At 41.3% G+C, this 121,069-nt stretch overlaps 1 protein-coding gene across 2 annotated transcripts; it reads right to left on the reverse strand.

Moving 5' to 3' along the window:
* Positions 1-2,784: 2,784 nt before the first annotated feature.
* On the reverse strand, positions 2,785-99,022 carry EPSTI1 (epithelial stromal interaction 1). 2 transcript variants are annotated; one of them, XM_081550851.1, is made up of 11 exons: positions 98,745-99,022; positions 78,189-78,247; positions 76,305-76,388; positions 72,315-72,388; positions 71,414-71,497; positions 57,257-57,333; positions 43,077-43,170; positions 31,819-31,902; positions 14,738-14,811; positions 8,440-8,539; positions 2,785-3,318 (listed from the first exon to the last, which is right to left on the reverse strand). In XM_081550851.1, exons 1-11 carry the CDS (start codon positions 98,921-98,923, stop codon positions 3,310-3,312), a joined length of 918 nt encoding a protein of 305 aa, XP_081406977.1. In that variant the 5' UTR covers positions 98,924-99,022; the 3' UTR covers positions 2,785-3,309. The 2 variants fall into 2 exon arrangements, with proteins under 2 accessions (XP_081406977.1, XP_081406979.1); XM_081550853.1 differs by lacking the exon at positions 98,745-99,022 and adding an exon at positions 97,633-98,021.
* Positions 99,023-121,069: the final 22,047 nt, after the last annotated feature.

Raw genomic sequence — 121,069 nt, forward strand, 5'->3', positions numbered from 1 at the left:
GTTATCAAAACTTTGAATTTTAACTTGAAGTTTTCATTTTTACAAATGCCAAGTGCTTTATTTTAGAGGGAAATATTTCTATGTTTACTATAACTATTAATATAATGTAATTTCCTATAGATACTTTCTGAAAGACAAACAAATCTTCAAGTTAAAAAACAGCTTAGAGAATTTTATCATGTTTTAACAAAATCAATCTGTGGAAGGAATCTAATTTTTTTCAAGCTAAACAAAGTGTTTAGGGACCACAGGAAATATTTCTCTAGTGTTAAAAATACATAAAACAAATCTGTGAGCTCAGGTCTATGCTGTGAATGGAGTAAGATCTTCTGCCCCATATCACTCATAACCATACCCAGGAGAAGTCCTGCATTTTCTTATGATGGGTCATTCGGTGGATTTCTGCCTCTAAAATCTATCAACATAATACCAAGAAGAAACCACAAAGGAAAAAGATTAATAGGTCCCCATACACAAATGTTTAAACTTCAATACTAAATTAAATAATGCTAAAAGTTTTATAAAAATTTAAATATTTCCAACATAATATCTCAACACAGAGAGATCTTTTATAAATCAACTACACATACACAAACACACACAAGAAGATAAAAAATGACCAGTAGACCTAAGGAAAGAAAGGAGGGATTAAGCTCTCCAAATGAAATTTTTTACTCAGCTTATAAGCAAAGATTTTTTTTAAATAGTAATAGGATTAAGTAGAGTACAGAGCATACTTTTGGTGCCAATAAATATTGAAGTCAACTTTGGGGAAAATAATTTAACTACATATATTAAAATACCAGTAAATGTGGATTCCCTTAAATCACACGTTCTAATTAAAAGTGTTTGTCCTCATCCAGTCATTAGACAAGTATCTGTAAGGATTTTTATTACAGGGAGTTTGATATACATGTTGATAATAATATCTTGATGGATGCATACCAAAATATTAATCTGTGAAGATCAGCAAACTAAACCTGAAAAAGTCACTAGTTTTTTTTTCTTTTTATAATTTACTCATCTCTTTACTTAAAGTTTCTGTAACAAATACCTATTACTTTTGTAACAGTTTGTCTCATTTTTATTTTCTTTTACAGAAAATGTACTTTAAAAGCATAAAAAGGGTGATTGGAACTTTGAAATTCCTATCCAGGGTTACCCATAAGTCAAATTGTATTCTAATCAAGAGCAGATTAAATGTGGAAAACAAAATAGTAAGCTCCCTTACACAGCAACTCTTGCTTCTCTTCTGGTTACTTCTACCTACATAGAGAATTGTTTAAGGAAGATGTTTATGATCCTATCTGTAGTCTAGATAATTTTGGCCATAAAGTCACAATCTTCCATACTTGCACAATAATTTGTTAACAAGACCAGATACCTGAACCAAATCTTTGGGAGCCCAGGATATGGCAGGCAGTAGAAGAGAAATTGACACCGATTTTCCTAAGGGTCCCCAGAGTGTGAAAGCCTATATTGACTCCTGGTTACACATGGGAAAACAGAAGCAAATGAGAATGCCAAGCCTAGAGAGAAAAACCAGAGCATGACCATGGACTGTGAGGTAGCCAGGCTGGCAGGTGTAGGCCTGAAATGGCTGCAGTAAAACGCCTCCAACATTCACACATTTACAGTCAGTTTGGCGGTGTTTCCAGGCCAGGCTGAGGGATTTCATTGTCCCCATATTAGGCAATAACAAAGATTTCAAATGGACCGAACATTTTATATTACTGTCAACAGCACTAACGTAGATTTGGCTGGTAGAGGAGAGGGTAGCCAAGAGTGACTGCATTATTTACTCCAGAGAAACTGAGTACCATCTGCTCTAAACCACCATCATCACCACCCAGGGCAGCTCTTTCTGTACCACACCCTCACCCCACTTCTGTGAGCCTCCCCCACCAGTCTTGATCCAAGAACCTGAAATCCCAATGTTTCTCCAAGTACACATTTGGAAAGTCACTTTCAATGCAGCAGTTGGTAACACAGGAGGTCTCTTAATGTTGCACAGTATGGTCTGCTCTTGTCCAGTTCCAAAAATTATCTATTCTTCCAACCTTCATAAGACTAAATGCAGTGCTGCAGTGCTTCTCTTATATAACGTGGGGGTAGAGGGGATGGCCAGACCATACAGTGTGGGAAACCAGTAATTCCCATACCAGGGTCTATAAACTGGTTCAAGGCCATAAAAGAAGAACAAGAAAGCCTACTGAATTAGTAATAGGAACTAGGTTGCATGAGCAAAGACAAGTTTCTAAAACACCTACAAACCACACATGGTATCTACATTTGTGTCCAGCTGACTTTTTATGACCTTTCAGGAAATGAACTGTCCCACTCTCAAAAACTGCTGCTGCCGCCGCTAAGTCGCTTCAGTTGTGTCCGACTCTGTGCGACCCCATAGACGGCAGCCCACCAGGCTCCCCCGTCCCTGGGATTCTCCAGGCAAGAACAATGGAGTGGGTTGCCATTTCCTTCTCCAATGCATGAAAGTGAAAAGTGAAAGTGAAACCGCTCAGTCGTGTCCGACTCGTAGCGACCCCATGGACTGCAGCCCACCAGGCTCCTCCGTCCATGGGATTTTCCAGGCAAGAGTACTGGAGTGGGGTGCCATTGCCTTCTCCAGCAAACTAGAGGAACAGTATTAGTAAGTAAGTCAAAACCAAAGCCAAATCCAGTAGTGATTATAGTACTACATTTGATCTCAATGGACTGCCAAGAAGAATATAAAAATAAGAGAGAAAAACTCAGGAGCTTTTCATTAGAAACAAACACAAACCATTTATACAGCAGCAGTTCAAATTTTATTTATAAATTTGTTTAAAAGCGTATAAAGGATTTTTCTTTTGCTCACATTTGTAGCCTGAATTAAGAAAATAGGGATACAAATCTAAAGGTGCCAGAGCTTCCCTAAACCTGATGAGAAGCAGATAACAATTAACTGTTTAGAGACAGGCAGGCAGCACCCACAGTTCTCACTAACCTGAAAGCATCAAGTGAATCCCTGCTATTCTAGCTTACTAACATGGCTGTAATTATACTTCCAATAAGAGGCAAAACCAATTAGAAAAATAATGCAATATTTCACTAGCACTAGAGATTAAATATGAGTTCAGTAATCTGCGCCTACAAATGTGCATATATAATGACAGGGAGAAGAAACCAGTCGTCCTCAGCCGCTCAGCTAAGTGGGTGGGCAGTTGGAGTCAAGGTGAAAAACAGGCTGAACAAAGCTGCAAGAAAGAAAAACATCTCACGTGGTTTTTCAAGGTCAGTTGACAAAGGCCAGACATAAGCAAATATTTCTCATGTATCCTGGAAGAAAAAGAAAACGAAAATTAGCACCAGCAACAAAACAGAATTCAAAGCCTTTGTAAATCCAAAATGAAGTTCCTCCAAAAAACACTCTGACTACATGACTATTTTTTTAATGATTTCAAGTCCCAGTGAAATGATTTAATTTTCAAGTTCTATTTCCACTCACAAAATGGTCTCTGTCAACAGTGTATTGGCTTATTGAGTGACAGCTCATCAGCTGTGTTCTGAGAGGCTAACAGGGTGACAACTAATAGTGTTCACAAATATTGTCGCCCACCTTCATAGTTAGAGCAAGGACAGGGCAAATACAGCATGGAGCAGAGCTACTTAAATGGAACTGTGTGGAGTAGAAGTGCACTGTATTATACAGCAGGAGGTGACGTCTGAGGGGACCTTGAGGAAAGGAGAAGGACCTCAATGAGTTCCCTCCCCCGACCATGTGCAAACAGTCATGGCATCTCGATCAAGCCTCTCAGACTGCCAGGCCGAGGTACACTGAGGAGTCAGACTACCGCTGCTCTAACATTCTGGGAAGCGAAAATATCAGGTTGCCTCATGGGTCACGGCAAATGCTTGGATTCAGAGTTCCCACAGCATTTCAAAGGGTCTCACCTGCTGGTATCAGAGAAATGATCATTTGAATTGACTTTTTAAATATCCCACCCTAGATACATCTTATATGGGATTTAAAGAAAAGCTTTCGATGTGTTTTTATTATAGATTTTCGATCCCTTACATTAGCTAAAGAAATTTATTTTCTATACCTAGTTTGCTAGAGATTTTTACCACAAGTGAGTATTGAAACTTATCAAATACTTTCTCTGTATCTGTTGAGATGTTTCTCCTCTAATCTATAGGTGTTTCTCCTATAACTTATGTGGTAAATTATCTCAGCTATTTTTTGGTTTTATTTATTTGTGATGAGCCACACTTACATTTCTGGAATGGATACAATTTGATAAGTATATACAATGCTTTTTTTTAAAATTCATTGTTAAATCTGTCAAAATTTTGTTGTGATTTTTTAATCTATGTTTATGAGTGAGACTGGCCTGTAATTTTTTTTCTATATAGTCTTTGATTTTGATTCTAAGTTACATTCATCTCCTTAATACTTTGGAAGAATACTCCCTCCTTTTTCATTTATCTGGAAAACATTCCGGACATTTGGAATAATCTGTTTCTTGAACATTTAGTAAAACTTTTCTGTAATATGTGTAGGCCTGGTTTTTATTTTATGGGAAGACAGTACCTAGATACAATTTAAATCATTTTGAATCCCACCTACAAAGTGTGAAAGAAGCTGTCTCCCCTGTCTTGCAAACAGAGCATGTTGTCAATCTCTTGTGTTTTGCCAAATAATATATAAGAAGTGGTATTTTGGTTTAGTTCTTAATTTGTATTCCTTTTGTTATAAATTCATTGGGTGCTTTAGTTTCAAAGATGATAATTTTTTATTTCTAGAAGTTCTGTTTTGCTCTCTTTCAATCTTCCTTGTTGTCTTTGTCTCTTGTTTTTGCTTATCATTTCAAAGACAATATTTATTCCAAATGTTTTATACATAGATATCTTAAATTCAATATCTAATCATTTAAGTATATCAGATCATTTGGTTCTAAATTTCATTTTGGTGACCCTCAGCCACAGCTGTTTCCTGTCCTTGTGGTAAGTTCCAGTCACTGTGTTATACTTAGGATATATCAGTGAACAAAACAGTCAAAGAGCCCTGCTCTGATGGAATATGGAACATAAATTATCACAAGGAGAGAATAAGAGTAATTGATCAACAAAACATCTAAGAAAGTGATGTTAGAAAATTAGGCCAGAAGTTGCAGAGTGCTATAGCAAAAAGAAATGGAGCCTGGAAAGAGAATGGCAGGTGTCTGGTGGCAGCATTAAATGGAAGGCCAAGGAATCCTTGAAACTTAAGAAAATACTTGAAAGAGAACAAATCATTTGGATATTTTGGAGAAGAGGATAGAGGGAGCAGCCAGTTCTTAAGTATTCAAAGAACAGCCAAAGAAAGCTGGCGCGGCCAAGAGGAGTGAGGAAGAAGGGCAATCGGAGTAGAGTGCCCGAGGAGTAGCGTGGGCTCTAGTTCTTGAAGCACCTGTAAGGATGAGTGATAGACATCCTGTGGCTTTTACTCTAAGGACTTTGGCTTTTACTCCAAACATCTGGAGAGTCATCAGAGCCACTGGAGGGCTTTGAGCCAAGGAGTGACAGTGGATGACTTATTTTTCAGTCTCATATTGAGAACAGACTCTAGGTGGAAGTGTGGAAGCAAGGACACCATCTAGGAGATGGTTTCAAGAATTGAGATGAGCAATGACGGTGGTTGGGATGAGGATAATAGTGGTGAAGGTGGATGAAGCTGCCAGACTGGATACATTTTGAAGGAAGAGTCAAGGAGATTTGCTGATCCATCAGCTGTAGAGGTGTAAGAGTTGGGTTGTACTGTTATGCAAACGTGCAGATAGAGAAGTGGGGTCAAGGGCATCAAAGGTGAAGTTTTAGACATGTTAAGGTTGAAATGTCTATCAGGCACACAAGTAGTGATGTTGGGTAGACAAATGGATCTGCAAGTCTAGAGGAAGAGGTCGAGGCTGGAAATTGAAACTTGGGAGTAAAAAGCATATTGGTATTTAATTTCATGAGGATGAATGAGGCCATGAAGGTATTAAGAGAACATAAAGAAGGTAGTGCAAGATGTCTCCCTGAGGCCCTCTAATGTGGAGAGGACAGAAAGATAGAGGGGATTCAGCAAAGGAGAATTGAAAGCAGTGGTCACTGAAGTAAAACCCAGGAGAGTACAGAAGCCAAGTAAACAGCTTCAAAGAGGAGGCAGTGATTTACCATGATAAATGATGCTAGTCGGTCAAAAGATGAAGACTGAGAAATAACCACTCGATTTTGCAATGTAGATAATGTTAGTGACCACGAGAAGAACATTGTGGTTAGACAGAGATGGTCTAAATTCTGATTAGAGGGGGTTTAAGAGAAAAGGGAATAAAGAAATTGGAGACAGGAAAAATACCTCAAAGTTTTTCTCTAAAGGAGAACAAAGGAATAGGACAGTAGCAAGAGGAAAATGGGCATCAATATAATTTAATATTTACATTTTCTACTGATGGGAATTTTCTAGTCGAGATGACAGTTCAGGAGAGAGGGAGGAGCATTGTTAGAACAAAGTCCCCCAGTGAATGGAGAAGACAGAATCTGCGCCATAACGAAAAGCAGACACAGAGGAAGGGATGCCTGTAGTGAAGTGAGGTGGAGATGAGAACCTGGGCAAGTTTTAACCTCTGTGTCACTGCTTCTTTCACGCAGGTGAAAAGCCAGTGACCACGTTGGACTTGGGTATGCCTGTCTTACTAAGGAATCTTCAGTCATCCTCACTCACATCATATCCTGAGAAAGTGATGTTTCTCTCTATCTGTGAGGAACCCAAGTGGAGATTCACAGCTCACTTACCTAAGACCTGCCAACAGTCAGGGGATTCAGCAAAGACTCCCACATCCCTGTTCTCCTTATGGCAGCCCATGGAGTATTCATTTACTCTCTCCTGTCATCTTCTCTTCAACCCCAGGTATTTTTCTATGTATGTGTGCTTAGTGTCTCAGTCGTGTCCAACTCTTTGCCACATCATAGACTGCAGCCCGCCAGGCTCCTCTGTCCATGGGATTCTCCAGGCAAGAATACTGGAGTGGGTTGCCATGCCCTCCTCCAGGGGATCTTTCCAACTCAGGGACTGAACCCAGGTCTCCTGCACTGCAGGCAGATTCTTTACCATCTGAGCCACCAGGGAAGCCCTCTCTATGTATATGTACCTTCTAAATTGGGTTTATTAAATACAGGGGAAAATGTACAGCAAGGTTCCAAGTCCTGTCCAAAATCTGAGTTTCAATCACATTTCACTACTTATAAATTCTATAAACTTGGATAGTGTCTTAAATTCACAATGCCCTATTTTCCACATGACTCCTACTTACATATTCTTTTAAGTCAATAATTTGTCAATTTCATATGCAATACAAAGATAGTGTTTTGATTCTTTTCTGTCTTTGTACATTGTCTCTACTCTGAATGCTATAGTGATACACAGGAGCATACATTATAAATAGACACATCCACTATGCATTCTCTACAATTTGCCTACATTTAATTATCTTCAATATATATACATTTGTGAGATCCATCCATAAATTTTAAGCACTAGATGCATTCCAAGGAATCATGCATATCAAATCTCTAACAGAGTATCTTCTCAAAAATGATCGTTTGTCAATCAAGTATTTATTAAGGGGTGATCTCCTCTGGAGTTACCAGGTCAGCAAGTACTTGATTATTTTCTCATCTTTTACCAGTTTAAAGATTTCTGTTTCTTTTTTTTTGCATAAGTACAAATACACTTGGGCTTCAATTAAATTGTAAAACCCACTGTAGTTAGTTTTAATTCTGTACACATTGCAAACTCCACAATCCTATACATTCCAAAGCTTTGGTGCTGTTTAAATAATATACTGTGCACACAAAACACATTACACACATATTACAACATAGTCGCAAGGCTTTCTTCTCCAAAATCTGTAAGAACATTTCATTATCAAAAAGTGCCTTTTGCCATAGGGTTTTTTAAAAAATCATTTTGTAGTGAAAAATTAAATACTGATTTCTTTGATGTGCTAGTTTCGCTGAAAGAATATGTTACAAGAGAATGCTTAACTATTTTTAGAACCATATTTCACTGAAAATCTTCCTGGAAAAAAAAAAATGTTCCTTGGTTTTTATTGTAGGCATGGGAAAAGGGTTATTTAAAAAAAAAAAAAAAAAAAAGCCTTGCAGTCCAGGCAATCACACAGCAAACAAAGGGCAGGTGTCATTTTTTATTGTGATTGGCATTGGGCTAGAGCTGAAATCAGGACTTTCTCCATCTCTCAGAAGCTATTGTGGAATTTACAGTAATCACCCCAGCTGCCTGCCCACCACATAGCTGAATGGCACACCAAAAAAATATTTATCTGGAGAGAAGGCCACAACATATTTTTTAAATTCTCATTGTTTTTATTCTTCAACTTGGAAATATTTATTTTTTGAGAAAAAAATAATAAAACTCACCCAGCTGTTACCACTATTCATATTCCAATAACCACCAAAGTCCTGGAGGCCACCTGGTTGACTTTTGCCTTGGAGTCGGTCCAGAAAAGCATTATTTACCCTTTAAAACAATGAAAAATGTGGGTAAGTGGAAAGCTTGCTGCAGGGCTGAGAGATTTCTGAGAACCTAATGTGCTGTCTGAATGGACTGTGGGGACCTCTGCCCCTATTCAGCTCAGAAGAAATCTACAGACACTTCTTTTCACATTAACCACATGACATGCTGCGAACAGTCCTTTGGTGGAGGTGGTGGTGGTCTTGGCTCAGTCCAAAAAGGGCATAAATTCTTTACTCCAGAGTTTCACTCACCCACCGCTACTAGCTCTACAAGAGCCTTGGTCACGCAAACAACCATACCCCTCAGGGCCATGCCTGGCATGAACCCCAGAGGAGGAGGAAAGATGGAAGCTTCAGCAAGAAGTAAAACATGAAGAGAAGCCCAGCACAGCTCCGTTGTGCCGTTAATGGCATTACAAGATAAACGGCCCTCCCATACACCCTGCACCCCATCGCCAGTCTTTCTAAGGTAAATCCCATTAGTGAAAAGTAGAGGGAAAACAGGAAGAGAGTGTGAGAAAAGGGAAACACCAGAAGAAGCAAGCCCAAGCTTTCAAAAGAAGGAAGGGGTACATCTTTCCCTGATGTCTCATCATACTGGCAGCAACCAGTTTCAGAAATAAAGTCAAACATATAAGAGGGAAAACTAAAGAGAAAGGCAAGAAGTGATTATCCTAACAGTCAAGATAGGGTTACCTGTAGGATGATGGTTATGTTACTGGAGCTGGCTACCTGGGTGTCCATTTTATAATTCATCCTAAATATCCTTTTCATGGACTTGTGTGTGTTACATCTTACAGTTTTTAAATTTAAAAAGGAAAAAGGCCACACCATGCTCTTTATGCCCATGTATGGCTGAGCAGAGTCAGAAACATGGCAGCTGGAGAAGTAGCATGGTAATAGGTACCCTGTGATGTGAATGGATTATTGAGGAACAGCATCATGAAGGCCATAAGCTTCTCAACAGAAGCACAGTGCCTGGAGCCCAGAAACCATTCAGTCCATGCTTGTGGAAGAGGGGTTAGGCAGGATCCAGTGAGGTAAGCCTCCCTTTTAGTCATGAAGTTTAGCAAACGTGGCCATGGTGGGTGGCTGTAAGTCAACATCTGTGTAAGATTTGGGAACTTCGAGGATAATGACTGCCGAATGGCAGAGTCAGAGGCTGGGGGTTTTGCCTATTGGTCTTGCTCAGTGTGTTTAGCTAAAATGCCAACTCCATGTTGACTCAGGTTAGTCCTGGTTTATGGTTGCTGTTTTTAACTTCAAGCCCCATTTGGCAGTGGTTACATCTTAGTTATTAGAAAGCTTTTTTTTTTTTTTAATCTCTCACCATAAAATCTACCAAGGTGTCATATTCTGGTCAGCCTGGTGGTGGTGGTTTAGTTGCTAAGTCGTGTTTGACTCTTGCAACCCTGTGGACTGTAGCCTACCAGGCTCCTCTGTCCATAGGATTATCCAGGCAAGAATACTGGAGTAGGTTGCCATTTCCTTCTCCACTGGTCAGCCTAGTTCACTGCAGAACAGAATGTTTATGCCGCCTTTTCTAGACCTCTCAGCATGCAGATTGAAATAAGATACCTGAGCTGGAGACTTGAATATTAAGGAAGAAGGAACTGGCTTTGATTCCCCTAAAACTATACAACCAATGGTATTTGGACAGTCCATACACCTGGGGCTGTTTTTATCCAGTCTCTCTGTCAGTAACAAAGACAGATGTTCCCTCAATATCCCTCGTCCCACCTCACGTCCAATCCACTAGAATTCTTGTTGGCTCCAGCCACTAAACACATCCTGAATTTACCTATTTATTTCCATGGCCACCATTCTAGCCCAAATCCCTATCTTCTCTCATTTGCCTATGTTTCCACTCCTGCCCTCTGCAATCCATTCTCCACACAACCACTTGAATAAACTATAAAAGGGATCAGGCCTTCTTTTTTTTTCAAACCCTCCCACGACTTATTAGTCAGAATAAAATAATTGACTTACAAAATCTTCTATTTCCTGCCTGTCTTTCTTTCCTTGTTTTGTGACATTCTCTTTCTCACCATCTATAATCCAATCATTTGGGACTCAGAAAGTTCAAGCTTACTTCCGATTTAGGGTCTTTGTGTTTGTTGCTATGCTTGATGAGAGGGGACATCCCATTGTAATGTTTTGCCCCCTCTCCATCTCTGTGTGACTGAGTCTTGTTCTTGGATGTCACCTCTTCACTGAGGAACTGTTGCCTGTAATCTTTTCCTTAGCGTCACTTTATGATGTGGTCCTCATTGTGTGCATCGCTATCTGAAATAATCTCGCTGCTAAATTGTTAACTTAGATTTATCTCCTCCAGACTGTAAATCCCATGCAGTTGGGGACCTTCTCTGCCTTATTTATACCTATTCCTAGTGCCTAGAACAAAGCACAGGGTATGCCCTGATTTTTAAGAGGTAAATGAATGAATCGTCCAGGTGCATGGTCCCCACATTAGCCTCTTTATGTGACTGCAGCTGCCTTGCAAAATTAGCCGTGGTAGTGAGAGTAGTTTTTGTCCAGTGCCCTCAATTCACTTAAACACTTTGAAGATGGATGACTTTGTCATATACACAAGGTGATGTGATTCACTTTTGAGCGTGTTACTAAGAGGACAGCAGACTGGGTCAACTAGAGATCACGGGTGGTAAAGAGATTACTTTTTCAATTTTTATCAAGAATTTGTAATAGGGAAGAACCTTTTGTATTCTATTACAAGTTAATCACTAAAGGGATGTTGCCTGTAAGCTTAAATCATACATAATGGCCCATCTCTGAGAACCCTGCTTCTCAGATAATGAGCATTAAGCTAAAATACCTTTGTTTAACTCGGAGGAAACATCCTGGCCAGGCCCTCTATTAATGACTGCAGGGAAGAGGAAACTAACAGGTAAACTCCAGTGACTGACTGGAACAGGAAATGCTTGACTTTACTCCCTCCCTTCAGTAGAAAAGAAGCCTGAATTCTAATTCAGGCAAGACTGGTTCTTTGAGACACACGTCTACCATCTTTTGCCGGCTGTCCAATAAAGTTGCTATTCTTTGTCCCAACAACTCATCTCTCAATTTATTGGCCTGTCATGGGACGAAAAGTGCAAGCTTGGACTCAGTAACAAATTCAAATGGGGGGAAAAGTACCAGTTTATATTTTTGTTTATTAGTTTTAGAAAATACATATATTTCATTGCCGTCAAGCTAGTGCTCAGAATTTTCTTCAGAGGCTTAACGTGGATAAAAACTATTATTCAGAGATGATTCATATTTCAATAAATCAATTCAGTTCATTCCAATTTCCAGCTTGCAGCCTAGTTCAAGTCCTTCACCCCCAGTGCTCTGCTTTTTCCTCTGAAGTTTTAACTTTCTTCTCTTCCTCAGAAAGTTACACTGGGTCAGGTTCAGGTGCCATTAGGTTCAATTGTTTCAGGATTGGTTGTAAAGCTTGTTAGGAATCTGCATGATTTCTATTATTAAACTCAGGGCTGCATTTTCTGCTATGTGAACTTCTAAACAGTAGAAAACACATCGTCTTCTTGTCACCAATAAAATTATATCCATGGAGAAAACCTAACTTAACAACCCCTTTACCCAAACCACGTAGCTTGTATTGCTGCCCTCAGCAGGAATGGACACAGCTATTTTATTCATTAAGTGACAACTGAATGAGTATTTTCATATGAAAAGATGGAAAAGCTCACTGTAAACACCAAAGGACAATACAAACACGAGCTTTTATCAAAACTGATAGTATAAATAAAATACGTGTAAAGACTTGATCAATTGTTTCAAAACTGGTTACTGAGTTTATTATCCAGAGAGACTTCCTATTGGATTAAATTGGGATCTATATTTAACTAGAATCAATAGAAAGAATAGAAGGTGAAGGAAAGAAATAGTGCCATCAATATTTAGGTATTCAGCAATAAGGAAATACAAGTCAAAGCTCCTATAACAAAAAGTAATCTTTTCGACCTCTAATCAAATAATGCATTTTTATTGGGTGCCCACTGAAGATTAATTTCTTAGCAGTGGGGCATATTAATGTGACATATCACTATCTTTAAAATGCCTAAAGCTTTATAATCCAATTAATCCTCAGAAACCCAGAGAAATACTGGCTACTACTAACTAGTGTTATAGAAATACAATATCAGGTATTTTAATAGAAAAACTTTTAAAGAGAAAAAGTAAAAGACTAAACTAATTTATGACCTACTTTATTAAAAAAAAAAAATAGGTAGCAGTAAATGCTATGTGGCAGCCTGAATGGCGAGGGGACTCTGGGGGAGAATCAGTTCAGTTCAGTTGCTCAGTAATGTTTGACTCTTTGCAACCCCATGGACTGCAGCACTCCAGGCCTCCCTGTCCATCACCAACTCCTGGAGCTTACTCAAACTCATGTCCATTGAGTCGGTGATGCCATCCAACCATCTCATCCTCTGTCGTCCCCTTCTCCTCCCGCCTTCAATCTTTCCCAGCATCAGGGTCTTTTCCAATGAGTCAGTTCTTTGCATCAGGTGGCCAAAGTATTGGAGTTTCAGCTTCAGCATCAGTCCTTGCAATGAACATTCAGAAGTGATTTCCTTTAGGATGGACTGGTTGGTCTCCTTGCAGTCCAAGGGACTCTCAAGAGTCTTCTCCAACACCACAGTTCAAAAGCATCAATTCTTCGGCACTCAGCTTTCTTTATAGTCCAACTCTTACATCCATACATGACTACTGAAAAACCACAGCTTTGACTAGATGGACCTTTGTTGGCAAAGGTCCAACTGTGGGGGAGAATGGATACATTAATATGTGTGGCTGAGTCCCTTTGATGTTTATCTGAAACTAACACAGCATTGTTTGTTAATTGGCTATATTCCAATACAAAATAACGAGTTTTTTGAAAGAAAAATAAAAACAAAACAAAAAATAGGTAGTAGTAATGGTTCCCCTTTATCCAACAAAACAGTCTAACCAGTATATCAGAATTTTGATGTTTCCTTACAACCAGAGAGGGGCTTCCCTGGTGGCTCAGACAGTAAAGAATCTGCCTGTAATGTAGCAGACCCAGGTTCGATCCCTGGGTCAGGAAGATCCCCTGGAAAAAGAAATGGCAACCCACTCCAGTACTCTTTCCCAGAGAATCCCATGAACAGAGGAGCCTGATGGACCACAGTCTATGGGGTCACAAAGAGTCAGACATAATTGAGTGACTAACACTTTCACTTTTTCACTTTATAACCAGAGAAAAATATATAAATTCACATTTAACATTTTAAAACTATTTTGACTGGATCAGGGAAGCAAAATAATCCATTCAAAATAATATGAATACACAGCCACAGCTGGCAGGTACAGCAGAATTAGGAACTTCTATTAACACTTTCTAAAGTCTCATTTACAAAATGAAACCACCACAGTTTAAAAATACGCCTTAGTGATAGTGGGAAGGTTAAACACATAAATGAAGCCAGTCAGTTTCGAAAGAATTTGCTCCTTTAAATCATGAAAGCCTTTACATTAAATTCTTCTCCTGAGACAGTCAATCACATGGCAATAAACTCAAATAACCCAACTGCTCCCTAGGAAAATCTAGAATAATGATAGATAAGATAATTACTAGCACTGACCCAATATCAACATGATATTCTGGGCACTCTTAATGTCTGACATTAGAAATAAGATAAAGGCTATTTCTACTATTAAAAATTACTTACTGATTCTAAAAAAATTTTCCCTGATATATTAGTCAACATAAAATAACTAATGGTAGTTCTTGTCTGAGCTTTTATATTTGGGTATGAGTATCTTATCTATACTGGTTCAGTTATTCTAAAGTAGTGTACAAATGGTAAGCATTGTATAAAAGGATTACTATGCTTTGTCTTATGGGAGGGAGATTAAGTATAACCTAAACAAACATATAGCTTGAGAGCCGAGTCCACTTCCTAGGGTCAATTTATGCCATCAGTTCAGAAAAACTGGATATTGTTTGTTTATATATGTATGTGTATGTGCACACACCTGTGTGTATGTGTGTGCAGCAGCTGGCATCCTCACACATACCACACCCCAATAATATAATGATTAAAAAACTAACATAGATTCCAAAATCCTCTTCAGTATTACTGTGTTTTCCTAAAACACTGCAAAAACCTTATAGGTAATTGTTTTAACCACGGATGCTTATTTTAATGATTTATACCTCCTGTGTTCAGCTTTGTGGCTTTTGGTTCTTTCTTCCTCCTGTTGCTGTTGTTTAAATTCCAGTAATTCACCCTAGGAACATTAAAATGTGGTTTTCAGTTAACATGGTTGTACAGAAGACACCCAAAGCAACTACATATTTAACCTTAGCTGGTACAATATTTCATTTTTGAAACTTTTACTTAAGTGCCATTTCTATGTGAAATTGTTTTCTTACGTAACTAGATAGCAAAAATAATTGTGCCTTAGCCAAGTAATAACTGTGAGTGTAAAATTGTGAGATTAAAAATGCAATATGCATGTTCAAGCTATTAGACCATTACGTACTGCATACACAGGAGAAAACACAATGTGAGCCAAACTCACCTGTGTCTTACAAAGTAAAGCAAATCAAATTAGCTTCCTTAAGGAATGCTACACAATACTATTTCTTGATAATTTCTTGAGCTTCTTTTCCCCAACAAATTCATAGCTGCTTACAAATATACATTGGACTCGATTCTGTAGAGCAATTCCATTAGAAACACATTTTCCATCCTGGAGAATAATCACTCATCTATCATTGACTAGTTATTTCTAATACTAGCAGAACATGGGAGCGGATGCTTTGCTTCACATAGGAGGTCGTGTTACTTCAACTAAATCTCTAGCTTCTGACATTCTATCTTCTTGGAAGAGTCAGCAACTTCCACATTCAGTTACTGTGCTCACATTATCAAACCAAACAACTAGGTTGCCAGAGAATCTCAACACTCAACTGCCTACACCTCGAGGCAGACCAAGTTATAACCTCATGTCAAAGGCAGAAAAAGGCAGAGGGAAGTTAACAAGCCCATGTCATGAGTTAGTGCCCGAGTCAAAGAGGTTTTCTGACTCAGGCACTAACTGAGAGAGAAAATACAGTGACCTCTTGATAAACACATAGCAGCATGTGTATTTTTTTAAAACCCAAACTTCCATGATGGAGAGTATAAAATAAGTTCAAAATTCAGATTGACATTTTATTCTTAGGCCTTGCAACACTGTATAGTCTCCAAAATAAAGACTGGTTTCTTATACTGTGATAATCCAAATAAGCTACACTTTAATCCCTAAAGCACAATATTTAATTCTGATTTCTCCTGAGCGCCAATGACATGGGAAAAAAATTAAAAGAGTATTCATTCAGTCACTTCACAAGTATTAAATGCTGAGGCTTGTGCTAGAGACTCACATTTCCACAGTGGCATAAAGTCTTTCACTTTAATTTCTGTCACTATATAAGCATAGTTTAAAAATCTACCGAGCAACAGTACTACTTATACAAGGCTTATATTAAAACAAAAGAAGTCCCAGTCTTCCCCCTCACCCATACAATCACGTTCAGTTTTTGTGTGTGGTTTCATCTGTCAATTGTCTTGTTTAAAGCATGAATATTCTTCTATTTCTTAAAAAAAAATAGTGTTATCATTTGGCCTCCTACCATGGAGATTCACATCTCTATGACCACCTCTATCCCAATTCCCAGTTCCCTTCCCGGTATACCACCATCCTCAGCCTTAATCCTGACAACTTCGTTTTAAGTTTCACTGTGGTGAGGGAAGAGTCCTTCGGGTCTTACCACTCCTCAGCTAGATTTCCAAGTCACTCTTTTTTCAACTCTAGCCCTCCGAGGTACCAGGTGCCTCCAATTCCACATCTGTATCAGGACTGCTTCAATGTCAGTATTACATTTCTTGAAAACGGGTTCCGCCTTCTCCTGCTCTTCCTGCTGCTGCTGCTGCTGCTAAGTCGCTTCAGTCGTGTCCGACTCTGTGCGACCCCATAGACGGCAGCCCACCAGGCTCTGCCATCCCTGGGATTCTCCAGGCAAGAATACTGGAGTGGGTTGCCATTTCCTTCTCCAGTGCATGAAAGGGAAAAGTGAAAGTGAAGTCGCTCAGTCGTGTCCGACTCTTAGCGACCCCATGGACTGTAGCCTACCAGGCTCCTCCATCCATGGGATTTTCCAGGCAAGAGTACTGGAGTGGGGTGCCATTGCCTTCTCCGCCTGCTCTTCCTACCAGCTTCCAAAATTGTGCCGATAACGTTTTTTGCTGCAGTCTCCTGGTCTGCACTTTTATTCTACATACTGGCTTATGCCTTTCTAAAAAACATTTCCTTAATTGTCTTTTTAGGGGATCTAGGGAGAGGGACTGGAGTTAAGCAAATGAAGTGTTTTGAAAGTGCAGTGTTTAACCAGACCTTAATATTTTGAGGCAAAAATTACACTGGGATTCTTTTACTTGAGCCTCACAACACTTCTCAAAGGTAGGCAGAGAGTGTTTTTTGATGAATGAATGGATAAGCACTATTACACTTATTTTATAGATGAGGAAACAAAGGATCAGAGACTCAGTTTAAGTGTTTTGTCAAGCGCTAAATGGCTCCTAAGGAACAAAATAAAGATGAGAGCTTAGACTTTTTTTGTACCTAATCTGTAAAAATGCATAGAGTATAGGCGATGAAGACAAAGGATAACTTGTCACTAGTTAATCATACTCAAGAATGAACAGCCATATCTAGAACTGTAGAGCTCATTTACACTCAAAAGTTCTAGCAGAATCTATCTAACCTAAGTTCAAACCTAAATCCCTGTTGTCAAAGGATGCTAATTTTTCCCACTTATATTAAACCATTTCTCCAAGGAGCAACTTCTACATCCAGCCATTCCAAGTTTGATAACATGAACCCTGGACAAACTAAATTAGGACATCAATCCTAGAGGTGAGACAAAAGAGTTTTCAAAAACCTTTGAAACATATTTTATATATGTGTATTACCACATATTTCCTTAAAATAATTTTTAAGATAATTTTTTTCAGCCTTGGCAAAAATGATCCTGAAATTTATCTGGTAAAAGATAAATTAGCAAATAGCAACAAAAAATTCCTGAAAAAAATGAGTGAGAACCAGCTTTCCCAAATATTAAAACATATCGTGAAACTGCAGTAATTAAAACAATTTGATTGAGTTCAGGAAAAGATTTACTACATGGAAGCACAGCTTACCATAAGTTGTTTTGCTAAACCCTCACAGGAGAGATAGTTCAGTGAATGATGATGGACTAGCTGACTACTGTGAGAAAAAATCAGGACAACAGAACAAGATCCTTTATTTTTATATCAAAATAAATTTTACAGAGCCCCAGGACTTGAACTTAAAAGATGGAACCATAGAAGTTTCCAAAGGAGGCATGGTTAAGTTTACTTATAAACTTGGAATGAGGAAGGTACAGACTCATGAAATAAAAGGATTAATAAATTTGGCTACATCAAAACTCAAAACTTCAATTGGAATAAAAGCTTAAAAAGATGTTTATGACACACATAGGCTAATTCAGTTATTCTTTCATTCAGTCACTCAACAATATCTGAGTGCATATTGTGAGGCAGGCTTGCATCTATGTGATGGGGATACGATAACAAGACAGATGAGATCCTTGCTCCTTAAGAGTGTATGTTCTAAAGAAAGAGAAGGCCATGAATAAGTGAGAAAAATATCCACCAATAATCCTATGCAGAGGATTAAACGTGCTGTTGTGAGGCTCAGGGACTCAGTTCTTATTTTAGGTGGAGGCTCAGGGAAGGCCTGAGGAGGAAGCTAAAGACTTTATATAAACCAATAAAGAAAACATGGCCACAAAACAGAAAAAGGGCCAAGCAAAGGAAGAGGGAGTTGGCAGCTAAACCACAGAATGCCTGTCAATTTAAAAACAGTCATCATTTGCACACATAGTCAAAGAACATAAATCAAAACAATGAGATAAAATTTTTCTTCTATCCTACTGACAAAAACTAGAAAAGTTTGATAGAGAATCAGGTACATTCCAGCACTTTGGTGGAGTGTCTAAGTTAATAAAAAACTAATTTAATTTTTGGAAAGCAGTAACCATAAATACGTAAAATGTACACATCCTTTGCAGAATGTTCAAAGATGCGTAAAAGGAGAGGCACACTTGTATTAATCAAACAGTAAAAGTTTAAGAGAAAGACTTCATGCACATTTACAAGGACCTGGCACAATAAAGTATGGCATCATCCATACAATGGAATATTATGCAACAGCTTGAAAGAATTAGATAGATGGCAGAGAGGGGGTGCCTATGATAAGTTCTCTAAGATACATTAAATGATAAAAGTAATGTTCAGAGCAGTTTGGAGAGTACTGTTCCATGTAAATAGAAAAGATACACATATATCCATTTTTAACTTTTATATGCTGGTATACATATCTTAGACATTTTTATGGTAAAACATATACTAAAATGTTAACTGTAACTACCATTGGAGCTCAAACCATGGCAGGTAGGTAGGCAGAGGAAGGAAACTTTAATATCATGAGTAGCGTTTATTGTTATAATCTTGGAACCATGTGAACATTGCTTCTTCAAACTATCAAGAAAGGTTTATATCTGTGTGGGAGACCATTTCTGTTTCTTTCTGCTTTCCTTTATTTAAAAATCCCAATGGATATCTAGTTTTTAATACACAAAAATGTAAAAGAGCAAAACACTATATCATGAAGCCAAGAACTGTCAGGGAAGGCAAAAAAGAGGACAGGAAGAGCCTAGCACAAAGCGTCCTGTTACAGAGGCAAGGACAGGGGAGGGAAGAAGACACGGCGCAGGAGGGAGGCAGGAGGGAGTCGATGAGGCATCGCAGGCAGGACCACGACTCCAGGCGGCAGAAGGGGGTGCTCGAGTTCCGCTGCGCTCAGGATTTTGCTTCTACAAGCAGCAAAACGTATTTACTAGGGAGAGGCTGGTTTTCCTTTGGTGCCATGAAGCATAATTTCAACTAATTAATTTCTAATGCTGAGCTGACAGCCACTGCAGATGCATCTGCACGCTTTATAAGCATATTCCTGGTTCATTGATGCAGTTCTCACCCAGAAGTGCAACACCTCCTTGGACAGATACAAAACAAGTTGTTCCTGTTCCAAGGACTGTGCTTTGGACATTGAGAAAATAGAAATGCTCTCTTAAGTTGGAGGGACGTGACACATGGCATCTGAGACACTGTCAAATCTCGTCTCACTCAACACATACTTGTGAAGCACCAACCATTTTCCAGACGCCTGGATTCAGGCTGAAGGTACAGATGCAAAGAAGACCCACCTCCAACCTGAAGGAAATCACAGAATAATGAAGAAGACAGATCCGGGAAGCAACTGTGACACAAAACAGAAAGAAATGCATCGCTGGACACAAGTTCAAGCAACGTGACACAAGAATAAGAAAGAAAGGATGCCAACGAGAGACAAGGAGCAAATGTTCCTGAACGCTCGACACTTTTAAGTGCATCCACGAAGGCTCCCAGGGGAGAGGACATGTATCTTCTCACTGCTCTGCCTGCCTCCCTGCATACAGACAGAGCTCCATACAGAGAAGATACTTATGTCCTCTGATAAGCAAAATCTCATCTTGGAGATGCTAAAGCAGAACCTCCTGTAAACACTGGCCAAGTCAAATATGTGTGTTAGTCACCCAGTTGTGTCCAGCTCTTTGCGATCCTGTGGACTGTAGGCTGCCAGACTCCTCTGTCCATGGAATTCTCCAGGCAAGAATACTGGCGTGAGTAGCCCTTCCCTTCTGCAGGGGATCTGCCTGACCCAGGGATTGAACCCAGGTCTCCTGCATTGCAGGCTGATTCTTTATGAACTAAGCCACCAAGTAAGTGTTTAGTAAATGAGGACAACACTGCAAATGGTGTCGCAGTCTGTGCTGGTCTTGCTGGGACTGCTCTTGCTGGAGCAAGGGCTGCGAAGGAGCAGTGCTGGGGGCCCAAGCTGATGGCAAGAAGTAAAAGGGTCACCATTTCCTGCCAGAGGTTACAGAAGTCACTACTCTGTGTTGCATTCTACCAAAGGCTCGACTAAACAACAAACAGATGTGTACAAGGCTGGATGCGTGAGAAAGCTGATGAGTTTAAAGGCATGTTCCAAAGCAAGGCTGTAGTAATTGGAGACTAGGACAGGGTCATTTTAAAATCCTGTTCGAATTCCAGTGGGGCGTGTTCTGACATGGTTCAGCTTGACTGCATTATATGTAAACATTAAAGTGTCATCACCAGGGCAGACATGCTTCTCCCAGGAGAGAATGTTCTCTCAACTCAACAAGGGGAAAAGGATAGTGGAATCGGGAGAGTTGATGCCATGAACGTCAAGAACCCCTACCTTTGGATGTTTAAAAAAACAACAAAAAACAGGAGAAGAGTTTGGGGCCGGGGACAGCTTAGAGGAGACTTGGTTCTGCAGCTCCCCACAGTAATCCCTTTCCCCAGAAGAAAGATGGCATTGGCTATGAGAAAAAGTGAAAATGATCTCAAATTATTGAGAGGAAACCAAGCAAATCCAAGGAAGTAAATACTCCTGGTAAAGTAGGAGAGTGAGAAAATAGCATTAATAATGTGTACTCCTCTCTTACTGTGCTGTGCTAAATCACTTCAGTCATGTCCGACTCTACAAGCCTATGGCACGTAGCCTGCCAGGCTCCTCCGACAATGGGATTCGCCAGGCAAGAAGACTGGAGTGGGTTGCCATGCCCTCCTCCAGGGGATCTTGCCGACCCAGGGATCGAATCCAAGTCTCTTATGTCTCCTGAGGTGGCAAGCGGGTTCTTTACCACTAGTGTCACCTGGGAAGCACCCCCTGTTACTAGTTATTGTTAATTCTGTCATTATTTAATATAAAGAGATGGACTTTCAGCTACAAAAGTCATTGAGTTCTCTATCTCCCACCCAGAAATACTTCCTATCAAATTTCTTCCAACTTATAAAAAATATTTTTTATCATAAAACTTACTTTTATATTGTGGAAAATGTAAAAAGTATAGAAATTACAAAGAAAAATATAACAATCATTCATAAAAACTCTCCACCCAGCGATAAGCTCCTTTAACATGTCAGTACATTTTCTTCATTTCTTGGTTCACATATACACAGAGGTTGTAACTGCTTCTCACCACCTTGGGCCACATTTGCAGGTTTACCACATGCCAGGCATTAAGCTGGACCCTCCATGTGCTCGCTCTCATGTAATCTTACAGTCTCACGAGGTAAACAGCATGACTATCATCCTAGCAGATGTGGTTTAGAAAGAGAAAGTAATCCGTACAAAGTACAAGAGAAGAGGTAGGCTTCAAAACTCACCCAGACTCTATTTTATAATCACTTTTTTTTTTTCATTTTCACATAGGTAAGCACATTCTTACATCACTGAAGCATAGTAGTAACTGTTGCATGATATCCCAGACTTCAAAATCCCCAACTTCTCTACCGTTGAAAAATTATTTTAAACCTCCCATTAAGCTGATTTTAAATACAAACAATCCTATACATACAGCTTGCGTGCATTTCTGATTATGTCCTCAGAATAGATGTATACCTTTTAGATCTAATACTTTTATTTTAGGAAACTCCTTAGAATTTGATGTTGTCAGAGAGTCCTTTGGTGCCCCACTTATCAGCAACAGTACGAGGGAGTCTGTAATGTTTTTTAATAGCTAATAATGTAAATCCTCCTTGCCCCAGCAAACACACAAATTATTTCTTATTTAATCTTGTGATTATTCTCTCAGTTGAAGTGTAGATATGGTTTTTCAAACTAACTCAGATTCCACTGAAATTTTTACTGGAATTGCATTAAATTCACTAATTAATTTGGACAGAACTGTAGTTATTACAGTATTGAATTTTACCACTCAGGGGCATCAGCCATCCCTACTTTATTCAAATTGACATTAATGGATTACAGGAAAGTTCTCAGGTATTCTGGGGCTTTTTTAGGTTTGGGGGTTTTGGATGTGTATTTTTTAGGGATTGAGCAATTTTTTATATTGCTTTTTGATGAAATCTTTCTATCCCCTATTTTCTCATTAACTTTTACTAATATTTGAGGGCGTTATTGATTCTTACATACATGTTTTATGCTGTGCTTAGTCACTCAGTCGTGTCTGACTCTTTGTGACCCCATGGACTGTAGCCCACCAGGCTCCTCTATCCATGGGGATTCTCCAGGCGAGAATACTGCAGTGGGTTGCCATGCCCTCCTCCAGGGAATCTTCCCAACCCAGGGACTGAGCCCAGGTCACCCGCACTGCAGGCGAATTCTTCACCATCTGAGTAACCAGGGAAGCCCAAAAATACTAGAGTAGGTAGCCTATCCCTTTCTGCAGGGGATCTTCCCGACCCAGAAATCAAACCAGGGTCTCCTACATTACAGGTGGATTCTTTACCAGCTGAGCTACCAGGGAAGCCCTAAAAAATATGGAATGTTTCACAAATTTACGTGTCATATATATATGAAGTGAAGTGAAGTGAAAGTCACTCAGTCGTGTCCGACTCTTTGCGACCCCATGGACTATACAGTTCATGGAATTCTTCAGGTCAGTATACTGGAGTGGGTTGAACTTTCCCTTCTCCAGGGGATCTTCCCAACCCAGGGATTGAACCCAGGTCTCCTGCATTGCAGGCGGATTCTTTACCAGCTGAGCCACAAGAGAAGCATATATATATATAAAATCAACTCATTTAATTCCATTTGTTCTAAACACTTTCCAGTTGATTCTCTTGGGTTGTATAAGCAGATTGCTCTCGTCCTTAAATAATAACTTTTATTTCCAATAATTAGATAAACTCCTTTTCTATTTTTGTCTTATCAAGTTGGCTAAAACAATTTTCAAACCTTGTCCCGTGCAATACTGAAGGTTTCTTCCCCTTTACTAGAAAAGAGTTTTTCATCAAATAACACTAAAAAGCATTAGGTTAGAATTTTCAGAACAAATACTAGTTGGTGGTAGGGGTTGCAGATACCCTTATGTTGTTCACTGTTCTAATATTTTACCACTGAGATTACTGTTGGTTATTGGTTTGAAAGACTATATGAATGTTAAGGAAAAAAAGTTTTTAATCTCTAGCTTACTATGTTTTTTTTTTAATTGATTTTAACCTACCAGTGACCATTTTTGGCAACTACAGAGGTAGTCAAATTATTTTTCTCTCATGATCTCGTTTTCTGTCATATTGAGGGCTTCCTTTGTGGCTCAGCTGGTAAAGAATCCGCCTGCAATGCAGGAGACCTGGGTTCAATCCCTGGGTTGGGAAGATCCCCTGGAGAAGGGAAAGGCTACCCACTCCAGTATTTTGGCCTGGAGAATTCCATGAACTGTATAGTCCATGGGGTCGCAAAGAGTCGGACACAACTGAGCAGCTTTCACTTTCACTATCATATTGCAGTGATATAAAAAGTTATAATATATAGGTAGTCATCTTTGCACTCCTAGAATAAACTTAACTGTCTTTGTAAATTATATGAGAAAAGAATCCCATTAGCTAGAATTTTCTTTCAGATGTTAATCTCTATAAATCTGTGTGTGTGTGTGTGTGTCCCTTTACTAGGTTGTGACATCATGAGAATGACAGTTAAATAAAATTAATTCTAAATTATTTCATCTTTTCCCTTGCTCTGAAACAACTTGTAGAACACAGGAAAAAAATATGTTCCTTGAAAATTCTAATGAACTTGCCTGTAAATTTATCCAAATTTAGCTTGTTAAGGGAAAGTAATTCTCAGAAAACTTTAAAATCACTTGCATTTTTGTCTTTAATTCTTTGAGTCAGTTTAGAGTTTTACATTTTCTCATAAAACCATTAACTTAATCTTTTCTAAAACTATGGTTCTAACCCCTCATTTATACTGTTGTGTATTTGCATTTTTATGAATATTTTCTTGATTAGACTTACCAGAGATTTGTTCATTTTGTTGACCTTATCAAAGAACAAACTGTTGGATTTTTATAACAGCTGTTTCTTCAAGTTTTTTATTAATTTCTGTTCTTATTTTAATTACTTCCTTCAGTATTGTTTATTCTTGTTTTAAATTCTTAGGTTGGATACTTTAATTTGTTTCTGTTTTGAGTACTGATTGGATTTAAAGTTGTGATTTTTCTTTTTCTGAGTACAGCTTTGCAAGGATTCCCTATAAGGTGCTCTCACCATAATTTCTAATGTAGTCTACAATCATTTTCTCTGTCACTGAATAATTTAAGTATGTTTTCACGTTTTGGTTTGTTTTTACTTTCCAAATGACTACATAAAATCAATAACCATGCAAAATCAGTAAGTGCACTCAATCTATCAGAAAAATTTTAAATTCCTTGTAGGTAGAAAAGGGATAAAATAAATTATATGGAGAAACAAGTATGCAGGATCAACTGGGTCTGAGTCAGCTGTGTCTCTAAAGGAGATCTGAGAGAAGCTAAAGATGACCAGTTGGAGAAGTGCTTTGAGAGGAGCTTGACAGTGGGTTCTTCCTCTCCCACACTGGCATGCACAGCGGCCCGCACTGACACAGTCCCCTGGGTAGCACAGAATGGAGGAGGGGTTCTGAGCTCAGAGGAACAGGACAGCATGCAGAAGATTGGCTTCTGTATATCTTAACTTGGCCAGGGGCTTCCCTGGTGGCTCAGATGGTAAAGAATCTGCCCAAAGTGCAGGAGACCTGGGTTCCATCCCTAGGTTGGGAAGATCACCTGGAAAAGGGAATAGCAACCCACTCCAGTTTTCTTGCCTGGACAGTCCCATGGATGGAGGAGCCTGGTGGGCTATAGTCCATGGGGTCACAAAGAGTCAGACACGACTGAGCAACTAATACTTTCACGTATCCAAAGAAACATGAGGAGATAACCAAGAATCACCAACCATTTGAGAAAGAAAACTACATGAGATAAAACTTACATCAAAAAGGAAAAAAAATACTGTTAAATAGTAAGTAGAAAATGTTAATGATTGTATAATTACCATTAATGAAGAGATCAGAAAGGATATTGCACTTACAAAGCAGAACACTGCTATGAAAAAGTAAGTCAGCAACACTGGTAAATAAACAAATTCAATGCATGGGCCAAATAAGCAGAATGACGAAATGATTTCAGGAGCAAGATGATCTAGTGAAAGGTTTCTCCCTGAATGCAATGGAAAAGGCCGGACAGACAGGAAGTATAAGACAGATGGTTAAGAGAGACAGAAGACAGGGCTAGCTAGAATTTCCAAAAGCTACTTGATACACATCCAAGAAACAGGGAGTAGGGATGATAATAGGGAAGAAACATGAAAAGAAAATAGAAATTTCTCAGAACTACAGTAAGACATATTTTGAGCTTAAACAGGCCAACAAAAGGTAATACAAAATTAAAAACCACTAAGAAATTTCTTATGATAGAGAGGAAAGGAGAGGAGAGAAAAGAGGAAAAGTAAATAAACAGGACAGAAAATTCAGAGTCAAGAAAATAAAGAATGGAAAACAAAGAGTTATAAAGTAAATTATGTAGAAGAATATGGGCAAATACACTAGTAATCACAATAAATGAGAATATATTAAAAAGAGATTATGAAATGGGTCAAAGAAAAATCAGCCATTTTTGTTACTAGAAATCTAAGCCAAGTGACACAGAGAGGATAAAATTAAGTAATGGAAAAAGAAATTGCCACATAAATTCTAACAAGAAGGATGGCAAAATAATTAGGATCAGACAAAATTAAGACCAAGAACCATCAAGGTGAAAATCACTAAGTGAGAAGAGCAGTCCATTTCATATTGATAAAATCCTGTACTGAAAGGCTGGCTTCCCATAAGTTGTGCTGGCTGAACTACTTCCCATATCAATGGCTGAACCAATCACAGTCAATGAGATTAGAATTCCCATGATCAGTTAGACCATTTGCAAATGCATCCCTGGGCTGACTTCTTCTGACTTTTCTGAAACAGGCCACGCTAAGTAGGATGAATACATGAAGGGGGGAAAAAATGGGGTTTTAGGAGAGAAGTAGGTAATCAACACTATTTGATACACCACTCTGAAGTTATCACAACACACAGTTTTTTCTTGTGCAGCATTAATTACTGCTGCTGCTGCTAAGTCGTTTCAGTCGTGTCCGACCCTGCGCGACCCCACAGACGGCAGTCCCCAGGCTCCCCTGTCCCTGGGATTCTCCGGGTAAGAACACTGGAGTGGGTTGCCATTTCCTTCTCCAATGCATGAAAGTGAAAAGTGAAAGTGAAGTCATTCAGTCTGTCCGACTCTTCGCGACCTCATGGGCTGCAGCTTACCAGGCTCCTCTGTCCATGTGGTTTCCCAGGCAAGAGTACTGGAGTGGATTGCCATTGCCTTCTCCAGCATTAATTACTACCAAGTGATTATTCACTATAAAAGTACAGGGTTTTATTTGTCTTCTTTTAATTGTTCATCTCCTCCACAAAAAAGTAAACTTTAGGAGAGAAGGGGCCTTGTCTATCCTGTTTCTAGTTGGAACTTCAGTATCTTCCAGAAGGCTCAGTACATAATAGAAGCTCAGTCCCTGTTGACAGAACAGATGGATGGATGGATGGATAGATGGGTTGGTGGATGAATACTGGGATGGATTACTCTGAGATAGAATAATATTAGAATAATAGGGCAAAAAAAAAAGCCATAAAAGCTTTAAATGGTATAAATAATGTCAGAGTTACAGGGACACAGGGATTGCAAAAAGACCACTGAACCACTGAATTGAATGTTCAGAAGGGATTTTATCTTTAGAGAGCAGTTTCAGTAAGATCGTTTATGAATATAAACCAGAACATAAAGCATTAAGGACAAAGTGGGCAATAAAGATGTGATTATAATAATATTACCTCTGTCTTTTTTTTTTTTTTTTGGTAGAAGCAGAAAAGGTGATAGCCCTGAGGATAGCAGAATCAAGGAAGAAGTAGGTTGGCTTGTTTATTTTATTATGGCAAGAGCCAGCATGCTTGTTGACAAAAAAATAAACTAGTGAACAGAGAAGAATATACTGAAGGTATAGGGTGAAAAACTGAAAAGCGAAAGTATTAGTCAGTCAGTTGTGTCTGACTCTTTGCAATCTCATGAACTGTAGCCCAGCAGGTTCCTCAGTCCATGGAATTCTCCAGGCAAGAATGCTGGAGTGGGTAGCCATTTCCTACTCCAGGGGATCTTCCCAACCCAGGGATCAAACCCAGATCTCCTGCACTGCAGGCATATTCTTTACCACCTGAGCCACCAGGGAAGCCAAGGGAATTACAAATAAAGTTTTGGAAGAGGGAATTGAATCAAATGTAAAATACTGAGAAGTTAAAATTAAGGAAGAACTTACTGTCCCCAAAGACCAACGTAATGGAAGAATGTGAAAGTCAGGGACAGACAGAGCAGGATCAACATGCAGTCACCTCAATTTAACCTAGAGAATCTACTCTCCAGTTTCTCCACTGTGGGTGTTCAATAAATACTTGTTGAATGAAGGGAAGAAGTAAACACATGAATGTGTGTGTCAGTCGCTCAGTCGTGTCCGACTTTTCTTGACCCCATGGGCTGTAGCTCACCAGACTCCTCTGTCCATGGAATTCTCCAGGCAAGAACACTGGAGTGGGTTGCCATTTCCTTCTCCAGGGGATCTTCCCGACCCAAGGATCAAACCCAGGTCTCCTGCATTACCGGCAGATGCTTTACCATCTGGGCTACTAGGTGAAATCGAACACATGAAAAGACGTGATGATACATATGTGTTATGTCTCCCTACCATAAACATGATTCTTCTTGTTTTCTTAAGCAACACCACTGAAGTGATAATGAGTGACAGACTCTACTAGCCAGGGAAGCTTCCAGTGGACATTTTTTAACAACAGACTGAGCAAAAAGGGAGAGAAGCAAAAATAAGGTAAATATCCTTATGTATTCTACCATTATTGAAGTCCCTAGTGATGGAACTATCTATACACTCATTATTCATTTTACTGAAAGCTTCAGTAAATAAAAGGAAATAATTTATGTAAAAAGAAAATATGTTTAATCAATAACCAGAAAAATATATATGTATCAATATTTGTCTGACTCCAGAAGAAAAACAAGATTAAGAAATAAAAAGCTTAATTTTCACTGTTTAAAATAACTGCTCAACCTGAAAATTAAATCACAGATCTGATTTTCTAATCTGTTGAGCATTCTCTTTGTAAAATGTTCTACATTTAAAGGTTTCCACATTCTAAGTATACCAAACTTTATAAAACAGTATTTAAGATTCACTAGTAGTTATTTTTGGAGAAGGAAATGGCAACCCACTTCAGTATTCTTGCCTGGAGAATCCCAGGGACAGAGGAGCCTGGTGGGCTGCCGTCTATGGGGTCGCACAGAGTCGGACACGACTGAAGCGACTTAGCAGCAGCAGCCGCAGTATCTAAGTACCTCAGGACATGGTAATAAGTTGAAAGATCACCGAAAAATATTAATACTTTCATGTCATTTGATGGACATCATTGAAAATATAACTTAAATATATACTAGATTCAGTTTCTACCACTAATTACTAAAATCTTACTATAGCACTGCTTATTTAACTGTGGATTTCAATATGAAGCCTCTGTCAAAGGAAAAACAATTTTTTTTCAAAACACCAAGAGATAAAAATGCTTTGTGGCTTCTTTATTGCTTATCATGCTTGTATTCAGTCACTAAATCATGTCCAACTCTTTGCAACCCCATGGACTGTAGCCTGTCAGGCTCCTCTGTCCATGGGATTTTCCAGGCAAGAATTCTGGAATGGGTTGCCATTTCCTTCTCCAGGGTATCTTTCAGACCCAGGGATCAAACCCACATTTCCTGCATTGCAGGCAGATTCCTTACCACTGAGCCACTAGGGAAGCATCTTATTGGCACTTGGCTTAATAATTAAGCCTAGTAAGTGGCTTAATAACTAAACTGTCAATTTACATTATTTCTTTCAACAATTTAACAGTTAGAACCAGACATGGAACAATGGACTAGATCCAAATTGGGAAAGGAGTACGTCAAGGCTGTATATTGTCACCCTGCTTATTTAACTTATATGCAGAGTACATCATGTGAAATGCTGTACTGGATGAAGCACAAGCTGGAATCAAGATTGCCAGGAGAAATATCAATAACCTCAGATATGCAGATGACACCACCCTTATGGCAGAAAGCAAAGAGGAACTAAAGAGCCTCTTGATAAAAGTGAAAGAGAAAAGTGAAAAACCTGCTTGAAACTCAACATTCAAAAAACTAAGATCATGGCATCTGGTCCCATCACTTCATGGCAAATAGATGGGCAGACAATGGAAACAGAGACTTTATTTTCTTGAGCTCCAAAATTACTGCAGATGGTGACTGCAGGCATGAAATTAAAAGCCATTTGCTCCTTGGAAGAAAAGCTATGACCAACCTAGACAGCATATTAAAAAGCAGAGACATTACTTTACCGACAAACGTCCATCTAGCCAAAGCTATGTTTTTCTCCAGTAGTCATGTATGGATGTGAGAGTTAGAAGATAAAGAAAGCTGCATGCTGAAGAATTGATGCTTTTGAACTGTGGTGTTGGGGAAGACTCTTGAGAGTCCCTTGGACTGCAAGGACATCCAGCCAGTCCATCCTCAAAGAAATCAGTCCTGAATATTCATTGGAAGGACTGATGCTGAAGCTGAAGCTCTAATACTTTGGCCACCTGATGTGAAGAACTGACTCATTTGAAAAGACCCTGATGCTGGGAAAGATTGAAGGCAGGAGGAGAAGGGGATGACAGAGGATAAGATGGCTGGATGGCATTACCAACTCGATGGACATGAGTTTGAGCAAGCTCCAGGAGTTGGTGATAGACAGGGAAGCCTGGCGTGCTGCAGTCCATGGGGTCACAAAGAGTCAGACATGACTGAGTGACTGAACTGAAATGATGCACAAAAAAACTCAGTGACAACCACTTATATTGTATGTTGGATGAAACTATGAAAAAGTAAGGGCTTGACCTCTGTTGGGAGGAGGGTAGCACTCAAAGGGTCAATTATAACAACAACAATTAGTACACATTTCATAATATGAATATGTTATAATATGATTTCCACACTCAATTGCTATAAGTTACCTCGTAGAGCAAAAACATAAGGGGAAGAAACAAATTAAACCAAATTAAGGAAATCAGAATGGGCTTTAGAATTCAAGGTAATTGAATAATTGAAGAAACAGACTTGAGGGATATCCTGGAAGAAATGACAGGATATATTAAGTACAAATAGAGCAAGAAAGAAGTTGGAAAATAATATGATGGGGAAGATAATGATCTCCCACTAGCTGAATAATTTTTTTTTTGCTTTTTAAAGGACTTGGAATGAAGTGGCCCCTTGGAGCTGCCTCCCATCTCTCTCATCACTCCCATCCTTGGTTGAGGAGCCTCTGAGCCTGTGAATCAAAGGCAGGTATGACCATTGAGTCACAATACTGTTTTCAGTTACCCTGTCAGAAATTTCCTATTCTAATAAGTACTTTTCTCAGCGTTCATTTCCCTGATTTCTATTGCTCATTTTATTTGGAATATTATGTTTTTTTGAAACACCTCACATATTTGTATATGTGTAGAGTATGCTTTGTTTCATTCTTTGGGTATTTTTAGATGAGCATTTAAGCCAGTGTCACAATTTTGTATGCCTGCTTTTTTCATTATGCATTATAGTGGTATCTGGACATTATTTGCAATATCATATATCTTTAATTTAAAAAATGGCAGTGGCATTTGTTATATTTTGTAGACCAGAAGTTCCCAAGTGTCCTGGAACTCCACTTAATATTCTGCAACAATTTAACTGGGAAAAGAATTTGAAAGAGTATAGATACATGTTTATGCCTGTAACTGAATCACTTTGTTATATACCTGAAATTAACAGATTTTTAATCAACTATACTCCAATATAAAACAAAAAGTTAAAAAAAAAAAAAAAGAAGTTCCCAAGTGTTCTGTCATCTTCTCCATAAACCGGTGGCACCAACTACAACAGACACTGTAGCCCTCTGAGGCTAAGTAAGTAGCAGGAGCCAATAAGTAGTTGAACAGAAGCCGCCATCACACCACCACACTCTTAAAACATACTCACATCTCACCATTTTTAACACCTGTGGTGTTTTGTTTTGTTTTTAGGATTTTCATATATGTAAATATTTCTGTTCTCAAGCCCTTTCACATTATCTAGTACCACAACCAAATACTAATATGGTCTTTGAATACCTTCTGGTGCTGTTCTTCCTTCATCTTTTGCAATTTGCGATTTTCTTCTTCCTTTAGAGTATCCATATAAGCCCGTCTTCTGGCCTGTAATGGTATAGAAAAAAAAGAATCATGAGAAAAAGCATCACCACAATGTCTGACGCCTACTGTGGGTCCAGTTCTAACAGATCAACCTGAGCATAGAGCAAGCTCTCCATGTACACTTGCTTAAAATTGAGTGATTTATGGATACGTCTGCAGATGCCCCTTGGGATATACAAGAAGAGACAAGTATAAGCACAACCATCCAGCACACTTTAAAGGATGCTCTAAACGTTTGTTTAATTAAGCTTTAAAAAATATCCCCTCAGAGATAATCAACATAGTTTATTCCTTCTCATGAGAAGGATTTGAAGCAGAGGAAAGTTAAACATGTTTTTTCAAGAATATTTCAACTAGCTGATGAATATCAGAGGCAAGCAGTGGTGACACTGATTGCAGAAGCACGGACGTGTCTACTGCTCATTAATGCTGTCCTATTAAACAGCATGTCAGCTGGTGATTGATACTGTGTAATTCCAGAGACGAATGTCTCTCCAGGTCTTTGTGTCCCTAATCTGTACCTGAAGTTCATTTCTGGGCCCGAGAGGGAAAGAAAAGTCTGTGCAGGAGCACAGAAGCCATCATTTCTGGCTGAATAAGGACCTCAAGGGGGAATCTCGGAAGAGTCAGCAAACACAGTAAGATGTCCTTCAGTCCCAGTGACCCCCCATGTCAGGGTCCCCCCCCATAGGCACAGAAACCACATGTGCTGGAATTGATGAGATTTCAAGTATTCTATCTGTTCATTTGTCATACACTTTCTCTCCCTCACACTGATTTGCAGCCCACCCTCAGGAAGGCAGAGAGGCCAGCCTGATAAGCTAACACGTAGGAAATCCATTGTTCTCATAAAACTACCCGCAGCATCACGGCAGCAGCGACATATTTCAGGCCCTAGTTCTTTGGACTAATAATCCATAAAGCTTCTGTAGCCTGGTCCCCCCTTTTCCTTTACTATAATTTTTCTCAAGTACTTCTTAATTCATTCCTCCATTTCTGTCACTATAAAACCCATCTTCCAGCAAATAAGAAGAAGCACTCGCCGGAAAGAGATTCTCAGGATGCATCAGCTATAGCACTACTAAGCAGAACTGCGGCACTCCAGGTGTGTCCAGATGTGTCCAGAAAGCCCACATGTATCCAAACCCTGCTGCATCAGACAGGCACACGCATCCTAGGACTTTATCCATATCCTGAACCCAAGGGTACTGTGATAACATATAAACGGTGAGGAATCATTCTCTATTTTTTATATGAGAAGGTCCAAAGGAGGGAAGAGAGGCTGGTAGCACATTCTCTATTCAAGGGAGTAAAAGGAGGAATAAGAGATTTAGTTAAAGCAGATAAGATGACTTGAGTGAGGAATCTATTTGTATACCTTCCTTTTAAACTCAACCTGTTGAGTTTTTTTATCAGAATATGGGTCCTAGGCTTCCCAGGTGGTGCAGTGTTAAAGAATCCGTCTGCCAATGCAGGAGATGCAATAGATGTGGGTTCTATCCCTGGGTCGGGAAGATTCTCTGGAGTAGGAAATGGCAACCCACTCCAGGATTCTTGGATGGAAATTCCATGTCAGAGGAGCCTGGCAGGCTGCAGTCTATGGGGTCATGAAGACTTGGATATGACTGAGTACACACGGGCACAGCGCACAATATTTGACTTAGAAAAAAATGGTCAGACACATAAAGTGTCAATGAAAAGGCCACAGAAATGGGACAGTTCACAAGGCATCTCAACTACCAAGAGTTCAAAGTTACCTGCAGTCCCAGTGCTCGCTTACGCAGCTGTGATCCCTAGGCAGGACAGGAAGTTTCTCTTCAAAAATACGGGCAAAGACTCTTGATCACTGGTTTTCTTTATCTTTATTCTCACAATGAGATTTTAATCTTGAGTGTTGTGTGTGTGTATATGGGTATCACTAGCTTTCTAAAAGGCTCAGAAATTTCTATATAATTATATTCATATAACTTTTCTATCACAAACTATTGATTTAACATATTAATGATAAATTTGTTACTCAACTACACTTTTGCTCATCCTCCCCCACAATACATAATAATATATTCATTCAGTAAGCAATGTTTCAGCCTCCTATGCACAATCCCTGAGGTCAGACCGGACCCCAGGCCTCAAGTACTTATATCCTACTGTGGAAGTCAGACAGAAAAATGAACAAGATTAATGATTACAGTACAGCATGAGAAGTATTGTGATAAAGGATGCTAAAAAGAAGGACATTTAATTAAAGCAGATCAAGGACACTTTCTCAAAGTGGGAGACATCAGGTTGCGTTTTAAAGAGTAGGAGTCAGACTAAGCAGGGTCAGGACATTGTGTGAATAAATAAAAAATGGCATTGTATTATACTAGGTTGTTCGGGCTGTCATAACAAAGTACCACAGACCGGGTGGCTTAAACAACAGATGTTTATTGCCTCACATGGAAGCTAAAAGTCTAAAATCGAGGTGTCTACAAAGTTGGCTTCTTTTTTTTTAATTTTTATTGGAGTATAGTTGCTTTACAATGCTATGTCAGTTTCTACTGTACAGCAAAGTGAATCAGCCATGTGAATACACACATCCCCCTTTCCTGGACGTCCTTCCACGTAGGTCACCGCAGAACAGAGGAGAGTTTCCTCCACTGTACAGTAGGTCCTCAGTCCCCTATTTTATACAGAGTATCAGTAGTGTATATATGTTTCTTCTGATGGCTGTGAGGGAAGGATCTAGGCCTCTCTCCTTGCTTACAGATGACAGTCTTCTCATGTCTCTTCACACCATCCTCCCTCTATACATGTTTGCTCCTGTGACCAAATTTCTGTGTTTTTATAAGGATACCTTTCCTATTGGATTAGATCTCATTTTAACTTAATGTCCTCTGTAAAGACCCCCATCTCCAAATAAGCTTACATGCGGAGGTACTGGCAGTTACGACTTCAACATATAAATTTTGAGGGGACACAATTCAATCCATAAAAGCACTAAGTTCCCATTTCAAGACGGTGAAGTGAATATGTTTCTGCTCCATGCTCTTCTTAGAAATACCCTAAACAGAGGAGGAACTGAAACAAACACAAACCCTAGCTTCAAAAACCCAAGAGAAACCGGCGTTCTCAGACAAAAAAATCTGTGAAGACAAAGTAGATGAAGAACCACTAAGTGGCCAGGAGAGCAAAGAGCAAATCGAAAGCATTGCTGCGGGGGCGGGGCGGGGGGGGGTGATGCAGGAGGCACAGGAAGGCAGCTTGCCCCACAGAGCAACGTGAGGGCCCCAGAGGTGGATGTACCAGCTACCAGGAAGGCGATGGATGAGAGGAAGGCACCCACGTCTGCTTCCACCCCAACGATTCAGGTGCTAATGCTCCCAGCATGGCAGGAAATCAAAAGTGTATCCTCTGGATCAACTAAACCAGACAGGCCTAGGACCGAAGGCAGCTGTGTTCAGATCCCAGGGTGAGAATGAAAGGATTGTGTAAACTCCTGCATACCAAGCTGTCAGCCTCTGGGCCCCCTTCTTTGAACTTTTATACTGTTCCCTGCACTGTTTCCTCTGAGACATAGAGGGTGATATTTTATCCATGAAACAAGAACAGGTTGCTGGGTTTTTTTTTAAAGCAATAAAGAAAAAAGGAGCCCTTAGAAATTAAAAATATCTCCTCTTCCCCACAAAAAGACAAACAAGTAAAATATTTAGAAGATGAAGTCAATAAAATGTGTGAGATAACAGAAAAAATTATGTATATTTAAAAATTTTATATACATTTTGTATATAGTATATATGGCAGGTTGTTGTTGTTCAGGCACTAAGTCATGTCTGACTCTTTACGACCCCATGGACTGCAGCATGCCAGGCTTCCCTATCCTTTACTATCTCCCAGAGTTTGCTCAGACTCCTGTCCATTGAGTCAGTGATACTATCTAACCACCTCATCCTCTGCTGCCCTCTTCTCCTTTTGCCTTCAATCTTTCCCAGCATCAGGGTCGTTCCAAAATATAAATATGGAACCGCCCCAAGTTCCTGGTACAGAGCTCAGAGCTCCTAAAACCTTTGTAATTTCCTAAACGATAAGAGCTTTCAGAGCATCTCTTGTTCCAGTCTTTGGTCTTTGACCCCATCTCTGACTCAGGGCTCCTAAAACCCTGTAATTTCCTAAGTGATCAGACCACAAGGAGCGCCTTTTGTTCAACTGAGGCAACTCCTTGTGGGCTCTTGAATGATTCCTGCATGGGGGCTGGTCACCAGAAAAAGCAAGTCATGGTTTAGACGTTTGGAATTTTCAATCTCAAACCTCCAACCTCCAGACAAGGAAAAGGAGCTGGAAATGGAATTAATAACTGATTATGCCTATAGGAGGAAGCCTCCATAAAAGTCCCAGAAATAGGGGTTCAAGGAACTGTTGAGTAGATGCACATATCCATATATAACATATCCACCAGGAGGGTGGCCACACCCCAACCCCACAGGGACAGAAGCTTCTGCATAGAACCCTCCCTGGCCTCTCCTTGTATCTTTCCTCATCTGGCTGTTCATCTCTATCCTTTATGAAAGTGCAGTTGCTCAGTCGTGTCCGACTCTTTGCGACCTCATAGACTATAGCCTACCAGGCTCCTCCATCCATGAGATTTTCCAGGCAAGAGTACTGGAGTGGGTTGCCATTTCCTTCTCCAGGAGACCTTCCCCACCCAGGTATTGAAGCCGGGTCTCCTGCATTGTAGGCAGACGCTTTACCATCTGAGCCACCAAGGAAGTCCATATCCTTTATCATACTCTTTAATAAACTGGTAAACATAAGTAAGTATAGAGTAGAATGAGTTCTGTGAGTGGCTCTAGCAAATTAATTAAATCCCAAGTGCAGGTCATGGGAACTTCTTTTTTGGCTGCATCACGTGGCGTGCGGGATCCTAGTTCCCCAACCACGGATTGAACCTGAATCCTCTCAGTGGAAATCTGGAGTTTTAACCACCGGACTGACCACCAGGGAAGTCCCTTGTGGATACTTTTGATTTGTAGCCAAGTTGGGCAAAAGCTCTGGGTACCCTGGGGACCGACCACTTGTGACTGGCATCTGAAGTGGGGAGCAGTCTTGTGGGACTGAATCCTTAGCCTGTGAGACCTGATGCTATCTCCAGGCAGAGAGTGTCAGAACTGAGTTAAATTGTGGGACATTTAGCTGGTGTTGCAGAACTGGTTGGTGGGTAAAACCCAATACATATTTTGTATCAGAAATGGCGTGTGTGTGTGTGTATGTGTGTGTGTGTGTGTGTGTGCACGCGCGCATGCGCACGAGGTAGTGTAGGAGTTAAGGATACACTTAGGAGGGAAAAGATTGGAATTTTTTCTAATTCAGTATGCCAGGAAGTAAGTGACTAACACACACACACACACACAAGGCGGGGTGGGCAGTAGTCAAAGATAAATTAGAGGGAAAAAATACTTTTTTATGAAAAAGTTAGAAGATAAATCAAGGAAGCCTAAGATTTGAATAATAAGAATCCCATAAAGAGAAAATGAAAGGAAATAAATCAAAGAAATAACACAAGAAAATCATCTAAAACTAGAGATAAATTTTCAGACTGAAAATGAATAAAAATGACCCTCACACTAAGGCACATCATTATGCAATTACAGAATACAGAAAAAAATAAAAGAGAAGGAGATACAGAAATATTTCCAAGGGAAGCAGGGGAAAGCCCCCATATAAGTACAAAATTCAGATGGCCTTGCATTCCTTAGGAATGAATAACTCAAAGTCAGAAGAGTCATGCCTTCAAAATGGTAAAGGAAAATTATTTGCAATTTGGAATACTTACTAGAAAATTGCAAGCTGAGTGTGAGGGCTGAATAAAGATAGTTTCAGACATGCAAGGACTTGAACATACATCTCCTGGGAAGCTACTAAATAATATGCCCCACCAACACAAAGAAATAAAGCAAAAAGAAAAAAAGAAGAAGAAATGCAACCCAGAAATCAGGGAACCCGACACAGGAAAGCAATAAAAGCAATTCCTCAGATTTTAAAGCCCTGATTCTCATCCTTGGCTGCACACTGGAATCACCTGGAGAGCTTTAAAAGCCTAAAGCCCAGGCCGCAGTACAGCAGGAGCACTGGGGGCATGACCCAGGCATCAGGGAGCTTTAAAGTCTCCCCACCCAGATGATTCCAGTGGACAGCTGAGATTGGGAACTATTCCCTGAAAGGATGGTCCCAGAACAATAGCTCTGTAGGCGGCTTCAAAGTCAACCAGCCCAGGTGAAGTGAGGAGGGAGGTTTGCAAAAGGGAAAGAAACCCGGAATTGACAAGTTAATCTGACAGTCACAAAGTGGAAAATTGTATGGAAATTTGCATCAAGAGGCACCCTGTAGAACACTCACAAAAGCTAAAGGAAGGCAGTCAGATGTTCAAAAGAAACTAAGAAAATGAAAAATAAAATGAAAGATTTTCAAAGTTATAAAAGAAAGAAAATGTAAATTATAACTGGCTTGGCAGTGAAAAATATTTGCAAAGTCAAAATAAAGAAAAGCCTGAGATACTGAATGATTAGATGGGGGGAATCAGGGGAAAAAATTCATAAGATTTAAAATAGATGAATCAACAGATAGCCATATACTTTACTAACATCAGTTTGGTTCAGTTCAGTCACTCAGTCGTGTCTTGACTCTTTGCGACCCCATGGACTGCAGCACTTCAGGCCTCCCTGTCCATCACCAACTCCTGGAGCTTACTGAAACTCATGTCCATTGAGTCAGTGATGCCATCCAACCATCTCATCCTCTGTCGTCCCCTTCTCCTCCCGCCTTCAATCTTTCCCAGCATCAGGGTCTTTTCAAATGAGTCAGTTCTTCGAATCAGGTGGCCAAAGTATTGGAGATTCAGCTTCAGCATCAGTCCTTGCAATGAATATTCAGGACTGATTTCCTTTAGGATGGACTGGTTAGATCTCCTTGCAGTCCAAGGGACTCTCAAGAGTCTTCTCCAACACCACAGTTCAAAAGCATCAATTCTTCGGCACTAAGCTTTCTTTATAGAAAACTTTATTAACACATTCAGAGCCAAATAACAAAAGACACAGCTAAGGGAGTGTGGCTGGATGAATAACAGCCCCCTCAGAAAGCTCCACATGCTAACCCCTGCACACTATCTGTGAAAGTGTTAGTCACTCAGTTGTGTCCGACTCTTTGCAACCCCAGGAACTATAGTCCAACAGGCTCCTCTGATACCCTGGAAAAGGAAATGGCAACCCACTCCAGTATCCTTGCCTGGAGAATCCCATGGACAGAGGAGCCAGGTGGGCTACAGTCCATGGGGTCATAAAGAGTTGGACACCACTGAGCAACACACACACACACACACACACACACACACACACGGGGTCATAAAGAGTTGGACACCACTGAGCAACACACACACACACACACACACACACACACACACGTTAAGGAACCAAAGAATGGCAGCAGCAGCCAAGAGACACTGGGAGATGCAAGGAGCAGATGCCTCCTCGAGCCTCCAGAAGGAGCCAGCCCTACTGACGCCCTGACTTCAGTCCCTTCCTCCTCATATCTGGCTTCTGACCTCCAGAACTACAAGAGATTCCATTTGTGTTTGAAGCCCCTAAAATGGCAAAAATTCACTACAGCAGCAAAGGAAACGATATACTAAGAATGTAAGGAATTGGAATAGAAGTGAGTTTGAATGGCATGTGAGGGACCTATGCCCTTCACTGCTGACTTTTTAAAGGACATGTGACACACAGATAGAAATTAAAACAACCTGCAGTATGTGTTCGGAGTAGTGGAAGTGAAAGCAGCAGTAGTAGTGGCCAGAAAGGCATGAATTAGACAGCCGTGCTCTTCAAACATAAACGTGTACACACATCAGCTACAGACCATGTTAAACTGTGGGCTCTGATTCAGCTCTGGAGCATCATTCAGGGAACACCTCTATTGCTGGGCCATGGACCACCTTGGAGCAGCAGAGACCTAGACTGCAGGACCACAGAGAGGTGGGTTTGTGGAGGGGGGGGAGAAGGAGGAGGGATGGAGGCACAGAGAGGGCTTTGTGCGTAAGCTAGGCATTTTGACTTGATTCTTGAAGACACGGGGAGCCACTGGACCATGGGACAACAGGATGAGGTGGTATTTTTCTCCAAGTATTAATCTCGGTAGAAGAGGCAGGGGGAAGCAAACCAGAGACTGGTTGTACACTGACGGCGCAACTGGAAACATTCTATGATAGTGACCGGGGGTGGGGGGCGGGGGTATGATGCTGCTGGTACGTCTGCTTCCACACCCAGTATAGAGAACTACATCCATCTATGTGTGAGTGAACACTGTGAATTCTTCCTGTATGACGTTCTAACCTACAGGAATTTTCTTGTTTTTTATATTAACGTCATACATTGCTGTTGCGAAGTCGCTTCAGTCATGTCCGACTCTGTGCGACCCCATAGACCGCAGCCCACCAGGCTCCCCCGTCCGTGGGATTCTCCGGGCAAGAACACTGGAGTGGATTGCCATTTCCTTCTCCAGTGCATGAATGGGAAAAGTGAAAGTGAAGTCGCTCAGGCGTGTCCGACTCTTAGCGACCCCATGGACTGTAGCCCACCAGGCTCCTCCATCCATGGGATTTTCCAAGCAAGAGTACTGGAGTGGGGTGTCATTGCCTTCTCCGATATTAACATCATATATAGTATTTATTAAATTCCCATCTGCCATGGTAGCCCCACATTTAAAGTAGTGGTAAGAACAACCATTTTCTCAGGGAAGTTGCATTATGTAGTAAAACTGAAATAGCTTTAAAAAAAAAAAAAAACACTTGAAACTTTGCAGCTCCTCACACCCCACATATTTGGGTATCATGCAGTGTTCACCTTCTGCGCATTGACTGTAATTAAGGCAAACTGCAGGCGTCTTCCTTTAAATTCACAGAGGTGTGATATACATATTTGATTTTCCTAAAGCATTAGAAAAATGGTTCTGCAATGCATTCTCTGAGGAATTCTATGCATATGGATTAGACAGTATGAGAAGACTACAATATGGGTAACAAGTCAGTAAATACATTGAACACCCACAAATTATTAATAGTTTGGTGTCAAAATGGGAGCAGCTGTTGAATGCTGTTGGTGAGGAGCCATCCCGAGTGCAATCCTGCTCCATATTTTCTATCATAAGCCTGAGGATCTTATGATTAAGGCACTAATCAATCCACAGGAAATGCAGCTCTGGGAGAGATTACTAATGCCTTGGACAACAATATTGAAATTCCAGGAGCATCTTGTTCAATTGAAGAAACGAGCCAAAATCAATAGGGCAAGCACACAGGTGTTTCAGCCACAGGATTCAAGACCCTTCAAACAGAAATCTAGACCATCCTGCCAGCCAAACACCCAGGTGGTAAAGCTATCCAACGCCTATCTCGCCTCCCCTCCTCCGTCATGAAAAGGCCGGGTAGACATATGTCAAGGAGCATCTCTACCCGGGATTAACCTACTACCTACAGCTCCTCAAAACTTCTTCCTCCAGAACCCTGCAACGAGAGGGACGATGGATTTGATATGACTGGTGGAGCCCACAGTTAGCAAATCTGGACTCTGGAACACCATGGCCTTCGACGCGGGGAAAAAATAAGAAGCAGTGAGAGGTTTCTGGTAAGAGTAGAATGACCTTTTCCCAGGAGGGTCATAGCATCTTCCTGACCTTCTAAAATGCGGCCACTAAAGAGAAAGAGGGCTGGGGGAAGAGGACAATCAAACGTCTCTACCAGCCTCTCGTTCACCTCCCCAGACCCTGAAAAGCTGTCTCTCTAAAACCTAAAACAATCTTTTCTTTCAGTTACAACCCTTTCCCGTGGTCATCCTTGCCCCCACCTGGTCAGCCAGTAACCAAGCTCTGCCCTTTTCACCTCCTAAGCGTTCCCCTGACCACACTCTCATCTCCATCCTCTCACCCACCCCTCTGCTTCAGACCTTCACCACTGCTCGCTGAGTCTGATATGGAAGCCTCAGAGACCTCTGTTATTTCACACCCATCCTTCACCTGGTTACCAGTGTGATCCAGCAGCCAAAATGCAAATGTGACCTTGAAGCTTCCCTGTTTAAAACATCTCAGTACCTTCAGGACTCACAGAATGAAGCTCAAGTTCTTGCAGGTCAGCAGTGGTGTTCCACCACGAGCATCAGCAGCTTCCTGTATGTGGCATCTCTGGAGCCTCAAAGCCCGGGAGATGCTTCTAGCATCTTCTGCCCAGGGTGTCAGGGCTGCTACACATCCTGCAGTACCCAAGACAGCCCACCCAATGAGCCACCCCACCCAGACTGCTACAGCTGAGGAACTCTCCTCAGGGCTCCTGACTTCTGCTCCAGGCTCCCAGCTTGCCCTTCTCAACTGCAGCTACACAAAATTCATCCATGCTTTTCCTTGCCATTATACCTTCATTCTTTCTTCTAGTTCCTGACACCTGGAATGACTCTCTTGTGACTCCTCTTTTAAGCTTCAGCTTTCCAACTGTTTACATCCTCTACACTCACGACTCTGCTCTATACCTAGATCTCCTCTTCACTTGACTGAGGTCCTTCTAGGCAGAAATTGTATGTGCCTGGTCCTTGTTAGTATAGGGGTGACTATCCTTGCCTGTCACGCAGGAGTCCGGGGGTTGATTCCCCAATGGGGAGGCAATACGCCCTGTTTTGGGTTTTCCCAGGTGGTGCTGGTGGTAAAGAACCTGCCTGCCAATGCAGGAAACACAAGAGATGTGGGTTCGATCTCTGGGTCGGGAATATACCCTCGAGAAGGGCACAGCAACCCATTCCAGTATTCTTGCCTGGAGAATCCCATGGACAGAGGAGCCTGGCGGGCTACAGTCCATGGGGTCGCAAAGAGTCAGACACCACCAAGCAATTTAGCATGCATGACAGAACTTACATAAACATACAAATTTGAGGGATGGATGACTGGATGAGAGCGAAGGTTTTTCAGAGGCTGCTGCTCGCCCCAGTGTCCATGATGTTGGCAACAAGTACAAGCATTGTTTTACAGCTGAGACAATAGTTGAGGTCAGAGTTTCAGCTCAGATCATCTCTGCCTTTAGTTCCAAAATTCTATGCTGTAGAATCTGGCCCTAATCTTCACCCACTTTAAAAAGTGCCAGACAGCACCATGCATGATTTTCCACTCACCCAAGCTGAGGACTGTGGGTCATAACCAGCAACTGGACAGGTCCCTCCATGTGGCAAGTCGGCCTCAAATCTTCTCAAGAACTCAGCAGTTTTGCTAGCAGGAACACAAACAGGTGTTAGTGCCTTCGTAAAAGAAGAAATATCACTCTTTATTGTGCCTTTGGATACTAGCCTAGACTTCTATTGGGGGATGACTAAAAGTGTCCGTGATAGAACAAAAGGTGAGTTTGTGGACATGGTAAGAGTACAAGATCAAAGCAAAATGCTATTGCAAGACTGTACCTCACAGTTTGAAAAATATAAAACTAGGTTTGTGGAATGTGAACGTACCATTTCATTTTCCTCTGCTTCATGTCCTTTGACATGGAGATAAATGCCCTATCAGATTCCACAGTATGGGCCCTAATTTCCTATCTGAACACTTAAAGCTTGACACTCAGACTTCAGTGGAGGGCTGTAGAGTGAATATCCCTCCCCTACAACATCCCTCCCCTGGTATGGTCTCCCTCACACCATGGTGGTGTCATGTCAGGCCCTTCACCCTCCAGGAGTCTCTCTTCCAGTCATCTCACTGCCCCCGTGGCTTGGACTACCCTCAGGATACACAGAACTGCTAAGCCCATCACTCTTAACCATTTACGGGTCATGGGGCCCTTTGAAATTCTGAAAGCAGAAATGGGCCCTGTCCCTATACATACACACACCCCTTTGCATTTGATTTGTACCTTCCATGGAAGAGAGACATGCTGCCAGTTGTAATCTGTCTCTCTAGCTCTGAGAGACTGTGAAAGGTGTACCAAGACATAGCCTCAGTGTTTTTAATATTTTATTGATTTATTTGATTGCCAGGTCTTAGTTGCAGCATGCAGGATCTTGTAGTTGCAACACATGGAATCTTTAGTTGCTGCATGCTCTGTATTGGGAGCACGAAGTCTTAGCCAATGGACCACCAGGGAAGTCCCCTCAGTTTTAATAAGTTGCTTTTCCCTTAAAAATCCAAACCATCACCCCAATTTCTCCCTCACGTGTGTCAAGCATAGAATGCTAGAATTGTTTCCTGGTCCTTACTTTTAACAACTGCCCCATTCTGCCTCCCGCTGATGAATTTCTATTGCTTTGTCCTTTCCCCATGTAATTGGTGGAACTTTGATCCCCTTACTCCGTATTCACAGTCAAATAGTTCAGCAAGGCCTGGTTTATACTGCACGAGACCCTGGCAGCCTGCTCTCTGCCTCTTTCCTTCTGTCATCCCTCTGCTCCCCCCTCATATTTTAGGCCTGATGCTAAGATCCAATTTATCAAGCACTTAGGGCATGGGCATCAAAGGAGACACAAATGGTATGGTAAAAATAAATGGTATCCAGTGAGGGCAGGAATCAAAATAAGGAATTAGAAGTTAAACAGAGGTGCCAACATCACTTCAAATAATTACTTAGGTAGAACATGGCATCTGAACAAGGTCAGAATCTTCAGCTGGGAAAGGAAGAGCTGAAAGTTAAGTGACAAACATAACCTGGAGAAACACAAGGCTTCAGCAGCTGAGATGAGCAGCCTTTCCATTTGTCTAGGGTTGCTTATCTTGCCCAGAGTAGACAAGGAGACTAATGATGTCGCGGAAGCTGGAAGCTGCCCCATTGTCTGAGGCTTTATGAAGCCATCCGTCACAAGTGTAAAAAGAAGAGTGTTGCCAGAAGTTTGGTTGAGATTTCTGAATATCCTTAGCTGAGAGCAGACTATGGGAGAAAGCAGTGGGAAGGAAGCACCATGATAAGCAAGTAAGGAGCTTCAGACCAGGTACACCAGCAGCCCCTCACTGTGTTCTAAGGGATGCTTCTTACCTGCCAACACCAAGCACAAAGCTGGCTGGGTAGCTAACCAGCAGCCACGGCCTTTGTGCCCATGATCACTGCCCCATTCATGCTACAAGATCAGAGCATGATGACAGGGCCACAGGACTGCCAGAGGCATACCAGTAGGGGCCTGCGAAGAATGTGGATTACCCCCAAGTGATTAACTATACAAACAGGACAAGTTCCAAGTTACCAGGCTAACTGGCATTTTTCTATCATCAATACGGTGAATTCCACAGATTGGCTGAACTGGATTGGAATCCCTGTAGGTAATTATGGTCAAGTTCAATTAAAAATAAAATAAAGAACCTCTTTGAGGCTCAGGCTCAAAAGACGAACATCTACTGGAGGGGAAGTCCAACAAAACTAAGAACCCTAGACTCCAGCACTGAGTCACCTTTTTGTTGGGGCTCCTTCTTTGCCACCACTGTGACTCTGTCACCTAATGAGGGGGCGTGATCCTCTCCCACGTCAGCATTCTGACCCAGGCACAAATGCAGGATCCCTTCCTTTATTCTCCAGAGAAGACCTGAGAATGGACCACCAGTGACAGACTGGTTTTGAAGATTTAGTTCACTTTAACGCATCTCCAACTTAGGACGCTTAAGCTTCCTTCCTACTTGCCCTCAGGGTGGTGCCTGCGGCTTATCCTAAAAGGCCTCTTCAGGGTAACATCACCTGGACATAAGGCTGTTGTAGCAGATACTTCTAAATATCCATCAAAATGAAAGTTGTCTTCTAGTCATACAACCCGACCATATTTCCTAGCTTCCCATGCAGCTAAGGTTGGCCACGTGGTTGTTTTGACCAACAAAATGAGGAAGGAAGTAATGCACACCACTTCCAGGATGAACTGATAATAAGCTTCCCATGCATGAGCCTCCACACATTTCCTTCCTCCTCCTGGCTGTCTGGAATAGGGACAAGCCCTAGCACAAACCTGGAAGTCATTTGTGTATTGAAAGTGGTAGAACCACTGTTTTTGGTGCCTGAATATCTGCATGGAGGGAGCCTCTTCTTATACCTGTTCGCCCATGTCTTATGTGAAGAAAAAATAGGGCTCAAATAATTATTTTATTTTGAGGTTTGTTGATTACAGCAATTAGCCAACCCTACTAATACAACATAATATACACAAGAGAATCACCTCTCAGTTTAGGTTATCAGTTTCACCAAGACATGAGGAGAGGCCAAGAAGGGCTGAGGAACAGTAGAAAAAATAGAATTCTCAAGGGTTAAGCTAGGCATCTTAGTTGTTTCAAAACCTTAGGGGAGGAGAAGGTGAGAAAGGGGAGGAAACCACCTATCCTTAAGGCTGTCTCGGTGTCAGCTCTAGCAGCTGCCTAGGCCCATGGTATAAAAATGAATAGTCATTTATCTCAGTACCACTAACATCTGTCTGGTTTGAGGACGAGCTGGGGTTTGGAAGGAGAAACTAGAGGGCAAGAAAGTCAGGGAAGGAGAGAGATATGGCTGGTTATATTGCAATATGATGGAATATTAATGTTAATGGCGATTCATCAGTCAAAAAGTTCTTGATGTTTTTGAAAGGATAAGATATATGGGAAAGATCACAGAGAGTGAAATGTGTGTGTGTTGGCTCATTTAAATAGGCCAGAAAGGCAAAGATAATTCCTATAAGGCTTTTTTAAAAAAAATTGTTACAAAAGACAACCAGCATCTCTTAACGTTCAAGGAGAATCAGTTTTACATAAAAAAACGTATCATAGTTACCAAAGGTGGGTGCGGGGATAACTTGGGAGTATGGGATCAACAGATGCACAGTACCATATATTAAAAAGGTAAACAACAAGGGTTTTTTAAAAACAATCAGTTTAAAAACATTCACTAGGATCTGTAAGAACTCATGAGTCAGGCGCCAGCAGCCCATTACACTGCTGGGCTACAGGTGTGTCACACACCTTCCTCTGCCTGGTTGCCCACATCCAGCGCTGAACCATGACAGGATAAGGAGGTGCTAATAACAATGTTAAAGGACCCATTTTAACCCTCAAGAGTCATAATTAGGAAGGCACGCTCCCTGAAAAAGTAGCAGTGACACGCCTCTCTTTTTGCTTTGCGGGGTGGATGCAGTAGTTTTTCCTTCTCTCATCACGTATCAGTTGACTCACAAACTCCAGTAACTGCAGAGTGCAGACAGTGAGGTAAATGAGTGATGGGCGCCTAGATAGAGGGTGGCCAAAGGAGCACCACTCAGTAATGTTCACAGTACACATACCAAGAACTTGCTAACCTAGTATAGTGCTTGGCATATACCAGGAGTGTAAGTGTGCTAGTCACTCAGTCGTGTCCAAGTCTTTGTGACTCCATGGTCTGTAGCTCGCAAAACTCCTCTGTTCATGGAATTCTCCAGGCAAGAATACTGGAGTGGGCAGCCATTCCCTTCTGCAGGGGATCTTCCCAACCCAGGGATCGAACCCAGGTCTCCTGCATTGCAGACAAATTCTTCACTATCTGAGCCACCAGGGAAGCCCGTACATACTGGTACAAACTTCCCCACCAGGGAAGCTCATACATACCAGATACAGTACAAACTGTTGAATATATGAAAGCACATTTCCTGTGAGATACTATCAATACATTTATATTTTTACCAGTGAAACAAAAATTTTATTTGTGTTTCTCAAATATTTTTTTATTTATACTTGTTCTCTTTGGACTTTTTGTTTCAATCCCTTTGCCAGTTTTTCTAGAGTTGCCTTTTCTTTATAATTTGTAAGAGTTCTTTATGAAACTAAGCCTTTATTATTTTTGAAGCAAATAGTTTCTCCTATGCCATCACTTACTTGCAACGTAGTCCACTGTGTCATCTAGCATAAGTTTTTCCTGTAGTCAAATTTGTATTTTTTTTTCCTTATGGATTCTAAGTTGTACATATAGCATAGAAAGGCATTTCTACCACAGAATTTTAAAAGCATTCTTCCTTACATTCTGTGTTGAGTTAATACAATTTGTCGAATTATCTGTCTTTTTGACGCTGATTTGAAAAAATACTTGTATCAACAGCTAAAGTACCCTGATGCTGGGAAGGATTGGGGGCAGAAGGAGAAGGGGACGACAGAGGATGAGATGGTTGGATGGCATCATCGACTCAAAGGACATGAGTATGAGCACACTTCAGGAAGTAATGAAGGACAGGGAAGCCTGGGGTGCTGCAGTCTAGGTGTCACAAAGAGTCGGACATGACTGAGAGAATGGTAGACTCTCTTCCATTCACTAGTAATTGCAATGCCAATAACTCTGTTATTATTACCATACCTATGTTGTATATGATTCATGTCACCAGTTTCTCCCTTGTCCCTTCAATTTTTCAAGTTTGTCTATTTTTTTTAATATTTTTCTCTTTAAAATTGGTTTATCATATTTCATAAAAGGTCCTGTTTAATTTATATATGAAGAAGAGTAGAATTATCTTTACAATGTTGATTTTTCCTCTTATAGTAAATAGATATTCTATATTTATTTTCCTATTATTTTAGGTATTTTCTTTTATATATAAAGGCTATTAGACTTACATTCATCTGTTTTACAATGTAGATAGATATTGTAAATGAAATTTTTCTTTTAATTATATTTTATAATGGACTTTTGATGGTGTGTCTGATGGTGTGAAGATGGAAGTATTTGCATATTGATTTTAGATTCATTCATGATAGCCAAACTTTGATTAGTTCTAACATTTTTTTAGTTAAGTCCCTTGAGGATTTTTTAGTTAAGTCCCTTGAGAGGTTTTAGATAAACAATCAGAGTCACTTATCTCTTCCTTTCCAATATTTAAGTTCTTTCTTTGTTAGAAATAAACTCTCTCTAATTTCCTATCTTAAAAATCAGTATCAGTTGTAAATATCAAATACTCTTGTCATCCTGTTCCTGACTTTACTGAAAAAGTTGCCTTCTTTTTCTATTTTCAAACCAGCTAGGCCTAGTGTCTTTTTTAAGATGAGATCAAACTACATTTTCTCGTCCATTTAGAGTTTTTATTCTATTCTGGTTTCAAGTCTAATGGCATACCTTTTCCTAGGAAATCTGAGTTTAAAAAAATTAACAGAAGTAGGACACAGTATTTCTCTTCTAGAATTTTGGCTATATTTCCTTTCGTATCCTTGGAGTTCTTCCTTATTCCTTACTCAGACAAGTCAAAAGTTTATCCATTTTATCAGAGTTTTACGTAAAACTTAGGTTTTGGTTTATCAATGATAAATTTTTCTATTCAACTTCATCACTTTTCTCCCTTTATTCCTCCTTTCTGTTTTTTTTACATTTATTTTATGTGCTTAGTTATTTTATTTCCATTTTTCTAAAAGCTTTTAAACCTCTACATTTTCAAAATAATTTTGTAGTCACATTCCATAGATTTTTAATGTGGAATACTTTAAACATTATATTCTTTTATCCTAAAGTAATTTGTAATTTCAGTTTTGGCTTCAAAATTTTTTATCCTAATAGTCTCCCACATCCTCCCAGGAAACCTGAATATTTATTTTTTAATTGAATAATAATTAACACACAATATTAGTTTCAGGTATAGTGACTTGATATTTTTATACATTATGAAATGGTCATCACAATAAATTCAGTATGGTGACAGATGGTAACCTAACATTTAAAAAGGTAATTAGAAAAAAATTTTAAGTGGATAGACTTTAAAATTTCTTATTGCTTAATTTCTAATTTTATTACATTTTTTTCCCTTAGGAATGGTGACTTTATAGACTTTGGGAGTATTTTGGGAATTTACTGAGTCTTTGAGTCATTTTGTTGTTTAGTCACTTCAGTCATGTCTGACTCTTTGTGACTCCATGGACTGTAGCCCACCAGGCTCCTCTGTCCATGGGATTTTTCCAGGCAAGAATACTGGAGTGGGTTGATATTTCCTACTCCAGGGCTTTGAGTCATGGCCAATGGTAATTAAGTCATATTTGTAAAGGATAGATATTTTCATAAACTAGGCACAATACTTTGTAACTATGTCTATATAATCGTGCCAAGTCATTGTTATTCATATCCTCTATGCCTAATGAAATTTTTTTGGCTCACATGATGATCTATTAATTTCTATGGAGAATTAGTTAAATAAAAGGAAAATTTGACAAATCCATAATCCATATACAGACTTCAGCAGTTTCTGTTTCATATATTTCACATCTCTATTGATATTTATATTTATATTATATAAATACCATATTATCTTTTAGATTACATATTTTATCTGCATAAAATATCCTTTTTCCTACTAAATGCTTTCATCTTGAATTCAGTTATGTCTCATATTAATATTGCTACATTTGCCTTTTTTATCAGCATTTATGGATATATGTTCTATGCCTTTATTTTTAGTTGTATAGATATCTCTAATAGTAACATACAGCTAGATTTTTGCTTTTTTTTTTGTAATCCAAGAAGTTTTTAATAAGGAAATTTAGCCTATATAACCTTTTACCATGACTGCTGTCTTATTGCTTACAAAACTTCCATACCCTTTTCTGCCTTTTGTTGTAATTATCAATTTTTCATTTGATTTTTTTCTTATATTTTTGTTATGTATCCTACTTGTACATATAATACAATTAAATATATAATAAAAACATAATTACTTATTTTTTCTATCAATATCTGGAATTCACTAGCATTCACTCATACAAAAAATAATACTTGTTTTACTTCCTATCCTTCTCTCTTCTGTCCATATGCCTCATCTAGCACTGAAGCCCTGCATGATTTTAATTTGATCATGTTGATTCTTAACAATGAAAAAGAAAAAAGTTAATCATGTATTTGACTATAAATGTCATTGTCTTCTTTATTCACAATTGTTCTGATATCTCTTCTTCTTTCTTGGATTCCTTATTGATTTGATCAGAGTTCATTTTGTGGGTGACATTTTTAAGTAAATATCTTAGAATTCATACAGAAGTGATAAATTGGCTAGCTATGCAGGTAGCTTGTCTCCAGGATAGGGCTGGGGATGGTGCATATTCCCCCAGGCATAGTATGTTTACCAGGAGTTCTTTCCAGGCCCTGGGGCCTTCTTAGTGAATCTCTGGTCTAGAAGTTCTTAGGCTCTACCCTTGCAGGTAAAGGCCAGAATCACCTGGTCTCTCTCTTACTTCTTCCTCTGCTGTTCTTGTTTGCAGTTCCTTTATACTCCACCTTCTCCCTCCAAGTACTATGTCTGATTTCTTACATGGTTTATACTGATTAATCTTCTTTTGATTTAGCAAGTATTAGCCCCAGCCCATGCTATATATGAGGAAACCGAGGCTCAACAAGGTTAAACAGGAATTTCCTGTTTGTACAGTAGTTAAGAGTTGGCGCTTCCACTGGAAGGGGATGGGATTCAAGCTCTCGTTGGGGAACTAAGATCCCACATGCCTTGCAGCCAAAAACAATAAAGCAGAGAGATTAAAAATGTTAGGAGAGAAGTTAAATTTTGAGACCAGGCAGGCAGTCTGGTCCCAGATACACCCTCCCAAGAGGGGAGCACTGATGGTATGACGTTACAGTGATGAGATACTTAAGTGAAACTATTTTGTAAGTAAATGGCCCGTCAATTTTTGTTTTTTACCAATTATTAATCACATCCTAAGAAAGACAGAAGCTGTTCCTAACATCCAGGAGCTGGCCTGGCACTCATAGCTAAGCCTTGGTCTTCTCCTGTTGAAAGTAATTTCATACAACATCAGTCTCAGAGGAGGTCACTTTATGGCTTATGAAAAAATAAGACTGCTCCATGACATGGCTGAACAAAGAAAAATGTATGAACTGTGTCTAAACTATAAAAATGACTATTAAACTAAACCCCCAATATTTTGGCAAATGATAGAGACTGCTGCTTATTAATCAATTACAGTATTAGTCTCACTCTGCTCTTCCCTCCTTTTAAATAACATATCTGATACCTACTTTGCTATACCCCTGAAATTAACACAACATTGTTAATCAACTGTACTCCACTATAAAATTAAAAGTTTCTTAAAAGCTACTTGATACCGAATCACTATTACTCCTGCTTATTGATAACAGCCAACCCAGAACAAAGCCTTGTCGCCTTGTCTTCTCAAACCCTCTCCCACTTCACCTGGCACAGGCCCAAATCCTATCAGTCTTTTTGGTATCTATAAGTTCACTTCATTAGCATAATATAGAAAGTTATGAATAGGATGACTTTTGGTTCACCTTACTTAGATTATAAAATGTGAGGTTGGATGTAAGCCTACCATATGGATAAGGGATCAGTTTGGCCCTTAAGTGTCCTTTGGAAGCTCCCATGAAGGGCATTAGAAGTTTTGTGAGCATATTAGAAGACAAACTTGGAACCTAAGTATGCATATTCAGCAGACCTGCCTGGATCCCTGGCTCTAAGAAACTAAAACAGATGAAGATGTGCCTCCTAGGAACTAATCACACTACCATTCAAATGGAAGTAAAAGAGATGCATGGCTCCAATGGCAGAAATGAAGAAAACTTCCCAACATTACCATCGGCAGGTGGAGTGCATGGTGATGCTTGGCAATGTAGGAAAAAGAAGGTCCTATTTGGGAATGAGCTTGGTTCCAAACGCTTTTCCAACTAAGGTTTTAAGAACTGAGCCCTGGACTTCCCTGGTGGTCCAGTGGTTAAGAATCCACCTGCCAATGCAGGGGACATGGTTCAATCCCTAGTCTGGGAAGATGCCACATGCTGTGGAGCAACTAAGCCCGGGTGCCACAGCTACTGAGCCTGTGCTCTAGAGCCCCAGGGCACCACAGCTACCAAAGCCTGCAGGCCCTAGGGCCTGCACCCCACAACAAGAGAAGCCACCACAATGAGAAGCCTGCACACTGCAACTGGAGCCCCTGCTTGTGCAACTAAAGAAAGTCAGCACACAGCAGCGAAGACCCAATGTAGCCAAAAATAAATAAACAAATAAATAACTTAAAAAAAAAAAAAGGAACCGAGCCCCTTCTCCCCTAGAAATATTGAATATTGAGTCCAGCCAGGAGAGTTCACAAAAGCCCATGCACCCTACAGTAAGCAGTAAGCTTAACTGTGGAATTAATCCCATGTGAGACCTGGAGGAGGATGTCATTCACGTGTGAGGAAAATCAGAGAAAGCAGACATCATTCCTAGGTTTTTCTTTTGCCTCCTGCAGGCAAAATTTAGATCTTCCTTGGAAGAATCAGAAGTCAATTTTACCCAAGTCTTTATCTCTGAACTGACCTATAGTCTTCTGCATAGCACCCCCACCCCACGCCATGGAGCTACAGTACTTATCACCCACCCCTAGCCAGATGTTCCTGACCATACGTCTAAAATACTCCTTTTCCCTAGTCCTCCAAATTTCAGGACCAAGATTGGACTGCATCATTCACTGCATCTGTGACTTAGGGGGTGGGCTCAAATTGCACAGTGGAGAGTCAGTTCTAGGATTCTTGAGCATGAAAGTGAAGGGTAGAATTTAAATTATGCAATCCCTCCACCTATAAAATAAAGATGATATATCTCTAATAGGATTGATCTAAAAATTAAATGAAAAAGGTATATAATATGCCTAATATGGCTGAAATACCATAAGTTCTCAATAGTATAGCAGCTTATTACTTTGAAATAGCATTTTAAAAGAGCCAAGCATTTTCTACATTTTTAAAACTATACAAATGTATAATCTATTATATTAAATGATTATTAGATAGGAATTAAAATTATAAATGCTTCAAACACACACAATTCTCATTTCTCCAGCAAATCTTTATGAAAGCACTGTTTTTCCTAGCACCTGCACCCAAAATGCATCTGATTGCCCCATTCACACCTTACCCTAGCCCCCATAACTCATTATGTAGTCTCCAAATTCAAACCTGTCTTGACATCCATCCAAAAGCCACATGGTTAGAAAGATGACTATGACTCAAAATAAATTACCATTTAAATTTAAAATGCTGAAATTTGAAAAATCTAAATCACAACATCCTTTCTTTGATTATAACAACACACACACAGGTTTATTAACTGTTACTTCAAATCCTTAAATCTACCAGTACTACTGATTCATTAAAAAAAAAAAAAATCCTGAAAAATCACATTTCACCCTTTATAAGCAGTAAAGAATGACAGAGTAAAATAATGATGAAAACTATGCCAAGGTTAGAAGCCTATTTCTACCCTTCACTTTCATGCTCAAGAATCCTAGAACTAACTCTCCACCGTGAAATCTGAGTCTGTCCCCAGCCAGAATAGCAGACTTGATGCACCATTAATCTGGTCTGTTCTCAGCCGCCAATTGAAATAGTCACAGTCGTTCGATTGTTAAGGAAAAGACAGTACCGCAGAAGTACATTCCAGAGGTCCTTTCATAAAAGCCATCCCGTGCGCTCCATCTGCATGTGCAATCTGCTTGTGTATTTTCAGCCAGCTTGCATGGGCAGATTAATGTGTACAATTAGAAAGCAACCTCACAGGCATTCAATAAACTGCCTTCATTATTATACTCAGGAGAGTCCCTTTGGATGTCAATAAAAGCCTAGTTTTCTGCCTGTTAGCTAAATAATTGACAACACTAAAAATAATCAGAAGCAAATGAACAAGCCTGGAACAAGGTGGTAAGAAAGAGCACATTAAGATTCCCATGGTGGTGCCCCAGGATACTATCAGGAGCTTTTTCTCCAGCAACTTGGAGTTACAGTCTGCTCAAGTCCATGGTTGCCCTTCTCTACAGAAAACAAAACAAAGAACACCACTCCCAGTCTGATAGTTGAATCACACATATCATGGCGTTGAAAATATTTCTTATTTGTGTTTCTATTTTGTGATCCTTCATTTGAACACCTTCAGAAGAATCTAATTTTGGGGTGAGAGGATGCAATAGGGAACAGCCTGGTTGGTCTAGTGAAGACTTTGTGCTGTTAAAATTCTAACAGCTCAGGGGAGACTTCCCTGGTGGTCCAGGGGCTAAGACTCCATGCTCCCAATGCAGGGGGCCCAGGTTTGATCTCTGGTCAGGAAACGAAGATCCCACATGCTGCAACTAAAGATCCTGCGTGCCACCACGGAGGTCAAAAATCCCCTGTGCTGCAACAAAGACCTGGTGCAGCTAAAAAAATGTTAAAAAAAAAAAAAAAAATCCTAACAGCTCTCCTATTCAGTTTCTCCACCATAAATTGATTCTAAGAAAACATCATAAAGGCTTGTTATACAGAGGATCCATGTTTTCCAAGAAGTTTCTTTCATATTTCTAGCTATATAATGGTCATTCATTTCATTAGCTACTAGCCTTTTAATTTCGAAAGCACTTCAAAACAAAATATACTTAAAACACACACACATATACTTCTTGTGTTTCTCAATAGGCTTTAAAAATCAATTTGAGATACTTCTCATTTTCAGCCAATTTCTCTTTTCCCTGGTTAACCGGGACTTTTACGATAAGCATAAGAAAGCAAGAGTGAAATGTGCATGAAATTGAATTCAGCTCCACTGATAGTGTGTGAGGTGGCTTAGGGTAGAATTATTTTTTCATTACAGAAAAAGGATGATCTCTAATATTTAGTAAAACACAAACTCAAGAAGCTGGAGGACTAGGAAAAATAAAAAAGGTTTGATGACACAATTTCCCACATCCTCTAAAACTCTAAGAATCTCTTATCCTTCACCTTATAGTGTTAAAACTTTGCAGAGGATGGGCTTGTTTTACTAGTCCTGTACCTATGACTCCTCACAGTGAGAAGGTCTTCCCTTTTCCAGTGTGAAAGGAGGATGCCACAGGATAAATACATTTTATTATGTATTACAATACATCACAATACTAAAATACTTTCTTATGATCTCCAGGCAACATGCCCCCATGGATTCCCTGTGTCTCCTTCAACTCCTCCGATTGGCCAAGAAATCAACTCTCATCCATTATCTACCAAAGAAGGCAGAGGCCACAATACATTAACCCAAATCTATTGCCTGCCTCCCTCAATCTCTAGGACAGTCAACTTCTCTTGGTGTTTAGCTTCACACCAGCTTCCTTACCCCTTCCCTGCCTTAAAACAAAAGTGCGGAAAGATAACGCCATTCATTAGCACTTCCACCCAACCCCATTCCATCTCCCACTTTTTACCTGGCCTGGGTAGCAGAGGCAAAGCACCCCATTTGACAAGGGGCAAAGTGAAATATTGAGAAACATATTTTGCATTCCAACCTGAGTCTTAAAGCAAGGAGTTGTTGCTTACAACAGAGGCAGGAAAATTTCAGTGGAATGAGAAAACCAGAGAGGGCTGTACTGAGAAGAGGAATACACTTTAGGGTGTCACATATGCTCACACCAACATGCGAACAAGCTTAAATTCTGAAAATGAGGTATAACGATGGGAACAGATAAGAGGAAGCAGTCAGAACAATCCATCTGAAAGTGGGAGGCCAATGTCTAGCTCTGGTGCGACCAAAAATCTCTACACAGTCTCAACAAAATGAGTTTTCTGATCTCATTCAACAAGAAGCTCTCTCTGTACAAAGTTACTTATCAAGTCCCCATAAAATGAAATCACTTGTATACCATTTATGTATTTTATTTAATCCTTACAAATGGCTGATGGGATATTACTAACCCTATTAGGGAAAAAACAAAACTACTGAGGTTTCAAGAAGTTTAGCAGTTTGTCCAAGGTCACAGCTGGAGAATGGAGCTAGCATTTTGAACCCAGATCTGCTTGGTTTTAATTCTACAATATTTGGTATTAATCTAGGGAAAAAAATACGGCTCTTCGATTTTGTCTGTTCTTTTAGGCGGTGTTACTTAGAGCTGGGACACAAACTTATCATAAAGCACATTGTGGTTGCCCTATACACATTAGCTGCTGTGATTCCCAAGTCACAATGGAAAAAGTACCTTGATGGATGACCATCAATTGGAGCTTTGCTGATAACTGTGAAATTATTTCTCAAATCTTGTTTACAAAAATATAAGTCCTCAGTCCATTAGCTAAATCCCTAGTTAGATTCTGCTTAGGTACTTCATTTCAAACAGCATCTTGCTTATATTGGTGTTTCGGAAGTCTTCATAATCAAAACTAACCTGGATTACCAAAAAATCAAGCCCTCCAAGTTATTTAGAATATGGAATTTTTCAAACTTAGCAGTATTCTTTCTAATCTGTTGACTACTAACCACAACTTTGGTGAGTATAGATGTCTCCAAACTTAGAACCTCACTTTTAGAGTTCAATTACATAATTAATAGCCAAGAATTCATTACCAGATATTTTAAACAGTTACCATCACCTGGAATTTAAAAGCACAATGAACAATATCTCTGTAAAAGGTACAAAGTTCTGAAAACAAACTTACTATTGCTGATGCTCTCTAATAAAAGTTTCTCTCCTGAGGTTTTCTTGAAGTCTTTTTTTCTCCTCTAATTTGTTGCTCTGAAATTGCAAGTAACAAAATATTGTCTTTTAAGGAAGCTTTAGGTGAAAATGTTGGCTTAAAACTCAACATTCAGAAAACTAAGATCATGGCATCCAGTCCCATCACTTCATGGCAAATAGATGGGAAAACAATAGAAACAGTGAGAGACTTTATGTTTTAGGCTCCAAAATCACTGCAGATGGTGACTGCAGCCATGAAATTAAAAGACGCTTGCTACTTGGAAGACAAGTTATGACCAACGTAGACAGCATATTAAAGAGCAGAGACATTACTATGCCAACAAAGGTCTGTCTAGTCAAGGCTATGGTTTTTCCAGTGGTTATGTACGGATGTGAGAGTTGGACGATAAAGAAAGCTGAGTGCCAAAGAATTGATGCTTTTGAACTGTGGTGTTGGAGAAGACTCTTGAGAGTCCCTTGGACTGCAAGGAGATCCAAACAGTCCATCCTAAAGGAAATCAGTCCTGAATATTCATTGGAAGGACTGATGCTGAAGCTGAAACTCCAATACTTGGACCACCTGATGTGAAGAACTGACTCATTTGAAAAGACCCTGATGCTGGGAAAGATTGAAGGCAGGAGGAAAAGGGGACAACAGAGGATGAGATGGTTGGATGGCATCACCAACTCAATGGACATGAGTTTGAGTAAACTCCGGGAGTTGGCGAGGGACAGGGAGGCCTGGAGTGCTGCAGTCCATGGGGTCGCAAAGAGTCGGACATGACTGAACTGAATTGAACTGAACTGAACTAAGCAGAATCATGATGTTAAAATTACCCAAGGTCCAAAATCTTTAGGTTCTAGTGGCCTCCATAATCCATCATGGTGCCTCGCAGGGCTGCGAAGATGACACCCCTCTCACAACTTTTGGGCCCTACACTGAAAGCCAGAAGCCCCAAGTTCTTTCCATGGTCCCCCTCTCCCAGCTTGATGGGTATAATCAAAAAAATCAGTATTTCATATTTTTAATCTTAGTTCAGATGATAGCAATATTTCTATCTTAAGCAATGTTTTCAAAATGTTCTAGGGAAAACATAAAATATCCATACCACTCATGTTAAATGAAAATGATGATAAATGGTTTAATAGTTCATATAAATATATATATGTGTGTATATATATATATGGTTAAATAGTTTATACTACATATCTTACTCTATATCCTGATAAAGCATTTAGGAAACAATTTTCAATAAGCCAATTCAATTCCCTTCTGACTTAGAATCAGACACTTAAAGCTGTTGAGAGACAGAACAGCAAATGTCCAAAATAAGCCATTGCTTAAATACTCTTCTCCTTTTTTTTAATTAGTTGTTTGGAGAGTCTAAAGAATTTCACATTTGATATTACTGTGATATTACTGTCACCATGGCTCTGACATATTTTAATCCAACTTAATAACCCAGAAACACTTGCTTATTTTTTTTTTACTATGATACAACTGTCATTTTTTAAATTTGCTTATGAAAAACAAGTAGACTTCCTAGACAGCAAATTTAATGGGGAGTTGAGACAAGTTCTACAACACAGGAGAGATTTGAAGTTTTAATGTCAACCATCTTTTATTTGCTTTAATAAAAAAACAATAGACTTGTCCACTGGGAAGACCTGTGAAAAGGGAATATGGAAATCATCACTTCCAAACTCTAACATAAGCTTAGTTCCATTTTCCAAAGGGGGAAAACATTGTTCATTTCCGTGGAAGTCTTCATTCTCACAGAACTATTTATTTATCCCATCTTGAAAGGTAAAATGAATGATTTCAGTTTCAGGAAAAAAAAAAAACCATAAGGAAAATTTACTACAATCTGAAAGCATCAGTTATAATACAAGGCAATGGGGTTATTAATGAAACAGTTCTAGGAAGGAAACGGAATAAACATGATCTCAATCTAGAAAAAAAATCATGACTCATGAGAGCAAAAGTGGTCAATTTTGATGAGCTCCCCACATCTCCAGCGGAGAAGGCAGTGGCAACCCACTCCAGTACTCTTGCCTGGAAAATCCCATGGGCGGAGGAGCCTGGTAGGCTGCAGTCCATGCGGTCGCGAAGAGTCGGGCATGACTGAGCAACTTCACTTTCACTTTTCACTTTCATGCATTGGAGAAGGAAATGGCAACCCACTCCAGTGTTCTTGCCTGGAGAATCCCAGGGACGGGGGGGCCTGGTGGGCTGCCGTCTATAGGGTCGCACAGAGTCGGACACAACTGAAGCGACTTAGCAGCAGTAGCAGCAGCCACATCTCCAGGGGAAGAAAAGGGGGCCAAGAGTTAAAAGACAGCAAGCAAGCAGGAGGTATTGATCAAACCAAAACTAGGAATGCAACTGAGAGAACAGTGAGAAAGCCACACAGGCATCTAGAGACCAAGGCTGGGTTCCTTCAGCAAGGTCAGAAACTGGAACATGGACTCTCATCTCTTCACTAATAGATTGTCACTGTACTCAGCTCACAGAAATAGTTACCCAGTAGCTGAATTCTATCCAACAAAGGTCTGTTTATCCCTGAAGAGTTGGTGGAGAAGTATTTTTCAACATTCTAGAGCATTTGAGTATTCAATACCTACCACTGTGGTAGTTGTTTAGTTGTTTTGTGTTGTTCAGTCACCAAGCCGTGTCTGACTCTTTGCGACCCCATGGACTGTAGCCCGCCAGGCTCCTCTGTCCATGGGATTCTCCAGGCAAGAATACTGGAGTGGGTTGCCATTTCCTTCTCCAGGGGATCTTCCCAACCCAGGGATCAAACCCATGTCTCCTGCTTGGCAGGCAGATTCTTTGCCACTGAGCCACTAATCCAAATACTTAGATTTAGTCAGACTCTTTCTTTCTTTCCATTTAACAATGAGTTAAGGAGTCACTCAACCATACTTACACATGCCTATACAAAAGCAAAATGTAAAATATCTAAGAACATGAGGTCCAGAAGAAAAAATTATGGAGTCAGTTCTAGGTTCACCATCACTGAGTGACCTTAAGCAAATCATTTACTATCACTGAATCCCATGCATTCAGTAAATGTTCATCAAATGCCAATATATGCTCCATTCTGTGTTCTGTTAGATGCTGAGAATACAGATATAAACAGAGCAGTGCCTACTCTGGAAAATTCGAGAAGTTAGCTGGGACCATAGATAAGAAAGCCATGATGGCAAAGTGTAAAATATATTAGGGAATAGAGGTTTGCAAATCTGTAGTATGAATATACGGAGAAGGCAATGGCACCCCACTCCAGTATTCTTGCCTGGAAAATCCCATGGATGGAGGAGCCTGGTAGGCTGCTGTCCATGGGGTCTCCTAGGAGTCGGAAACAACTGAGCGACTTCACTTTCCCTTTTCACTTTCATGCATTGGAGAAGGAAATGGCAACCCACTCCAGTGTTCTTACCTGGAGAATCTCAGGGACGGGGGAGCCTGGTGGGCTGCCATCTATGGGGTCGCACAGAGTCGGAGACGACTGAAGCGACTTAGCGGCAGCAGCAGCAGCAGTATGAATATAAAGAAAAAAGCACAGAACTGGCCTGTTGGAGAAATGCTTTCAACAGTTCCCATAAACATTCATTCCGTGCCTTCTATGTGGCAGGCCCTGTCTTGGGTTAGGGGTAGAGTCGGTGTTAGCCAAAATTTGAATAACATTTGGAACGTGGTTTCTAACCTTGGGTTCATGAATTAGGTATCTGATAGGAGTATGCTCAGTTTTATGGTGAATGAGTTCATAGCTTTCTTTCTTCAGATTTCCCTAGGGGTTGATGACCAAATAAAAGGATAAGAACCATGGATCTAGTGAGAGATAAAAACTCTAGATGGAGACCAGTATTAAACAAGAACTTCACAGGAGGAAAAGGGGGTGATGGGAGCAGGATGCTGCCTTCCACTGTATGAGTCCCTTACTTCCCAGGGGACTACCAGAGAGGTCCGAAGGGCTAAAATAGAGGCAGCATTCAGCTCCCGAAGCTTTGCATCCCAGCATAGGGGGCTTCAGCATGGCAGACGTATCTTTCTCTATTTCTCACAAAGGTACCATCTGTCACCTTTGTGACAATCTGAGCACCCACAGAACTGACTGCCTGGATGAAGCATCTGTTTCTAAATTGCACAAAGGCAATGGTGGGCTAGTTATGGCCCTGAATAGGAAAAGAGCATTTTTATAACATGTATTTCCAATACCGAAAGGCAGAAGAGAATATATCAGTTCAGGGAACCCCAAGAAGCTTATAGATAAATTCAAAGAAGTTTGTATGAGATGGGTGTAAGATAAGATTGAGAAAGCAGGAAGGGGCAATTATAAAGAAATTTATATGCCAAGTAAAGGAGTTTGGACTTCCCTTAAGGCAATGATGAGCCATTGTGTTATTTTAAGCAGGATAGTAAGCAGTTAATCCTGAAAGCAACATGAAGGATAAGACACAGAAAGGACCACAAATATAAAAACCAATGGTGTGGTCCTCACAATCTACATCATAAAATTATGAGTCCCAAATTAAGACAACACAGACATAAAAGAAAGGACAAACTCTGGGAAAATGTAGGAGACAGAAATAAGAGGAGAGTAAAAAGGAAATATGGGAGGTGGGCTATATTAATGTGTGTGTGTGTGTGTGTGTGTGTGTGCGCGCGCGCGTGCTCAGTCCTGTCAGACTCTTTGCAACCTCATGGACTATAGCCTGCCTGGTTCCTCGGTCCATGGAAATTTCCAGGCAAGAATACTGGAGTAGGTTGCCATTTCCTTCTCCAAGGGATCTTCCCAACCCAGGGATCAAACTCACATCTCTTGCACCTCCTGCATTGGCAGGCAGATTCTTTACCTCTGTGCCACCTGGGAAATCCATATTACTATAAGATGAGTCAAAAAAGGGGGAAGATTACAGGTGCCTATGATTTAAGAGCATCAGAATGAATATGAGATCAGTTTTGAACGTGTTAGGAGTATGCTCATTTGTATTTGAGATATACTGTGGCACGTCTAGAAAGGAATAGCAAGCATACAGTAAAATAAATGTTCTGCGATTCAGGAATACAGTCCGGAGATGTGGCTTTCACAAATCATCAGCACAAGCAAAATTCAGACATGGAAAGGTGGGGGCTTTCACCCAGGAATATGGCAGCACAGGGCAATGAGAAGATGAATGGGAGGGACCTGATAGAACATCAGTAGAAAAACAAGCAGAGAACAGGGTCCAGAGGAAATGCAGAAGGGGAGAATTTGAAGGACAGAGTGCTCAATAGATACAATATTACAAACAGTTTAAATAAATTAGGAGCTGAAGAGTCTCCACTGGATTTTTCAACTAAGCTCCACTGGTGATCATAGCTAGATCCATACCAATGATTTATTAGAGACTGAAGTCAAATTTGGCCAACCAAGGAGCAAGTAAAGGTGAGGACTCAAAGAAGGTAAGTTCCTAAAAGCCAGCTGAGCTCAGCAAATCACCTGGGGAGCATCACTTAAAACAGATTTTGGAGGGGAGCAGTTCAGATGATTGATAGGAGTTGGTCTACAGACTGGCATGTGGGAATCCAGTGGGGCAGGAAAGACTTTCAAGAAGCTGAGCTGTGATGCTTGGGAGGGAGGAGTTGAAAGCAAGGCAGGATAGAGACAATTTGCTTTCAAGGTGAGAGATTTGAGTATGATTATACCCCAAGAGAGAAAAACAAACAAGGAAGCTACAAGAGAAAAGGAGCCTTAACCAACGGAGGAACAAGGTTCCTGAGGACGAGGGAGGCAGGATGGGATGGGATGGGAAGCACAGTGGGAGAATCCATCACGGCAACAAGGAAAAGCCGTTTCTTATTCCTCCCGAGATGAGGTGGGCATAGAAACAGCAAAGAAAGAGTAAGGAAACAGGAAAATATAGAGACTTTCAGCCTCATGGTCTTTATTTCCGAGATGGTGGAACTGAGGTCATGTGTTGAAAATGAAAAATGAGGATAAGGGAGAAAGACGCTGATAATTAGAGATGAGCCTAGACTGCAAAGGAAAATGCTGTGCTCTGGGGATGATTAAAGACCCAGCTGAGAGGGAAGCCCAACAATTTCTGTGAGAAGAGGAGCCAAGTGTGTTTTTTCTCCAGCAACCCAGTTCATGTGAGCTTAGTGAAAATGATTAAGCCGATCCAGTTCATGTGTAAAATAAAAATCCTGTCTGCCATCCACACGAGAGGTTGATACGGCAGTAGAGGCAGGGACTTACCAGATGGTCCAGGGGTTATTTAAGACTCTGCCCTGCAATACAGGTGACTGTGGGTTCAATCCCTGACTGGAGACCTAAGATCCTACCTGCCTCGGAGCAACTAAGCACAGGTGCCACAACGACTGAGCACCCCCCACACACACACACACACCCTGCAACTAGAGTCCATGCACTGCAACGGGAGAGCCACGTGCCGCAACTAAGACCCGACTCAGCCAAATAAATAAATATTTTAAAAAATGATAAGAGAGTCAAATGAGATAGGGTGCTTGTTTACAAACAATAGTTAGGTCAGGGCACCTTATTCAGTGCTTACTTAGCACTGTCCATGGTATTCAATACAAAGGGATCTGCAGGTATTGTATCCTTTAATCCCACCAGTCCCATTATTATATTATTATACCCATTTTACAGATAGTGGCTTCCCCGATGGCTCAGCGGGTAAAGAATCTGCCTGCAATGCAGGAGACACAGGAGATGTGAGTTGGATGCCTGGGTCGGGGAGATCCCCTGGAGCAGGAAATGGCAACCCATTCCAGTATTCTTGCCTGGAGAATTCCATGGACAGAGGAGCCTGGTGGGCTACAGTCCATGGTTGCAAAGGGTCGGTCGGACATCACTGAGTGACTAACACACACACACACTTCATTACAGATAAGGAAAGTGAAGCATAAACGAACAGCTTACATTTTTAGTCCTATATCTGCATTTCAGAGATATCATTAACATCCCAACATTATGTGTTAATTAATGGGGTCAATTAATGGGACCCTACTGCATTTCAACAGTCAGAGGCTTAATGCCCACGCTGGGTCATGCACAAAGAAATGCATGATGTAGGAACCATATTTCTGGGAAAAACTTAAAAGTTTTGTTTTGTTCCTTGAAAGTTTTCAGAAATGGAAACTCTTCCCAATTTTTAAAAGCAGTATTTGAACAATTACCTTGATGTTGAGTTTTAACCCTAAAATTGTTCTAAAGTCATTAGCCCTTGCTACTATTTGATTCCTAGAAATAAGCTATGGGTGTGAATCCTTAAAAACATGTATCTGGATGCATCTCTGCACCTAATGCAGACCTTGTTTTCTACGCTAACAGAAAATGAAGTTCAGTTCAGTTCAGTTGCTCAGTCATGTCCGACTCTTTGCAACCCCATGAATCGTAGCACGCCAGGCCTCCCTGTCCATCACCAACTCCCGGAGCTTGCTCACACTCATGTCCATCGAGTCAGTGATGCCATCCAGCCATCTCATCCTCTGTCGTCCCCTTCTCCTCCTGCCCCCAGTCCTTCCCAGCATCAGAGTCTTTTGCAATGAGTCAACTCTTCGCGTGAGGTGGCCAAAGTGTTAGAGTTTCAGCTTCAGCATCAGGCCTTCCAGTGAACACCCAGGACTGATCTCCTTTAGGATGGACTGGTTGGATCTCCTTGCAGTCCAAGGACTCTCGAGTCTTCTCCAACTCCACAGTTCAAAAGCATCAATTCTTCGGCGCTCAGCTTTCTTCACAGTCCAACTCTCCCGTCCATAGATGACTACTGGAAAAACCATAGCCCTGACTAGATGGACCTTTGCTGACAAAGTAATGTCTCTGCTTTTTAACATGCTATCTAGGTTGGTCATAACTTTCCTTCCAAGGAGTAAGCGTCTTTTAATTTCATGGCTGCAATCATCATCTGCAGTGATTTTGGAGCCCAGAAAAATAAAGTCTGACACTGTTTCCACTGTTTCCCCATCTATTTGCCATGAAGTGATGGGACCAGATGCGATGATCTTAGTTTTCTGAATGTTGAACTTTAAGCCAACTTTTTTCACTCTCCTCTTTCACTTTCATCAAGAGGCTCTTTAGTTACTCTTTACTTTCTGCCATAAGGGTGGTGTCATCTGCATATCTAAGGTTATTGATATTTTTCCGAGCAATCTTGATTCCAGCTTGTGCTTCATCCAGCCCAGCGTTTCTCATGATGTACTCTGCATATAAGTTAAATAAGCAGGGTGGCAGTATACAGCCTTGACTTACTCCTTTTGAAGTAGGTATGAAGTAGTTCCTACCTCACTTTTTGCATTAAAACTAACTAATGATGCTTTTTGGTGTCTATAGAAAATACCATGACCTCTAGGGCTCCACATAACTTCATCAGCTTTATGACTTAATAGTTTATTGGAAACAGCAAAGAAAGGTTTCGTTTGCCACTCAGATTTCTAGTTGGTTTCTTGCCCTCTCTTGACATCCTGATGCTCTAAGAAGTTGGGAGAATCGAATGAAAATATTCGTAAACTATATAGCACTTAAAAGTAATTTAAGTGTTAAGTAATTTCAAACAGGTGTTGATCAAAAGCAGAATACGATAAATCCAAGAGGTAAAGAAGGTCTTTGACGTGGACTTGGAGATTTTTATTTTTTAAGTTTGTGGGCATTATGAAAGTCTGAAAAAAATCAAATTATTATTTAATTCATCAATGTGATTATGAGGGGAAAGTGTGGTGGAGGTTTCTTTCCATGGCACTGCATTTGGGCGAAAGGCTTGCTATGACAGTTCCTGAAAACTGTCTACCATGCTGAGATCAGTGACAAAGCAAGTACTTGCACGTGTTATGCTGTTTTATTTTTTTCAAGGACTGTATTTTACTGATGCACTAATATTTTAGAGATATTTTCTCTTCCATATAGATTTCCAAGAAGGGAAATTAATACACTATATAACCACATGGATTGTATTAGCTTTCTGTTGGTGCTATACCAACTATAAACTTAGTGGCTTAAAACAATGTAAATTTGTTAATAATCTTACAGTTCTGGAGATCAGAAGTCCAAAATGGGGCTCATGGGGCTCAAACAATATACTGAGGTTGAGGGAAATTAGCAGATTCCAGTACCAGCTGTCATGTCCACAAGGCTTTCAGGTAGCTAGCAATATGCTGCTGCTGCTGCTGCTAAGTTGCTTCAGTCATGTCCAACTGTGTGCGACCCTATAGACGGCAGCCCACCAGGCTCCGCCGTCCCCGGGATTCTCCAGGCAAGAACACTGGAGTGGGTTGCCATTTCTTTCTCCAATGCATGAAAGTGAAAAGTGAAAGTGAAGTCGCTTAGTTGTGTCCGACTCTTCGCGACCCCATGGACTGCAGCCTACCAGGCTCCTCCGTCCATGGGATTTTCCAGGCAAGAGTACTGGAGTGGGGTGCCATTGCCTTCTCCGCTAGCAATATGAGTGCCCTCCAAAGACTACAGCTGAGTTTTTACTTCTTTCTACCCCTACGATAAGAACTCTGTTTCCAGAAATCACATCTATTTGTATGTTCTGCTATCCTAAGTGCCAGTCATCTGTGTGGTCAGTATAGAATTAGGGGTACCATGCTATGGTTTTGTAGCTCCTACGTATAGGTGTAGTCTCCTATCCAGGGGCCTTCTTCTGTCTTCAAGCCAGCAATAGCAGGCTAAATCTTTCTCCTGCTCTATATCTTCATGCTCTCAATTTTCTGCATCCCTCTTCCCAATTTAAGGAACCTCATGATTACACTGGACCCACCTGAATAATGCAGGCTATTCTCCCTATTTGAATGTAAGTTGACTAGTAACCTAATTCCACCTGCAAACTGAATTCCTCTTTGCCACATAACATCACATCTTCCTAGGTTCTAGGGATTAGAATGTGGAAGAGCAGGGGAGGGGGCGTTATTCTGCCTGGAATACACTTTCAAATCAGATACATAACATGCCAGATAATTCACAGAATTTTTGCCCCCCACTAGCCCTCTGAGGCTTGGTTTTAGAATGGGAGAGAGGGGGGGAGGTCTTATTTCCTTTAGGGTGAAGCAGTGGTGTGCTGATAAATTTTAATACCTAGCTCTAGCAAGGAGGGGAGGGGTGGTTGATTTGTAGCATTTATTGATTCCAGTGGTGAAAATAACCCCTCATGATCAGTTTCAATCTACCAACATGAAGTCAACTAACTCACAAAAATATAACAATCCACTGTCATGAGCCAGTATAAGGAGGTCCTGGTACACCACTGGAAGAGCACACATCATCAACATCCTCTCGTATAGGGAATGCAAGTTTACCTGAAGCATCCTGGTGCCCTGTCCTAAGTTCCCCTGAGCCCCCAGGATTAACTCCTCCCGGACACCAATGACATGCTGCTGCTGCTGCTAAGTCGCTTCAGTCGTGTCCGACTCTGTGCGACCCCATAGACGGCAGCCCACCAGGCTCCGCCATCCCTGGGATTCTCCAGGCAAGAATACTGGAGTGGGTTGCCATTTCCTTCTCCAGTGCATGAACAGGAAAAGTGAAAGTGAAGTCGCTCAGTCATGTCTGACTCTTAGCAACCCCATGGACTACAGCCTACCAGGCTCCTCCGTCCATGGGATTTTCCAGGCAAGAGTACTGGAGTGGGGTGCCATTGCCTTCTCCGACCAATGACATGACCAGATGCTAAAGGACTGGCTGCCTTTCATACCTTTGTGCTTATTAAGGATACAGGGAACACAGTTTACTCCCCCCGCACTCACACACAGGTGATGACCAATCAGAAAGAGACCCCGTGTTCCTGGGTGACCCTCCTGCGTGGATGTGTGCTAAGTAGCTTCAGTTGTGTCCGACTCTTTGCAACACCATGGACTATAGCCCGCCAGGCTCCTCTGTCCATGGGATTTCCCAGGCAACAATACTGGAGTGGGCTGCCATGCCCTCCTCCTGGGGATCTTCCCAACCCAGGGATCAAACCTGCGTCTCTTACGTCTCCTGCATTGGCAGACAGGTTCTTTACCACTAGTGCCACCTGGGAAGCCCAGTGACCCTCCCGGGAGAGGACAAAATAAAGGTCACGGGGGTGTTAAGACCAATGGGCCAAGCTGGAACTCCTTGGGTGGCAACAGGCTGCTTGGATTCTCCTTGGCTTGTGGCTCCTAGACAGCCGCCATGTGCCTGGGGAGGAGGGTGGTGTTTTGTATGCTGGTGTCTGTGTGTGTGTTTGCTGTGCATTTTAAAGAATAAGTGCTCCATAAGCACAGCCATTATCGCTTCCCTTGGCCATTTTCACACTGGCAATGTGAAGCATGCCATTTCGAGATGGCTAATGTCCATTTTTCTTTTATCTGACACAAGCTACTAAATAGGCTCACATTTAGTATGAAAGCCACAGATTTATATGCAGTAGGAAAAACTAGGTCAGGTTGGCAGTTGAGCCAATTAGCCGGAGAAGTCAAGTCTGTGGAGGGGCCAGAATGGGCGGCCCCGTCTCTCTCAAGGCAGTTTAGATGAATGCTTCTCAAACCAGGATGTACATAAGAACCACCTGGGGAGCTTGTTAAAATGCCAGTTCTGTTTCAGAAGGTCTGGGGTGGGCTTTGAGATTCTGCATTTCTTTTTTTCTTTTATATTTATTTCTTTGGCTTCATTGGGTCTTAGTTGCAGCATCAGGATCTTCATTGCAGTGAACAGCCTCTCTAGTTATGGCACCTGGGCTCAGCTGCTCTGTGGTACATGGATCTTAGTTATCCTGTGTGCATGCTCAGTCACTTCAATTGGGTCCGACTCTTTGCAACCCCATGGACTGTAGCTCGCCAAGGCTCCTCTGTCCATGGTATTCTCCAGGCAACTAATACTGGAGTGGGTTCCCATGCCCTCTTCCATAGGATCTTCTCGACCCAGGGATTGAACCCGAGTCTCCTGCACTGCAGGCAGATTGTTTACAGCTGAGCCACCAGGAAAGCCCCTTAATTATCCTACCAGGGATCAAATCTTGATCCTCTCCATTGCAAGGCAGGTTGTTAACCACTGGACCACCAGGGAAGTTCCTGCATTTCTAATAAGTGATATTCTAAGGCCGCTGGTTCAAAAACTGCGTTTTGAATGGCAAAGATCTATACATCAACTCTCTCTCCCCATCTCTTACTCTTAGACAAATTCATACCAATAATCATTATAGTTATCATTTTAGAAAAGCCAATTCAGTTGAGACTGTTGTAGTTAATGATTGCTGTACATCTAGTGGTATGGTCTAACTTAGCAAGGAGGGAATGCTGCTTTTACTCAGTGTTAAGGAAAACTGTTTCGGCCACTAACATTTCTGAATAGTATACAGTACATTATTTGAACCACGAAGAAATGAGCTATAAATGACCCACAAGCCAGCCAGTTATGGGTATTAAATGACAACTAGTAAATTGCTTTTAGAATAAGAGTTCACAACACAATTCTTCAGGATCTGCAAGCCTCTTAATTAGTTCCTGGTGATTATTTGATGATTTTCTTAGTTTGACCTGAAATGCAGAAAGACTATGCTATATAAAGAGAATACCTCCTTTACAATCTTGAGACTGAAGTGTAAACCTTCCTCTGAAGGAGGAAAGGGGGTGGGGGGCGGCCTTGAATGGAAAAGAGTGAGGAATAGAGAGGAAGTGAGAGAGAGAGAGATAGGTTTTAAAAAGAATTACTATGAGAATCTTTTCAATGAAGGTGTAATAGCTAATGACTTGGAAGTGAATTGCTGAATCAAATTTAGTAAACAAAGTGCCTATACTCTTTTTTTAATACCACCAGCATTTCATTTCAATTCCTTGTGTATATGTCCAGTCTTATTTCTACCCCAGAGCCTACATCTCTACAGATGTAGCATTTCTATGTCTACACATGTTCCCGGCCTTGGGGACAGAGGAGGTGGAGCTTACAGACTCACATTACAGGAATAGCTCAGAGAGAGGTCGGGGCCTGTCCAGGGTCACACAACACAAGAGGACACCTTCCAAGAAAGACAGGCTGCTCTCCAGCCAGGTATAGAGCTCCCTGGCGAAAGAAAAGACTCATGTTCTTGTGCATTCTATAAGCCATCTGCTTTGGCCTTTGTTAACTCTAACTAGTAAAAGTATCTATTGCTTGGTAACCAGGTTTAAGTTTTGACCAACACTCAATCTTTAAGAGGGAAAAAAAAGAGAGAGAGAGAGAGAGAAAGATAAAGAAAGAGACAACAGGAAAAAGAATTGTGTTTTCATGACTTATACATGCAGCAGATATCATATTTGGTCACTAGTATCATCAGTCAACCTCTTGCCCCCAAACCTCCAACACTTAAAGCCTATGACAGCTTAGGACTTCATGGGGCATGGGAGAAGGAGGAGGCAGATAGAAGAACCGTACATTCTTCCTTCTCTGACGAATGAGCGTCTTCAAGAGGCTTTCCCCCCCAAGCCCCAGAAAGAAGATCTAAACTAAAAACATCACTTTGAGATTTAAACTAGATCATATCACTAATACTGAAATGCAAATGCATACTTTTTACCAGTGAGAAAGACATGTTCACCTGTTTAACAATCAGCCTGGAAAGTTCAATATTTGTACATAAACATGATGGTGTACCACTGGCAGCCATCGTTACTAGTAGCTGTGCCTTCTGGCCAAATACACAGCTGCTCTTTTGACCACCCGCCTGAGGAGGTGAGAGAGTGTGAAGATAATGAACTCCAGATCTGGGACTTCCCTGGTGGTCCAGTGGTTAAAACTCCATGCTTCTAATGGAGCAGGCATGAGTTTGATTCCTGGTCGGGCAACTAAGATCCCATATGCCGTGCGGTACGGCCGATAAAGAAAATAAAATTACTTAAGAAAAACAGTAACACTAGCTCTGAGATGGGTCAGTTTGGATTTGAATCCTACTTCTTCTATTTACTGGCTGTGAGTCCTTGGGCAAGTTATCTGATCCTCTCTCCATGGGGTCACCAAGAGTCGGACATGACTGAGCAACTGAACTGTCAGTTTCATTTGCAAACTTGGACAACAAGAACATTATATACTTCATAGGTTATTGTGAGGATTAAACACTTTGTATATGAACAGTGTGGGAACCTGGCACATCAGAAGCCCTAGGTAAATGTTAGCTTACCATCTTCACCAGTTCCTACCTTCTCTCTCTGAGCTGCCCTCATTTTTTGGACTTCAGCTTCTTCAGCTTCCTTCTTGATTCTTACACATTCTTCTCTTTTTAGCTAAATTGTATTGAGATTACAGAGGACAAAAAGCAGTTACTATTTTTCCGCCTGAACCCCTGGAACACAAAATTATGATGAAAGGCAAATTACAGTATTGTTTTTGCTATAGCATACCATGATTATAGGTTGGTTCTGCAGGCTACTTAGATCACAGAAAATGGTCAAGCTATATCTCCTGCCCATGAAATTTCTCTGTGTTTCTACCTTGATATCTGTTTCTCTGTCTCCCCAGCCCCAAACCACCCCCACCACCAGCCCAGGTTAGGGAGAAGAAAGGGCAGGTAATTTTTCCTTAGTATTTAACTCAGACTTCAGGGACTTCCTTGGCAGTCCAGTGGTTAAGAGTCTGCCTTGCAATGCAAGGGACGCGGATTCAATCCCTTGTTGGGGAACTGCATGCTGCATGGTACAACCAAAAACCAAAAAAAAAACCACCTGAGTTCCTTGTTAAAAAAAAAAAAATCATTGGTTTTTTCATACTACTTTCATGCTTTCATGACTGGAATGAAGTAAACAAATCTATGCTCCTGGAATCAAATATTCAAACCACAATAGAGACTTAAACTGGGGTTGAGGTGGGGGAAATTCCCTTATGAAGGTCCCACTGACTGATACACAGCTTGAGTGAGAATTCACAGTATTTATCCCTTCACTTCTCACATCTCGATTTCTTTGATTTTTGAGATTTTCTTCGGCAATTCGTTTCCAGGTTTTATGCTTTTTGGTAAAGTTACTGTGTTATTTCATGGTTATTTTGAAAGTGCTGGTACTCTAATTTCTTGCCAAATTTAAGCTAAGAGAGATGAATTCTGACCTTCTTCTGGTATTTAGATTGTATCAGTTGAAGCTGTTGTCTCCGCCTGACTTCAGCCTCTGACTGGCTTCCCCCTAAGGAAAAAAGTCACAAAGGTGAAACATGAATGTTAAACTGAAATGTCAGCCATCAAAGACTAATTAAATACATGATAAGTCTACACCACATGTTTCTTTAACATTTTCACACCACTGGAAATAAGGGCCTAACTGAAATTGAGTCCCCCTAAAACCTAGTTCCTCTGCTGAGTTTATGATTAACCTCTCCATCCAAAACAATTATTCCCTTTTTTGTCCAACACCTGTTCTCAAGCTTAAGGAGTCTCAAAGAAAAGGGGGAAATTGTAACTGGGCAAGACCCCTGAGGAAGACCCCAGGATAGAACCTTCTCTCATGTCCTCATATCCTCTACTTTAGCTCCCCTCTGAAGTACCTAGATAATACAGTATCCGATGTATATTTTCCTGAGTTGTTTTATAGATGCTAAAAACGGAAGAAGTTAACTGTGTGATTACAGCATGTAGCCCCCAAGCCCACTGGAGCCTAAGGATTGATAATGTTATAACCCCTGTGATACAGTCCTAGGATCTCACCATCAACCAGTTAGAATTGTGCACAGTCCGATCATATGCTCTGTGACTCCCCTCCCTCACCTGGCCTTTAGAAATGCTTTCTTGAAACCCATCGGGAAGTTCAAGTTTTCTAAGCACTATTTGTCTCCAACTCCTTGGCTGATGCCTTACAATAAACACTGCACTTGACTTCACAAAGCTGTGTTAGTAGACTAGCTTTACTGCACAGGGGCAAGCAGACCCAAATTTGATTCGGTAACTTAACCAATTTTTTTAAGTGAGACATTAAACAATAGTAATTGCATAAAAGAAAGATAAGGCCACATTCCCCCAATAAGAGGACAATGCTATGAGGGTTTTTCAGTCATGTAGGTATTCAAGTTTTTACATAGACTGAAATCACACCTGAAGGTCCATGCTAAATAAGAAATAGTGCTTTGGAAATTCTAGAACATTCTTCCTGCTAGGGTATGACCATTTCTTAACCTAATAAAGATGATAGTCAATGATATTTCCAATGTTTTTCTTCTTTTGATTCTACTGCCCTATATTCAAGTAGCAAAGCTCAGGAAATCCTGAGAGGTCTTGCCATGAGACAAGTATACAGTCTTTATAACCCAGTTTTTAAGTACAATGGGAATATTCTAGGTAAAATTAATGGTCAATCCATACTATTTATTGTTCTTTCTTTATGTATTCAAGAGAAAAAATATCGATGTTAGATTATTCGTCTTCTCTCTCTTAAATCTATAACAGCCAGGGGCCAGAAATCCTTGCAGCTTGACAATCATCTAAGAATTACTGTTTAGGGAGTTCTCGGTGTTTATGCAAGCTTGGCGTGCATATTTTAAAGATGCCTTTGAAATAATCCTCTGGTGCTTTGGTCACTAAAAGTGTCAGCTCTCTGAAAGGTTCACTTACACAGAAGATGCATTAAAACAATTTGCATTCATCATAGTTTTTAGAATTGAACAGTTAAAGACACCATAGAGACTTCTGAGTCCCAAAAGATCTATAACACCTGTTTGGTCCTGGCCCTAAGGAAAGAAATAGTGAGGCCTATTGAAGCTTATATCTAATGTTACAGCTACTTTTAATACCTCCTAGAACCATTCCAACATTTTAAGGGGTAGAGGAATAGAGGCGAAGTTGAGAATTTAAAAAATGGAGAAAATCAGATGTCTAAGCATTTAAAGGTTTTCCTTTAAAACTCATCTCAAAGTTTAATACATGCTAGAACTCTTTGCTACTCGGTGCCCTCTTTCTCTTGACCATTCCTAGATACACCATATACCAGAACTCCTGATCATTTTTGGTTAAGACCCCAAGACAATAGACACCAACATCTCCAAATACCCAAGGCAAGTAAGTGCTTGGCTCCCTAAGCAGGATCTGCAAGGGGGTAACTTAAAATCAGTTTGGGGAACATTAATTGGCAACTACTTTCAGCCTATGAAAGAGGTTAGCTAGGTCAAAGGGAGGTAGAAATCAGAGAAAAGATGTCTTTGTGAATTTCATCTTCTCTGAGTATGTGTTTGGGGAAGGAAGAATCTTCACATCTTCAATGTGAGTAAGAGAGATTTAATGAAAATCATTTGAAGAGCTCAAGCTGTGTCCCCAAAAGCCTGAGGGACCCATGCTTAGGAAAGACAGTGCCAGAAGGCACATGGCTGTCCTCGGGGGCTAGTCAGACTGGTCATCAGGAAGAAGTGGCCACAGGGCAAATGGCCTGTATTCCCAGAGTCTGTGCAAAGAGTGCACATGTGTTTCCCACCCTCCCAACCTGGTTGTCATGAAAGAGAATGCCCATCTAAAGCCACCTCAAAAGGGACTTGCCCACGTGGACAACCCAGAGGTACAATGGAGCTCTACAAAGATAGTCTAGCTACCAGGAGCCAACAGTGAAGCCAGGTACTGCCAGCAGGAAAGTGTCGTCGGTATCAGGGAAAGCCAGGTGAGAGATGGATGGTGGGAAAAGGGGGGACTCTGAAGAACTTCAAGGAATCCCAGGGCTGAGATGCACAGCAAACACATCCCAAAACTTGAGGAAACTGGGATCGGTGCAAGAGAGACCATAAGCTCATCTTCTTCCTTTGACCCACAAGGAGGAGGAATCAATAGAGAAACAGGAATCAATAGAGAAAAATTCAGCCACACTCATTTCCTTTGCCAACTTTCTATCCAAAATAGGCTGGGAATTCCCTGGTGGTCTAGTGGTTAGGACTCTACGCTTCCACTGCAGAGGGCACAGGTTCGATCCCCTATGGGGAACTAGATCCCACATGCCATGTGGCCTGGCAAAAAAAGGAAAGCAGGCCCCAGGCTGGAACAAGGAAGAAGCTTTAATCTCTATTAGCAATAGAGTCATGACCAGTATTTAGGGCTGAACTTACTGAAAAGATACTGTTTTATGCCTAGAATTAGTTGGACAACTTTATTATTTGAGAAAGACCAAAAAGATCTAATCTCATCCAAAGAATATAGGAAAAAACAGACCCATTTAGTATGAGGGGGCCGGTTAGGAAAGACAGAGCTGTCCTCCAGGTTATACCCTTCAAATGCAGCTTATTCAGCATAAAGGTGACATGAGATGAACCCTGTTCATGAAATAAAGTGGGATGATAATGATAATGCTATTGCTTGTACACAATCACCAAATGAGCTTATTTTTACCAACATCTTGGAAGAAGTACTTCTTGCAAACTACTATGAGAGTCAGTGGCCCCTGATTCTACCACATTTGTGCGAACTAAACCTGTGGGAACTGTGTGTCCAGCCCTTTAAGCTCCCAGCTGCTGCTGGCAGAGAGAAGATGTGAACGCTTCGCATGAGAGGACTTCCCTGTTGAGTGAGTCAAACACCAGGCAGAGGTAGACCAGACAATTTATCACGCTGCCATGTGCTCCAGAGGCCCAAAAGTCTCTATTTGCAAATAAAAACACAGGTGATACTATCTTTATACCTACCCTATGTTCCCAGCCCACTGACATCTTACTATTGGAATTGACCCTCCAATTTTTTCTCCCATAACCAGTGAACTGCCATGATCAATATGCTTGTGATAGCACTAATCATGATGGGAGTAAAAGCTATGACAGGGCATATGCAACGTCCCAGGTAAGAATTCTTCAGAGCTGATCAACTAAGAGGCTGTAAATTATTTGGCAATGAAGACATCTTCTTATTCCCCCATAATTGTGGCATCATCTGTTTGCAACTTGCAGAGAGTCAGAAACAACAGTCTACCTGCATACTTTTGACTTTAAATGTATGTTTTGACTTTAAATGCATTTCATTTCAAGCAGCACAATGACCCAACGACCTATAACAGACACTGAAAGACAGACGTGGGCAAGGTGCTAGGCAGATCGTTGGGCGGCCCTGTCCTCTGCATTGAAGCAACTGGCTTGCTGGCTTACCTAGCGTCATGGGCGGTAGGTTAATGGACTTCACCCTTTGCTGTTTCTTCCACATTTCCAGCTCCTCCAGCTCTTTCGCAGCCACTAAGTCAGGTAAGAAATATTAAATCATCAATTTAGAGTGTGAAAAGGACACTTGCTCCCTTGAGATGGACATTTAACTGCATGTGGGCATGAGTGGGTGAGATATCCAGGAAAGACACCACCCAGTCCTAACCCCATGGGGTCACCCTAAGGCGCTTTCTCTCCAAGAGTTGGCACAGAAGTACAAATGTGAAAACAACCTGAACTCCTGCTAAATAAAGAAGTTTAGTTTTTCCTCCCATTCTGGCATTTTTCAAACCCTACATCATTTAATCCTGGAGAAGGAAATGGCAACCCGCTCCGGTATTCTTGCCCGAAGAATTCCAAGGACAGAGGAACCTGGCAGGCCATGGTCCGTAGAGTCGCAGAGAGTTGGACACGACTGAAGCGACTAAGCGCACATCAATGAATGTTAAAAGTTTCCTATAGGGTGTATGCAAAACATTCATGTGGCAATAAGAACTTTGCACACACAGTAAACATAAACCCCCATAGAATTCTGATGTCCGTATCCGCTGCATTTTAAATATTCCGCAAGATTACTGTAACCATGAGGAATGAGGGCTCTCCAGTTCCTAGTTCCTGGGCCACTAAGCTGAGCCTACTCCCTGTGGAGCAGTGCCCAGTTCCCCAAGTACACACTGACTGGCAGCAGGGGGCGCCAGAGATACTAGTTCTGTTTTTTCCAAGGTATCTCATGAGACGTGATTATTTCAAACATCCATTTATATTTTTTAATTATTAAGAGGGGGGAAAAAAAACTTCTGAAACATCTCAAAAATCCAGACCACACTGAAGCTTAAATTCCTGTTAACCACTTAAATAAAAAACTTGTAATACGCCAGAATCTTTGGGATTCCATTGGTCAACTGCAGGCAGTACCCACAGTCGCCATGTCTGCACAACTGTGACCGTCATATTCTGCACAGACTCAGATGTACCACCCAGGAGGCTACTTGTCCAGTGGAGACCTTTAGAGAGCTGCCTTCCTGTTGTGCCCTTATGTCCATCAGTCATTACAAAATCAAATTTCCTAGTAAGATCAAAAAAGGAGAGCACAGGATCTCAGTGCTAGCCCCATAGCTGACTTGAACAAGCCTCAGAAACTTCTCTGTGAATGAAACGAACTTTAGTTCTCCTCCTAACTCTAAAATATAATGCTGTCATTTTAAACAGCGGCACTTATTTTACTGTAACATTAATACGACATTAATCATGTTGTAGGTCCGCTAGGTACAAGCAGCACAAAAACAAGCAAGATGTAGCCCTGCCCTCAAAGAGCTTATAATCTAGAGAAGGAAAGTGAAGTCACCAATAAAAACATCTAAGGTTAGACTCTGTTGGTTACAAAATTATAGGAACACAGAAACTAAAGAAAAAATTTCATTAAGAAGGAATGGGACTGATCCAGGAAAAAGATTATTTTATAATCTATTTCATGTATCACTTGTCTCTTTCAAAAGTGTTCCTAGTCCTGTAAAGATATCTGAAGTGAGTACAATTTTGCAGAACTTGATAGGTCAATTGGCAATAGGTATGAAATTGTTTAACTGCAACAGAAACCTCAGATTTATGATTGTGCAATGAGTTCTGCTATTAGCATAGAGAATCAAATTCAGGAGCATTAACAATAAAATAGTTTTAAAAGGTATAATTAAAACTGCCAAAATTTATAAGGGAAAAAAATGAGCTCTAATGAGGCTATACAGATCAGAAACTAAAAATTCTTCAGACCAATGCAAGCCAATTCTACTCTGTAAGAAAATGAGCAGTATTTTGAGTGTTAAATAATATACATACTCTGTTGTATCTCATTTCTTCGTTTTTCATTTGGTGTTATCAAGGTATATGCACCTGTGCTAGAAGGAAGAGAAAAAAATCAATTATCAGGAGAAATTATTTTTTAAAATACTTATTTATTCGGCTGCATCAGAACTTAGTTGCAGCATGTGGGATCTAGTTCCCTGATCAGGGATCAAACCCAGTCTCCCTGCATTGGGAGCACAGAGTCTTAGCCACTGGACCACCAGGGAAGTCCCCATGAGAAATTATTAATGCATGTAAACCACCAGATATTCTTTCTGATAATGTACTGTATTTATGGTCATCACCATCAAATAGGTACTATGAAAGATAATCTTCCTCTAAAGACCCAAGTGTGTTCTCCAGGAGCTTACAGTCTAGTTGTCAAAGTAAAACAAGAACACATGGCCAAATATGGAAATATAAAGCAGTTGGTGAAGCCTGACAAGTGACTACTTCACCATTAGGTCTCGGTAAACCGCAGGGATCCACTGTTCCTCCAGGTGGCCCTCGTGGGCACAGCCACTGGAGATGACTGGCATTCTCCCATGTCACCCACACTGGGAATACAGGAAACACTCCTTTTTTGTTGCCACAAACTGGGTGTAGGGGCCATTTGCAATGCAGACACCTCTTCTTAATGACCCATTTGAGTGGCCAGATGGCCACAGTCTTGGGTTTTGGGGCGTTGACTTCCAGGCAGGGGTCCACTGGGCCCCTCATTCTCCTGGGGACACAAGTTGAGCATAATCAGGAGCTCAGAGAAGCAAAGAGTCACTTCATTGCACTGGGCACAGGATGAGCAGGTGGGGAGGGAGTGGGAATTAGGGGAAACTTTATTTAAGCAGAAATATTCAACACTGAGATACAAGAAGTTGTTCAAATATTGCGAGCTTTTGCAGGCAGAAACTCCGCTTGATTGATCTGTATATGCCCAGCCCCTGGCACAAAGTAGCTGCTTGATGAATGTGGACTGAATTGAAATGAAACGATACCACAGACCCCAGTCTGTGAGTCTGTGCTGTGGTGGCTCTTCTTTGTCGTGACACATGTAATCCCACAAAAGTATGAGTACTTCATACAGCAAAAATATAACACAGCAACCGACTGCAGCATACATATGGGTACAGTGTGAGGGGAAATGTTATGGACAAATACAATCAGCTTAAATGTAGGCCTTTAAAAAAAATCCTAGATACTCTTAGAAGTCTCTGTCCAACACAGAATGTACCGTTTCAAAGGACAAATTAGGAAAGATTGAATAGTAGAGGCCAAAAGTGCTGATTAACAGAAGCCGTTTCTTCCTTATCTCATTATTTTCCTAGCAGTGAGGCTTCAACCAGTTTCAAACTGAGCTTTAATTTTAGACTTGTACATGGGAGATGTGCGACCCCCTCTGCATGCAAATGTGGCTGCTGGATGCCCAACTACCTAACGGATATCGGCAGACGTTGCCTGTGTAGCCTCACATACGTACAACGTGATGAATACAAAATTAGGAGGCCGCCGCTGGAAATTAATCCCTTGTCCATTGCATATTTTTTGTTCACCCTCAGAAAGATTTTTCACTCAAGTGCCCACACTTGATAGAAGCTTGAGAGCTGCAGTTCTGTGGGTCGTACCTGCAGACCTGAATATGATGCAACAGTGAGCCATTCTGCAGGGCCTTAAAGATGAAACATGAGGTGCTGGACTTAAATGCCAAGGATGAAATGACTGCAGAAGCCTCAAGGTCCCCTCACGTTGTGGTATGGAGCTTCTCAACATACCAGGGGTTTGACTACACTGCAAATCAGTAGTTCTTAAACTTTAGCATGCATCGGAATCACCTGGAGGGTTTATAAAATGCTGAGTTTCTGATTCAACCGGTATGTGAGGGAGAGAGGAGCCTATAACTTGCGTTTTTAACAATTCCCAGATGATGATGATGTTCTGGATCTGGGGACCACACTTTGAGAAGCAGGGATGTAGATCAATCAAGCTGTCTTCAAATACTTGGACTAAAATGGAATTGTGCATGCATGCTCAGTCATGTCTGACTCTTTGCAACGCTATGGACTGTAGCCCACCAGGCTCCTCTCTCCGTGAAATTTCCCAGGCAAGAATACCGGAGTGGGTTGCCATTTCCTCCTCCAGGTGATCTTCCTAGCCGAGGGACTGAAATCACATCTCCTGAAGCTCCTGCATTGGCAGGCAGATTCTTTACCACTAAGCCACCTGGGAAGCCCCAAAAGGGAAGTGAAGGATTCATAAATATTGATAAAGACCTAGAGGTTAAATCATATGCCAAAGATTATAAGGTTTTTTTTAAGCAATTGTGTTGAGACTCAAACCTAGCGCTTTTGACTTAAACCACGGGGGTGTCTGGAGCTAAATATTCATCTCAAAGTAGAAAACATAAAATATAACTGTTCTTAACTTCAGTCTCTTGATAGACTTCCAAACAAAGGAAGTAAATGTAACTGAGCACCCATTATGGTCTTGTGTGTTAGGGGCTTATGAGGAGAGAGGAGAGATACCAAAACACAGATACAACCCCTTTAACAGAGCTTATGCCTGCCAGAGCAGGAGACTTATAAGAGACTCTGGTTTGATCCCTGGACCAGGAAGATCCCCTGGAGAAAGAAATGGCAACCCACCCCGGTATTCTTGCCTGGAGAATCCTAAGGACAGAGGAGCCTGGAGGGCTACAGTCCGTGGGGTCATAAAGAGTTGGACACAATTGGGTGATTGAGGATGCACACTTAGGAACAATCCATGAAATCATCAGAGCAGACCACAAGGGTGTTTGCTAAGAGAAGCTCCATAAAGAATTTCCCAAATTCCATGAATCTCTCTTACGAAATTTTCAAGAAAGGTTTGAAAGGAAACAACAGTTTGTAAGATTTTATTCTACAATATCTAGTTAAGTTTAAGTGTGACAACATCACACTAGAATCTTTAGTCTTAGGACTAAATAGGACTGTGGTCAATTTATGGCCAACATAGGTAGCTGGCAAGTACCCAGACTCAGAACAGGGCCATGAGAAAAGGAGAATTCTCTAGCCTTGAAATCAGAGGCTTTTAACTGAAAACGTTTAAACATAACCCTGGGCTCAAGGACAGTGGCCCCAGTAATAAATGTTTTATGTTAAAGAATTCCTTAGCAACCTTCTTAGCAGTATTTTTTTGGCTTAAAATGTCAAAGCTGAAACATAATATTCAGAAGAAAGCATTGGCCAAGCAATGAAGCCTCTATTCCTCTTCCTTCATGTAGGAAGAGGTGCTTAAGTTTAAGGATTGGCTTTTTATTTTTTAATATCCTGTGGCACAGCCTAATGCCTGAGTAGACACAAATATTCATCTTTGCTCTCTTCGCTTTTCTTTGACATGAATAACAAGTATAACTTATTCATGTTTTCAGCCAATTAGTTTCCACCCACAGCAAGGGCCTCTGCTGTTCTAACCTCCATGTCGTCCCTTTCAACAGCCTGACTCTCAACGCTGCTGATGGAGACAAGCCCAACCTAACTATATTTAGTATTCCAGTCATTTCCTGATTAAGCAACATTCAGAAGCCACTGAAATAAATGTATATCTTTGAAAATGAGTTTCCTTAATTACCTCACTGAAATTTAATGAAACATCTCCATTTGTAAGATTATTCTCACTTTCCAACAGCCCACATCCATGAGATATACTAAGGGAGAACGTATAAAGATTAGCATATGACAAGGGAAAAGTGTTTTTCTGTACCATTAAAATATACACATTTAAGAATTCTTTGCCTGTGAGCTCTCTCCTAAGCTACACCACTGTCTCTCTTGTGCACATTCTTGCATGTTTTATATAAGGTCTCATCAATAAGCACTCTATGAAAAAATGTTATGTTGAAGTTATGAAGAATATCTTGGCTGGATAAAAGTATTACATAAATATATCCCCTGGTGTGTATAAACCGCAGCATATGTAATTTAAATTTCTAATTAGGAACAACATTGATTTGACTGAAAAAGGAATGTAGTCACAAGCAAAAATTCAGAAAGTATTACAAACAGATAAACCAGAATAGTAGACACAAAGTTTACTGTCCTATAAAAAGTTGGTTTGAGGTTTTCATATTCAAGAAAATCTTACCTTTGGGGGCAACTGAAACAAAGAAAACATTTTGGTTAATCAAACGTAGTGGATAGGGTTTCCCTGGTGGCTCACTGGTAAAGAATCCACCTGCTAATGCAGAAGACACAGGTTTGATCCCTGGTCCGGGAAGATCCCACGTGCCTCGGAGCAACTAAGCCCATGAGCTGCAACTACCGAAGCCTGTGCATCCAGAGCCCTACGAGAGAAGCCGTGGCAACGAGAAGCCCACGCACTGCAACTAGAGAAAAAGCCCACACGACAATGGAGACCCAGCACGGCCAAAGAGAAATAAATAAAATTATACAAAAGCACTGGATATTTAATTTCTAGATAAGGTTTTCTATATTGTTTTTTAAAACATGGTTTTCAGCACAGGACTCTGAAGCATATGTTTTTAACCAATGTGAGTCAACTTATATAGGGCTTTCGGGTTTTCAAGAGTTGTTTTGTAAAGAGACCATATTCCTAAATTAAAAAAAAAAAAAAAAGATTAGGCTGGGTAAATCATCCTTGACCCCTAACCTGTCACACCAGCCCTGACCCATATTCCACATCCCTGGTGTGGAAGGACTGATGAATTCTCTTTAGTCTCAGAGTCTGAAGAGCCCAGGACTTTGTCTGCATGCCCAAGAGTCTGCTGTGACGCTGGTTAGTTCTGTAACTCATAGCTTATGATGGAGGGCTGAACAGATGTCCAGAAGGCTGGCTACATAGACACCCAGAGAGAAAAGATAAGAAGAGACCATCAGGACACCAGGGCCTTTGTTTATAGAAAGACACACACACACACACACACACACACACACACACACACACACACACCCTCCACACACACACACACACACACCCTCCACACACACACACACACACACACACACACACACACACACACACCCTCCACACACACACACACACACACACACACACACACCCTCCACACACACACACACACACACACCCTCCATCCAAGATCCTCATGTAGACCCATGGCTTAGTGAGAGGTGGTAAATTGATGCAAATTAGAAAAAAGTGCCCTTTCTCTCAGGCAGAGGTAAAAAGTGCCCTTTCTGTCAGGCAGAGGTAACCCCACCTGATTAGGGCACATGATTTGGTATGTATTCCAGCTTCAAATTACTATCTTAGCCAGATAATCATATAGCATAGACCTGAAAGATGGGATGCTTCTTCACTTAAAACACACATAATATTATAGAGACTCTCCATCTTTAAGAGACCAAAAACCAGTGATGGAAGTAGAGATGAGAACCAACTGGTAAGAATACTTGCAAAATGTTTTAAATTGCTTCCTCAGTAAAAAACTACAAGAAACTCACATTTTCAGAACACAGAGATGTCAGATCTGGGATGTGACTGGAGCCCACCTATAAGCAAATCTTTGCTTAACAGGCTATTACTGTGTCATGGATGCTGGCAGAAGACAAGACTCCTGAGTCAAAGACAAAGGACTCTATTACTCATGGCACAGCATCAGCATCAGCATATTTATGTCTGGTCTCTCTCTCTCTCTCTCTTTCAGGTTAACATGATGGATGTTGCACACACACAGTGTTTGCATTGCAGCTGAGGAACACTGAATTGTGGAACCCACCATTTTTAAAGCAGGTAGTAAGCAAGCCTGGTCTTTTCTCTGGGGAGAATGTACCTCATTTCTCAAGGTTCCCAGCTACATAACAACCCTGAGAGATAGTCCAGGTTAAAGAGTCGTCAGGTACACTATCTTGGCACACCCAGCAAGACATCTAGAATGCAAGAAACCCAAGGAGGACTATCTTTTCCAACAAGAGAATATTTAAGAATGACTTAGTGATAAGAAAAAATGGTATTTGCATAAAAAATACTTAGCAAATTGTTATACACTTTCTATGATTATTATTATCATCACCATCATCATTATCATTAGACTAAGCTCTGATTATGTCCACATAATCAGGTCTGAAGCATTGCTCATTTGGGTCATCTATAACTTAAAGGAGAAAACTAGAAATGCAAGACATAGGTATTTATATCTAAATATCTGCACAGAATATTTAAAAATGAAATTCATCCTGATTTTGAAATCAACATACACTCATATAAGAAAAAGGAGAAAATTATCATTAAGACATTTAAAAGTCACTCATAACCCTACTCCCCAGAGATCTCAATGACAGTTTTATTTGGGTGAATTTCAGTTCAATCTATATTATATACATATTACACAGAGGCAGTCATATCTTAAGTCCAATTTTATATGCTTTTTTCACTTGTAAGTGGTTTTTCCAATTATGCACATAAGGAGCTTAATATTAAATGGATACATAATATTTCACAACATTGATTCATCATTAATATAACCACTCACTTAACCATTTCAGTTGTTTCAGTTGTTCACTATTATACTCCTGCAGGATGTACAAAGCATAAAACAAAGATTGCACAGAACATCATCCAGAAGAAAACCCTTAATAGTTCTCTAAAATCAATACTCTGAACAGTAATGTGGACTACATTTAAAGTTTTCTTCCTTAGATATCCCATTTGCATTTTCCAATAGTTTGATCATATGATTGATTTCTGCTCATATGCTTGAGTCTCCTCAATGCCTAAACCAGACAAGATGCCAGCCTACCTACCCATTCATTCTCACCGCCTCCTTACTAAAAGCACTCCTGTATTATTCAGGTTAACAATGTGCCTAGTAAAGACTATAGTCTCCAACTTGCTTTATAATCCAACATGACGTGATTGTTTAGCAAACTGAGATATAAGGGGAAGCCATTGAGAAGGATTTCTAGGAAAGCTCCATTAAATGAAGACAGACAGATGGACAGGAAAGGTATTTTGTTGCCTTCCCCTTTGCTGGATGGTTGAAGTGGTAGCTGGTGCTCAAGCAACCATCTTGGTCAGTGAGGCAACTTGTATATAGACGACATGCCTCAGAAATAGCAGAGCAGAAAGAAGTAATCTGGTGCCCTCTAACTGTAAAACCACCACACTGCTGCTGCTGCTGCTGCTGCTAAGTCGCTTCAGTCGTGTCCGACTCTGTGCGACCCCATAGACGGCAGCCCACCAGGCTCCCCCGTCCCTGGGATTCCCCAGGCAAGAACACTGGAGTGGGTTGCCATTTCCTTCTCCAGTGCATGAAAGTGAAAAGTGAAAGTGAAGTCGCTCAGTCGTGTCCGACTCTTCACAACCCCATGGAGCGCAGCCCACCAGGCTCCTCCATCCATGGGATTTTCCAGGCAAGAGTACTGGAGTGGGGTGCCATTGCCTTCTCCATAACCACCACACTAGTGGTAATCTCTTGCCAAATTGCCTGGCTTTGAACTATAATTCTGTTACTTCCTAGCTATAGCTTTGAGCAAATTACCTAGTTTTTCTATTCTCTCACCTGTAAAATGGGGATAACAAATATCCATCTCTTAAGAGTATAAAGTGTTTAGAACAAGGCTAGGAAATAACAAAAGTTCTATTAAGGTTGCCTATTATTTGTACTATTATTAGCCCTAGACTACTCACCTTCAGAATTATTCTATAGGAGAGAAACAAAGCCATCAATGCTTAAGACACTTATTTAGAGATATCTATTTTATTATATGTAATTATAATAATTATATATAAGACATTATTTTTCTCAGCTTCAATTGGCAGTAGAAATTGAAGGGCATAATGGCTCTAAGACTTTCTACTTGGCATAAAAAGTGAAAAAGCACAACCTACACTTTAAAGAGGTCCTTACATCAAACAGCTTGTTTATTTCTAAGGTTCTGAATTGCAAGGGATTTTTCCTTTCTATATTAGTTTAGTAATGTTTAGTTTTTTGTTCTGGGGGGCGGGCGGATAGTTTTTGTTTTTTTTTTTTTTTCTGGCTGTACCATATAGCTTGAGGGATCTGAGTTACAGGATCAGGAACTGAACCTGAGACACAGCAGTGAAAGTGCTCAGTCCTAACCACTGGACTGCTAGGGAATTCCTGATGTAGTCTAGATTTTTATAACAAGCAGATAAAACTTCACTTTTACAGCCATGAAAAACATATTCCAAGGATTTTTAAATGAGAAAATATTTAAAGATTTCTTGAAGCAGGGGTTCAGATTTTCTGACAAGCCTAGGTAGTCCAGGATTTCTGCTCTCACTGGTTCCCTAGTAAAACAAACACTGGGCAATACTGGCCCATGAGTTTTAAAGATGGCAAATGTTTTCAGTTTATGTCAGTTCAGTCAGTTCAGTCACTCATTCATGTCCAACACTTTGCAACCCGATGGACTGCAGCACACGAGGCCTCCCTGTCCATCACCAACTCCTGGAGTTTACCCAAATTCATGTCCATTGAGTCCGTGATGCCATCCAACCATCTCATCCTCTGTTGTCCCCTTCTCCTCCTGCCCTCAATCTTTCCCAGCATCAGGGTCTTTTCCAGTCAGTCAGTTCTTCTAATCAGGTGGCCAAAGTATTGGAGTTTCAGCTTCAACATCAGTCCTTCCAATCAATATTCAAGACTGATTTCCTTTAGGATGGACTGGTTTGATCTCCTTGCAGTCCAAAGGACTCTCAAGAGTCTTCTCCAACACCACAGTTCAAAACCATCAATTCTTTGGCACTCAGCTTTCTTTATAGTCCAACTCTCATATCCACACATGACTAGTGGAAAAACTATAGCTTTGACTAGACGGACCTTTGTTGGCAAAGTAATGTCTCAGCTTTTTAATATGCTGTCTAGGTTGGTCATAACTTGTCTTCCAAGGAGCAAGCATTTAATTTCATGGCTTCAGTCACCATCTGCAGTGATTTTAGAGCCCAAAAAAATAAAGTCTGTCACTGTTTCCACTGTTTCCCCATCTATTTGCCATGAAGTGATGGGACCAGATGCCATGATCCTAGTTTTCTGAATGTTGAGCTTTAAGCCAACTTTTTCACTCTCCTCTTCCATTTTCATCAAGATGCTCTTTAGTTCTTCGCTTTCTGCCATAAGGGTGGTGTCATCTGCATATCTGAGGTTATTGATATTTCTCCCAGCAATTTTGATTCCAGCTTGTGCTTCATACAGCCCAGTGTTTCTCATGATGTACTATGCATACAAGTTAAATAAGCAGGGTGACAATATACAGCCTTGACGTACTCCTTTTCCTATTTGGAACCAGTCTGTTGTTCCATGTCCAGTTCTAACTGTTGCTTCCTGACCTGCATACAGATTTCTCAAGAGGCAGGTCAGGTGGTCTGGTATTCCCATCTCTTGAAGAATTTTCCACAGTTTGTTGTGGTCCACACAGTCAAAGCCTTTGGCATAGTCAATAAAGCAGAAATAGATGTTTTTCTGGAACTCTCTTGCTTTTTCAATGATCCAACAGATGTTGGCAATTTGATCTCTGGTTCCTCTGCCTTTTCTAAATCCAGCTTGAACATCTGGAAGTTCACGGTTCACGTATTGCTGAAGCCTGGCTTGGAGAATTTTGAGCATTACTTTACCAGCATGTGAGATGAGTGCAATTGTGCGGTAGTTTGACCATTCTTTAGCATTGCCTTTCTTTGGGATTGGAACGAAAACTGACCTTTTCCAGTCCTGTGGCCACTGCTGAGTTTTCCAGATTTGCTGGCATATTGAGTGCAGCACTTTCACAGCATCGTCTTTCAGGATTTGAAATAGCTCAACTGGAATTCCATCACCTCCACTAGCTTTGTTCGTAGTGATGCTTCCTAAGGCCCACTTGACTTCACATTCCAGGATGTCTGGCTCTAGGTGAGTGATCACACCATCGTGATTATCTGGGTCGTGAAGATCTTTTTTGTACAGTCCTTCTGTGTATTCTTGCCACCTCTTCTTAATATCTTCTGCTTCTGTTAGGTCCATACCATTTCTGTCCTTTATTGAGCCCGTCTTTGCATGAAATGTTCCCTTGGTATCTCTAATTTTCTTGAAGAGATCTCTAGTCTTTCCCATTCTATTGTTTTCTTCTATTTCTTTGCATTGATCCCTGGGGAAGGCTTTCTTATCTTTCCTTGCTATTCTTTGGAACTCAGCATTCAAATGGGTATATCTTTCCTTTTCTCCTTTGCTTTTCACTTCCCTTCTTTTCACAGCTATTTGTAAGGCCTCCTCAGACAGCCATTTTACCTTTTTGCATTTTTCTTGGGGATGGTCTTGATCCCTGCCTCCTGTACAATGTCAGGAACCTCCATCCATAGTTCTTCAGGCACTCTATCAGATCTAATCCCTTGAATCTATTTGTCACTTTCACTGTATAATCGTAAGGGATTTGATTTAGGTCATACCTGAATGGTCAGTTTTTGTTTCAGACTTTAATAAATTGCCTTTTAAGTGTTTATGGGGGGTTGTGGTTACAAACATTACAGAACAAAGGAACCATCATTGACTGATTCTCTGATATAGAACAGACCCTTCAAATACAGTCTTCTCCCTTTGATGATTTTTTTTTCCTGTTAAGCTTTTGTTTCAAATTCAAGTATATTCTGAATAGATGCAATTAACCTTAACAATATGTATAACCTTATGTATAACCTTACAGCACTCTGCTGACTTTGAAGTAAGTAACGTTACTGTGTAATTGAACTAAGTTTCTTTTTTTTCCCCCTCATTTCTGCTATGCTTCTACTGATTATTATAGGTATTATGTGTTTGCAGGCTTTCATCATACTGCTGATTTATTGTTTCACTGTTTCAGCTGTCAAAAGATTTTCTGAGAAATTCCCACTCACTTTTGATATTATATTTGAACAAAAATGATTGCTCCCCAAGACTTGGCAGAATGCAAATACGTATCATACTGAGGAGTGGAATCTAGTGCAGAAAAGTTGGAAATTCATCCTAAATAGGAGCATAATTCCTCCCCTCCTGTATAAACAGGAAGGTAAATTTGACCTAATCATACCAAAGTGTCTTTTCTTTCCATCCACTCAAATAATCTCTTTTGCCATGCTCAGAACAATGCTTTGCTTTTTACTCTGTGGGTAATAACCCACTAGTGGACCATGAAATCAATTTAATGGGTTTATTTTCAATGAATTAGAATAGAAAATGTCAAAGTACATCACATATAGTAAGTAAGGGTAAGAACTGTTTTCTGACATTTTTTTCAGTTATCTATAAACTCACATATCCCATACATGTACTAGGTCATGAATGTCAAATGCATTGCTAACCTTAGGCTATGGTCAGAAGTCTGAAAGATTGCTGGAAGGCAGTATGCAGTTAAGGTTGCTCAGAAACTGTGACAGTGAGAAAACTGTTTTAATGCAAGCCAACCAAGCTGTCATGAGGAAATGCAGCAGAGAACAGAGCATCCCCACAGAAAGTTTGCTCTGACAAACTACTTTTCTATCCACATCACGTTAACGCTGGAAATAAATGTCACATTGCTGATTCTGCATAGTAGCACTCTCTTTGGCCTATGGCAGTTCTGTTTTCTTCTGTGACTAGAGGACCACTGACAGGAGATTCATGAGTTGCACTGTCATTCCCTCCTCCAGCTCCATCATGTGCAGGATCCAGACTCTGGTATAGACTCGGGTTTGACTGCTGGTTCTGTGACTTAAAAAGCCATGAGACCTTAGGAAATCATATACTCTCTCAAGACTCCGATTCTTCAACTAAAATGGGGCAAAGTGTTCACTGTGAAGAGAAAAATGAATTATATGACGTGTGTAGCACAGCATTACAAGTTTGAGACATCAGAGTTTGAGCTATTGGTTGTTATTTTGGTTTTCAGTCCCTCAGCGTACCCAATTTAACTATTCTAGATCATAACTGATTTCTTCCCGCTACCACAGTGTTGTGATGCTTTGTCACATTTCTCCTGTCTAAAATCAGTCAAATAGCAGAGCTCTACTGATTAGTTTTGTAGTAGAATCTGGTCATCAGTGAGACACCTACCCAGCTCATTGAGTTGTATAATTATCATTGAGTTAAATACTATCTGTTGTTTCACAAACTTTCTGAATGCTTATGAGCCCTGCCTGGAGATTGAGTTAAACAGTTCCCTAATGAATAGCTACCCTTACTGAGCCATCAAGAAGATTACTCATTAGAATCAATCATAGATTTTCTCTTCCTATGTACCATTATCTCAGAGCACTAAAAGGAACTCTGGCATTATTCGGTTCTCCATCTCCAGGGAGAAGTAACAGCCTGATGCTTTCATGCCATTTAACATCTACAGGCAAAAGCTTATTTTCTCACAGTCATAACAGGAGACAGCAGAGAAGTCTGGGGCATTCTCAGTGAAGAAATAGTAAAAAGCAGTTCCTATAGGTGTCATAAGTTTGTAAAAACTTGCATTTCATTTAAGACTATTTTATGTGGCTAGTTTGGACTCAAACGAGCTGAATCAAGAATGACTTAAGTTTTTTTCATGGCCTGTTTTAAGCATAAATTATACATCAGGATTAAGAGTATACTCAACAATTATTAAATAGTGATGTTTATAAAAATGGAACTAATACTATAACTTTATGACTATGTTATCATCTAGGCCATCTTATATTTCACCTTACATTTACAAAATGTTTATTAATGTAACACCGTGTTCTTTAAGAGAGAAAAATCAGGAATTGGTCATTAATCAGGGGGCTTACCAAGCCATCCTTTATTCTCTGTTCACTCTCCCTTGAGATTTTGCAGATGAGGAAGAAAAGAAGTATTAATTACCAGGGTTACTTTCTTCCCTGGGGCACAAGGAGCTGGAGAAAGCATTGAGGTTAGAGTAAAAGACTAGAGAATGTCCCCTGAGCCCCAAGGGAGGAAATAAGGAAAAGGAGAGAGTTTCCACAGAACACAGGGCACTCCCACAGCCATGGTGTCTCCGGTGCTATGGTTGGGAGTAGGGTGTATCTTAAAGGTTGAGTCGGTTTGGGTCCTCCTAGGAGCAGACATCAAGATGAGGTTAGACGAGCAAGAGATCTGCTGAGAGGAACACCTGCGAAGGATAAAGGGAGCAAGCAGGAGTAGGCAGGGAAGGCCTTGAGAACGAGCAAGAGATCTGCTGAGAGGAACACCTGCGAAGGCTAAAGGGAGCAAGCAGGAGTAGGCAGGGAAAGCCTTGAGAACGTGAGCCCGTCTGACTCCTGTGAAAGGAGAGAGGGAAGGAGGATTGCATAGGAAGAGCCTCGGACTGGTATACAGTTCTGGGAAAATCTTGGGTAGGTTCGTGGGGAGTCTTCTGGCAAAAGCTGCCCCATAGAGAAGTCCCACACTGGGATGCTCAGCCCCTGGTGGAAAGAGGGCAGAATAAATGTGCTCTCAGAGCAAAGGGTGCAGTGGAGTCAAAGAATGGCCGCTAGAGCTGTCAGTTGGCTGTGCTCCCAGCTTTAAGTTGTTCTGAAGATCTGAAGAGCAGGTTTCCCTGGCTGCCACAGAGGCTGTTTAAACAATGCTGGTATAATGAGGTTTAAGCATTTGATCACTTTCCCCGGTTCCTGGCTCAGAGCTCCTTAAAATCCTTGGAATTCTAAGTTATAAGGGTATCAATCATATGTTAAAGTAATGATTCCTGGTGGGGGCCCTAGATAGCTTCAGGACTGGAGATGTTTTCCATAAAAAAAAAAAAAAAAAAAAAGCCACCCTGTGATTAGAGGGTTAGAACTTTCAGGTCTACTCCTTCCCCAGCTCTGAGGAGGGGAGAGGGGCTGGTGGTTGAGTTCAGTCACCAATGGCCAACAGTTTAATCAGTTATGCTAATAAACATCCTCAAACAGTGAGTTTAGGTCACTTCCAAGTTAGTGAACACATCTAGGTGCTAGAAGGGTGACCCACCCAGAAAGGGTGTGGAAGCGCTGTGCAACGCCCATCTCCATATCTTCCATTTGGCAGTTCCAGCGCTGTATCTTTTACAATAAAGCCGTCATTGTAAGCATAGAGGTTTCCATGAGTGCTGGGAGTCATTCTAGTGAACTGTTAAACCTGGGCATAGGGGAGGTCATGGGAAACACCCAAATTTGTAGTCAGAAATGTGGGTAGCCTGGAGTCCCCCTTACTGGCTTACTCCTAAAGTGGGGGTAGATTTGTGGGACTGAGCCCTTAACTTGTGGGGTCTATATCAATTCTGAGTACTGTCAGAACTGAATTAGAAATAATCAGTGTTAGGACATGTTTGTCAAAAACAAAACAAAAAACACAACTCCTAATTTATCTGGTAGATTAGAGCTCAAACATTCTCGCTTTTCCTGGAAGTACTTCCCCTGCTCCCAGGGCTAGTTCAGGCTCTGGCTCTCCTTCACGGAGCATATGAAGAGTTACTCATGTAATTCTCTGATAACTGTCTGCCCCGTTAATTAGACCATAAGCTTCATAAAGGCTTCCTGTATTTCTAATTAAACATCCAGAGCTAGAGACCCTCTCTTACTACAAGGTTGTTGTGAAGAATCAAAGAGTTAACATTTGTAATGCACATTAACACACATAACATTAAATACACAAGTATTTGCTATCATTTTTGCTAATCTTTGTGTCTACAGTTCTCACTCTAAAATTGGCCACAAATAAGGTAAACCGAGTTTGTATACAAATTAGGTTCAAGTTAGTTCAGTTCAGTTCAGTCGCTCAGTCGTGTCTGACTCTCTGCGACCCCATGAATCGCAGCACGCCAGGCCTCTCTGTCCATCACCAACTCCCGGAGTCTACCCAAACCCATGTTCATCGAGTCGGTGATGCCATCCAACCATCTCATCCTCTGTCGTCCCCTTCTCCTCCCGCCCTCAATCCTACCCAGCATTAGGGTCTTTTCCAATGAGTCAACCCTTCGCATGAGGTGGCCAAAGTATTGGAGCTTCAGCTTCAACATCAGACCTTCCAATGAACACCCAGGATTGATCTCTTTTAGGATGGATTGATTGGATCTCCTTGCAGTCCAAGAAACTCTCAAGAGTCTTCTCCAACACCACAGTTCAAAAGCATCAATTCTGCGGTGCTCAGCTTTCTTCACCGTCCAACTCTCACATCCATACATGACCACTGGAAAAACCATAGCCTTGACTAGACGGACTTTTGTTGGCAAAGTAATGTCTCTGCTTTTAAACATGCTATCTAGGTTGGCCATAACCTTCCTTCCAAGTAGTAAGCGTCTTTTAATTTCATGGCTGCAGTCACCATCAGCAGTGATTCTGGAGCCCAAAAAAATAAAGTCTGACACTGTTTCCACTGTTTCCCCATCTATTTCCCATGGAGTGATGGGACCAGATGCCATGATCTTAGTTTTCTGAACGTTGAGCTTTAAGCCAACTTTTTCACTCTCCTCCTTCACCTTCATCAAGAGGCTCTTTAGTTCTTCTTCACTTTCTGCCATAAGGGTGGTGTCATCCGCATATCTGAGGTTATTGATATTTCTCCCGGCAATCTTGATTCCAGCTTGTGTTTCTTCCAGCCCAGCATTTCTCATGATGTTCAAGTTAACTATATAGTAAAATTCCACGTGATGGGTTCGTTTTCAGAATATCTTTTTAGCATCAAGCTAAAGGACCACTTCTATCGATGGTTATAGACCAGTATCTAAACAAAGTGAACTTTGCCTGTATTACTGTCATAGGCAAAGAGCCTTTTGGGTAAAATGCCCTTCCAGAAAAACCCATGCCTTAGTCTTATATTTATATTTTCTAGAGTTTGGGGGAAGGGTAAAGGATTACTTTGATTAGAAATCTGTGCTATTTATTTGGCTTCGCCACACACACACAAGACTGGGTGTGAATCTTAGTTCTCCCAGCAGGGATCAAACCTGTGCCCCCAACAGTGGAAGCACAGAGTCGTAAGTACAGGACCGCCAGGGAAGTCCCCATCTTTTCCTCTTTAAATCTGTATAAATAGCGTACAATATTTAAGGCCAAGATAAAATCACCAACTCAAAATCATTAGGAAAGCTAATATTTATTAGTAAACACTTGTAATTACCTAAATCCACATAGAGTCGAGGGCTTAGCTTTGCCTTAGAGTCTATTAGAGGACCCCGGGAATCTTTCTAACAACGCGCCTTAAAGTATCTTTATATGTAAGTCAGTGTTTTAAACCAGTATGCTTTTACAAGGTATAAACACTCCAGGGTGACAGCAAAGTACCTGGTCAATAAACATTTGTGAAATGAATTCAAGGGTATCAGCACCCAACATTTACTGGATATTTGCTTTCTGCCAGGCATGAAATTGTTTTATACATACATATGTTCACACACACAGACACATATGGACCCTGAGAGGCTGCTATTATCCCACTTCACGTAGTGAAGACACTGAGATAAAATAGCTAAAACCTTGTTTAAGTGCAGAGAGTAAGTAACAGCAGAATCAGAACTTGAATCCAAGGTCTTTAGTTGGCATCAAAGCTCCTGCTCCTCTGCCCAGACTGGGGCTTCCTTAGTGAATAAGTGGAAGGATGCACACAAAACAAGGCCAAAGTTCAACCCTTCATCATATAAATAAGCTCACATTAAGAGAACAAGTGAGGTTTCACTATTAAGTACTCAACTCTATCCTTCCTTTTTCTTAATTTTCCATCAGAAAATGCTTCTAATTTCTCCCCAAGAAAATAAATCTTAATGGCTTTTTGTCAGTTTTATTGAGCTGTTATTAGTATATGCCATTCAACCACTTTCCTTAGTTTCCTGCTTCCATTAAAGGAGACAAGCAAGTATAAACAGCAGATATAAGTGACTAATGGAGATGTAAGGAGAGTTCAGAGTGGTCAAACCAGGATCTGACATGTTAGATGCTTAAGAGGAAATGTATCTTATAATGTTCTGCTTATTGTATCTGGTTCTCATGAAAATGATGAGCTCTGTGAAGCACAACTGAACCCACCCGGGCACTCTCTAATGTCTACTGGCAAATTGGAAACTACAAAATAGTCTGTAGTGAGGTCTTCAGATACTGAGGTCTGGAAAATTAATTAGAAAACTACCTCTTTCTGAATAATTCAGTCCAGCAAGATTCTGAGGGTAATTTACTGGTACAATTAATTTACAACTAAGAAAACAGATAGATGCCACTGCTAATGTTTATGTGATGTTATGAGCTTGCAATTAAATAATTATGTCTAAGTAGATGCTGTATAATAGAAAAAAGGCATAGAGGGTATTTATTATCAACATGAAACCATACATCCATGACCTCTGTTTTATCAAATGCTACAGCTTATAGAGCTGGAAGTTACTCAAAATTAATGGACTTCCATTATGACCAGATAACTCTCCTTTATTTTTTTTTCCCCACTATACTCAGCTTATGGAACCTTACTTACCCAGCAGGGATGAAACTCCAGGCCCAGGGAATGAGAGCACTGAGTCCTAACCACTGGACTGCAGTGGGAGTGGGGCAGTGCAGGGGGGCGGGGGGAATCTGTGAGGAATTCCCACACCCAGATACCCTGAGTTGGAGACAAATGCAGCAATTTCTAACTGAAATCACCCAGATCATCCACCACATCTAAGGGCAACTCTAAGTTCAGTTCACTTCAGTTCAGTTGCTCGGTTGTGTCTGACTCTTTGTGACCCCACGGACTACAGGATGCCAGGCCTCCCTGTCCATCACCAACTCCTGGAGTTTACTCAAACTCATGTCCATTGAGTTGGTGATGCCATCCAGCCATCTTATCTTCTGTCGTCCCCTTCTCCTCCTGTCTTCAATCTTTCCCAGAATCAGGGTCTTATTTTTTTAAATGAGTCGGCTCTTCGCATCAGGTGGCCAAAGTATTGGAGTTTCAGCTTCAACATCAGTCCTTCCAATCAATATTCAAGACTGATTTCCTTTAGGATGGACTGGTTGGATCTCCTTGCAGTCCAAGGGACTCTCAAGAGTCTTCTCCAACACCACAGTTCAAAAGCATCAATTCTTCGACACTCAGCTTTCTTTATAGTCCAAATCTCACATCCATACATGACCACTGGAAAAACCATAGCCTTGACTAGATGGACCTTTGTTGGCAAAGTAATGTCTCAGCTTTTTAATATGCTGTCTAGGTTGGTCATAACTTTTCTTCCAAGGAGCAAACATCTTTTAATTTCATGGCTGCAGTCACCATCTGCAGTGATTTTGGAGCCCCCAAAAAATAAAGTTTCTCACTGTTTCCCCATCTATTTGCCATGAAGTGATGGGGCCAGATGCCATGATCTTAGTTTTCTGAATGTTGAGCTTTAAGCCAACTTTTTCACTCTCCTCTTTCACTTTCATTAAGAGGCTCTTTAATTTTCTTCTTCACTTTCTGCCATAAGGGTGGTGTCATCTGCATATCTGAGGTTATTGATATTTCTCCCAGCAATCTTGATTCCACCTTGTGCTTCATACAGCCCAGCATTTCTCATGATGTACTCTGCATATAAGTTAAATAAGCAGGGTGACAATATACAGCCTTGACGTACTCCTTTCCCGATTTGGAACCAGTCTGTTGTTCCATGTCCAGTTCTAACTGTTGCTTCCTGACCTGCATACAGATTTCTCAAGAGGCAAGTCAGGTGGTCTGGTGTTCCCATCTCTTGAAGAATTTTCCACAGTTTGTGGTGATCCACACAGTCAAAGGCTTTGGCATAGTCCATAAAGCAGAAATAGATGTTTTTCTGGAACTCTCTTTGCTTTTTCAATGATCCAATGGATGTTGCCAATTTGATCTCCGATTCCTCTGCCTTTTCTAAGAGCAGTTTGAACATCTAGAAGTCCACAGTTCACATACTGTTGAAGCCTGGCATGGAGAATTTTGAGCATTACTTTACTAGCGTGTGAGATGAGTGCAACTGTGCGGTAGTTTGAGCATTCTTTGGCATTGCCTTTCTTTAGTATTGGAACGAAAACTGACCTTTTCCAGTCCTGTGGCCACTACTGAGTTTTCCAAATTTGCTGGCATATTGATTGCAGCACTTTCACAGCATCATCTTTTAGAATCTGAAATAGCTCAACTGGTATTCCATCACCTCCTCTAGCTTTGTTCATAGTGATGCTTCCTAAGGCCCACTTGACTTCACATTCCACTCAAAGTTGAATAATATTAAAAGCCTGGTACTTATGAATTCTTTCAAAAGTTAAGGGATGAAATAAAACCTATTTATTGGTCATAAGTTGTATATATTGTTCCTGAGCAACTAACATTTGCCTTTCATGTAACTAGAAGTTGATGAAATGGGAGAACTGAAAACGAAACTACCTATCAATAGAAAGTTCCAGTTCACAGAGGCAGCACTTCAAAAGCAGTAATGTCTTTACAAACCCTACTGTTGGCTTAATAAAGTAGCTTATCCACTGGTGGGAAAGCAAGCGTCGCTGACACTTTACTCAGTAAATGTTTCCAGGATAGTAACTGTAGTCCCTCAACCAAAGACCAGGAATAAATGCTACCTACCTGTTGATAAATGTAGAGCACTTCTCAACACCGGAGACAAGACACACTGCAGGCTTCCCTGGTGGTCCAGTGGTTAATAATCTGCCTTGCAATGCAAGGGACACCAGTTCAGTCCCTGGTCCAGGATGATCCCACATGCCACAGAGCAACTAAGCTCGTGCTCCACAGCTACTGAGCCCACACTGTAGAGCCCATGAGCTGCAACTGCCGAAACCCCCCACACCTAGAACGTGTGCTCCACAACAAGAGAAGCCCACACATGGGCAACTAGAGGAAGACCATGTGCAGCAACCAAGACCCACCACAGTCAGAAAAACCAATAATAACAATGTAAATAAATAATAATAAAAACTCTTAAACACTGCAGCCACTCATATCCTCTCTGACTCAGTCCTCTGGTGCTGAGAGGCTACTATTTTGTTGTTGGGATGCAAACTCCTAGAGGCAATATTTGCATCTTCTACCCCATAACACATTCCCTCTTCACCCTTACCTTAGCAGCTGATGTGAAAATACTATTTAGGGCAACGATTTTTTTTTTTTTCAAGAAAGGAAATTTTAAAATATTTTCATGTTATTTAAGGTCATCCCTGATGGCTCAGTTGGTAAACAATCTGTCTGCAGTGCAGGAGACCCGGGTTCGATCCCTGAGTTGGGAAGATACCCTGGAGAAGAGAATGGCAACCCACTCCGGTGTTCTTGTCTAGAGAATCCCCATGGACACAGGAATCTGGCAGGCTACAGTCCATGGGGTCGCAAAGAATCGGACACGACTGGGCGACTAACACACAAGAGCATGAGTTCTGGAGATACCTGGAAAATTGGCAAGAAGCCTAGGCAGTCACTACACACGCATGTCTTTCAGTCCTGGGACCAGTCACAAGAATCAGGAAAGGTACAGGGGTTTGGATGTTCAGTAAAGGACCCCGGACTGGCACTCTCAATTTATACAGTAATTCACGGTTGTTACTGTTTAGACAAGTGAACCTTCCTTCTCCCAGGAACCCTGTAATTGGGCCCATGTGTTTCAAACTCCAAAGATCAGGGAAGAACCTCTGGGTCTGTTCTGGGGCTGGGCCGCCACCGCGCCGGACAGGTGGTTAAATACTTACAACCTCTGGCCTGCGAGCTCCGTGGTCTCCGGCGAAGGGCTCTCGGGAGCAGCCTCCAAACCCCGCCTGGGGGCTTCCGGTGGGCCCAGCTCCCCGCGCCAGGCAGGGGGGTCCCGGGTCGGGCGGGAGGCGGCGGGGGCTCCGAACCCGGAGCCCTGCACTCTAGCGCGGGTGTACATGGTTCAGAGCCCGCGGGGCCCCGGCCGACGCCGCTGCAGGACGGATGCCGGCGGCGCTGGGATGCGTGGCGGGTCTCGAGAGTGCCACTCGGAAGAGCCACCGCAGCGGTTTTAACAGCTGAGTTTCGATTTCTCGCTCCCAGCAGCGGACAGCACCGCCCCCAGGACTTCCCCGACCTCGCTCCTCTCTGGCGCCCTCTGACCTGATCGCGGGAGACCGCCGCCCCGCCCAACCAGGGGTATGGAGCGAACCTGGCCGGCTCCAGGTGAGTCGGTTTGAGGTCTCACAACCACCTTAAATGGTGATTAAAAGCTTTCTACAGTCAGCCATGGACACCTCGTGTAAGCACGGAGTAGCCACCAGGTAACTGAAATCCCTGAAAGACGCCTTAGGGACTGTTTAACTGGTCACCCTAATATGAGGTTCCTGCAGAATATTTGAGACTGTGAACAATGTATTAACCTTCAGATGCCAGAGATTAGGTCAATAATTAAAATCATCTAGACACAATTTGGCCTTTCATCAGTAAAAGCTGCTGTTTGGCTTTTGCCAAGTTCGCTCAAGATAGAGGAAATGGAAAGTGAAATAAAAGAAAAAGCAGAAGTGGAGAGAAGCAAGACAAGGGGAAGGGGGAGATGACTCCACGGCTAAGTGATTGATCGGACAGTCAAGAAATTTTGATGAAATACCTGCTCTGTGCAAGACATTGGGCAATAATTCAACCATGGTGTGGGAATAGTTTGAAATACGGGTTTGCAAGATTCTGTCGGTCTGGGGACTAGTGCCCCCATCCATATATTTAAAAAGCTCCCGGATGGTTCTGAAGTGTGCTGGGTTGATCACCATTGTCCTAAAGCTGGCTGTACAACCATGAAAGAAGTCTCTTCCTTCACCTAACCTGTACCCTAAGACAGCGGTCCCCAACAGTTTTGGCACCAGGGACTGATTTCCTGGAAGAAAATGACGGTTGGAGACGGATGGTTTCAGGATAACTCAAGTGCATTACATTTATCATGCCCTTCATTTCTGTGGTTACTACATCAGCTCCACCTCAGATCCCAGAGGTTGGGAACTCAACCTCTGTGGATGTTCAGGGAAACTAGGGCTTAACCCCTCTGAATAATTCAAAGGGACATTTGGGAACGAGCCACAAAAGTCAAGAAGTTCACCAGGAAGAAGGAGGCTTGTGGCTTAAACTGACAAGGGGTGTACCTAACTCCAGGTGGGGCAGGATGATGGAGCACCCCAGCCTGCAGTCAGGGAGTCACCAAGGAGCACAACTGTTTTGCTTGTCTTACTGGTACTTGGCTCAGTCTGTAAAGAATCTGCCTGCAAGGTAGGAGACTGCCTGCAATGCAAGAGACTAAGGTTGGATCTCTGGTTCGGGAAGATCCCCTGGAGAAGGAAATGGCAACCCCCTCCAGTATTCTTGCCTACAGAACCCCCTGGACAGAGGAGCCTGGCGGGCCACAGTCCACAGGGTTGCAAAAGAGTTGAATACAACTTAGCAACCACATACTAGTACTTAGAAAACAAAGACAAATACATGTTTGATAGCTAGTGAAAGAATTAAATAAAGGGCAGGCAGTGGGTGGAGTGGGACAGGAGAGGAGAAGGTAGTGACAAGGTACTTGTCAGGAAAGGAAGTCAAGGTTTCTGGGCCACCCTGCAGTGTTAGAGGTCTGTCAAATAGACTTGGGTTCTTGAACTTCAGAACCACCTGGAGGGTGTGTTGAAACAGACTCCTGGCCCCTAATCCTTGTGTCTGAGATTCAGTAGGTCTGAGATGGGACCCTGTGGGGTATTTTGAGGATTTATAAATAACCCACATCAGTGGTTCTCAAATGGAGTTGATTTTCCCTCCCGCAGGCATTTGGCGATGCCTAGAGGTAATTATTGTGGAGCCTGGAAGTTGCTGGAGGTGGGACTGCTGGCATCTAGTGGAGGCCAAGGAAGCTGCTAACCCCCCTACAGTGCACAGGACGGGCTTCCCCATACAGAAAATCATCCTGCCCCAACATCAATAGATCAAGTTAAAAGCTTTTGAACAGCAAAGGAAACCATAAATAAGATGAAAAGACAACCCTCAGAATGGGAGAAAATAATTGCAAATGAAGCAACTGGCAACGGATTAATCTCCAAAATATGCAAGCAGCTCAGGCAGCTCAATATCAGAAAAACAAGCAACCCAATCAAAAATGGACTGAAGACCTAAACAGGCATTTCTCCAAAGAAGACATACAGACAGCCAACAAACACATGAAAAGATGCTCAACATTGCTCATTATTAGAGAAATGCAAAGCAAAACTACAATATGGTATCATCTCACAGCGGTCAGAATGGCCCTCATCAAAGAATCGATAGACAAATACTGGAGAGGATGTGGAGAAAAGACGACCCTCTTGCATTATTGGTGGGAATGTAAACTGATCCAGCCACTTTGGAGAACGGTATGGAGATTTCTTTAATAACTAGGAATAAAACTACTATATGACCCAGAAAACCCACTAGTGGGCATATAACCTGCTACTGCTGCTGCTGCTAAGTCGCTTCAGTCGTGTCTGACTCTGTGCAACCCCATAGACGGCAGCCCACCAGGCTCCCCTGTCCCTGGAATTCTCCAGGCAAGAGTACTGGAGTGGGGTGCCATCGCCTTCTCCGATATAACCTGAGAAAACCACAATTCTTAAAGACACATTTACCCCAATGTTCATTGCAGCACTATTTACAATAGCCAGGACATGGAAGCCACTTCAATGTCTATCAACAGATGAATGGATAAAGAAGTAGTGATACATATAAACAATGGTATATTACTCAGCTATAAAAATGAACAAATTTGAGTCAGTTCTAGTGAGTTGGATTAACCTAGAGCCTGTTACACAGAATGAAGTTAAGTCAGAAAGAGGAAAATATCATATATTAATGCATACATATGGAATCTAGAGAAATGGTACTGATGAACCTATTTGTAGGGCAGCAATAGAGATGCAGACATAAAGAACAGATTTGTGGACATAATGAGCGAAGGAGAGGGTGAGACGAATAGAGTAGCATTGAAATATATACATTACTATATGTAAAATGGTAGCCAGTGGGAATTCGCTGTATAACACCGGGAGCTCAACCCGGTGCTCTGTGACAACCTAAAGGGGTAGGATGGGGTGGGAGGTGGGAAGGAGCTTAAAGAGGGAGAGGACATATGTATACCTATGGCTAATTCATGTTGATGTATGGCAGAAGCCAGCTCAACATTGTAAAGCAATTATCCTCCAATTAAAAATAAATAAATTAGGAAAATGAAACGACAACCCACACCCGTATTCTTGCCTGGGAAATCCCATGGACAGAGGAGCCTGATGGGCTACAGTTCGTGGGGTCACAAGAGTTAGAGATGATTTACTGACTAAACAACAGCCAAGAGCCAGAGTCATTTAATGGTTGCTGTTTTACGGGGACTTTAAGGTTTTCACTTTGTAAGTGGGCAAGTGGTACAACCATTCATTATTAATCAGGCGGAAGGTGAGGGAGTTTGACTTGAGACTGGGTGGGCTGGAGATGCCTGCAAGGTAAGACATGCTTACCGTGGATCTGGGTGGCCTTTCTAGAGGTGATGAGCTTCAGAATCTCTTCCCCTGGGAAAACACCACAGGAACTTCTGTTTCAGAAGAGAAAGCAGTTGTTTTTGGTGGTTAGATTACATTCAAATTTTGAGTAAGGGAAAGCCCATTAGGGGAAAACCAGTTCTGTTAAAGGTTAATAGTAAAACTGACTTCAGGAATGCACTGAGTTGACCATGTTTATTTTACAACACAACCGTGCAACACAACCATGTTTCAAACATAAGGTAGAAATAGAAGATAATGGTCAAAATCTAAATTGCTTATTCTATTAATATTTGCTACTCTTGGCTACATTCTCAAAGTGTTTTTAAAAATACGAATGTGATTTGTGATTACAACAGACATCTACAAGCTTCTCCAGGGTGCTTAAGCGTGAGTCATCTACTACCTTATCACCCATTGTCTCATCAGTCACTCAGTCGTGTTGGACTCTTTGCGACCCATGGACTGTTACCGAGTCCAAGCTCACTCTGTTCACCACACAAGAGGCCAGTGAAAGAGACCAGGTGTTGTGACAAGGAAAACTACTTTACTCTGAAAACCAGCTGACCGAGAAGATGGCAGGCTAGTGCCTCAAAATAAACATCTTATTGGGTGTCTGGATGCCCAGCTTTTTTATAGATCAGAGGTGGCAGGGGAGGTGAGGAAGCAAAGTAAAAAGGCCATTAATCTTGCAAATATCTCCCAGAATGGCACGCATCAGGCAGGGGATCTATAGGTGGACAGAGTCCTGTACAAAGGCATTTAGTTTAACAGTCAGGCAGAGGGGCAGGATTCTCTGAGGCAGGCCATTCTGTATGATTATAATAACAATAGCAACAAAAAGCAAGTCAAAGAAACAGTTCCAACATGGAGTCAGAATTGGCTTCTTCTCTGCAACAGGACTGCAGCCCTCCAGGCTCCTCCGTCCATGGATTTCTCCAGGCAAGAATACTGGAGTGGGCTGCCACTTCCTCCTCCAGGGGATCTTCCCAACCCAGGGATCATCCCAGGTCTCCTGCATTGCAGGCACATTCTTTACCATCTGAGTCACCAGAGAAGCCCACCTTATGTGTGTGCATTTGTATGAGAAGATGGGCTGGCCTTTTGCATGGGTTGTCCTGAGGTGTGTGCCTCTGTAGCATCACTGGTGGAGAGAAGCAGGCCAGGTGGGCAAGATTCTGGATCTCCATCCCTGCTCCCACTGGAGTATTCTAGCCCTCATCTCTTCTATACAGTGGACTGCTGCCTGATTTCTGTTTGAAGCAAGAGTTCTGTGGCTTTAAAAGTTTGTAGAACCACTGTACTAGACAGTTGTCTATATGTTTTAAGACAGTGGTCCCGAACCTTTTTGACATCTGGGACCTGTTTCATAGAAGGCAATTTTTCCACAGACCTGGGGGTGGGGGAATGGTTTGGGGATGATTCAAGCACATTACAGTGAAGTGAAAGTCGCTCAGTTGTGTCCAACTCTTTGCGACCCAGTGGGCTATATAGTCCATGGAGTTCTCCAGGTCAGAATACTGGAGTGGGTAGCCTTTCCCTTCTCCAGGGGATCTTCCCAACCCAGGGATCGAACCAGGGTCTCCTGCATTGCAGGCAGATTCTTTACCAGCCGAGCCACAAAGGAAGCCTGACTTGGATGGCATCACCAACTTGATGGACATGAGTTTGAGCAAACTCCGGGAGTTGGTGAAGGACAGGGAAGCCTGGAGTGCTGCAGTCCATGGGGTCACAAAGAGTCGAACATGACTGAGCGGCTGAACTGAACTGAAGCACATTACATTTACTGTGCATTTTATTATTATTACATCAACTCTACCTCAGATCATCAAGCATTAGATCCTGGAGGATGGGGACCTCTGTTTTAGGGGACTGGGGGAATAGCTGAGGCCTAGTAAGATAGATAAATTGCCTGAAATGTGGCCAATTAGAGATTTGTTTAGGAAATGATTTTCTTTTAAAATAGAACTGCCTCCAGGAAATAATCATTATTCATTCCTTTAGGTAAAGGAGTTTAATCTGAGCAAAAGATGTTTTGATGGGGGAAGAGGAAAGCTGAGGGAAAAGAAGAGGATTCCAAAAAGCTGTGCAAAGGAAAATGCTGTTTAAATGAGACATTGTTGAGAAATGGCAATTCAGGGCTCAATGAGCAGGTTTAGCCAGCGCCATGAGCAAAGACTGCCGCAAAAAGAACCTTCACCAGTTTGGTCTAATGCTAAAATATCCGGGTGTGTCTTTATTTTCTGAGGAGACAAATGGAAATATATAAAAATGTATCTGATTTTTAAATCAGTTGCCTTAGATATTCCTTCATTAGTGTGAATAAATAAATATAAATAGATATACACTGTTGTTGTTTAGTCGCTAAAGTGAAAGTGTTAGTCGCTTGGTCATGTCTGACTCTGTGACCTCCTGGTCTGTCCATGGAATTCTCCAGGCAAGAATACTGGCGTGGGCTGCCATTCCCTTCTCCAGGAGATCTTCCCGACCCAGAGATCGAACCCGGGTCTCCTGCATTGCCAGCAGATTGTTTACTGTCTGAGCTATCAGGGAAGCCCCAGTTTCTTAGTCATGTTCAACTCTTTTGTGACCCCATGCACTGTAGCTTATGACGCTCCTCTGTCCATGGAATTCTTCAGGCAAGGGTACTGGAGTGGGTGGGTTTCTGTTTCCTTTTCAGGAGATCTTCCCAACTCAGGGATGGAACCTGGGTCTCCAACATTGCAGGCGGATTCTTTACGGATGAACCACCAGAGAAGCCCAAATAGAGATACATAGACTTGGCTTTTTCTTGTCATTAAGTGTCCCATAAAGGGCTTCCCTGGTGGCTCAGCTGGTAAAGAATCTGCCTGCAATGTGGGAGACCTGGGTTCGATCCCTGGGTTGGGAAGATCCCCTGGAGAAGGGAATGGTTACCCACTCCAGTATTCTGTCCTGGAGAATTCCATGGACTATATTGTCCATGGGGTCGCAAAGAGTCGGACACAACTGAGCAACTTTCAAGTGTCCCATGAAAATAGTCTGAAAATTCTAAAAAGTCCTGCTTCCTTAAATTTGATTCTACAGTGAAAAGTTAGATTAATCCAATAGATTAAAGACAACAGTTACTTTAAAGGTGTTTTTTTTTTTTCTTGTAACAAAGGAGCTACGTGAAACACCTAATACTTGGCATAGCCTCATTTTAAGTGTGTGTGTGTCTGTGTGTGTGAGTGTGTATGTAAGAGAGAATGAGCATATTTGTATCATGACAATTTCATATTCTTTAGAAATTCTTCAGATTTGTAGCATAACATCATGGAATGCTGCAGTAATAAGTCACCTTAAATTCTTGGAAGAAATCTTTAATGTTAAGCATATACCATCTACTCTGTCAACCCCGGATGCTACAGTGGGGAACAGACAGAACCTTGTTATTCTAGCTCCAAGTTTAAGATTATCTACCTACCACCTTATTTTAGGAAATAGAAACTTGGAGAGGTAAAGTGGATGTCAGCATTATGTGACAAATCCATGGCAGAACCAGAACTTGATTTAGGTCTTCTGAGTCCAAGTCTAGCTTTTCACATTTTGAAAGATGATTGTGACAAAATATATTTTTGACAAAGTTTGAAATTTGGAATATTTCTCAATTATTATAATTTTGCCAAAGAGCAGCTATATGTTATTTTTCCAAAACAGTTGTGTCAAAGTTTCTAAACCTATCAGAATCAACATTAAGAGAAGTCTTAACACTTCAATATGCCTCCCTATAATTACATGATCAAATGATCTATATCATGACAATACTTTATGCAACATGTCAAATTGCATGAATAGCAAACATGCTCATTTTGGCTCAAATTCCTTTTCTTTAACATGTTAAAATACTTAACTTTATAGTGTAGCACAAAGACTTCTACTTAAGAATGGAAAGATGTACATTTTCTCCCTCTATTTTTCTGTTGACAGTGTGTCCTGTCACTTGGGAAAATAAGAAATGTAGAAATGTGCTTTTGATGATATTTCCTGTCTTCTGGAAGGTGGCTGAATTTGTTTGTGCATTTGAATCTGAGGAATATATAATCGTTCCCATCTCTGGGTTCTAACACTGTGTGGCAGCTGTCACAGGACCTCTCCTGGAGCTTCTGTGGTGTTCTGGTGGTTGGGAATCTGCCTGCCATTGCAAGGGTTGTAGGTTCGATCCCTGGTCCCGAAAGACCCCACATGCCACGGGGAAACTAACTACTGAGCCCAGGTGATCTAGAGCCCATGCCCTGTGACAAGAGGAGCCACTGCAATGAGAAGCCCTCGCACCACAGCTAGAGAGTAGCCGCTGGTCACTGCAACTAGAGAAAGACCGAGAGCGGCAACAAAGACTCAGCACAGCCCAAAATAAAATAAATAAATCTTAAAAAAAAAAAAAAAAGACCTCTACTGGCTGCAGGGAGAAAGGAATCTCCCTTAACTTTAGAAAAACTTCTGAAGACTTGGTCAGTGGCTTGGGAGATTCCTCTGAACTGGTTCTTTAGCTGTGATAGATGAATCAAACGGAAACTGTACCGAGCACACTGTGTTTCACCCAGCGACTGTGCTTTTTCCACAAGTGCCCCCTCTTTGGGAACTCCTAACTGCTGTGATGTGTTAACTCTCAGCCAACTCTTTTGTGAGCATTCACAGCCCTTTGTAAATATGGCCAAGTCAATAAGAGAATGTGTGTTGCTAGAGATGTGGGGGCAAGGGGAGGTTAGGCAAGAGACTTGACCTTGAGACCTGGCAGTGCCGCTTAAGAGTTTTTGACCTCAGAGAGCCACTAAAACTCTCTGAACTTTGGTTGCTTCATTTGTAAGATGGAAATATGAATCGTAATAATACCACCTGTCCGATCTACCTTTATTTAGGGGTTTGCGAGGACCAAACGAGATAACGTGAAAGTGGTTCATAAATTGCCCCTTGATGTCATATAAATGGAAGTTATTTTTTTGAGCTGTCAATGCAAGAGCTTTATATATGTTTTCTAATAATACTTAAATTTGTCCTCATAGAGTTCTTAACTTCAGTTCCCACAGTTCTTGGCTTTCAATTGCTAAAACATTACAGAGCTATATGCTCAGTGTGTTTTATCCTGAAATCCCTTTCAGAATAGAAATAAAGCAGTATATACTTTTACTCACCAACACAGAAATGCCTGGCACAGACGTGGAGTCCTCACTGAAGCTGAAACTCTGTTGGCATAACTGGAAAACACTGGGCACTTCATAGACATTTTGTGACACTGTTCTATCCCTAATACCTCTGGAAGCTGACAAGAGTTTCATTTCTGTGGATAAAACCGAGGGTTCTCCTGTTTGACTTGACTTGAAGAAGGAGTCATATTAGAAATTCCCATGGCCTTTCAGTAATTCCAGGAGTGTAACTTGTGGGTGGGTTCCCCATAGGCATACCACACAGGTTGAAGTTGAAGACTCTTCTGGGTGGTCCTCAGCAACCCAACAAGGTGGCTCCTTTCCTTGAGGGACCAGTAAGACAATTTCTGAAAATGGTTAAGATAATAAAGTTACATGTAGCCCCAGGAAAGGGAGTGCTTCCTATATTGTCTACCAAGGTTTGCTGTTCAAACTTTAGACTGTGGATCTGTGTTTAGATCTTGGCTCCACCATTTACAACTGAGAGGTTTTGGGTGAATTATTGAATATTCAGAGGCTTTGTTTCTTCAACGGTTAAATGGGAATAAGAGTCATGCTGCTGCTGCTGCTAAGTCGCTTCAGTCGTGTCCGACTCTGTGCGACCCCATAGATGGCAGCCCACCAGGCTCTTCTGTCCCTGGGATTCTCCCGGCAAGAACACTGGAGTGGGTTGCCATTTCCTTCTCCAATGCATGCATGCGTGCTAAGTTGCTTCAGTCGTGACTGACTCTGTGCGACCCTATGGACAGCAGCCCACCAGGCTCCTCTGCACACGGGATTCTCTAGGCAAGAATACTGTTGTGGGTTGCCATTTCCTTCTCCAGAATAAGAGTCATAAGACCAACTAAATAGTGTTGTTGTATGCGTTAGGTGGCTTCCCTGGGGGCTCACTGGTAAAGAATCTGCCTGCCAATATAGGAGACACAGGTGAGATCCCTGGGTTGGGATAATCCCCTGGAGAAGGACATGGAAAACCACTTCAGTTTTCTTGCCAGGGAAATCCCATGGACAGAGGAGCCTGGCGCGCTACAGTCCACGGGGTCACAAAAAGAGTCAGACATGACTTAGTGACTAAACAACAACCATGTATCCAACCTAGTATACTCAATAAATAAATGCAGTGATCATTTTTTTAAACCCCAAAACTAAAACAAACTGGGCAATATACTTGAATAAACACTTTATACAAAAGAAGATATCCAAATAGCTAACAAATAAATGAAAAGGAGCTCCACTTCATTTGTCTTGGGGAAAATGCAAATTGAAATTACAATGATATACCTCCATGCACACAATAGAAGGGCTAAAATTAAAGAGAAAACTATTGTGAGCAAGGATGTGAAACAACTAGAAGTCTCATGCTCAGCTAATGGGCTTGTAAATTAGTATTACAGCCTGTTTGGAAAACTGGCAGAATCTTCTAAGGCTGAATACTTTCATATCCAGCCATCCCACTGTACATATGTTCTCTTAAGTCATGTGCAAGAATGTTTATATGAGGATCTTTCAGGGAGTAGAAAACTAGAAACTGCTCACAAGTCTATCAACAATACATTAGTAAATTGTAGTAAATTCCTCCAGGGTACTGCCATATAACAGTGAGTCTATATTTATCATTATCTAAATACTAGTTGGCTTCCCTGGTGGCTCAGTGGTAGAGAATCCGCCTGCAATGCAGGAGATGTGGGTTCGATCCCTGGGTCGGGAAGATCCTCTGGAGAAGGAAATGGCAGCCCTCTCCAGTATTCTTGCCTGGAAAACCTAACGGACAGAGGAGGCTAGCGGGTTGCAGTTAATGGGGTTGCAAAGAGTCTTACACGACTTAGTGATTAAACAGCAAAATACTAGTTAGCCATTGTATTACTTCCTCAGACCATTTGCAGTCATCACTGCATTTCTATCAAGCCCTTCCCTTTCCCCCCATGTAGCTTAGACTGAATAAACTTTAGGTCCAGCTGCAATAGTAGAGACTCAAATTAACTGTAGTTTAAACAGCTTAGAAATTTGCTCCTAGGTACCAGTTCTAGCATATGCAGGCTGCGGCCAGTATAGTAATGCTATGATGCCAAAAGTCTAGGCTCCTATTGTGTTGCTCTGCCTTCTCTAGGGTGTTTCCCTTATGTGCATCTAATGCATAAATAGTCCAGCCAGTGAGGAGGGAGAAAAGAAAATCAGAGGACAAATCCATTCCTTTTAAGTGTACAACCCAGAGATTGCCCTCATCACTTTTGCTCACACATCATTGGCCAAATTTAGCTAATAGTCAAGCTCACTTGTCAGAGTGGACCAGAAATGTAGTCTTAATTCAGTCATTCAGAACTTATTTCTTGAGTATCTAGTGTATACCAGGCTTTGGGGTCAAAGCAGTGAATCACTCCATTGAAAAGCCCTGCCATTCTAGAAAAGCCTTTCATTCTAGATGCATGAGGTCATGTGTGCTCAGTTGCTTCAGTCGTGTCCGACTCTTTGAGACCCTATGGACTATAGCCCACCAGGCTCCTCTGTCCATGGGATGCTTCAGGCAACAATACTGGAGTGGGTGGCCATGCCCTCCTCCAGGGGATCTTCCTGACCCAGAGATTGAAACCAAGTCTCCAGTGTCTCCTGCATTGCAGGCAGATTCTTTACCACTGAGCCACGGGGGAAGCCTCATTCTAGATGGACAACTAACAAAAATAAGATATGTACTGTGTTAGATATTGTTCAGAACTATGGTAGTCAGATTTCAAGATGGCCTGCAGTAATTCTTGCTTCCTGCCCCAAATTTGGGATAAAATGTAATGTAGCAGTAGGCAATTAATATAGATTTTAATACTTGGAAGTGCGGTGCAGCTTAACAAAAACTGAGAATACAGGCTTGGCTTTGCAACAGAGAGCAGTAGCTGAAAAGACTTTCAGGAAAAAAATAGTGAAGTTTAGGACCATTAAAAAGACTGTTATTGGAAGCCTATTACCCTGTAAGGAGGCTGCCAATGAAAGATGAGGGAAAATGTTATCAGGAACTGAAGAATAAGGGATATTTGGTGTGCAGCGGTAGAAATTTTAGCAACATGTTAGCTATGGTAATGTGGGCAGCAGAAAATATACTCAATAAATTGAGTTATCGAGCTAAGGAAATTTCTAGGCAGAATGTTGAAGCTCCTGCCTAATTTATTCTTGCTGCTTATAATAAAATATGAGAAAGTGGAAATGTTAATCTCTAGTCATGTCTGACCCTTTGCAACCCCATGGACTATAGCCCACCAGGCTCCTCTGTCCATGGGATTCTCTGTGCAACAATACTGGAGTGGGTTGCCATTACCTTCTCCAGGGGATTTTCCCAACTCAGGGATAGAACCTGGGTCTCCTGCATTGCAGGCAGATTCTTTACCATCTGAGCCAAAAATATGAGAGGAGAGAGAGAGAACCTCAATGAAGGATTATTAAACAAAAAGGAGCCAGAACTTACTGGTTTTGGAAGTACCCTCTCAAACAGCAAACTAGGCTAAATTTAAGAAATGAGTTGTTGAAAGGATCAGATCAGAGCACCATCCTGAAAACCTAATGGAAAGAGGAAGCTGAGAGAGCAGCTGTTAATTCTTTTGTTAAGACATCAGAATGACCTACAGTTATAAATACCTCAGGAAATCATTCAGTCCAAAAATAAAAACTTTCAGAAACTTGAGAGTGTTGACCTTCAAAGTTTGTCCTTCAAGACAAAAAGCCAAGGTGGTGTTTTTTGTCCAATGGAATAAATCCAAATAAGATTCATTTAAAAAAAAAAAAAAACCCTTCAGACATTTTAAGAGAGTTGTATTTGTAGAAACACCACCAGTTTTGACTGAAAGAGATGTACATTTAAAAAATGAAAAAAAGTCTTATACTGACAGGAATTGGGCTGAGAAAACTTCACAGCTGTACGCCTGGGCCACCAAAGGTAACTTAAAGGACTGAACTTAAAGCCCCACATGTAATCAAATGCCATAAAGAGTTATTCCTGGACTTCCCTGGTGGCCTGTGGCTAAGAATCTTCCTGTTCATGCAGGGGCCCTGGGTTCAATCCCAGGTCCAGGAAGATTCCACCTGCCACGGAGCAACGAAGCCTGTGCACCACAGCTACGGAGCCTGCATGCCCTCGAGCCCATGTTCCACAACAGAAAAGGCCACTGCGGTGAGAAGCCCACACACCTCAAGGAAGAGCAGCCTCTGCTCACCACAGCCGGAGGAAGCCCACACGCAGCAACAAAGACCCAGCACAGCCAAAAAGAAAAATAAATGAATAAGAAGGTTTGAGTCCTTGTCAAGGGAGTATCAATCTGGGCCTCACTGGAGTTCAGAGTTGCTGTAGCCCAGGGGTACCAGAGTATCTATGTTGGATATACTGGGGAAAGATAACTTGTCCCTTTACTTCATACACATGTAAGGAGCCTCAGGTGTATCAGACCTGATTTAGATGACAAATTCTAGATTTGAGCTGGTGCTCTAATGGGATGAGACTTACGGGGGGGTAGGAGAAGGTGGGTGTATTGTGCATGTTGGAGAGACATGAGTCTTTGGGGACCCATGAGCATACTGTGGCAGCTAACCTCCAAGAGGGCTTCCAATGATTATTTAGGATAGACTGAAGGAAATCACGGATGGAAGCAGGAGGGCAAGTTGAGAGGCTATTGCAATAATCCAGATGAGAAATGATGGTGGCTTGGGCAAGCACAATAGACATACAAGATAATGAGAAATGGCAAGACTCTGGGATATGTTTTAGAAATATAATGAACATGATTTTGAAAGGAGGATTAATAAGAAAAGACTGGATGTGCATTGTGCAGAAAGGATTCAAGATGATATAAAGGTTTTTGGCATTATCGGCTGGAAGGATGGAGTTGCCATCAACTAATTTGGGGAAGGCTGTGAGAGAGACATGAGCTCACTTTCAGACTTGTCAAGTTTTAAAAGCCTACTTGGTATCCAAGTGGAGAAAGTCACTGAAGTCCAAGTGTGAGTTGAAGAGCTTGCTTGTGAAAGTCGCTCAGTCGTGTCTGACTCTTTGTGACCCCATGGACTATACAGTCCATGGAATTCTCCAGGCCAGAATACTGGAGTGGGTAGCCTTTCCCTTCTCCAGGGGATCTTCCCAACCCAGGGATCGAACCCAGGTCTCCCACACTGCAGGTGGGTTCTTTACCAGCTGAGAGTTCAAGAGAGATATTTCCAAACCAAAGGTATAAATTTGGAACTCACCAGCAAGTAGATCCCCTGAGGAAGGCATGGAAATCCACTCCAGTACTCTTGCCTGGAGAATCCCATGGACAGAGGAGCCTGGTGGGCTACAGTCCATGGGTCGCAAAGAGTCGGACGTGACTTAAGGGCTTTAGCATGCACACAGCAGCAGACAGAGTATTTAGAGTCGAGTGACTGGAGGAGATTACCCAGGGAGTGAGCTTAGATGGAAAAGGGAGTTCGGGTGTCCCCTCCCCTTGTTTTAAAATATAAAAGCAATTTTATAAAGTTTTAAAATTTTATTAAAGTTTTAAATATAGAAGAAGAGGAGAAAAGATATCTAAAGGAGAGCTAGAATTCTCTCCCTGATCGCTCCAGGCCCAGACTGGTTGGTCAGTACAAATGCACCGGGAATCCAGGAATGAACATTCATGAACCAGACTAATGTTCCAGAGGTGTGGGGTCAACACTGAAATGTAAGAAGAAACAGACACATCTGAACCTCCAAATCTCAAGTCCAATGAGGAAATATAGTAATAGACAAACTAGAAAAGCTGTTGACCAGCAGTTGGTAAGCCAGTTCTTTAGCTTCTAGCTCAGCGGTTCTCAATGTTGGCTATGCTTTGGAATCACTGAGATTTGGGGTCCACTCCTGAAGCACTCCGCTGACTTAACTGGTCAGGGCCACAGCCTGGACACTGGGAGTTCAATGTATAGCCAAGGTTGGGAATCAGCATGTAGATGAAGAACCCTCCGGCTAATATCATCATTCTCAGCACCTTTAGGAGCAGCTCTCAATTTGCTTTTTACCCAAAAAGGTTAGAGAGAAGTTACTATACTGTAATAGAATGATGGCTTAAAAGGCTGAAAAATAGACAACATATAGGGAGAAGTCCTGAACATTTATTTTAAATTGCTTCTAGGAAATCATTTCTCAGAACATTAGGCTAAGACCACAGGGCTGTGTGCAAGCAGAATGACAATTTGGGCTTTTTTGCAGCTTGTGATAGAGTAGGCGTTGTAGTGTATAGCAGAAGAATCATCAGCTGGTCTGTGAGGGAAGGATGATGAAATATGTACACAGATTGCACTATAACAGAGGCTCTGGGGGTGAATTTAATATCTGGCACTTTTCAGGGGAATGTGGGAAGAGTAAAGATATAAAAAAAAATGTATTGCTATAAGAAACATCTAACTGTTGAGACAGTGATTTTGGACCTCCTTCCAAACACGTATCTGTTGTGTCTGTTTATCAGGGTATCATTTCTTTGGATCCTGTGTAGGTGACCCCAAAAGTTGACATTGTTCTTTCAGGTGGAGTATAGGGACATCACATCAATGGGATGGGTTTTGTGGCACCATGTTATAAAAAATAAAAATATTTTGAAGACCAAACCCACATCACCCTAAGTCCCTTTTGCTTTCAATGAATTATCTTGGGGACTTCCCTGGTGGTCCAATGGTTAAGAATCAGCCTTCCAATGCAGGGAATGCAAGTTCAATCCCTGGTCGAGGAACTAAGATCCCACTTGGCTCTGGGCAACTGGAGAAACCCCTGCATCACAACTAGAGAAGCCGCCTCCCCCACCACCTCAACTAGAGAAAGACCGAGCACTGCAACAAAGGCCCAGTACAGCCAAAATAAAGAATTAAAAATAATAATAAATAAACTATCATGGCTATAATCTAGGAAGGACATGTAAAATGCAAGAAAAGTAGTACAGTTTGTACAATGTAAGTATTCAATATAGGTGTGGTGCTCAATTTAGGTTAAAACAATCCAACAAACATCTGAAAACCTCACATACTTATGCAGAATTTGGCCACAAGAACGAAGTCAAGACCCAAGCAAAACATGGTATTTTTCTATTTCCAGGCTGTGTTTGTCAGCAATGCTTTTTCTAAGGCAAAAGACCTCGGGTTATCATGCTGTTATTCCCTTTCAGAGTGTATTTAATCCAAGAAATATGTGCTTCTGGCTTATGAAATTCTACAATTGAGTTTGAAATCCCTGAGAAAATAAATGAAGCAATCAATATATCCTGTTATAAATAGTAATAGGCAGATTAGTTCTCCGTTACCATCCACAGTCTGTGCTTCAGACCAGATGTTTAATTCTGGCCAGAATGCTTAGCTGTGTTCTAAGGAGATGACTGATACTGGTTATTTGGGGAATTTTAATCCAGAAAGTTACCATATTGTCTCTTCTTCTTAAAGGGAACATGGCCTTGAAATGAATTATGAGACTCCTGTGAACCTGTTTCATTTTCTGTAAAACCTCTCCTACCCATTTACTTTTATCGATTTCAGAGCCAGATGTCATTATTCCACACAGGAAATCATAAGGTGTTTTTTTTTTTTTTTAAATAATTGTTATGTAACTAGTGAACAATGACATACTGAATAATCTGGAGCTACAAATAGTATTGTAATAGTGAGATGGTAGCATTTTTATAGATAATATAAATGTGCTCTACAGGAGGATTGAGAATCTAAAAAGAAATTTTCCATTTATTATCTCATTATTTGTCCCGACTACTTCTACTACATGAAGAATGTTAGTTTCTTAGTTTTAAAGATGAAGTAAGCAACTCAGAATGAAAACACACACACACACACACACACACTCACTGGGCTGCTGGGGCTTCCCTGGTGGCTCAGATGGTAAAGAAGCTGCCTGCAGTGCAGGAGACGCAGGTTCATTCTTGGGAAAGATCCTCTGGAGAAGGGAATGGCAGCCCACGACTGTATGTCAAACATTGTTAGGCACTGTGTTGGTTCCTGTGCTACATTGGTTACAAAATCTGAATCAAATCTAATTCCTTGAACTCTCTACTGCTCTCTACACTCTCTAGATAACATTGGGTATTTTAAAGGAGATACTATCCAGCAAGGAAATAAGGGTTAAAGACACTGTCTTAATCCAGTCAAGCTGCAATAACAAAATACCACAGACTGGGTGGCTTATGAACATCAGAAATTCATTGCTCACAGTTCTGGAAGTCAGAAAGCCCAAGACTGGGACACCAGCCGTGCTGGGTGAGGACCCTCTTCTGGGTCATAGACATTTTGTTGTAGCCTCACATGGCAGACTAGGCTAAGGTGTTCTGAGGAATCTGTTTTATAAAGGCACTAACCCTGTTCATGAGGGCTGCACCTTCATGACCTAATCACCTCCAAAAGACCCCATGTACTTATGCCACCACCTTTGGGGTTTACCAAGGTTGCAGTCAAAGTGTCAGCCAGGACAGCAATCTAATCTAAGGTTCAGGGTCCTCTTCCAAACCCACTGGTTGTTAGCAGAATTCAGTTCTTTGTGATAAAAGGACAGAGGCCTTCATCTCTTAGAGGCCACTATTTCCTGCCATGTGAGGAAGATGGTAGTTTGCTACTACAAGGTCAACAAGAGAGCTTCCAATCTCTCTCATTTCAAAGTTTTCTCAATTTGAATTTTCAAGGGCTCACTGAATTTGATCAGGCCTGACCAAGCTAATATCCCTTTTGATTAACCAAAAGTCAACTTACTAGGGACCTAAATTATATTTGCAAAATTCTTTCACCTTCACCATCTAACATAGCTTAATCATAGGAGTGAAATCTTCCATCATGTTCACAAGTCCCACCTACACTAAGGGGTGAGGAATATATAACATGGTGTATACCAGGGGGTGGCAATAAAAAAAAAGATTTAAACATATGAATTTGGGGAGGGTCATAGATATTCAGAAGATGAAGAGGTTGGTGGGTGGGGTTAAAATTTCAAATTTCTAATCCCTCTGACTATCCTCATCCTAAGGTCACCCAGGGTGTATGGGGTATGTGTGCTCAGTCACTCAGTCGTGTCCAACTCTTTCCAACCCCATGGACTGTAACCCACCAGGCTCCTCTGTCCATGGGATTCTCCAGGCAAGAATACTAGAATGGGTTGCCATTTCCTTCTCCAGGGGATCCCGACCCAGGGATCAAACCCACTTCTCTTGTGTCTCCTGCATTTGCAGGTGGGTTCTCTACCACTAGAGCTACCTGGGAAGGCTACAGGGGGCCCCACCCCAAATCACCTCATTAGCTTAAACTCAGAGGTGCTCAGAAGCAACTCGCTAGCAATAACAAAAGGTGCTTGTCGCTGGAAATCCCAAGTGTTTTAGGAGCATTGTGCCAGAGACCATGGACAAAGACCAAATACATTTCTTATCGTACCACAATTAGGAACCGATCTTCCACACACTTCTCCTCCTTTGGGGACAGAGAGAGACAAGGGAAGGGCTGGATTTGGAAAAATGTAGAACACAATAAATTTTCATTATAATAGTGAGGTCATAACATAAAACTTGTTTTGCTGTCTTGTAGAAAAAGGCTGCCTCTCTCAACTATAAATTTGGCTGAGAGACAAGGAAAAAAATAATTATATATTCACCTCAGTCTTTCAACAAAGGCAGAAAGAGCTTTCCATTTCAAATTTGTTTTGTTTTGTACCACATGTGGTTTAATTAGATAAAACCATGTCATGTGCCAGATTCAATCAGCCTGAAAATAATCAGAAAACTGGGTTTGGCATTGTTTATGCTGTTTTGGCTCAGCTAAACAAAAGCACAAAATGTAAATTGGATCCAGAAAATAACATATGGGTGCTGGTGCCAGGTTTTCTTTCATGGGATTATCTCTAGCTGGCACCTGAGCTGCAGATGCTGCTCGGGGGGACCATTAGACAAAGCCACACGATGTTGATACCCATTTTCCAAGATTAGACAGTGAACACCCCCACAAAGGGCACTTACTTTATTGCCTTTGACATAGGCCAACCCCAGCTTTCCAGCTGCTGGCAGTCAACTTGAAAATACATATTGGAGTTAAAAAATGAAAGCATGCTTTTGTCTGACTTATCACTAGTGATTTCCTTTAGATTCATTTTTTTGTTGTTGTTGTTTTCTAAAATCTGTAAGATTAGAAATACAGTCCTGAAATCACTCTTCAGCTGTGTTACAGATAGTTCAGCGAATATCGTTAAGGAGAAGGCAAATCATTTCACTTTCATCCTACTGAAGTTCTAAAGAATGAACATTTTAGCAAATATGCAAGTGATCACAAGAGTAACGAATAGTCATTTTAAAAACCTAATCATCTGTTTGATGATAAAATCCAAATTAGCTAGTTTTCCCTTTTCTTCCTGCTACATAAACTGTCTATTATCAATATAGAGAGACATAGGATTACACACTGCTCTCCTTATACCTTTTGTAAAAAGGATGTCCTGTAGAATATTCTAGAATGTGGTGTGGGTGGTGAAATTAGTATGTGTGAAATTCTACCAGCAACCACATTCAAACTTGCCACATTCAACAGGCACTTTTTCCTTATCTGTGGGTACGTGGCATTTCTCATTATTTCAGCCCTTTTGAAATTTTCTTGGCTTTCATAACCCCACTCTCCCTGACTTCCAGCTCTTCTCCCACTGGGGAGTTCAGGTTTTTTGAGCATTAGCTGCCCATGCTCCTTGTCTGATGCCTTACAATAAACGCCAGCACTTTCCCTCACCACAACCCAGTGTCAGAAGATTGGTGAGGGGATCCACGTTTGGTTTGGTGACAAAGGAACACAGACACAAATAGGCTTCCCTTGTGGTGCTAGTGGTAGAGAATCTGCTTGGCAGTGCAGGAGATGCAAGAGACCCAGATTCAATCCTTGGGTCAGGAAGATCCCCTTGAGTAGGAAATGGAAACCCACTCCAGTATTCTTGCCTGAAAAAATCCCACGGACAGAGGAGGCTGGCAGGCTACAGTCTGTGGAGTCACAAAGAGCCAGACACTATTGAGCGACTGAGCACAAACACAGAGACAGAGGGAAGGCAGAAAAGCAACAGTGCAGTGATAAGCCAGAATCCTAGTTCTTCCTCAAGGGGTACACACAACAACATCTTTGAGTTCTTCTACGGAAACTAAGGCCCCTACCCAGTGAGTCCTAGCACACCACCCTGTTACGTCACTACCAACCAATCAAAAGAAAGTCTCACACTGCAGCCCACCCCCCGTTTTGCCCATCAAACCTCCTTCCCCAAGACTAACGGGGAGTTCAGATTTTTCAAGGACAAGCCATCTGTAGTCCTTTCTTGGCCCTTGTCATAAAGCTTTCTCTGCTCCAGACTCTGACGTTTTCCTTGTTTGGCTTCACTGCACTAGGTACACAAAGTTGACACTTGACAGCAAGTGGTATGAAAAAATGTGGGGAAAGGGATGTTTGTGATTAAATGAAGCTAACATGACACAAAAGTCAACTGCTGAGTGTGGATGTGGTTTGGATCCAGACATCAACAAATCAGCTATTTAAACATTTTTTTGTAACACTATGAGAAATTTGGCTATGAACTGGATGACAAAAAGAGTTATTAATTTTTATTGGCTGTCACAGTGGTATGATGTGTTAGAAAATGTCTATATTTAGCAGGAACATATACTAAAATACTCAGAGTGAAATGAAATGGTAACTTAATTTGCTTTAAAATACTTCATCCAAAAAAGGAAAACAGAGAAGAGGATTGTGGCAGAATCTTGACAATTGTTTAATCTGGACTTGGGGGATGTGAGGTCTCATTATACTGTTCTTTCTACTCTTTAAATGCTTACATTTTAAAGTACAAAATTAAAGAGAAAGTAAAATAAAGACAATTTTTACTTCAAAATTAAAAATTTCAGAGATGAAACTTCAAATGAAGTATGATTAAGGACTCAGTTTCTTCTTAACCTCCTGGTAACTTTCAATGCTGTCTGCTGCATCCTCAGGCTGGTCTTCTAACAATCAGGGCACCATATGTCTGGTGGGCCAGGACACTCCCAGTTACATCTATTGTCCTAACACAACTATTTATAGCACTGTCTTTCATTCAAACGTGACCTAGTTTGGGATGATAAATTACATGGTCACCCTAGCTCATGATTGTCAAGAAACTGTCAACCACAATTAGGGCTTTATGCTTCTCTGTTTATGTTCACGTGAATTGGAGAAACTGCTTTCCCTGAAGCAACCAGTAAACCTCTCCAATAATCCCTATGTTCCAGAAGGGCTATGTACCCATCCATTAACAAACATCATGGCCAGAGTGGTGGGTCCACCCTGAGAGTGAGGAACAGAGTCAGTCCTTGGGTCCTTGTTTGGTGGGGCCAAGAGGGATTGAAGGTGGGGAGGAAACCACTAAAGGTCACTGCGCATCTTGCCACGTGTCTGCCAGCATCCTAGTTCAGGTCTCAACATCTCTCACTCTTACTCAGGCTACTGAAATAACTCTTTTGCTGATCTCCCTCTTTTAGTTTTAGTCCACTGATCCCACATCACTACCAGAATCTGATCATATCACTGCCACATTTGACATTGTTTGATGTCTTGCCTTCACCTGTAAAATAAAATCTAAATGCCTTTGCTTATTAAACAAAGCGGCTCCATATCTGGTCTTTGTATAGTTATCTGTCTACCCTTATCCAACTTTGTTGTCTTTTTCATACTTTGCTGCTGCTGAGTCGCTTCAGTCGTGTCCGACTCGGTGCGACCCCATAGACGGCAGCCCACCAGGCTCTCCCGTCCCTGGGATTCTCCAGGCAAGAACACTGGAGTGGGTTGCCATTTCCTTCTCCAGTGCATGAAAGTGAAAAGTGAAAGTGAAGTCGCTCAGTCATGTCCAACTCTTCGCGACCCCATGGACTGCAGCCTACCAGGCTCTTCTGTCCATGGGATTTTCCAGGCAAAAATACTAGAGTGGGGTGCCATTGCTTTCTCCTTTCATACTTTAAATTTAGCCAAACTGAATGACTTTCAGGACTGTTCACATACAATGCTTTCATTGTCTCATCCCCCCAAGCCTGCCTCCTTCTTATCTATCCAGCAAACTTACAGTCACCCTTCCATGGCCAACTTGAGCACTAGCTTCTCCAACTCCTGCCTGGGTCTTTTCTAGAACTTACTAGGTATATGGCATTGTTCTAAGAATTTTACAAAAGTCAGTTTATTTAATTCTCACACAGGAGGGGCTAATTATGTTAATACTACCACAGACATACACCAGATCCACTATGTCTATTCACGTACTCTATGTTTATCTGCAAGGTCAAAGTCTTTTTTTTTTAGAGCCGAAGTCTTTTATTTGAATGAGAGTCCTCTGATTCAATTCTGCCCTTAGTTTCTTCTACATTGGTAATC

Source organism: Giraffa tippelskirchi, chromosome 12 (assembly GCF_054371585.1).
Source record: "Giraffa tippelskirchi isolate mGirTip1 chromosome 12, T2T-mGirTip1v1.2.pri, whole genome shotgun sequence".
NCBI lineage: Eukaryota > Metazoa > Chordata > Mammalia > Artiodactyla > Giraffidae > Giraffa > Giraffa tippelskirchi.

What these genes read in the sequence shown, in the direction of transcription:
- EPSTI1 (XM_081550851.1), bottom strand. Translation starts at nt 98,923, where the DNA reads ATGTACACCCGCGCTAGAGTGCAGGGCTCCGGGTTCGGAGCCCCCGCC. An exon ending in CCTACCGCCCATGACGCTAG is followed by an intron (nt 72,389 to 76,304) that starts GTAAGCCAGCAA and finishes TTTTTTCCTTAG; the next exon opens with GGGGAAGCCAGTCAGAGGCT. An exon ending in ACCCACAGTCCTCAGCTTGG is followed by an intron (nt 31,903 to 43,076) that starts GTGAGTGGAAAA and finishes ATACCATTACAG; the next exon opens with GCCAGAAGACGGGCTTATAT.